This window comes from Oryza brachyantha, chromosome 1, assembly GCF_000231095.2.
Source record: "Oryza brachyantha chromosome 1, ObraRS2, whole genome shotgun sequence".
NCBI classification, from domain to species: domain Eukaryota; kingdom Viridiplantae; phylum Streptophyta; class Magnoliopsida; order Poales; family Poaceae; genus Oryza; species Oryza brachyantha.
In genome coordinates, this window is record NC_023163.2 from 17579014 (window position 1) to 17719434 (window position 140421).

The window sequence follows — 140421 nt, forward strand, 5'->3', positions numbered from 1 at the left end:
AGAGAGAGGGAGTAAAAAGGAAAAGGAAAAAGAAGAAGAAATGAGAAAAATTAGACTTCGGCCAAATTTGGGAAGGAAGGGAAAAGAAAAGAAAAAGGAGGGAAAAAGAAAAGCCCCACTTTTGCCGAGTTTAAAAATTAATTTGTTTGGCCAAATTTTATACTATGTAATTTGAGTTTAAATCATGTTAATCGATTTGGAACCTCGATTTAATTAAATTATTTTCTTTAGAGAGATTTTTCCTGAGTTAATTAAGCCAATTATTATTTACGAATTTCTTTTACAAATTAGGCTTAGGATAAAACTCCCGGTGTGACGACTTCTCTGCCCATGTCTAGACACGGCGCTAGCCGTCCTCCTCCTTCGCTAACAGGGGCTGGTCGTCGAACGAATGACCTCGCTACATGAACGGGACCGAAGCGGCGGTGTGGGCACCGTCGGCCAGCGAGGGCCCCCGCCGTGGCCGTAGCTATGGTAGGCGGACGAGCGTGAGAGGCGCTCGCCATCTCCCAATCACCTCTCCTCAATTGCGCCCGGCGATCGCGAGCTCCTGTTCCCGCGCCTTGTTTCGAAGGGATATTTTAGAGGCGAGGCCGGGAAGAAGTGAATGCAATGGCACGGCGAAAGGAGAGAAAAAAAAAAGAGGAGACGAGAAAAAAAAGGTCGGGAATTTTCTATCCTATATTTAACAAATATAAATGACTCATTACTCACCTATCATATAATATTATATAATGCACAAACACAAATAACTCATGACTCATGGTATAAATCCAACGAACAGAATCATCTGCATCCAACCAACAATGAACGACTCAGATCCTCCTTCCGCCTGCAATCTCCTCAGCCCTACGGGGCATTTAACTTTTTGCCACTCTTAAAAATAAAAATAGATGATAACAGATTTGTCACTCGCTGTCTATGACATGTAGACTCTCACGTGTCCATGACATGTGGGTCCAATGACAAATCTGTTATGACCAAATGTAAGAGTGGTAAAAAGTTAATTATTCTTAGCCCTACATAATTTTTTTTATTTTTTAAACATTTTTAAGAAACAATTTTATTACTAATCCTCTAGGAAAAATATTTCCACCGTATGAACCTTTTGGCCATGCTACTAATATTGGCGTGGCCAAACGGCTTGCCACGTCATTGTCGGCGGCGTGGCAGCTGTCACGCCACCAACACTGGTAAAAGATTCAGTTTTGAAAAAATTTTGCCCGATGGTTTAGTAATAAAATTACTTGCTAAAAATATTTATTTAATAAAAAATTTCAGCCCTACATCCTCCCATCTATTCTCTGCACGCACCTCCTTCAGATCTGCCTCCATCACCGCGTACGCCGCCTACATTGCCACCTCCGCCGTGTTAGTTGTCACGCCTACTAGGGCGACACTAGACGAGCTCACCGCGTACGCCGCCTACGTTGCCACCTCCGCCGTGTTAGTTGTCACGCCTACTAGGGCGACAGTAGACGAACAAAGAATAGAGGAGTACATGGAAGAAGTAACAGGGGAACCGGAAACTAAAAGTGTGTGTTCTGGGCTGTGGGCGCGTTCCGCGTTCGAAACTGACTAAGCAACCCAGCTTAGTCAGCGCACGTAAAACGGGAAAGCCATTAGCACATGATTAATTAAGTATTAGCTTTTACAAACTTGAAAAATGGTTTAATCTAATTTTTTCAAACAACTTTCATATAAAACATTTTTGTAAAAAAAACACTATTTAGCAGTTTGGGAAGCGTGCGCACGGAAAAACAGAAAACATTTACCCTCCTTGGTCAGTTGCGAACGGGGCCTATGAAAATGCATTGTGAGATTAGAGCAAGTATAATAGCAGGCTATAAACTGGCTAAATGCTTATGTGGAGAAGAGAGGGGATGAGAGAAAGTATAAGCAGCATGTAAGCTTATAGCCAGCTCAGGCACAAGAACCAAGAAATTCTGCGAGAGTGACACGTGGGTCCTGTATTAATGATGAAAAGCTAACTAGTATATGGGTGGGCTAACCGCTAACTATAAGAAGTCTTATAGCCAGTCCACATTCCAATAAACTGGCTATAAGAAGTCTTATGACCGACCCGTGGACTGTGGTCGCTTCCTATATGCGTGTGTTAAAAGAGATGGAACCCAACTATTCCAGATAGACAAGAATGAAATAAGGTGATGTTTAGATTGAGAAAATTTTTAAGAGAAGTGTCACATAAAATGTTTGACCAGATGTCGGAAGGGGTTTTTGGACACGAATGAAAAAACGAATTTCACGGCTAGTCTAGAAACCGCGAGACGAATCTTTTGAGCCTAATTAAGCCGTCATTAGCACATGTTGGTTACTGTAGCACTTATGGCTAATCATGGACTAATTAGGCTCAAAAGATTCGTCTCAAGATTTCTCACATAACTGTACAATTAGTTTTTCGTTTTATCTAAATTTAATACTCCATTTAAATGTCTAAAAATTTGATGTGATGTTTTTTTTTTAACTAAACAAGCCTAAGAAATCCTTTCTCTGTTCGGTCTCTCCCTAATTCCCTATCTCTGTCTCTCTCCTTCCCAATCTGTCTTCCTCTCCGACGCCGGCGGCAGAGCTAGGTCGTCGGCATCGGCTTACAGTGGTATCAGATTGCTTTGTCGATCCGGGGCGCGCTTCCTCGTATTCTTGGTCTGGTGGTAAAATCCCCATAGCTCAGCGTGTGGTTCCCCATCCGGGTTGAACTGCAGTCAGTCTGTTCGAGGGTTCATCGGACCCGGAGAAGGAGGCACCACGGCGCCGACTAAGCAGGCGGTCGCCAGCCATCCCAGCCTCGGCCGTCGCCTCCGTCGGCCGCCTCCTCTCCCGGACGCCGCCTACGCCGCCGCCTCGGCCCCCTCCAGTCGTCCCCGCCTCCGTCGGCCGCCTCCTCTCCCGGACGCCGCCTACGCCACCCCGCCTCGGCCGCCGCCTCCTCTCCCGCACGCCGCTACGTCGCCGCCACGGCCGTCTCCTTCGCCCACGCCGAACCCGCCTAAGCCGCCGTCTCGGCCCCCGCCAGCCAGCCGTCCCCGCCAACCTTACTTGACATAGCCATTGGAAACTAGCAGGTTCATAAAGTCTGAAGAAAAAAAAAATCAAACCACTAGCATTGTTCTATGCAAAACTGCATTATGCTTTCTTCATGTTTTAGTTCAATTGTGTACAAGATACACGAGATTATGGGATACAGTATAGATGCAATAGGGGTCGAAAATATTATGCAAACCAATGCCCGTGTGTGTGCCTTTTACCTTAATGTATATGAGTTGAATGCTTCAAAGTTTGATTTGTTAACCACTGAAAAGTAATACACCTTTTATTTCCAGGCCGAGTCCCTTTAAATTTTTAGATGGCTCATGCTGCAAGACTGAATCTGCGAATGCAGAAAGAGATTAAGCTTTTGCTAAATGATCCACCTCATGGGGTCTCCCTTAATCTTCCTGGGGATGAAAGTGCCTTGTCGTCGTTGTTGAGCTTTGAGGCCAGTATGTTCTTTGTCTTTTCACTAATCACTAGTTCACTACTAACCCTATGCCCCTGTTGGTCTATAATTTTTTTTTTCTATTCGATAGCTAAATCTGACACTCTTAACTGTTTTTGTCCTTGCTTTGCATTTGTCATCCCTGCTTATTGAATAAAGGAATACAAGGCCCTGATGAAACTGTTTATTCAAAAGGAATTTTTGTTCTTAAGATCCAAATTCCTGAAAGGTATTATAATGGAAATCGATCAGTGTTTCACTTATGCTTTATCATGTTCTGAAGGTAATGCTTTTGCTGTTATGCAGATATCCTTTTCAACCTCCCAATCTAACATTTGTTACTCCTATCTATCATCCCAACATAGACAATGGAGGACGAATTTGCCTTGATATACTGAATTTACCACCAAAGGTAGTTGATACAAATTACTTTACAACTATATTGATTTCTATGCATGTACGGATTGCTGAGATCTTAAAATTCAATTCATATTTTGTCTTAAAATTTCAAGCAGTTTGTGTTATATTAAACGATACTAATGTGCAGGGTGCCTGGCAACCGTCCCTCAACATTGCTACTGTTTTAACAAGCATTGGTCTGCTGCTAAGTGACCCAAATCCTGATGATGGACTGATGGCTGAAATAGTAAGTACATTTTGATTGCAAGGAAGTAGTAAGCACAATTGCATGGGAACAGCAAGAGAAGAATGATGCCTAATATATTAACGCAAATACATATCATTCATCATAAAACAACATTGTTGTTTTCTGTGACAGAGTCGAGAGTACAAATACAACAGACAAGTTTTTGATACAAATGCTCGGTCCTGGACTGAAAAGTATGCTAATCCTTCAGCCATTGGCGCCAGTGGTTGGAGCTCTGTAGATATCTCTATCATGGTAAATTAGTATATGAAATTATGAATTCAATTTCGCTGAGTTCTCTCCAACAGTAATTATTTTTTTTCTTGATGTTTGCTTGAGCTTATTGCGTGTTATGATTTTTTTTTAGGCACCAAACATACAAGAGGAAAAACTAAGCATAGAGCTTTTTCCAAAAGTTTCAAATAAAAATTGTGAAGGGAGTCGAAAGAAGATGAGGCTACTGGGTCAAAAGTTGTCTCTGAAATCAGTACCTGAAGAGAATAGCACCAGTGGCCAGAAGGATCTGGTGGTAAATCACTTATCATCGACAACAATATCCAGCGTTCCTACAACATGCTTGACTGATGTTTCAGGCAAACTGAATGATGCCTCAGAAAGCATATCTGACATTGCTGATCGTACAGTAGTGACTTCAAAGGAAGAATACCAAAAGAACTTACAGTTACTTGAGCAGGGGCTTGTTACATCAGAATGTCCTAGCAAGAACAGTAGCGGCAGTGTAGAAGGTAAGTTACCTAACCATCTTCTAGTATCAGCATCATTGAGCACTCAACATCTTGTCATGAAATCTTCCAATAATGTTTTAGAGAAGAGCAGTGCAAAGAGCATTGGTGAATCATTAGATAGTTTGTATAAAGCATCAGAAGGGGATAGAGCAAATCTGAGGTCACTTGGTCAGAAGTTATCACTGAAATTGGCAAAGCCTGAAAACAAGAGCAATGATCAGAAGGAAAATATGGTTCCAAAGCATCTGCATTCACTGTCAGACTTCAATAATCTTCAGAAAATACCATCAGATGTTATTTCAAGAAAAAATTACATTGGGCATACTAATCCAGTCCAACAAAATTCTGATAATGAACATGTACTTCCAAATACCCAGTTGATACCAAGTAAAGAAAGCAATCAAGGCCGAAAGAAGCTGCATTTACTAAGTAAGAGGCTGTCATTGAAATCTGTGCTGCCTGCTGACAAGAGCAGTGAGAAAGAATATGTGCCAACAGATTGCTCCCAAAACGATAGGAAGCCGAATGAACTTCCGTTGTCAGCTCCTGTCCTCAAGAGTCGGATCTTTGGTATAGCTGGTCCACAGAAAGATGCCAGACAAAGCAACTCTTCGATCCAACAAGACAAAACTCCTATGGAAAGGATTGTTGTTTCAGATAGCGAAGATGAATGTGAAAGGCCTTCAAGATCAAGGTTATCATTGATGAGGAGACGGTTGGCTGGAAAACAGAGAAGCTAACTCGAGCCAATATATTCGACATTTTGTAAGTCTTCATGTTCATGTAAAGTCCTGGGAGATGAAAATACTCCAGCAAATTCGCTAACTGCTTATCATCGACCAATGTATGTTTTTATTTCTATGTTGTATGATATGGGTCCTTCGACTTTGGATTATGATGTGCTCATCTATTTTGATTATTTCTGAATAATAGTACTAGTACATACATTTTGCATGAACTCAATGCTTGTGCTAACGCTGTCCTCTTTGTTACTCCTTGCATTTTTTTTAATTTGATGACATACGATTTGACCATTTCTTTTATTTTAAAAATTATATAATTATTAATTATTTTGTTATGGTTTTATTTATTGTTAAAGATTTTAAGAATGACTTATAATTTTGTGTATTTGCATAAATTTTTTGAGTAAGATGAATGATCAAATATAAGTTATTGTGCACTCTCTGCTGTGCTGAGACGTTTTGCTTCCTGTGATGTTTGCTGCCCCAACTGCCCGTTTCCCTCACGGTCGATCCTGCTAGCTACGTCGCGGCAAAGCAGCCACTACGACGCGCGTCCCCGGCGAGCCATCCGCCGCCGCGCCGGTGTGCCACTGAACGCCCCTGGCCCCGCCGGTACCACTGGACTCGATAGCCCACGCCCCTGCCACGACGACCTGTCGGTGTGCGTGTATGCGTCTCCAAACACACTGGAGAGTTCTTGGGCGGTTGCTTGTTACCTCCACTACAATAACCTCCTCCCAAGTTCTTCTCAGTACTGGAGGCTTGCAGTTTCCAAACTCTTTTCTCTCTGAAGTGTAGCAGCCAGGACCATGGGTTCTCTGCGTCGCCTACGCGTGCTCGCGGTCGTGCTCGTTCTCATCGCCGCAGCGTGCTCGGAGTCCCCTGCAAATGGTAAGGTCTATTCTTTCTTCCCCAGGTTTCTTGTGATTTCTTTTTCTTGTTGGTTGCTTTCTTCTTTCTTGATCTTACTGTCTGAGATTCTTGCCATGGGAGGGAGGCGGTTGCAGTTGTGTCTGATGAGACGATCTGATGCTTCTTTTTTTTTTACTTCTTTGCAGCGCAGAGGCCTCCTCCAGGAGTTTGTGCTGCCCTCGGAAGCCCCCTCATTGGGCATGATGGCCATATCATGGCTTGCTCTGGGAAGAACCTTGTTGCCTTTGAGCGGAACGGGTCCACTGCTTGGATTGCTCCTCTCGGCCACACTTGTAAAGAAGACATCAGTCCGGTTGCTGAGGGAGAGGAGGTCATTAAGCTTTGTGAAATCATGAGAGAGTTGATTTTTTTTACAGTAATTACGCATGATCTGGCCATCTGGGTCAGATCTTGTAATGAAATGCATGGCTCTATGTTTTACTGCTCAAAATGCTAGATTATGGACCTAAGGATCATATGTACCATATGGTTCTCAAACTCTGGTTTCTCCAAAAAAAAAATGTACATCAGCATTGTTCAGATAACTTGTTCTAAGCTATTTTTTAGGTTTATAATGTAGTACTCTCTCTGGTTGCAAATATTTTGAACTAACCAACGTCAAACAAAAAGAAAAGTGCAGGGAGCATAATATTTAGTTCATCCCTTTATCTGCCCTATCATCCATAAAGAACAAATCCTTAGATGTATGGATTGCATTGTTGTTCTGTTTGTAAGCCTTATCAGAACGAGTTGCATCCGTTTTGTAGATATATTTGGTGGCAGAAGATAAAGGTCATAAAGATCACTCCGAAGAAACTACATACTGCTGACCCACCATCAGAAGTGTTTTTTAGTTACAACTCAACACCAGGGAGGTCCGAGGAGATCATCGGACTAGCGACCAGTGGTGTCTATTCATCTCTTTTGGTTACCATCAGAAACCGTGGCCTTTTCTCTTTCTCGTTGCGCACTGGGTTACAGTGGAGTGCAGGGCCCATGCTTGCTTACTTTGATTGCCGTCTAGGCTGCAAGACAAATATCTCTGGCTGCTATTTCATTTCAGCTCCAGTTGTTGATCAATGGGAGGAGACTGTTTATGTAAAATATTATTTCACTGCAAATAGTTGTTTCGATTTCCATGGTTTCGTCTTCTAACCTTTTTACCCCATATATTTTCTAGTTTCCTTTGATACCATTCATGTGCCTACACAGTTATCAAATACTGAGGGCAAACTGTATTCCTTGTACATCCGGAGCGGTTAGCACAAATGGATCTAAAAGACTTGAGCTCACTTGAAAAAGTGATGAAAATTGTGCCAGGAAATAATGGGCGTTTATACGTTGTCCTTCCAAGAAAATCAACTGTGATCGGGCTTGATGTTTTGACAGGAAATATTTCATGCAGCAAATAATTGGTCCACTGAGTGATGAGGAAATCTCACCACCTGTCGACTCCAATGGTAGGATTTTTTTCGTTCTTGAAGTTTCATTGTCACGTGTTTGGTTTTGAACATTTACTTGCTTATTCATAGTTTCACCAACACCTGTGAGTGTGCTACTTTGTAATGTATTGTCACTGTGTTGCTTCATTTGACCGCTGTAAGCCTGTAACAGGTTGGATATCAATTGGCTCACTAGATGGGACCTTGTATTCAATCTCTCCTAATGGTGTCATCAGAAGGTTTCTTGAAACAACACCTGGATCATTGATCCATGCAAATCCTGTCCTTGACTGCTCAGGGTTTTCAGTTTACATCAGCCAGATCATAATGGAGACAAAATTAAGGCGAACCGTTGGTGATTATACCTATGTATCTGCGATGAAGTCATCAAGTGTTTTGTTTACTTTGTTGACCCCGACAAATGGAACAATCCACTGGACTGGAAACTATTCTGGTTTATTTCTGTCTTTGCATGAATTATCCTTGTATTGTCAAATGTGATTATTTTTCACACCAAAAAGTGAGTTAAATGACTATCGTATGACACATCATTTGCTTGCAGGAGAATTATCAAATTTTCTGTCCAGTACTGACCTGAACAGTTTTGTGCTAGATGAGACCATTGTTCTGACCGTTCTTTCTGCAGCCAGTAAGTCTTGTTTAGCTCTAGAGTTCTTAAGAATTGCTATGCTTTTACCATAGTACATGATGTCAACTAATTTACAAGATAAAGCCTTTTCCTCAGAAATTTCTTGATGCAGGAACTGGCAGTATTATGCCGTGCTACACGACAAGTATGTTTCTTTTCTCAGGTATCTCATTGTTTTCTCAATTGAAGCTGTAGTTTTTGCACTGAGTGAGACTTGTTATGCAAGGGCAAAGGATTCCTTGGACTTACAGAAAAGTAAAAGCCAACTTTAGAAATGATTCAGGTGAAGTTTTCCCCCGTTTTTTGCCCCCTTCTGTTGTTTTGCTCGGAATGCATCATTACCGACTGAATTTACTTGCGTCCATCAGGCGAACCCAACATTTTTGTTGTCTTCTCCTTCATTTCCATTGTCATAGTGATACAAGTGATAGCTATCTGCTTTTGCTGCATATTTTGGAGGAAGAAAAAGCTTCAAAAAAATGACTTGCAAAAGTTCCTGGAGAAGAGGGTAAGTGCCTCAGATGCTGAATTTATTTGTCACTTTTACATTGTTCAGATTAGTTTTTACTAAACTCCAGGTCACCTCTGCCTTCTGGGATGTAGCGCTCTCTTCACAGTAAGAGGAAAAATCTTGCGCAATAGGATATCAGAGCTAGAGCAGAAGACTGTCCACGACGCCTCCTCGAACGAAGCTTTGGAGCAATTGGGTGAAATGGTAAAGGCTAAGCAATGCATTGAGAGGAAGCTATGCACATCATACAGCCTTGGCAGGGATCTGCTAGGCTTGAAGCCTGATCCTATCTTGCCTTTGTACAATAATAGAAAGTACAGGACCCATTCATTTCACAACTCACAGAATGAGAGCATTATTTTTTTTCGCTAGGCCAGCGAAGCCGGCCGAGAACTTTTATTAAGCAGGAGAAAGAAAAGGGTTACAAATTACAACTTACAGAATACCCATGACGGGTCTAGACCTGCACCAGCAATAGAGCACGCTGCACCCTTACAACCCAAATGGCACTGCTAATCTACTGGGGCAGCGACAACAGCCCTGGGCTTTAACGGGCTACCATGAAAAGACCAGCGATCCCAAGCCTTCCATTCTTCCTCAATTGTCGCGCACACGGACGTCGCCGGGGTGGCACTTCCTTCAAAGACGCGGGCATTGCGCTCCTTCCAGATCAGCTAGGAGACTATGATTACACCTGCATCAAAGGTTTTTCGGTCTCGCTAGGCAATGTTTGCCCGAGTCTAAATCCACCATTCCGAGAGGCTGGTGGAAGAGGGCTGACAGGGTAGCCCAATGCGGTTGACTGTGCTTGCCCAGACTTGTCTTGCAAAGGTGCAAGCCTGGAAGATGTGGGCGCAAGATTCCATCTCCTTGCCACACAGGAAACAACCATTTGCCAAGTGCCAACCGCGTCGTTGCAGGTTGTCAAGGGTTAGGCAAACCCCGTGCATCGCCAAAAACATGAAGAACTTGCATCTTGCTAGCGCCCTAGCTTTGTGAATGATCTTGCCAAGAGCCCAACTCGTGCGTCCTGCACAGAGAAACGAGTAAGTAGATTTGACTGAAAAATCACCACTTGTCGTAGCGGTCCACATGAACGAATCTAGGGTGTCAGCCTGGAGGGTCACTTCTGTGACCCAATCCCACACTCTGAAATACTCCATCAGGCCTTGCGGGGAAATACCGCTGTTGATATCGGCCACCCAGGCATTTCCTTGCAACGCCGATGCCACTATATGCCTCTTGTTGGCAACATAAGAAGACAAACAAGAGACCTTGTTGACGATGGAGCCCCCTTCTGGAAGCCAACAGTCCCTCCAAAAGGAGGCTACCTCCCTGTTCCCGAGGATCAGCCTTGAGGCAGCACCAAGTAGGTGCGCCACCTTTGTATCTGGTGCGGCAGCTAGGGCAGCCCATGGTCGGCCAGGTTGGGTCTGTCTTAGCCAACCCCACCTAGCTTGCATAGCGATTCCCATGAGTTTGAGATTTTTGATGCCCAAACCTCCGTATTCGACACCTCCTCTTCCCCTGAGAATAGAACCAGCGGCTACCCTGGTGACAGTGAGAGTTACAGTGACAGTAGCTCTGGAGATGATGAGAGTTGTGCACAAACTTTCGGTCATCATAAGAGGCTGGACCTTCTTACTCTGCAAATACAGCAGAGCAAATTCAAGATGAATACACACCTGATGTCAAATCTACAGGTCAGGTATTTACGAATCCAATATATGTTGAAATGCTGAGCAGTAGCAGTAAACCATCAAAAAAGGAAGAATATCTGATGGAGACTATGCATCGTGATAGTGCGCCCGGCAAGAGAACGCTGAAAAGGAGGCGGATTTTTCCTTCAAATAACTGAAGCACCTCCCAATGTTATGTGAGCAATTCCCTTCTCCGGGAAAGAGCAGCCAACGGCGCCAAGAACTTCGTAGTTTCAGTTTCGTCAGGATTAGTTCAATGATTAGCTTTCCTTGTTGATTTAGATAATGGATTAGTCTTCGTTTAAGATTTGCTTTTTATGGTTAAGGCTGGCTCTTCGTTAGGAAGTTGTTATGATGGAGAGCTCCATTGATGAATGAATTAAGCTCCGTTGATCATCTGCAGCACATCCGCTCTTAACAATGCATTGTGTTATTTTTATTTTATGGTCTAGCTTTTGGGTTTTTTAAAGAAAAAGCCAAATCATATATTTGCAAACGAAAATTAATTTACGAATAAAACTTTAATATATATGTTCTTAATTCTTAATAATCTAAAAGCCAAAGCTGGAAAATAAACTATAATAAAAAACTTTAAAATCAATTCAAAATTTAATGTTGATAATTCAAATCTATTATATGAAGTAATAAGAAAAGGAGCCACCACGGTTACTCTCACCGGCTAAAAAATCCTTTAAATTAATCGAAGGAAAATAAGAGAGAAAAAAGAAAAAGATAATGTTTTTTTTTGAATCGGACAAGTAAAGAAAAAAAATTAATTTTGGTGGAATCGGACACAAACCGTGTCAGGCAGAAAACAAGTAAAGAAAAAATCATCAATTTCTGTGGAATCGGATACAAACCCTGTGAGACAAAAACAATAGAAATCATGCATAATCCAATCACAATTGCACTCATGCATGACTGTAGCATCGATGTTGGGTTTGGTTCTATTTTACTTGACTAGCATAGTACCCGTGCTTCGCCACGAGGATAAAACTAACTATTTTATTAAATTACATGACATATATATGTTATAGTGATAGATAGCTGAGTTTTTTAAAAACATATACTCCATATTTATTTTAATAAATAATAATGTTAACTTTTTGATAAACGTTTAATCATTCGTCTTATTAAAAAAACTTACATAACTATCATTTATTTATTTTTTAAGTAGATTTATTACTAAATATATATTAATTATAACTAACATTTTTTTCATATTTGCACAAAAAATTTGGATGATTAAACTCACATCAAACAGTTAACGACCTATTAAAATACAATGAAGTATTAACCATCCCTAAAAAATATCAAAAAGCAAAAAATCAACTTTTTCTTAATCTTTTGCTGGATGGCAGCGGATAGGCCAACAAGCAAGCGATTCGCGCAAGTGATCCGTGGGGCCGCACGCACATGAGCCGTGCTAGGCCACACGCTCTGCACGTCCTGGGCCGTGGATAGGTTGGCGATCACGAGTGGGCCGCCAGGCCGCGAGTAGGCTGGGGAGTGCGCTGTGAGGGCGACGCACGAGTGGGCCGCGAGCCTGGCGCAAAAGCGGCCCATAGCGCTGACGGACGAAAATATGGCAGAATCACTATCGCTTTTTATAATAGTATAGATATGTAAATTGTATTTTTAGTTTTAAAAGTATCAATATATCTTTATTGTTTTTGACCGGGTGAAACAATTCGTGCTACTATTTAGAAAAACATTATTGATACTTTTAGACAATGATTAGGGAGAATTTCAATCCTTTCCTCCCTTTGTTTGTTCTTATTGACTAGAAAATCTCACATTAATAAAAAATAGAATCCTATTAGAAATACAATTTTGGAATTAAAAATAAATAAAAGTAAAACATAGTCGATGTGTAAATACAATTTAGAACACATTCAAAATTTGAACTAAAATATTAAAAAATAATTAATATTGAATGAAGAGTCCATCTATAAGCGCAATATAGAAACATCTAACATTCCAGTTAATAATAAGTAAAATTAGAAGAAAGAAGTGATGTATCAATATAAATCCAATTTATACGTATGTAAATTTGAATTAAAAATAAATATTAGGTAGAAAAGAGTTTATGTAGAGGTACTAGTTAGAATACAAATATAATTACAAATCAAAAATTTAAAAATAAAAAAACAAAACAAGGTTCCCCTAGAAATACAATTAGAAAACTCTGAAATTCAAATTAAAAAGTAAAAATAATCAAATATTAGGAGTAGAACACACGTATCATATAATTTATAATGATACTAGGTGTGCAATATGTGCGGGCCGCCATGCTCGTTTAGGCTTATAAGCATAAGCAATGCCAAAAGATGGAGGTTGCAAGTTCATAAGGCTGCAGACGATAGCACTTGTTTTGCTGAATTTGAAGGAACATTAGAATGGAAAATGTTAAGCTACAAAAATGACTTTTACAGTAAGCAAATTGGGGTCTTCAATTATTATTAACTTAAAAATCAGCTCAGACACACTCTCTTTCTCCCTCCTGATCAAATCAAATGTTCTACAAGTTGAATAATTCAAATTTAAATGGGTTAAGAATAGCTAAGAAAACACTATGGAGACTCAGTTTGCTCAGACAAACTGAACTCAAACTAGGATACATGTTCTTCAACTGACTCCAATTAACACAGTTGAATAAGGCCGAAAAAAAATTGTATGAACATCTCTATCTGCTGTAATCAAACTTCTCTCAAGCGTTGTCTCAATGGATCGCTCTTTGCCTTGCAAATCCAGGCTGCAAGAAAGTGAAATGCTAAGTGAGTCCTCAACAAGAGAGAAAGAAAACTGCAACATGAAAATGTGCCAAAATATGACGAATATAAAGGCTTGCAACATCCATCTCATTCACATATGGAGCTATTAGAGACGATATGAACACTGAAAGATCTATACCTGAAGTAGCATTGAAGTGCCCTTCGGTGTTTCAGTAGCTACATGGCTTCGAGTTTTTCGTCCATTTACTGCAAGTGTTGAAGGGCTGTTGCCTCCAATGTCCCAGAAGGTACGCTTCTTAGCAGTTGGCGCTGGTGATGTAAACCGGTGGCTAGGGCTCTTTAGCTCGCCTGCAGTTGCTGCATCTTTCTGTGCCTTTCGCACGCTTGCTCTTGTGGCCACTCTTCTCTCACATGTTGCTGCTTCGGTGCCATTTGAACCCTTCCTGTTGATCAAATCACGGATGAACTCGTCCTTCTGCTTGAGCTGCAGAAGGTGCTCTCGCTTCATCTTCTCGATCTCAGCCTCCATGGTCTTCACTTTCCTCTGCAGATCCCGGACCAGCCCATTGTCGGCTGCCGGTCTTTTGGAATCTGGTGTGTTGAGGCAATTCCCAGCTAGGATAGAACGCTTCACCTTTCTTTGAGTTGAGCATGGTGTTGATATTTGAGCTGATGGAGCAGGAGATTGCTGCGGCGAGGCATTGGAAGCAAGTGTCTGAGCCTGAACAGTCAGAAGTTTCTGCTGCTGCCGTGCCAACTGCTGCCTCAGCTCACTGTTCTCCTTCTGCAGCTCCAACACTAGCTTTGCCTGATCGGTATCAGAATCTGGTACCTTGAAAACCTCCTCGTTAGCTGTGGTTAATGCCTGAAAAGGAAACATTAAGGTTCTTCCAGTTTATCATGTGTTCCATATTTCAGCATATAATGAACAATGTCATTTAGTAAAAATCATAGTTTCAAAACCTTGGTTTTTATCTCCTTGGCACGATCAGCCCAATGAAGAGTGTTCTGGGTCTCCCCAAAGGAAAGGTTTGAGGGGCTTATGTTTGCAATCATGACAGTGTTGCAGGAGCCCCCAAGTGAATCCTTCAGGAGTTGTGTTAGCTTGGAATTGCGGTATGGTATGTGCTTCTTCCCCTCCACAAGCGCATTGATGCAGCTGCTGAGTGCAAGGAGCGAGCGGTTGATGTTCGCGCCTTCAATTGACCTCTGCGTGCGCTGGTCAGTTGCTAGGGCTCTTTCTGATCCAGCAAGATCAATGAGAGAGAGCTTTCCAACTCGCGTCACTATGCTGCCTCCATCCATGGATCTATACTCCACAACAACCTGCAGATTTTCAAAGGTTTATTACATCGATCCAATTCGCGGGGTCATGTTCTTGAGTGAAGGCAGCACACGTTAGAAAATTTGAGGAACGCTTCGGTACATATTACTTGTAGTATAATACTACCAGTAGAACTAATCTCGTCCATTGATTTAAAATGGTGTTTTTGTGCTTTAATTAATATTAGATTTGTATTTATTATTTTTTTTATCACATTATGCATGGATAAAAAAAGCCTAGCAAGCCCCACTTGTAAAAAAGACGATATTTAATCACAACCGTCCAACAAATTAGATCAGCGGTCTGGATTAAATTATACTAGAAGTAATATGCATCGGAGTCACCCTGTAGAAATTTACCTGCAGGATTGCATGGGAGCGTGATGAGGTCTCATTGACTCGAGTTGGTTCGGTGGTTCTATTCTGATTACCCTGCTGAAGTAATTTCATTACCTGAGACACATAACCATATATCAAGTAAGATCATTTCCATCATTCAGTGCCAACAACTCTGCAAATCTTACAGTGCCTAAGAAAAAAGAATTACTTCATCTGTGGAGTATGCTCTATAGTGAGTAAGACCAGCAGCAACAGTTCCCTGTAATGCCAAAAGACATTCTTCTGTTAGAATGCTAACTGCAACGAACCATCTACATCAAAAGATCCAGTCTCTCTGGGAACAACATCATCATTATACAATCTACTAGTGTACGAGCTAATTCTACTCACCAATAGCAAGTTTAATTCACTGGACAAACCTGCTTCATACTATTTCAACAGAATAAATCATCACTGACCTGCTTGTCTTCTCTGAGGAGGAGGGGTCTACCAGGAGACAGCAAGTCCCTCACTGTCTCATTGTACACCTCGAGGTAGGACAGCTGGATCGAGTGGCTGCCGTCGTGGCTCCTCTGCCTCACCTTCGTGAACAAGTCCTTGATGGCGAGCACCATCACGCCGGGGCTCTCCATCGTCCCAAGCATCGTGTAGGTCTTCCCGGCCCCTGTGGCTCCGTAGCAGAACACTGTCCCGTTCCTGCCTTGCAGGACACCCTCCACAAGATCTGATGTTCTGCACCACCACAAATGGATAATTAGCTTCATGCTAAGTACCGGATTCACCGATGAATCGCAATTGAGCAATGTTATTGCACTTCTCATGAAATGGGTGCTAGTATCTAACCCAGCTTTATCACAGTTGATGAATTCCATCATCAGATTTACCACATTAGAATGTCATATCGATATGCAAGAAACCAAAATTCTGGATCTTTTTGTGTTCTTAACTTAACAAGCTAAGCAAAATGCAGTGTAAGATTAATCAGCACAGGAGATTTCAGTGCTCTTACGTGGTGCTGTAGACCTCCGCCTGCGTCGTCGTGTCGGGGAAGGAGGAGTCGAAGCAGAAATGGCGGCCGCGCACCCGCTTCAGCCGGAGGTAGTCGGTCTCGGAGGCGAACTCCGTCAGGTACACGTCCTTCTTGTTCACAATCTTGACGCAGCTCCGCGACCCGGCCTCCTTCTCCTTCCTCGACATCGGCCGCAGCCTGACGAACACAAGGATTCGGCTGCCGGCGGCGTCGGAATTGCCGGCCGCAGCCTCACCCGCGGCCTTCAGCCTGGCGGCCACGCCGCCTCCTAGCGAGAGCTTCCTGGCGGCCGGCGCAGGAAGCGCCGCCGGCGCCGCCTTCTTGATGGGGCAGGACATGGCGATCCCGCCGCGGCTCACGTTTTCCTTCTCTACTAGGTCGGCCGGCCTGGAGAACACGACGACGTTGTTGCTCTTGGGAGGCGGAGGTCGCTCCTCCGGGGGCGCCACGTTCTCCCTCAGCACCGCCGCCTCGGAGGACGGAGCAACGACGGCGTTGTGGCGCTTGGCCGCCACGTCCTCCTCGGCATTCCTCCCGTTCTCGTCACCGCCCACCTCGCCGACGGCATACTGGATGCTGCGGCGGCTCCGCGCGCCGGCGCCCTGCGACGACGCGAGATGCTGCTTGTGCTGCTCGTAGAAGAGGGTGAGAGCGCGCATCTTCTCCTTGAGGCCGTGGTGGTGGTGGTTCGTCAGGGTCTCCCTCCGCGCCCCGCCGTCGTGCCCCGGAGCCGACCCCGGCGCCGCCGAGCTCCACGGCTGGCCACCGCCGGCCGAGCTGGCCTGCGCCCGCGTCGAGACCGGCATCCTCCTAGTCGAGATCTACTCACAAATTCAACCTCCACATCGAGCCCAACCCCAGTCCCCTCCCAGAAAGATCCAACCCAAGAAAACGAAACCGCCGAACCCTTCTTGCGCAGGCGCAGCACAAGAGCTTCTCAAAAATCCCAACAAAATGCCTGAACCCGAGCACAGAATCGAAGAAAATCACCGAACAAGGACGCGCCGCAGCGCTCGAATCGCAGCAGAGATCTCGGAATTCCGCCGATTTGGGGTTTCTGGATCGGGGAAGGAGGTGTTCGTCCCGTCCCCTCTTGTAAATTCGTAACAGCAGCAGGAGCTGCAGCTGGGGGGATGGGAGACGTGGAAGCAGCGCAGCCGTCAGATCGGGTACGGACGGCGGATGTGTGTCCGCGGATTTGAAATGTCAGCGAGGGATCGGGAGGGTGGGGGTAGCTGCAACGGTCGGGGGGGCCGTAGCTCTCTACGCTGCGAGGTGGCAACGGTCGAGAGGGCGCTCGCCTTTTTGTACGCTTCTCTCTATACGCGTACGCGGATGACGTGTGGGCCCGGTGGACATAGCGGGCTAGCAGCTCGTACCATTTCCAAATCTGACCATGCTAACAGGGGCGATTTATGAGGCTATAATTTCAGTTACTGCAGTCAAATCAATTTGGGCTTGATTAGCTCATGACTCATGGGTGGCCAAAAATTCCGGGGAGCACTCCCTCCGGTATTTTTATGGCATTTTTAATGATGAACTCTATCTCAAGCTACGTCAATAGAAAAAACTTCTCGTACAAAGAATAACCTCTCAAGCTGACTCTAGACTAAGTAATTTCTCGTTTGCATTCTATTTGGTCAACGTCTCTAATTAGAGTCAGCACATATACAAAGCAAATTTTATAATTGTCTTCTCGTTTTATGCGCCAAGAATCGATGTTGTGCTGACTCTATGTAAAACAATCAATTTTTTCTCTCCTATCGTCTCTATCCTCCACGTCAGCGAGTATGCAACGATAGAGACAGCAATTAGAGCCTTTTGTATGTGCCCTTATTGGACAACATTAGCTTTAAACGTATTAGTGGATTTCTATATCCAAAGTTTGACCATTTGTTTTATTCAAAAATTTATAATTTTGTTCTAAAAATAATTACTATTTATGCTTTCTTATTTAATAACAATAAAAGTACTAATCATATTTTTTAAATAAGACAGACAATATAATGTTAAATATAAATATAAAAAACACTCTTTATGGAACAAAGATTTATTTTATCCTAAATTTTTGTATGAGTGCATAGATTATAAGTTCTGCTCAAAATTTCTTTAATCATAAAATGCCATAAAGAAATAATAAATACTTGTGTAATTTTTGTAGTAAGATGAATAATTAAAGATAGATTTAAAAATCAATGATATCAAATAAAAAAATGGGTTTAGTATTATATTGTTTTGACCGATGTAGTGCTATTAAAGACTGGAACTTTTATGGTCTGCATAGAAGCTAAACTCTTTGTTGACAAAAACCTATTGTAAAAAATGTGTTTATATCGTTGAGTTATCATCCAAATTCCGAATATGAGAGACCAACTTCGCTGTGATTGATCTACTGTGTTCATCGTTTATTTGCCTGTCATTATTCTAACATACATGAGTCAATTTGTGTTACGCTCACCAAATCTTTCGTCTCTGCTATTCAGCAAAATCTCACTAGCTGGAAGCAAATGATGCCTGAAGTGTTTCTTCTTTGACAAAAGGAACGAAGGTAACAGAAACCAAATGTTAATCTGCCTCCGTTTAAGATAGATCATGGATTTTGTGGTACACTTTTCGAATTTCTAAATAGTATACTTCGTGTGAAACATTTCTATATAAAAGATTCTCATCTAATAGTTCTATTTAATTTTTGTTCTTTTTATTTATTAATTAATTTTAATTGTTTATATCTTTATATAGTTATTAAAAACTAAATAATCTAAAAATCTAAATCTTCATCGCTTTTAAACGGGACCAATTTATAATGGCAACGGCAATTTCTTTGGCAGCAGCAGAAATTTATCTTTTTCACTAATGATAACGAAGGAAAATAGATCAGGGATAACAACAGAGAGCGGAGGAAAGTGAGGAAGGACCAGAGATCACTAGTGTTTGAGTTTTCCCTCCCTTAGCTGTCCAAAACCTTGTTTATCACAATTTAAATTTTAAAACTTAAATTTAAAGTTTATTTTAACTTTTTTTACCATAGTTTATTTTATATCACTTGCTTTTAGATCACTATAAGAACATATATAAAAGTTTACTTGCAAATTATCTTTTAGTCATTAAAAATAGTTTTGATTTTGCTTATAAACAGCAAAACACTGTATGAACATTTGCTACCTCAACCATAGGAGTATCATATATGCAAACTACTTCAACTATTAATATCGATTTATTGTGTTTATTAACTTGGTTTGGAACCCTTGTTCTTATGCCTAAACTTTTGGTGGGCACAACACCCAATTTGCACGGCGAGTGCCTAGCCCTACCCGAAATTATCATTGTACACGGGATGAGAAATAACACTATGACATCTAGCGGACAAGCACCTAGTCGTGGCGGCCTCTCAGGGGATTCATATGCAATGACTAATATGATGATTGTAGAATTAAATAAATTTCTATGTAAGATAAAATATAACGTGACAAGTGAGTAAATAAAGAGATAGAAAGAAAATAAGTCTTGCATAAGACATGATTTCTATATAACATCCAAGACATAATGATATATGAGTATATGAGTAACATTGAATCCATAATATGGATTAGTAATATTTGCACTGTAAGAGTAGTTTTTTTGCGACGTGAAGTTATAGAAATCATAAGTAGTGTCTTGTATTATGTTTGCTCTCAATCTACCATGGCTCATCGAATGATGTTATCCTATGTAAGCTTGCATCCTCCACAAACTTTCAAAATTATCCACAACCCTACATAAGATACAGTCAAGCTTTAGAAATTTTTAACTACAAATATTTTTTTTAAATATATATTTTATAAATATGAAAATTATGTGTATAGATTAGTCTTGAAACGTACTTTAAATAAAATCATATGTTTGTTAAAAATATTGGTTAAAGTTGGTTCTCGGAGACCGTGTCCAAATATAAATGATGATTATTATAAAATCGGAGGGGAGTATGTCGGATCTTTCACTTTCCTAAAATTTTGTTTTACTTGTCCCAAACTAATTTACTGGACCACTTATCCACTTAAACTATTTTTGGTTTATTTTACCGCCTAAACTGTTAAAATAGTTCGCTTCACTGCTTCATAACATCTCACTGTTGTTATTATTAATACAAGTTAGATTTTAAGATTATTTTTTTAGAGCCATAGATAACAACACTATCAAAGTTTAAAATATTTATACTTTTTCATGACTATTTGCTTAAACTTTAAAACATTGATGTTTAAATTAATCTAAGGTACTTCCAAACAATTTGAAAAATTCTAAAAGATTGATAAGACGTAAGTTGTATCATCCTATCAATTTTTTTTATGATATGGAGAGAAACAAAGAATAGAAGTAGCAATAGAGATTAAAGCGAATTGTTCTAATGATCTAAAGAATAGTTTATGGGGCGAAGTGGTCCAATCATTTAGTTTTGGGCAAGTATAATAAACTTTTTTAAGTTGAAGAGACAAAATATACGTTTCCCTTGGAGTAATTCCAAAAGGATGTGACACACTTTGGAGGCCTGAAATTCTGGTCGGTCTGTGGAGGTCTTTCTTCAGCAAGCCGTTAAAACATTTTCCTATATTATTTTAAAACAAGGTAATAGTGTAGCTATGAACTCTGCAATGCACCGACTATATTATATACTGTCTTATAAACTAAATATTTTAAAATAGTCCTATATATTAGTTCTATTTTTCATCTCTCAGATACAAGTTTCGAATAACAGTAGCATACATATACTCCATATTTTTTCCGTAGCAAAGCACGTATATTCATCTAGTTTATAGAAAAACCGCTAAAAGGAAAAAATCCACCAAAGGTCCCTGAACTGGTGGATATGCATAGACAACTGAACATCATATCCAGTAAAATAAATAAATAAAAAAATAAATAAATAAAAAGGAAGAAGAGACCACAGTTCAGGGACCTTTGATAGACGTTTTCCCCCTAAAACATCTAGGAGGGCTTTCCTGCGGGGAGTGGCAAATAAGGCCCAACCCAACAACAGGCCACGCGATGGGAAGAGACACGATTTCGTAGAGAGGAACCCCTTTCTCCCGTCGTCAGCAGCGAAGCGAGGAAGGCTCGCCGCCCCCGCAGCGGCCTCCTCCCCCACCACCCACGACGCATCGCCGCCGATCCCGCACCTCGCGCCACCCTGATGGCCGCCGGCGGAGGAGGGGACATCGGCGCCGACTCCGAGCTGCGCCTCAAGAAGGCCATGGACAAGCTCTACCACTTCCCCAAGCCCAAGCCTAGCACGGGCCCCGGCTCCAAGCAGCCCTCCTCGGCTCTCAGCCTCAGGTAGTAATCGGGTTCGCTTGCCCTAGCCCCAGTCTGTGGCGTCCGCCCCCCCTCTCCTCTTTGTGTGGTTTTTGACGTGGGTCGGGTGGGTGTGCTGATCTGGCGCCGCAGCGGCATCGGGAGGGCGGGGAAGGCGGCTGGCGCAGTGGGGAGGAGGTTCGGGATGGTGCGGGGCTCGCGGCTCCCGCCGCAGGTCGCGGCCATGTCGACGATCTCGCCGCCGCCGCCGTGCCGCCCGTGGGACCGCGCCGACCTCATGCGGCGGCTGGCGACCTTCAAGGCCATGACCTGGTTCGCCAAGCCCAAGGTACACCCGTTTCTTCTGCCCATCATGTTACATTGTTAGTTACTTGCAATTGCAGTGTGTACCATTTCTTCCATTGGTTTGCATCGGGTGTCTGCTGGCCACTGATTTTGGAAAATTAAAAGTGTTACTCCTAGTTTTAAGATGATTTGGTTACTTTGTAATAGAATCATAGTTAACGACTGGAAGTTTCTCCATATCGAAATAGCTATTTCTAGCAGTTTCTCTCACAATTGACCGGTTAAAATTTGTACTGAATGTCTGGTTATGTGCTGGAAATTGTGCCTCTATAAATTGGTCGGGTGTGGGGTTATGTATGTTGATGCTGTCTCTGGTAAAATTTTGGAATCCGTGAGTTCATTAACGGCCCTTCTCTCCATTTTGTCTGAGAATCGGAAGAGAGATATCTCTGTAGTTAGTGAATCAGCATGTTTTCTGAATTATGTCTTAATTTCATGTCGCTTTCTGATGGCAAGTTGTCGTTCCCAGGTTATTAGTCCAGTTAACTGCGCAAGGAGAGGATGGATTAATATTGAGCCAGATGTTATAACGTGTGAGGCATGTGAAGCACGGCTCCTGTTCTCCACTCCTTCCTCATGGGCAGCGCAGCAAGGTTTGTGCACTGTTGCTCTTGAGATTCTACTATGATTATTCATCAATAGTAGATTAATTCCTTCATAGAAATAGGAGACATAATTTACATGATATAGTAAGTTTCGCTTGGGCTGCTTTAATAGCAGTCTTTACATTTCCTCTGACTGGTAGTATGGGGGAGGAGTGGACTCCAGGGTGATGCATATATCATAAAGAAGGAATACAGAGTGGGTAGTGGGAATCGAACCTGCAATGAGCCTCATGTGTTTCATCTCAACTACAACCAAGAAGCCTCAAATAATGGACTTCATATGAAGAAAGTTAGCATTATTATGTTTTAGAATGAGGATGTATTCAACAAGCATAGTTTACATTCCATTTCAAGTGAATTTCCAAGGACTTGGCATCAACGACTACCTCAAAACTAAAACATTCAGTTTATATTTATTATCTTTCATCTAAAGCTATTTCCCCTGCAGTTGAAAAGGCTGCTGCTGTTTTTAGCTTGAAGCTGGACAGTGGACATAAACTACTCTGTCCATGGATTGACAACATATGTGATGAATCACTTGCATTATTTCCACCAACACCACCTCCTGTTTTAGTTGAGAATTACCATGAGGGTTTCTCCTCACTGCTACGACTATCAGCACTTCCAAGAATCTCATGCTCTTCTCTGGAGAGCATGAAGAAGAGGAGCCCACAGCTAGAGCAGTTTCTACTGAAACCGTTCTCTTCATCTGTTGTCCTTAAAGGGGGGTTTATACTTACTGAGGATTCAACAGTTAAGGATTTAGATGAAACTTTTCAAGATGCTGACACATATTATCAGGTCAGTTTTTGATTATGCTCAATTGCTCTGTGAGATTTATCTTATAAAATGTTCCGTACTCTCTTTTCCCCCCTATATTACACTTTAGTATTTCTCTGTAATTTCGGTTTTTCAAGTTCCTCAACTTTTAAATGTTCTGCATGATGAATAATGCCTGGTTGCTACAGCAAGAATTATTTTGTTTTCATGACTCATCTGATGGACCATGCACAACATACATATGTAACTTCCTAGTTTTACCACATATGAACACCTATTAGAGTCTTTACTGGATATCATGTTCAGTTGTCTATGTATATCCACCAGTTTGTGCACAGCATTAGTAATTATCATGCTCTCTCTCTCTCTCCCCTGTCATAAACCTTATTTAGTTCATGTGCTATTAGGAAATTACAACATTTAGAACTAGAGTATTTTATTCTACTTCAGGCGGATGCAATCCTTTATGAGGTTCTTGATAAACAACTACACCAACATAATTTCTATGTATGTAACTCGAGGGAGGTACTTAATATCTATTTGCTACAACTGCTACAAGCTGACCTGCCAGTTCTATTGGCATTAAATCCTCCTACTCATCTAAGCATTCTATATTACTTTCTATTGATACCCTGGATTACATTAAGTTTCGGGTGCATTTACTTTTTGCATTTTTGTTGTGCACAATTCATGTTGACCAAATCTTGTCTCCTGCATGCTAACTAAATGCTGAACTGCCTAACAGGCACTGAAGATAATAAGTTTGTGTGGCTGGGAACCCCGTTTGCTACCCTATGCTGTTGACTGTGGAATTAAATCTCATTCAGATGCAAACTCTACCTCTACATTACCCCAACCACGGCTACTAAATAACTCAATGGAAGATCGGGTTGTAGTTTTCTCACCTAATGAACTTGATGGTTCTCCAGCAACTGCAGATCCTAATCAAGAAGATCAATATTATGATCCGTTATCAGTTGTTTTAGATTGTCAATTTTGTGGAGCTTGTGTTGCCCTGTGGCCTTTTTCACTTGTAGAACGACCTCTTCAACTCTTTAAGCTGATATCAGATTCTAGTAGGCAAGATGAGCAAACTGATGGGCACACTGGCAGAGTAAGTGGAGCAGGACCTTCAAAGACTGCAAATATTGGTTTTAATTTCACTATTGCTGGTGGTCCTCCACCAACTAGACAGAATTTTCGGCCAAGAGTTTCATTGCCTGTTGTCAGTCGACATTTGAAAGCTGACTTAAGCTCCCGTGGAAATTTTATTCCCTCTGGAAGTGATGGCCACATAGTTCCTGTTGCTTCGCATGCTTCAGGGTCAACCAAACGTAAAAGAAGCATGGATGAGTCTCATATGTTGGAAGGCAACAATACGATCTCGAATGATGCTGACACAAACACCAAAGGAGCAGATCATCAAAGAGATAATTCTGTAAATGGCATGCCAAACTTGGTAGCAAACACTGAAAACCACCAAGGGGGTTCACATTCAGATAAAAGTAAGGTTACCAGTACAGGAGAAGTTTCAAATGAAGAACCAGAAGCAGGTCATGCTGCAATCAGAAGTCTCACAAGGACAGACACGGAACTTGGTCAATCAGAACCCAGATCTCCACCAGCTGGAGATTCTTCTATTGCCCGTGGTTTGGAAGAGAGTTGCTCAAAAAATTCCAGGCCAGTTCAGGCTGCCAAATTCACAAAATCATCTGTCAGCAGGGGAACAGCTGCTTGTCAACCATCAGGTAAGGATTTCATTTCTATAGCTTTGCGTAACATAATGTTAAGTAGTAATTGCTTGTTTCCTATATATTCTGTGCAATTGCCACAATCTAAAGGAATTGAAAGAGAGATAAATAAGCAGAATATTGAAGGGACTGGAAAAGTGTGGAGAATACCATGAGTAACTTGTTAGTTAACTTCTATACAGTTGGAAGAGTTTGGGAAGTTTTGCTACAGTTAGCATTATCACATTTTCCATTCCTGTAATTCTTGATATTGTTTTCTGGACTGAGTGTGCACAAATAGAATAGTTCTTATTTATTCCTGTATTTAATGAATGGTTTTGAAATGTTTGTTGATTCTCACAGGAAAACAGGGCCTGTACGACAAATTAAATGAATTCGATCCTATGAAGCAGCACAGGACGTTCTGCCCTTGGATATGCCCTGATGATGGTGAAGCCTTGCCTGGATGGAGGCTGACACTGTCGGCATTACTTTCTCAGGACAAAAGATCTGATGGGGATTCACAAGTGGAGCCTCAGATCAGCTTTCTCAATGAGGTAATGCTCTTTTGTTGAATCCTGTTTGTTTTTTTATTCTAAGCTTGCAGTATTGAATCGTGTATTATTATTTATTCTAAACTGCTACTCCCTCCATTTCATGTTACAAGACTTTCATCCATTTATTAATGTATATGTTTTGTATATGTGTCTAGATTCATTACCACACAAATGAATTTAGGCAATGCCAAAAAGTCTTATGGTATGAAACGGAGGGAATACCTAGCAGTGTTGAAGGCCATGTTTTTTTTTCTAATCATGGCCTTATGGTTTTTATACTTTCAGGAGGATGACCCTGTTGCTTCTGTTAGAAAGCTTTTCATGACACCGCCTTCTAAGAAGTTGAGGATACATCAAGCAGAGAAGGGCTGATGAGTGATAACTGTATTGGCCAGAGTTGGGGTGTTCATGCCAGTCTCTTCCGATCTGTCTAAACACGTTTGGGACACTAGTCACGAACTCTCCCCCTGTGGCCATGAGTACTATGATAGAAGCAAAACAGTTTCGGTTTCTGCTGGTTCCCTGGAACCATATTTGTACACCCGTTGGCGGGACTACCCATATCATGGGACACAACCATCCAACCAGTTCTGCTGAAATCTGTTTGTATGCATTGTACAAATGTGGGGGGCAGGAACAAGGAAAGGAAAACGTAAGGATTTGTGGTTTGTTCCACCGGCACGCCTAATTAAGGCGAACACTGCCTGGGAATCTTACTGTAAAGACCACTAGTTATTCGTTCCATTCGTGGTGGTTTAAAAAAATGTAGAGGGCATTCATTTCCTCTTCCCCTGGAATTTTTGTAGCTTAGTAACGTTTGTGATTACAGCACTTGTAAGTTGAGCTTTGAAACTGTTTGGCGGCTTCTCTTCCTGCCTGTTGTTGGAGCCCATCTGAAATCCGTTGCTTCTGAAAGTCTGAAATGTTTTGTGCCGTGCTGCACCATGCGGGTTGCGTGCCCTTTCCTGGCGACTTTGTCAACAACGCCAGTGGCGTTGGGAGATGATACCGTTGCTGCCCTTGTTCATGCATGCTCATGCATGTGCCTTCCTGCACCTTCACATACTGATGCCAAAATAACGGCGTTTTCGTCGACTCTTTTTTATATACTTACGCTTATAAGCTAAAATTTGAATTTTCTACTTTATAAGTTTAGAGTTAATTTAAGATTTTTTTCATCGTAAATTGTTTTTCATTTGTAAATATTTTGTTTCGCTTATTTGTAAAGTCAAATCTACTCTTCATCTCCGGTTTCTCTTTTTCACAAGTCTTTTGCATTACACGGTTTTTCCTCGATGAAATGTTGGCATCGACAGATCGATCGATCCTTGCATTTCTCAACGTGGATCAGATCAGAATCATCATTACTGGCTGCTGAACAGGTCTTCCGTTCCCAAAGTCAAATCAGCGCCAAAAGTCAGGACTCAACTAACAGCCGATCGATCGAGCTAGATTTGCATGCACAGATTCAGATGGTCGAGCGGCGGGTAGAGAGTATAGTTGCTGCGTGCATGTAGGAACACAAGTCCTCGTAGAGCTAGTAACTCGTTGATCTTTTTATGTTCTGTTGAGAGCTGAAGTTGTAATAACTTATATGAATGATCATATAGATATTTTTATATGGCTCCATATATCGGTTGAATATAAAGACCGGGTAAAAAATATACTTCTCTAAAAAAATATAGATATATTTATATGGCTGTATATATCCGTTTGGATATAGAGACCGAGTAAAAAAATACCCTCTCTAAGAACATAGATATATTTATATACAGATTATGTGTCCATGCAAATCCAGAGAACTGCAGATCATCAAGCTACTTCAAAAAAAAAAAAAAACAAAACAAAAAAAGTCCAGTATCCTGCAAGTGAATTTACTCTTACTTTCTATTCTCCGAAGGATAAAAACAATAGCTTATAGATATACTCCCGAATTAGTTTACTCTTAGGGGTTGTTTGGATCATAGATTTTTTTTAATCCTTGTCAGATGTTTGGACGTTAATTAGGAGTATTAAATATAGACTGATAACAAAACTAATTGTATAAATAAAAGCTATTTCATTAGATAAATTTCTTAAGCCTAATTAATCTAAGATTAGCAAATGTTTACTGTAGCATCACATTAGCTAATCATGGACTAATTAGGCTAAATAGATTCGTCTCGTCAAATAGTCCAGAGTACTAATAAACATGAGTAGTCCATGATTAGCTAATGTGATGCTACAGTAAACATTTACTAATTGTGAATTAATTAGGCTTAAAAAATTGTCTAATGAAATAACATTTATTTATGCAATTAGTTTGGTTATCGATCTATATTTAATCCTCCTAATTAATATTCAACCATACGTTATGACAACGGACTAAAAAAAGTCTCTTGGATCCAAACAGTGACTTAGTCCTATGTGATGGCACGAAAGTTCCGCTGTGAACAAATTAAATTAGTCCTATCCACTAACGAGATAAAAAAAAAAAACGAGATCTCGGGGGAGTTCAGTGCGGGTACGTCGGGGGAGTTCGGTGCGGGTACGTGCCAAGCCTGTAGTACCCTGTACGCCGTAGTGCCGTACGTGCCTATATAAAACCGCGGCTTTCGTTGCGCTCGATCGCAACGTACTAATCCCACCAACAGCAGAGGAGGAGCATCGCATCTGCTCCCTCTCTCTCTCTCGCTTCCTCCCCGTCGACGAGTGATCGGTCCGTCCGGCCGGGCCGGCAAGATGATCTCCCCTGACGCGGCGCGCAACGTGGTCGGCATCATCGGCAATGTCATCTCCTTCGGCCTCTTCCTCTCCCCCGTGTAAGGCTCGATCTAAGCCGATCGATCGTTTCTGCTGGATGGATCGAGGGAGGATTTTAGGGAGGTTTTCTTTCTGTTTCATGGATGCATGCGTACGTCTGTGCTGCGTGCAGGCCCACGTTCTGGAGGATCTGCAAGAGGAAGGACGTGGAGGAGTTCAAGGCGGACCCGTACCTGGCGACGCTGCTCAACTGCATGCTCTGGGTGTTCTACGGCCTCCCCATCGTCCACCCCAACAGCATCCTCGTCGTCACCATCAACGGCGTCGGCCTCGTCGTCGAGGGCATCTACCTCATCATCTTCTTCCTCTACTCCCCCAACAAGAAGCGCGTACGCACGCATCCAATCTAGCCGATCGAGTGTTTATTGTTCGTTCGATCGATCGGTCGATCAGACTAACCCACCCACCCATGTCGATCGTGATGCGTATATATGCAGCTGAGGATGATGGCGGTGCTGGCCGTGGAGGCGGTGTTCATGGTGGCGGTGGTGCTGGGCGTGCTGATGGGCGCTCACACCCACGAGAAGCGCTCCATGATCGTCGGCATCCTCTGCGTCTTCTTCGGCTCCATCATGTACTTCTCCCCGCTCACCATCATGGTACGTCCTTCCTTCGTTCCATTGACCCTTTCATCTGATCTGTTCATGTTAATTCACTAACTACTTGCGCTTTTTTTTTCTGTCCTGTCCACAATCTTATTGCTTGGCTAAGTCTAGTAATGCAATCTTCACATTGATCCGTTAATTAGTAACACTGTTGATCTTCACATCGATCCGGTAAGTATAGTAATTAAACCATCTTGGTGTGAGTTGCTGTCTCCCAACCCCGTGTGCTGTGGGTATTGACAATGACGGGATGATCTGTGCTTTCTTTTCCATCAGAAACGTGTGATCAGCTGATCAGCTCATGTGTCTCTGAATCTTAATCTCCTAGCTTTATATCCTATCAGGTAATTAAGGGGTTCGGTTTCAGCGGGCGTACGTGCTAGCTACGTTACGATTCATCGTTCGTTAACATGCACATGTGTCTCCGTTGTAGCCTGTGCTTTTTTTTTCCCTTTTTGCGAGCGACCTTAATTACCTTCCCCTGTGAAAGTTTGTCATTGATGATCACGTTGTCACCAAAGAAGGTCCGGTTCCCCTTTTTGCATGGTACTGCTCTCCAGGTCTAGAGCTGGCCATATCTGCTGCCAATGATCATACATAGCATCTCTGTTAATTATTTTGATTCTAATTATGTAATGCGATTCCATCGTTATTGTCAGGATCATTTATATCCTTTGGATATATCTTAGTAATCGATAGCGTTATCCACAACTTAATTTCAAAGCTAATTTTAGATGTTTCTCTTCTTCATAATTTATTTTTTATATTGGTTTTTAAACCACAAATAACGTAACATACACTAAAATTTTTTTATCTCTCAGTACTAGACGGTAAAATTGCTTATAACAATTTTGTCAATCTAACAATTTTGATTTTGGTGTGGTTCGTGTAGGGTAAAGTGATAAAGACGAAGAGCGTGGAGTACATGCCCTTCTTCCTGTCGCTGGTGTGCTTCCTCAACGGCGTGTGCTGGACGGCCTACGCGCTCATCCGCTTCGACCTCTACGTGACCATCCCCAACAGCCTCGGCGCCCTCTTCGGCGCCGTCCAGCTCATCCTCTACGCCTGCTACTACAAGAGCACCCCCAAGAAGCAGGCCACCAAGGACGTGGAGCTGCCCACCGTCGTCTCCGGCCCCGGCGCGGCGGCGGGAGCCAACGCCGCCGCCGGCAACATCTCCGTAACCGTCGAGCGATAAGGAGAGAGAGATTAAACAGGCTTTAGTAGCCAATAGCTTAATTAATCCGTTTCTAGCTCTTCTTTTTCGTCCCTTTCGGGTGTGAAACTGAGTGGTGGTTTTCAGGTCGATCTGAGTGAGACTAATAACTAATAAGTACCCCTAATTTTTAGTTTTATGAGACCGTTTGCTTATCTTTTTTACCGGCTATCGTTCCATTTGGTATATCTTATGGGTAAAATAGAGGAAGACCCATTGAATGGGCGTGAGCCGTCCGTTTTACTAGATCTAGTGGATGATATGTATTTCTACTGCACTTGGTAAATAATGTAGTATGCGTAGTAAAAGGGTATTTTTGGAACACAATTAATGGTATTGCTGTAAATACGTAGTTGATGGTTCTATGAGAGATGCCTCGGCGCCGACGTCGCTCCTCCTCTACAGTTTGGCTCCGTCACCACCAAACGTCCCCACGAGTTTGCCTATTCCACACCTTCGGCGACACCTCAACCTCTCAGCCAAGAAAGCCTCCCTGTTCGTCATCGCAGCCTCACCAGAGATGACCCCATTGAGAGGAACGTCGTTCCTCGCAGGATCACAGCATCACCAAGCATCCGTACCACACACCTCGCCAGGCCCGCACGCCATGGAGTGGTAGCGTCGGTCCATTCTTGTCATTCCCGAGCTGAAAAAATTGCCCTGTGCATGATGCTGTCATGTAGTGTACACCTTATTTGTTCTTCCTCACCTTTTCTACATTGGGAACGAACTCCTACAGCTTCCATATCCGCTCACCCATGCGCACACCGATGGACGGCCACAAGGCAGAAGCATATGCGCCGGCAGTTTATGGCTTCCCTAATTTCTTTCTTTCTAGGATTTGCTGATCATCTGGTAATCGAACACGAAGGCATTGGATTTTGGAGGAGTGGCATGTGCGTCAGAAACAATGAAGATGGGAGTCCCAGAAGTTGGTGGTAGACTACTGTAGGTAAATTAATCTGTTTTTGACAATGAAGGTAATGAGAGAAACTCATAAGTGTATATATGATGGCTGTCTCACCTCTCTGTTTGTCATAAATTAATCTTGTGTGTGGTTGGCATCAACGTGGGTGGTGTAGGCATGCCGATGGATTTGGATCTAATCCAAATTCACTCTAATTCATCTCTTTACTAGCTAGTCTACCAAACCAACTCATCCCAATTATTTTTCATTAGGATCCAATCCAAACCAATCTAACTTCAATTTTAGTTCAACCCACACCAAACCATTTAATTGAAATGATCCAACCCACTTTAGTAGAATTGATGCCCATTTGGTATATATAAACTCGGACCTAAAATTTTAAAACTCGCGTTCATACTATAAAAATCTATCAAATTTGACTGAAATTTGGTGGGATGATTTATTATGTATAAGAGCAACTTTGTGCAAAATTTTGATCAATTTCTACATGTAGGTCCCACGTATGACTATTCTCTTATCCATTAGCTACCTAATTAAAGAATCTATTTGCCCTCCATGGGTTAAATCCATTTAAAACCTAAAATCACCTAACCAAACCCAGTCCATACCAATCCATCTGTCTATATAACCCAACCCAATCCATTTAAAATAATAATCCATTTGCATCCAACCAAAGACAATCCAAATTAAAATCTAACTCATTTATTTTATTTCCATCCAACCCATTAGTAGACCTAAGATGGTGCATACAGTGGAGAGGCAGCGGCACCATATACGACCCATGAGGAGGGTGAGTATGATGGGAGCACACACGACGGCTAGGCGCGCGAGAAAGGGCCAGCGGCGATCGTAACTCCTCCGTCTACAGATCAGTCTACGCCGTGACTCCGGATAGCACGAGTACTATTGTACTTCCATCTCACTTAAGAAAATGACTAAAATACCTACAAAATCAACGGTGAGATTTATTCATATTACACTAGTACCACGCCTAGTGGAAGTACCGTAAAATGACCCTTAAATATACTTTTAAAGTGTATATATTGTGTTAAAAATATGCTATATTTTGAGAAAAATTTAAAGTGTTTTAATTTACAACAAACACAAAGTAACTTATGTGAAACGAATGATGTATTAAGTAGCAACGAGATACATGAGACGACCAGGTGTTTTGCGTGACACATTATATTGTAAACAAAAAAACGAGCTTGATTTAATCTCTCAACAAGAAAAGCAAAAAAAATATTTGAGCTTATTTTGGTCCGAGATAAAGAGTCAGGATCACAATATATGGTTAGGTATGATGATCTGATCATCAACGGCTTAATAAGAAGCAGAGAGCACACATGAAAAATAAAGCACGGCTCATGGAGGGAATACAAGGTTTCTCTTGGGTTACATGGTTTATCTGGGGGAGATCTAGCTTTCAAGAAATTGCTAACGGTCTTATCAATACACAAATGTATAACTCCATTGCATAAATGTATAACTCCTTAGGAATGTTTTTAAATGGTTGAGTTAGATGCTAAATTGCTAATAACTATCTCAGGCACTGTTTGTTTAAGCTTGATTATGATTATTGTAATCTAGAGTGTAGAATAATTGTAATATGGATTATATAGATATTCTGAAACAAAATTAAAATTAAATTATTATGCTTGTTTGCTATAACTTAGTACCCAAATTACTATAATATGATAATCCTCCAAGAATATTTTTTTCTAGAATATTAAGTGACTGAAGACACTACTCTTAGGTATTTTAAATTAATTATCTATCTTATCATGCATTACCTAATAATCCGTGTTAATAATCTAGATTACAACAATCCTAAGTAGAAAGAGCGGTGCCTAAATATCAACACATACTAGCTTAAATATCCTCACTTTACTACAAGTAAATATGAATGATGCACGTCTCGGTATTGTTTGGAATAAATTACGATGTTTTGAGAACAATTTTACTCTGCAGATGTATAATATTATGTTTGCATAATAAACATGTATTTAGAGAAAGAAGATAGAAGCAATATGCATAACTATTTTGTAACATTTAAGTATATAAATAATTGTTAAAAAATACGGTGGTAGCATTCACTGCCATGTCGTTGTCTTTTTTTTTTTCAAAAAGAGTATAGATAATGTTTTCTTACGTCCTGAATTAATTGCTAAAATTTTATATTATTACTTATAAAGCGTTTTAGACAAAAACACGCTCAATAATACTGTAATACGCTTGTTTGATTATTAATTGTCACATACATATGTTTCTCACATAATGTACGGTGCATATGTTCTATCTTATCATCGCTATATTTCTAACTATATGTTTATTTAAAAATATTAATAAAATATAACTATTTACATGAAAACTCCTTCCGTATTTCAAATAACATTGATGTTAACTTTTTGAAACACTTTCAACCAATGTGTTTGTCCATGTGTTAAAAACCATGGTGGTGCGTGTTTTTTTCCTGATCTGCTGGCCTTTGTATAGAACAAACCTATGTTTCTTCTAGTAAACTGGTGGTCGGTGTTTTAGTTATGATTATAGGATGTTAAGTATTTGAGAATCGAGGTAGTAGTAAATTTTATAGTTTTCTAAAATTACTTTCTAAGGAAAATATCCCAAACCCACCCATATCATCTTTAAAACTTGAACCAAAATATCAGGGGTCAAGTTTAAACTTAGTACACAAAAACCTGTAACTTATTTATCTCTTTAGATCTCCCTCCGTTTTGAAATCTATGTTGTACTTTATCACGTTAGGATTAGAGTTTATCACGTCATGACATAAATTTTTATACACGGAATTAATATTAAATTCATAGTTAAATGTGATTTCTTATTAGTGTATTTTTATCAGATAAATAATATATATTAATAAAGTAATATTTAATTAATCACTGTTATAAAAAAATAGGTCGTATATTTTGAGAAATAGGTTAATTACCAAGCGCACGCGTTTCTCTGCGAGTATATCGATTCTTCGATCTTGGTAGTGCTAACAGACCTAACAACACGTCAATGCCTATGTGCCGATCGAAAGGAAAAGGGTAAAAATCCACGTGTACAACGGGTCATATACTATATGTTTAATCTAGATCTTTTTCGTATTTCAAAATAGTGAAAAAGTCAAATAAGAGGTGTTAAGCTTTTTATCATTCTGGCATCGAGCTATTTTGCCACATGACCTCCCCTAGTCACCGCAATATAGTTTAACCACCAAATTCGGGATGGATTGGTGTGGTTTCTCTACGCCTAGGACACCAGAATATCAAACCATGAACGAGGAAAGGCATGAGAGAAATATTGGTTAGTAATTGTGAAACCCCAATTCTTGACTGGAAGGGACACCAAAGGCCTCTGCCCTCCCTCTCTATCTATCCAAGAGATGGAAGGGCAGAGCCTTTTTTTTTGGTTTTTTCATGTTTTCATCAAATAGTTGAACAATGAAGATAGATGGCAAGTGCCTGATCGATTTGATCAGGTCGTGTAAGAACAAGGTTCAAATCGTTCGTTCGTTAGGATGCCTCAGCTGCATACATCACTGCACTTTCACTTGATACCTATTTAAACGGCTCGTCTTGCCGCTACCTTATCCTATTTCCATGCTTCTGTCGCTCCATCCCCGTATGGGTGGAGAACCCGTCGTTGTCTCGGCTGTGCTACCAGAGGCTTTAGGGAAGTTGGAGGAGAGAGCACTCATCTTGGGGTGGGTTTACTACTTATATGCTTTCAGCAGTTATCCTCTCCGCACTTGGCTACCCAGCGTTTACCGTAGGCACGATAACTGGTACACTAGAGGTGCGTCCTTCCCGATCCTCTCGTACTAGGGAAAGGTCCTCTCAATGCTCTAACGCCCACACCGGATATGGACCGAGTTGTCTCACGACCTTCTGAACCCAGCTCACGTACCGCATTAACGGACGAATAGCCCAACCCTTGGAACCACCTACAGCTCCAGGTGGCGAAGAGCCGACATCGAGGTGCCAAACCTTCCTGTCGATGTGGACTCTTGGGGAAGATCAACCTGTTATCCCTAGAGTAACTTTTATCCGTTGAGCGACGGCCCTTCCACTCGGCACCGTCGGATCACTAAGGCCGACTTTCGTCTCTGCTCGACGGGTGAGTCTTGCAGTCAAGCTCCCTTCTGCCTTTGCACTCGAGGACCAATATCCGTCTAGCCCGAGGAAACCTTTGCACGCCTCCGTTATCTTTTGGGAGGCCTACACCCCATAGAAACTGTCTACCTGAGACTGTCCCTTGGCCCGCGGGTCTGACACAAGGTTAGAATCCGAGCTCTTCTAGAATGGTATCTCACTAATGGTACCCCTTTGTTGAAGGTCGTTCGAGCTTTTCCTGGGAGTATGGCATGGGTTACATACTTCAGCGCCGTAGCGCCTGGTATGAGCCTCGTGGAGAAGCAATGGCTAGTCCACGGGGCTCATACTTCAGCGCTACAGTGCTTGGTACTCGGACCTCGGCTTGAGGTATTTTCTCTACCCCTTCTTACCCTGAAAAAGCAGGGTCACCTTGTGTCCTTAAACCTATAACCACCTTTCGGCTAACCTAGCCTCCTCCGTCCCTCCGTACCAACAAGGAGTAGTACAAAAATATTGACCTGTTGTCCATCGACTACGCCTTTCGGCCTGATCTTAGGCCCTGACTCACCCTCCGTGGGCGAACCTTGCGGAGGAAACCTTGGCTTTTCAGGGCATTGGATTCTCACGAATGTTTTCGTTACTCAAGCCGACATTCTCGCTTCCGCTTCGTCGACACCCGTTTTCGCGGTTGCTTCCCTCTAAGGCGGAACGCTCCCCTACCGATGCATTTTGATATCCCATAGCTTCGGCTAGGGGTGAAACCGGGTCGGGTACGGTCGGATAGCATCCTTCCCGTATCCTAACCCATATTTTCTTTTCGAGATCGGGTCGAATACGGATATTGTCAAATACGAATACGAAGACGGATAATATCAGGCACAAAGGCGGAACGGATACGTGCTAAGACGGATATGAATGACCACGGTTACGAATACTTATTCGGATATCAAATCAAAACAACTATATATATATCACATATATAATAGCTATTCAACTGTTCCATAAATCTTAAATACAACTATATCATGGAAGTAACAACTAGCATTAGCAAATCTTGTAAGGAAATATAATTGATTCATTAAATTATATCATTACTATGTTAGTATATATGAACAAGAAGTATAAATAAAGTTAATGTACATGTATATGTTTTCTTGTTACTAGGCTTTAATTGTATATGAATGCAACATGGGCTTTTGATGGGCTATAACTATTCGGGTCATATCTGGATATTTAACTGGGTAGTACCGTTTTTTTTGCCGGGTAACCCGTATCCGTCGGATACCACGTTCCCAAACCTGTATTTGTATCCGAGAAAAAAAATACCCGAACCCGACCCGAAATCCATATTATCTTCCAGATACCCGATTTGGTGACCCGAATTTGTCCCGAATTAATTCGGGCGGGCGGGCGAACGGGTAATATCCGTCTCGTTTTCACCCCTAGCTTCGGCAGATCGCTTAGCCCCATTCATCTTTAGCGCAAGGGCGCTCGATCAGTGAGCTATTACGCACTCTTTAAAGGGTGGCTCCTTCTAGGCAAACCTCCTGGCTGTCTTTGCACCCCCACCTCATTTATCACTGAGCGGTCATTTAGGGGCCTTAGTTGGTGATCCAGGTTGTTTCCCTCTCGACGATAAAGCTTATCCCCCATCGTCTCACTGGCCGACCTTGCCGCCAGGGTTTGCAAAACCACGAAAACCACGGCGGTTACCGTGGTAACCGTGCTCTCCACGGAGGCACGGTTTCGGTAAGCCGCGGTAATCGAGTTTAAATTTGAGGAGAATTTAAAAAATTTGAGAAAAATTAATGAAAAAATATGTGGTATATGTTGATATATAGTGTAGTTTTGTCAAAGAAATTAATGAAAAAATGTATTCCCAGCGTAATTAAAAATCATAAACGAGTATTTTTGGAAACAAAATTAAAAAATAGCATATTGCAAGTAATATTTCATAGGAAGATGGTTAAGAATATTTTGTGTTGAGTTATTATTAATTTACACTAGACACTAGGGTACATAATGTTGAAATACAAATATACAACGATGGATATATGAAAAATATATATAGAGAAAAATTATACATGTCTTAGTACGTAAATAATAGTTTTATTCTTAATAATGGGTAGTAGGTATAGTTGTGACGCAACAATCAAAATGAAGTTGTTATTACTTGTTATTGGAGTGAATTATTTGGTGAAGGGTGATATGCCGGTGTATGTTTGTATGTTGCAATATTAATTTAGAAAATGTCATGCGAAAATTTTCTTGTTTTCCCTATAACATGTCGTATTGTCATAAATATAGTCACAAAATATTTTCCTATTTTCATATATTTTTTTAGATTTTTTAAAGTTCTTTTTTGCATTTGACATCACACCCGCGGTCTTCTCGCGGTAACCGCGGTTTCGGCTAAAAAACTGTGCGGTAAGCCGCGGTAACCGCCGTTCTCATGTGTTGTTCCAGCAAGTAGGTACCGCGGTTTTCATGGCTTGCCGCGCGGTAAGCCGCGCGAGTTTAAATTCAAATTTTTTGGATTCAAATTCATCCTGATTTTTATGGGTTTTACGGTTACCATGTGAAATCCACGGGAGCGCGGTTACGTGGTTTTGGCGGCTTACGCGGTACGGTAAACCTGCCTGCCGCATGCACGCGGTCAAAAGCGCTGCCGCTGTAGCTTCTCTATCTTATCCGGTCTTCCACGAGCAAATCTCTGAACCTTATGAAAACAACGTAAAAATCATCGCTTTTGAAAAAACAGACTCTAAAAAATGTGTTTTCTTTACGAGCACGTGCACTCGTGCAGTTTATCATTAATTATATGAACTATTACAATAAACATTTATGTTACTATTAAATATTAAATACTACCTTGTTTCATGTTAAAATACTTTTTAGTCTTATCTAGATTAGTAAATTTATTCATTGCTTAATATATATAATTATATTTATACGAATCTACGTGAAACTTGAAAATCTTACTGCCTCTATTTCATATTGTAAGATTTTTTAGTCTTATCTAAATTCATTAATAAATGTATATAATTTATATATATATATATGTCTAGATTCATTAGTATTAATCAAGGCTATAAAATTTTACATTATGAAACGGATGGAATATTATAAAATGAGGTGAGTATTAGCGTTACATAGGGATTTGGCAATGGGTCAGGTTTGGGCGGGTTTTACAAAAAACCCACCCGTCACAGAACTCGTGACCGTAAGATAAACCCATACACATAAATCTTCATGGGTACAAACCTAAACCAGTACCTATACTCGCCGGATACCCGAAACCCAATGGGTACCCACGGGTGAAACCATGTCAAACAAAAAATATCTTAATCACGACATCTCCATGAGTATATTAATGTTTTTTTAATATTAATCGCGACATCTTCATGAGTATATTAAGGTTTTTTAATATTTAAATGCAGGGAACAAGAAAATAAACATAGTCATTGATTATATACCAACAAGAAAAATAAAAAAGATAAAATAGTAAGCAAGTAAAACTAAGCTCGACGAATTCTAACGTTCAGTCATCCAATCATATCGACACAAATGGCCAATCATGCATCAACAATATTCTCATGCTCCCGACTTATAAAACTGAACAATAAGCATGCTTCAAATCGAATATTTCAAGGTATCGCTAGATTTTGGGGGCCACAATCGGCACCCACAGGTTAAATCTAAAACTCGTACCCAACACATAGCTTTCACGGGTACCCATCCCTACAAACCCATGATATAAATCTTTACCCATACCCGCACCCATTAGACCCGTGGCTCCAATTGCCATCCCTAGTGTTACATCGATAAAAGAGTTTAACTTTTCCAGATATCATTTAGAGTTAAGTAGCTATTATTTATAAACTAACTAGTATAACACTCTATCCCATAATATAAGACATAGCTATTTTTTTATTATCTAACAATATAAAATGTGCATGTAAATATGCATTAACTAGCACGTTATCTATCATTGAAACCTCAAACCACGTTACATGCGTGTCCATGTAATAGAAACGAGCGGGTGGTTATAACTTTTTTTTTTCTGATCTTTGTGTTAATGACAGTTGTTTTGGGACGGAGGAGTAGCCGTAACCGCCGTCGGCCGTGGCGTGATCTGGCCGCCGCGCCGGACCACCACCAGCCTCCCCAATCCGGCCCAAGCAGATGAGCCCCGCGGGCCAGGCCAGGCCGCCAGGACCCATCGATCCTCGCAAGTTCGGCGCTGCGGTCCACGCGCCTACGCCCCTACTCCCCCGCGACCGCCTTAATCTCCTTCCCTGTATAAAAAACCACACGCCGCGCCACTCGATCTCCGCTCCGCTCAAGTCCAGTGAGTAGCAGTAACCGAAACCACCACTCGGCTCCCCCAGGCCGTCGTCGTCGGCAGGGATGATTTCACCGGACGCGGCGCGCAACGTCGTGGGCATCATCGGCAATGTCATCTCCTTCGGCCTCTTCCTCTCCCCCGTGTAAGGCTCGATCTAAGCCAGCCGATCGATCGTTTCTGCTGGATCGATCGAGAGAGGATTTTAGGGAGGTTTTTCTTTCTGTTTGATGCATGCATGCGTGTGTCTGTGCTGCGTGCAGGCCGACGTTCTGGAGGATCTGCAAGAGGAAGGACGTGGAGGAGTTCAGGGCCGACCCGTACCTGGCGACGCTGCTCAACTGCATGCTCTGGGTGTTCTACGGCCTCCCCGTCGTCCACCCCAACAGCCTCCTCGTCGTCACCATCAACGGCGTCGGCCTCGTCGTCGAGGGCACCTACCTCGTCATCTTCTTCCTCTACTCCCCCAACAAGAAGCGCGTACGCACGCACGCACGCACGCATCCTCGGTTCTTGTCTGTCCATTAATTTCTCCCGTGATCTAACGTACCCCACCCACCCATATCGATGCAGCTGAGGATGATGGCGGTGCTGGCCGTGGAGGCGGCGTTCATGGTGGCGGTGGTGCTGGGCGTGCTGCTGGGCGCGCACACCCACGAGAAGCGCTCCATGATCGTCGGCATCCTCTGCGTCTTCTTCGGCTCCATCATGTACTTCTCCCCGCTCACCATCATGGTACGTGCGTCCCTCCGTCCGTCCGTCCATCGATCCGGTCTACGCCGCCGCATGCCTGCCATGCCCGCCATGACCGCTTCGTGCTTCGATACGCATCTTTCTCGAAGTAATTGCGCATTTCTCACCGTCAATTCGGTGGCAATGCACGTGAGTAAATTATCTGGCTGGACGAGATTAGGATGCGTTGATTAGGTAATCTGTTTCTGTTAATCTGCATGGATTTCCAGGGCCCACATGTCAGTCAATGGTTACGGTAATTAATCAATCAATTAATTAAACTAGGGAGGTCAGATTTAGTGTTGGGCACAGGTGGCGGCAGCGGGCAACTATTATATTGCTGCTGTTTGCCTTATGTGGATGCTCATTTGATAGGGTTAAATTAATTAATTCGGTACTGTATATGGTCCTTTGCTAATTTGGTGGGACTCACTACAAGCAACAGCTGTTTTAGATTATGTCCAAGTTTAATTGCTCTGGAACACTGTATTTGAGGGAGGCAGATTAGCAACTTATTTGTTCAGGTTGTTGTTCTGTTGGCTGTTGCTTGCTTACCACCAATTGTCCAATTGAGTGATTAGCCAGGAGGGGTTGCCATCACTTTTTACACTTGTTTGCATGATCTAGACACAAAGCTAATAGCTAGGGATCAGCTGGAGATCTTGCATCCTGATCAGGGCAGGTGACTCATCAGGTTGTGGTTGAGGCATTAAGGCATTCACTATCTGTGTGAGCACGTCTGGTTTGGCATGAAGTTGGTTCTTTCTTCCTTCTGGGCCCTTGTAAAAGAAAAAGGCGAACCCAACTTTGGAACCAAAAGTTGAATCGTATGAACGGAGTTGTTTAATTGCCATTTGTCAGATACAGTGTTAATTCTCTCGAAAATTTTATGATACTTAAATTCCGGATACTAGATATGTATAAAGTTTTGGTACCTTCAGGTATTACGTATCCTGAGATACCAAATATACCAGTAACTATAGCACCTTGAGATATCTTTTTAGAATGTTAATGTTAACCCTAGTTGTCCATCTTATCATACACGATAACAAATTGACGTGCACTAGTTTCATATTGATATACTCTCTCCGTCCTTAAATGTTTGACGTCGTTGATTTTTTTATACACGTTTGACTATTCGTCTTATTCATACATAATTATTTTCATATTATTTTAGTTAAATATACTTTTATGCATATATATATCTTTACATACTTTAAAAACATAGAATAATACGAATAGTCAAATATGTATAAAAAAAATAAACGGTGTCAATGATTTAGAGACGGAAAAAGTATATATTAGCCGAAATCAACAGCTGCGTCGTTTGGCTCGTCATGAATCGATACTACCCCCAAACGTATTATCTGATTGTTGATCTGGCACCTGCATTTTTCGTAATTAAATGCTTCATACAGTTGTGACTCTGGTTTTTTTTTTTTTTTGCAGGGGAAAGTGATAAAGACGAAGAGCGTGGAGTACATGCCCTTCTTCCTGTCGCTGGTGTGCTTCCTCAACGGCGTGTGCTGGACGGCCTACGCGCTCATCCGCTTCGACATCTACGTGACCATCCCCAACGGCCTCGGCGCCCTCTTCGGCGCCGTCCAGCTCGTCCTCTACGCCTGCTACTACAGGACCACCCCCAAGAAGCAGCCCACCAAGGACGTCGAGATGCCCTCCGTCGTCTCCGGCTCCGGCCCCGGCGCCGCCGCCGGCAACGTCTCCGTCACCGTCGAGCGACATGATGCTAGCTGCCGTACGTAGTGGCGATTCGGCCGTACGCCATTTTATCCTCCGGAAGATCCGAGTAGTTGTGTTTTTTTCGATCAGGTCATAGTTTGTCGTGGACATCGTGGTACCGTACTACTACTGGTACAGCTGGTGGTGAGAGGGCTTAATTTCACATGTGGCTCAAGCATGCAGTGCAATTAGCCATAATTATGCCGAGATACTGAGACCATGCTGCAACGTTTGATACTCCCTATTCCTGGTTGTGTTTTTGTCAGGCGTGATAACCGGTAAAGTGGTAATGGCGTTTTGCAGAAGAGGAGGCTATTGTACGATATCTCGTTTTGAAACACGATAACTCCTATGAGATACCAAATATGATATTTCACTGATAACAATTGATAACAGAACAGTAATATCTGATACTTGTTTGGTAGCAACTGATACTATATGATATCAACTGATATACTATTGGTAACGATGGATAGCAAGACGATACCGACAATACTCGTCAAGACAAGAATGATGCTCTAAAATATAAATGATATCTTAAAATATATAAATTATAATAAAGAGATAATTGATAAAATGTAAAGGAATGAAGAAAAATCAACACAAGCAACGAATTGAGAGGTACACCGTATTCTAACGTTTTCAATTTAACTTATAAAAAAATAAAAGCTAAAACATGGTCAGATGTCACTAGCTACGTTATCATTTGTCATGCTAGGACGGCAAGGGACTTGCTGAACGGCAAAAGACTTGCTGAAGGACACAGTGGCAGTGGGTCGCTAGTGTTGGAGGAGAAGCCACACCATCAGCTCAAGCGATGGCAGGTGCACTTATCTCTTACTTTGTTTGTGGTAATACCATACATATGGACAAGGACAGCACACCATGTCATAGATTTTTTTAATTGTCAATTTGCTTCAAACATGTGTTTTAATCCTTCGAGAGGATGTAACATCGTTTTTACGTAATATGCGTTATATTTTTAAGAAAAGACTCGCAACATTGATTAATACATGATATAATATTCTACAAATAAATTGTAAAAAATAAACAAACTAAACTCTAATTAGTATACACATATCAACGATAATTTGTTTGTTGCAACTTGTATAAACCAAACTTGATACTAATTGTTTATATAATAATATATCATACATTAATATAACTATTAATTGTCATGTAAGAAACGAGAGAATAACCTCTTGGAGGTTTTAAAGAGTTCTCTCTTTGCTCGCCTGGTAGTATGCCACCTCGTTTTCTAGGTCAAAAGTTCACCGCTGCTTAGAGCAAGTTACATAGTATAAGCAACATATATAGTAAATCTAATAACCAATTTATATAATAGTTATCTATAGATATATATTATATAATTAATATCTAGTTTCACTTATCATACATACATATGTTTTGAAGATCGTGTTACAGTTGGCTACAAATTTATAGCATGCTGCTCTTCTCTCTCATCTCTTATCTTTTTAAAATATGTTTATAGTTATCTTATAGTTTGCTATTGTGCCTGCTCTTAATATGTCCATTGATCGTCAGAATATGGCTTCTGCACTTTTAGCCGTGATGACGTGGGCCCGTTTTTGCCGTAACGTAGCGAATCTTTTACTATCACTGCACAATCTATCTGATCAACCAAACCTAGACAAAGAATAAGAGAGTCAATCTTGATACATTTTGGCGAGTGAAGAGCTGTTGCAGTCGAAAGGGAGAGGCGTCCAGGTGCTAGGCGATCTGGAGCTGGGCCATTTTATTTTCCAACGAGGCTGATGTGGATTGGTCTTGGATAGAAAGGGACCCGTGCAGAGGAGGCAGTATGTGTAGTGGGCTCCTTCCCTTTGGTCTCTTTCTCTTGCGTGCCTTGAGCAAATTATCCAGCCGCATTCAGTTCATGTTTTAGTGTCATACTTACAAAAGACTAGCGAAGAAACAAGGGGAATATGGTCAAGAATGTGTATTTTTAAGTGCCGAAAGTACTTGTTCAGTCAGAGAGCCCATAGATAACGCTAGAAGCCTAAAACCAAACTCAGAGTTCTTCTCTCCTTTGCAAAGTTCACATGATTTAGCAGGTAGAACGTCAGTCTAATGACACAAACAGCAACAATTGCTCAACCTTGCACGACTCCGAGGGAAGCCATCAGTCTACAACTGTACACACTACTTGCCAAAAATATGTAGGTCACTTTTGAGATGAGGCCAATCACAGTGAGATGATATGGTGCGTGGTCTCGAACTCTCGACCTATCAGGTTGGAGATTCTCCTAAGACCGCTCGTCCCTTCACGAGGGCATGAGGTACCCGTAGGGATGGCAAAATCCCCGTCCCTGCCCCAACGGGGCTGGAGCTAGGGGCAAATTCGCCCCGCGGAGAGTTGGGGTCAGGGCCTTGGTTTTTTAGGAGACATGATCGTAAGATATTTTTAATCCAGGAGAATTCTCGTGGGGCCTCAAAATATTAAAAAAGAAATAGAAAAAAATCCAAGACTCAGCTATTGGGCCTAGCCCATACCGATCAGCCACTCCGCCCACTTGCCACTCAAAGATGTAAAAGCAAAACCCAGCAGCACCCACTCTGCAGCACTCCCCACTCACGTCCACGGAGGCACGGAGCGTGGCCGCCGCCCGCCGCCGGCTCTTCGCCCCCAGGCCTCCACTCCCTGGGGCAGCCGGGCGCCAGTGACCGCCCGCCGCCACCTCCGCGATCTCGCACCTCAGCTTGCTCTTCCTCCTCCTCCTCCGCACATTCTCCTCACTCCTAGCTCAGGCCACAACGAGAGGCGCCTCCAATCCATCAAGTCTCTGTCCTTTATTGTTTGTGTTCTTTCTATTTTTTTTCACATCTTATGACATCGTATCTGGGAAATTTGAGGTCCCGTTTGGAGGCAGGACCCGATGGGGCCGGGGCCAAGGACCGTCGCCCCCCTCACACCCCCCCCCCCCGAACTCCGTTTCAGGGCCAGGGACCCAGTTCGGGGCTGGGGCCAAGGGCATTCTAGAACTCCCTGCCCTGCCATGTTGCCAACCCTAGGTACCCACTACAGGGCGGGACCAGCTAGAGTCAAGGGTATTGAGGGTATTCAGATGAATACCTAAGAATTTTGGCAAAAAAAAAATATAGACTTAAAGAAAAAGACATCTGTATGATCAATAAAATAGATATAGGCCTAATTCAGCCCAAGAAAACCAACAAATGACGGTCTAGGTTAGGAATAAGTTCACCAGAGGCCTCTCAAGTTAACGTTAAGTTTATCTTAGGTGCCTTAACCCCAAAATCAGAAATGTGTACCTCTAAACTTATATAAACCGTTTGAAAAACATCCGTCGGCAGTATTGACTCATCTTTTTGACCGGTTTCACTGAGGTGGACTCTAGTGGACCCCACGTGTCAGGATTTTTTCCTCTTTTTTCCATTTTTTCTTCCCCTCTCTCTTCTCCTTCTCTGCGTCGTCGGCACGACCGGCGAATTTGCCTCGCCGCTCAGTATCTGCACTACCGCGCACATCCTTGGCTGGAGCATCAGCTCCGAGCTTGAGCATGACAACCCAACCAGCAGTGCACTCCTCTTCTCCCCTCATTGTAGTCACTGCTTAACCTCGTGTTCACATCGATGAGGAGCTCGCCGCGCCCCACCTACAGCCCACCTGCCGCCCAGGCACCCGTGCCCTATCCCGCTGGCCGTCGTCCGTAGATGTATCATCTGGAACACCTGAAACGCCAACGTTGGCTACACGCTACCTCGTGGAGTCTGGCAACGAGCTATGGCGTGCTCATCGTAATGGCAACCCTCCTAGCCAAATTCTGCGGGGGAGTCGGTGGCCGAGTCGCCTGCTTCGGCGCCGCCATCCCGCCGAGCCATACGGCGGTGGCGGCGTATCCCCCGGGAGCACCACGAGGAGGGCTCCCCTGCTGGCAACAACCAGCAAAGAAGAATAATGTAGCTCTAATCAACAGCAGCATGCACGGTGTTTGATTGCCGAAGTATGATCGCATGCACGCAAGATTTATTCCACTAATCCGACTCACAGCTAATCGATCAAATAATTGTGCCTTTTTTTTCATCTCTATGCTTGTCGAGAAATAAAATAGCTAAAGAAATTGGGCCCTTTCACCCAAAACGTCACTGTAGACGCCACTGATCTGTTCGTCTTTACCAGCGTATAGCATGATCAATCATCTCCTCTGTTCGAGGGCTATGTAGATATTCTTCCTTAATTCGAGCCTTAAAACTTTAGCTTTTGTACGATTAGTTTGTGTATTAATACTCCTTCATCAACAATGCGTTTGAGATCGAGATGGTTTATTCAATGTGTGCATGAACATTACAAGTTGTGCACCATGCATGAGACAAGAACCATGTATGTCAGTCTGCGACGTGTTCTAGTGCTCGCCATGCCATGGATGCATAGAGCTCATGTGTTATTAGGTGTTGCATTTTGAATAGGGCTACGATGTGCTGGCAGTGAGTGCGTCGAGAAATCTGCAAAGTGCGGTGTTGGGCCAATTATGGCGTCGTTCGGATGCCGTCGCATGGAGCGGCCAGCTCCAACCGCCACCGCCACTCGCCCACGCCTAAGCTGTCAAACGCCGTCGCCGCCACCGCAAGCCCGCGTAGGCCGCCGGCCGTGCTCCGCCTTCCAGTGTCCTAGCTGTCGCTCGGCCTGTCTGTGGTTCCGCCGCCCGCCCGCGCCGGCCGTGCTTTGCCCTCCGGCCGTGCCCTAGTTCGAGAGGAAGGAGAGGAAGGAGAGAGAGAGGAGAGGCTGATAGAAAAAAAGGAAAAAAAGAAAAAACTCTGACATGTGGGACCTACCATATACCACGTCAGTAAAACCGGGCAAAAGTTAAGTCAATACTGTGGAGAGATCTTTTGTGAACGGTTTATGCGAGTTTAGGGGTACAATTTCTGGTTTTGGGTTTGAGGGATTTCAAGCAGACTTGACATTAAGTTGAGGGACCTCTCTTGAACTTATTCCTCTAGGTTATCTTTCCTACCAACTTCTTTCGGCCCAAATCAAATCTGGCCCAATAGCCCAGTATTCCTAACCGTAGTTTCTTATGTGTGACAGTGCGCGTGTCTGAGAAAGTGAGAACTGGGAAGAGGGCAAGAGGCGGCATCGGTTTGGCGGCGGCGCGGGCGACATGGTCCGGCGGTCGGCGGTCGGCGGCAGGAGGGGAGTTTGAGCGGCTGCGCGCGACGAGCAGGGTCGGGAGCACGGAGCGGCGGCTGAGCGCCGGCGAGGGTGCGAGCAGGGACGGGCGCGCGGCCGGCGGGGGAAACACGCGGGCGACCGGGCGTGGGCGGCGCCGGGCAGGCGCGCCGCGTGCAAGCCGGCGCAGCAATCCAGCAAGCCGCACTCCGCGTCTCCGCAGGTTCGCAGTCTTCTGTACCCTGTAGTTCTGTCTCCGCGTCTCCGCCGATCCAAAGACATCAGCTATGATTTGAGCAGAGACGCTGCTAAAAAGTAAATGGTGCTCTTATTTCTGTCCACTAGTACATCAGAATACATCTTCTTGAAATACTCATAAAGACCAAACTTGCAGTTGCAGCCACCTTGAACACCATAGCCAAAAAAAAAATTCCCAGCCCAACCCCTCCAAAGCGATGAAGTCCCCTCTTCCTTTACAAGAATGTTCACTCCCAAAAATATGCTGGTGTACTTCATGAGATTCACCTGCCAAAAGAATAATTGAATAAAGGGAAGAACTATAAAAACCAAACATTACGTTGTATATCATTTATGAATTTGTAATGATATATGCAGAGGAAAAGGGAGAGAGGCTCGTGTCTGCAAACCATTTGAAATACATTTCATTATCTTCACACAATACAGATCTCAAAGCTTCCATTAGGAAGACCTCCCAGTTAAAATGAACAACTAAGTATTGGGAAATCGCTACCTATAATCATTTCTACTCTCACCAGCTACTCAGCTAGACAGTGGTAATTGCCACGCACACATGAGGACTCAATTTGACATTTTTGTGTTATATATGATATAAATCGTATGATCATTAAATGTTTGATGTTATACAAGCCAATTATTAGAGTTTTGGGTATAAATTTTTTTATACCCTAACATTTCGAATACCCATGCTTCAAATCATGCGCCCGCCCCTGGTCACTTTTGGTTTGTCCTAAATCAAAACTCTTCAAGTTTGACTAAATTATGTAGTAACAGTTTCAACCAAAAATATATATACAGTAAATATATTCAATGATGGATTTAATGAAACTAATCTAATGTTGTGAATGTGAGTACATTTTTCTATACGCTTGACTAAATTTGAAGAGGTTTGACTTATGACAAACCCTAAGAGACTTATAATATGAAATGGAGGGAGTACTTTTCAAGCCTTATGACAAACCCTAAGAGACTTATGACAAACCCTCAAGAGCGAGCCTCATTCCTTCCTTTTTGTTGTTGATTTTCATTGACTTGCAAGAAATGAAGAAGTGAACGATGCACAAGTATTTGTGAAATAATGCAAGTGTCAGCAGTACTTTTTTTCAGCATGCACTTGAAATTTGGTCAGCAAACAATAGTAGTTGTGCTATTGGGTCATTTTTTTATGCTATTGCACTATAAAGCTTGTTGTAGTTTCTGTTCGAGGTTCATTCGTGTATATGCAGTGGAGATGTTTGTAGAAATGACAGAAAGAGATGTTACTCATGTTAGTGGGGATTGTATATGGGGTATTGGGGTCTGGACCAAAGCAAGTGAACTCAATGCATAATTTTCTATCAGATGTCTTCAATGGTTCAATTTAACTAGGAAGGTAGTGGTATTTTAGGACAGAGGGAGTATTTGAAAACTCACTTCAGCGTTTACATTTTTTTAGGAATTTTACTTTTGGTGGTTAATGAGAGGTTAGTTTATGCCTGTTGAAAGGTACAGAGCATGACCAACTCAACTACTTTAGATACCTGTCCTTGGAAGTTGTATGACTTGTATACATAGTGATTTAGCTACGTAACGAGGCTATAAGTAGTTGGATATGCACACTTCTATAGACAGGGTTTGTGATGATATTTTTCAAGCATTATGTTGGCGAAAAAAATGTATGATCAATTACTCAAACTGGAACTGTTCTATTACAGCACAGGCATTGTGCAACTTCTAAAAAACCTAATAGTCTATATATGCTTTGACAGTTCTCTCTTACATGCCCGTTGTGTATCATTTGCATGTCGACATAGTATTGTGCATTTTGCTGAAGAAACCACTTCTATAATGTTGCTTATTAAAACATCATGCTCTATAGAGATGAAAATATTTTTTGCCTTTCCTATCTTGCTTCTATCATAAATCGGCTTTAAAAGTAACCTTGATATCTATATGATCTAGGGCTGAAATGTTTGTCATTGGCTTAAGATGATATATTGTGATTTTACTTACAGAGTTCTTTTACAATCACACAGCTACTGTGAACTGTGTGTATCAGCTGATTTAGTATTTCTTCCCTAATACCAGCATCATCTGTTGTGGAATGGATATTTTCTACCAATGTAAGGAGATCTTAAAGATCCAGAAGTTCCGGCGTATGGTGTCCTATGCTGGATTCTACTGCTTCACTACGGTCCTGACCTATGCTTACACAAGCAATACGTATAGCACTTCTGAACTATCCATTCCTTGTGTACTTGCAGAATTTTGCTTGCCTGCCAATAACCTCTCAACCTATTACAGGACAAGGGCTGGCATTTCTAGGGGCGACCAATTTTACGCCTCCTATCCTGCTGGTACTGAGCTATTAACTGACACTGCAAAGGTGTGAAAACTCATGTCTTGTGCCCAGCCTTTTTATCATCTTAACAGAATGTGCGTTCAAAGCAAGTGCCATTTTGTTTATTTCAAGTCACTTGCCCACTTACTTCAGAAGGTGATGTTCGATTTCATTTGATGGTTTGCAGCTTTACAAGGCTGCATTGGGTAATTGTTTCGAAATAGATGACTGGGGTCCAATAGAGTTCTCTATCATGGCAAAGCATTTTGATCGGCAAGGAAAACCGCCATATGCCTACCATGCAGTAAGTAGTTGCCCACTTATATTTCATTAACTGTACACTCGATTTGCTAAGCACTTGCAAATCTGCATTTTCTCTCGAAAGCACATATATACTTTTGTTTGTTAGGATATGACTATTCCCTGCATAATTTGCATGTTTTCACTGTGTTTTTCAGCAATACATGGCACACCTTCTCTCCCATGGACAGCTCGATGGAAGTGGGTAGCTGCACGATGTGCTTAAGTAGCCTTCTGGTTTGTCTCATGATGATCTCTGGTATCGGCAGTAGCTTAAGTTATGGTAGCGTATTGGTGGTATCACCGTACATTTCACTGAGATGCTGTGTACAAATGGACTGCCTTGGTACGCTGTGTGTTCAGATGGCATGCGACAATGAACTGCAATGCTCAAAGTATAGGTAGTTTCTGGATTTTTTTTAAGCCATCAACCACTACATTAGTACGAACTTATTACCACTGTTAATGATCCGATAGTTCCTTCCTGGAAGAAATCAGGACGTTTCCTTTCGATAATACAAAGAAATGATGATGTCTGAAGCACTAATGCTGTCCAATTTGTTGAACGGAACTGCTGCATTTGTGTACAAACAGCAAGTTGTCTTCTGAACTTCGACTGATGATCCCTCGCATTTCTAGCACATGTTTTGAAGATTATGAAACCTGACGTCTTGTTACCGTGCCCTGAAGATGCTATGTTACCTTAGGTGTAACGTTCGTAGTAATACTCTCTCCGTCTTCAAACATAACGGGATTTGTTTTGGAGAAATTAAGGATAGAGTATAAAGACTATAATCCCCTTTTTGCTTCAACTTATAAATATAAGTCAAAATATAAGTTTTCAATCTTAAGTAGATTTAGGGTTTTTTATCGGAGTTTATTTTTTAGACTTGCTTTTATATCGTTAAGAACACATATATAAAATTTGTATTTATAAATTATTTTATATTTGTAAATATATTATTTGATTTTTTTTAGAATAAGCCAAACAATCACACATATATAATCCCTCGGTAATATAGGGAGTGAAGAGTGGTTGGAAGTAAAATGGATAGAAATTTGAATGGAAAATGATCAATGTGATTAGTATGGTAGGATATCTTACATTATTGGACAAAAGTTAAATATTAGAATCCCTTATATTTGGGGGCGGATGGAGTACTTTACTATTCCCAGTTACTGACGATGATTTGACAATCTCATAATTTCAGAATTCGATGACAAACTACCTGGTACGTCTAATCCTATTTTGGCTGTTACCTGTGCATAAGATCATCCTTTGCTAGAGCAGAAAACCCAAACAATGAAACAGACCACTGTGCATAAGAAAGAAAAAAAAAGGAGCAGATTAAACTTTGTCGACGCTAGGAGAAGGTAACAAAAATGGCCAGAACCACGGCACGCAGCATCATCCATCCCAAGGCTGGAGCAAGAATCACGCCGCGCGTTGATCTAGCAGCAGCAGCCCGAGGAACACGCGGCGTCCGCGACGCAGCCACCGGAGCACACGCGATCGCGCACGCACCGCGCTAGTCCCGGAGCAGCGCCACCGCCACGTATCTGGGCTTGCCTTTGCTGGTCGCCGCGAGGGCCTCGTCGACGGCGTCCGACGAGCGGCAGAGCAAGGCGGAGGCGGCGGGCTTCGCCTTGCCGCGGCGCGGCTGCGGGAGCCGCCGGCCGAGGCTGTCGTAGTGGATGGCGCCGGGGAAGCTGAGCGGCTCGCACCGCTCCCCCATCAGTATCGCCCGGCGCCACAGCCCTTCGCCGCCGTCGGGCTTCCCGGTCTCGCCGCCGCCGCCTCCTCCGCCTCCGCCCCGGCGGAGCAGCCGCGCGCGGAGGAGGCGGCGGGTGGCGCGCGAGACGCGGCGCGCGCAGGCGGACACGGCGCTGGACGCCTTGCTGAGGAGGCCGGCCATCGACGATGGGGCAGCGCACTGCTGGCTTTTGGAATTTCTGCAGTTGAGTACAGGGCAATGCAGGGGTGCAAATAAATAAATAAATAAATACATTTCCTTGGGAATCTGTTATGGTTTAACTAGTAAATAATTTTTCCAAGGAAGAAAGGATCCAAAATTTTGAATCATGACAGATTGGCAGTATTTTAATGCAGTATGCTGGAGTTGGAAGTTGGCATAGATTTATCTGGGCCATAGAAAATATTTTGTTTGGATTTCTGCATGGAGAGTCATGATAGTTTTGGCACAGTTCAAATGCATGAAGTTACTTAACCATAGTGAGAAGTGACCATTGCTGGCTCCAAATAAAGCCCTTCTTTCTTTACATTGCAAAAGGTTCATATACACACTGTGTCTTGGAATCCGTGTGCAGCTGACTATAAATTAATAGCCGATCTCTCTTCTCTCTCCCCTCTTATCTCTTTAAAATATGTTTATAGCTGGCTTATAGCCTGCTATTGTACATGCTCTTAATTGACTTGGATGCATAGAATAATAGGACTCCATGAGGTTGTTTGGATCATTGCCAATTCAAACATTATCAAAATATTGGTAATGGCAAAATTTTGCAAGCCAAATTTGTAAAGTGTTGTTGTTTGGTTGACAAATTTTGGTATGCATATGAGCTCATTTTTGTTATCTTGCCAAAACTGTAGGCAATGCCAATTTATTTTCTAACCAAACCATATAGATGCCACATTTCATTGGACACCAAATATTCTAGCAGTGCAAGTTTGAGCAGTAAAGGAAACAAGCCCCATACTCATGGTGATTTGAGGTAAGAGTTGCTTGTTATGAAATCCACCATAATTTTGGGAGCACATAATATTCAATTCTCAGACCTGTAACTTGCAAACTGTAGAAATACTGATCAAAACAAGCTAAAGTAACCAAAGCATGAAGACATCTAGCTCAAGTACACTTTGCATCCATAAACCAATACAATTGACAACATTTTTGAAAAGGCTTTGCGCAAGAGTAATTCACATCTATTTTGCTCAAGTTCATAACAGCCTTTTGATCAAACTCCATCACATCGTGTTGCAGACAAGGATCAATTCTACTCTCCCTCCCATAACAGATTGTTCACTGATATGTAGAATTTCTAATCTACAGGTATGTATACCAACAGGTGCAGAGCAAAACAAAGCAAAATCCTCCTAAAAACAAGCAGAATTTCAGAGCATTACAGTGTTGTTACTATCTGATCTTCTTGTTCATGCTGCCGGCGAGCTGCCGCATCTGGAACCTCCAGAACATGAAGATGGCGAGCGCGACGCCGACGAAGATGAGCCCCACCAACATCTCCCCTTTCCCTTCCTTCTTCCACGCCACCTCCTCGATCCGCCACTTGTTGCCGGCGCCGTCCGCCACCAGCGCGTACACCCGCCTCCGCTCCCTCACCGCCACGGCGGCCACAGCGGCGGCGCCGTCCGGCTCCGCCTCGTCGCGCTCGGCGCACGACGCCCACCCGTCGTTGCTCCCGACGAGGCGCAGCGCGGCGCCCCCGGAAACCGCCACCGTCCCGTCGCTCCGCACCGCCACCGCGGACGGCGAGGGAGGCGCCAGGGCGCCCGACACGGTCCTCGTGGCGCCGTCCTCCATATCGACGCGGAGGAGGTGGCCCGTGCTGGGCTGGCCCACCAGCAGGAACCCGCGGCTGACGTGCGCGGCGAGGGAGCCCAGCGGATCGGACCCGTACACCGGCGAGGAAGGGAGCGCCGCGAGGTCGCCGTCAGGGGAAACCTTGTAGATTCGGGAGCCCAGGGTGAGGAAAGCGGCGCCCGAGTGCGGGTCTACCGCGACGCCGCCGGGCGGCGCCGGGTCGGGGAGCGGGGTGGAGAATAGCCAGGCGTGGGGGCGCGGGGTGCGGAGGTCAAAGGCGGAGACGGAGCCCGGGGACGCCACGAGGAGGCGCCGCCGGCGGTCGTCGACGGCTACGGCCGAGGCCCCGGAGGACACGATCGACTCGGTGACGCCGGCGTCGGAGACGGAGAGGACTGCGTCGCCGCCGCCGGCGACGACGAAGTGCTGCGCCGTGGGGTCCCAGGCGAGCGCGGCGGGGGAGACGCCGCGGGCGGGGGTGAAGGTGACGACGTGGCGCGCGGAGGAAGGGCCCGGCGCGACGGCGGCGAGGACGAGGAGGAGAAGCGGTAGGAGGGAGGTGGCCATCTCGGAATTGGATGGATGCGCTCTTGCTTCGGGAGATTCCTTCACCGTTCAAAGGTAAACGAATTGGGCCTCGCTCTTTTGACTTCAAGAACAAGATAATATCTCTTTTTTAGGCTAATAATTGCATAAACTGCAAAAATGTAGAGTAGATTTGTATTGAAACAAAACAAATTACTCTACTAGCTCCACTCCAAAACGATAACAATTATCAAACTAGAGGATTAATTATTAATTTATTATATAAATTGGTTTTGTGGTGTGGCCTTGAAGTGTACATACATATGCCACCAATCAACCATGCAGGGTGGTTTGAAATGGGTCCAAGTAAATTTCATGAAGCGACATATATTATAGCGGACATATATTATAGCTTAAGTTGTGTAAAAACATAGGGTTTGTCATGTTGCACATAAGATTCTATAGTCGATTAATAGTTTTACAAAACTACACCATTGACTAATTTAAGGATACTATGGCAAAATAAAACATGTTTAATCTTAGATGGCTAATAAATTTGAATAATTATATATGTAATTTTCTAACTCATAATTTATGACTGATCAAAGAATATTGGTTAATAATGTGATTTTTCTGAATCTATAGACACATGACTATGTGTAACATATAAAAAAACTACGTGGTTTAATAAAATTTCACCTATAATATATATGTTCTTATAAAATTTACTTTAAATTTGAAACCATAAAACCCACAATGCACATTCTATGAGCCTACCAAGCCAATACACCCTACCCAAAATACACACACCACCATCACCACTCTCTCTTTATATTGTTTTTCTTTCTTTGCCTCATTATGACCAACTCATTTAGAGCATCCCCAACAGCTCATTCATCCCATCCTCTATCCTAGAAATAAAGGATAAAGAGTAAAAGTTGAGCTCCAGCAGAACATCTATCTCATCATCTATTTTTGGATGTCATCCATATTAGGAGAGAGGAATTCTATATTTAGATGTTCTCTCTCTAATCCTCCAAATAGATATAGAGGATGCCACATATAGATGATTTGCTAGAGTACAAAGGGATACAAAGGATAAAAATGTTTTAGATGATCATCCCAATGAAGATATGGATGACCAAATTTAGATGAGTTGTTGGGAATGCTCTTACTCTTGGCTTCACTTTGACTTTCCCTTCCTATAACATTGAGCATGCTCCTCGTCCTCCTTGTGCATCCTCCTTGTCCATATTCATCCTAAATTTATTAGTGGGCCATAAGACATGGCTTCAAAGTGGGTTGGGTTGTTCAAACCCTATCCACATGAGAGATTGAGGGCTAGGAGCTATAAACTACAGTGATAGGACAAGGCTTTGAAGTGGGTTGTTCAAACCCAATCCACAGTCAAAAGGAATATCCTACAACGACATATCCCATACACATCTTGTTTCTTTATTTCAAATTAAAAAAACATATAGCATCACACATGTCCAATCCCATCATTTCCAAGGGCCAAGATATAATCCAAGACCCTATAAGCCAAACTACGCAAGGGCAAATTGGAGGCTTAATCATAGCATATATACACCTATGCGTGCGCCGGTGACATGGTGGTCGGAGGGATTGGGCAGCTACGTTTGCAGTCATCCAGTGTAAGAAAGGGCGGGTTGTCATAGGGCTTCACGATACACCTGTAGCACGAACTCCATGCCTCTGGCACACAAAAGTTGGAAGGACTACAGATGGTGATAGGATCGATCTCGGGTTGTATAGGTGCAGCCGCTGCCTTGTCTTCTCCACCTAAGCTCAACGCCTCCATAGCATGTGTCCTTCCACCTAGGGTTAACGTTATCCATAAATAAAGTGGTGCAAATTATTCATGTTGATGAATACACATATGAATTTGGTAGGAGAAACACAAAAGATGTAGAATTTTTTTACGAGATTTTTATAGGAATTAGTTCACTGCGTTTAAGATAAGTCCTTACCGTGTACCGCCACAACAGCAAGGCTTCCGAGGGTGAGAAGAAGCATGAAAGCAAGCATCCTGGTGTTGTTCTTCATGCTGCACTTCAGGAAGTATGTGTGTGTATGCTTGACTAGTACTTGTTCATCTGTTGGTAGACGGCAAAAGGTCCTATGTATTTATAGATGATGAGATGACTAGCTCAAATTAGAAGCTTATCTTTACAAGGAAGAGACCCGGCTATAGTTTAATGGGGTTTAATATTATGCTTGTTATAGGCACCAACAGATTAGTTAGGTGTTTATCTTTAGTTTTCTAAGAATAGCAATGTGCGATTACTAGGATCGTGAGCATTAAAACACCTCCAAAAGAGAATAGCTATGCATATGTACAGTTGCCAGGATTAATTTGATGCATATTAATATCCAAAATTGGTGTAGATGCTTTGGATAAGAATATGGTCAACTTTACAATGTAGACTTTGTGAAAAGTTATAAAAACAATCTAAATATTAAAAGTAGACCAGTAATATTTAAAGACTCAACGTATTAAACTTGAATCGTTTCCGGTACCTTCCATTTTCTTACATGACGTTGGTTAGTTTAGTTCAATTTTGAACTAACCAACGTCATATATTTAAACATGAATGGAGGATATGTATAAAAAGTTTTTGGGCCTAAGAGGCCAATATTTTGTGCGCAGGAAGTCCACTTTAGGTCTATTATCTTGTCATCGAGTCCAAAAAATATCCCTAAACCATAATGCATCCTAGATCTTAGAATACCAAGTTATCCTAAGGCAACATACCCCCGATTTTGCTAACATGACATGTTGAAACGGATCCACTTATGCTAACTATGAATTTGCATGGCAAAAACAAAAGTAGGACGCACATGCCATCCTCGTTCATCCCGTCCTCTCTCTCCACACTTATCTCTCCAAGTCTCCATCTCTCCTGCAGAGACAGAGAGGGAGACGGTGTCCTCGCTGACAAGGGAGATGGTGCAGCGGCACCATCGGGCGGAAGGTCTCAGAACAGTGGCGAATCTAGAATTTCAGTTAAGGGTATGCCCGGTCAAAAATTATTATATACAATTCAATAAATTCACTTTAGTAAATTGATAATATGATTCAGTATATATATATATATATGTGAATTAAGTAACATATTAAGGATTAAATTCATGTATTAAATTAAAACCATCACTAAATGCATACAAAATAATTCAAAAGGCATATTGATATTTGAAATATAGGCATAAGAGGGTACTAGATACAATTATACCGCGGTGGGGCCTGTCACTTGTCCACGATAAAGGACGCGTGGGCATGGCCCTATCCTGGCGGCAAGTGCGACTGCAGTCTGTAGCTCTCTGCATGGGAGATTGGGAGGATGCCTGGGAGTGGGCCGCATACGTGACTCCGCGTGGGATGGGCCTCTGTCGGCGTTTGGCGTGCACGCGGTCGTTTAGGTAAGTTTTTATTTCTTTATTTTTTAAATATTATATATGAGGGTATAAAATATCGGATTGCAGGATATGCTACCATGTAGATCCATCCCTGCCTCAAATGGAAAGACCAATGGGTGGGAGGTGGAGGTAGAGGTCAAACAAGGCAGGTCAAGGAGTTGCTATCAGTGTTGCCGAGGAGCTCGCTGTTAAATATGGAGGAGATCCTAGCCACTCCTAGCCCTGCTTCCTAGTGAGATCGTCGAGGTCAGGTGGGGCCTGTCTCTCCTATGACCTTGAGCCTAAGATCTACAGTCGTCGTGAAGCTTGAGTATCATGCCACTACGGCCTTGAGCTCCACCGCCATCAACCTCATTGACTCCAATGCCACTGTAGCCTCCCACATACCTCATCACCGTCCAACTCTCTATTTGTAGTTGATCATGCTGCTCGGAAGTGGACAGAGGGGACATGGTGGCTGCTTGAGCTCGATGACTCTGTCGTCATCTGCGTTACTTGGTAGTCGGTATGTGGCCAGCATGACCCAAGCTCCATCCGACTACAAACTTCTTTTGTTGCTACTTTGCCAGCAGGCCACCCCCGCCCAAGTAGGGGTGGCAATTTCCCCCGCGGGGCCGGGGACCTACCCCTTCAGGGACGGGGGTGGGGCAGATCTTCTAACCGCAGGGAATCGAGGTCAGGGCCCCAGTTTTGGGCGGGGGCGGGGACAGGAAAGGGAGTATACCCACGGGGCACTGAGGAGGACTATTAGACTTAATGCATAACAAATTATAGGCCCATCTATTAAAGCCCATTCACCCACCATATATAAATGAAGAGAAGCCCTAGTTAACCCTCTTCTTTCTCCAACTCTTCCTCTCCCTCTCCTCTTAGTTTGTGTGGCGGCTAGCAGGCGGGCGGCGGCCGGTGTGACGCAGCAGACAGGTGGCACTGGGTTGCGGGCGACCGGCAGGCGGGCGACGTGATAAAGCAGGCGGTGGGCGATGGTACGTTGCGGGCAGGCGATGGGCAGCGGTAGGCAGGCCACAGGCGGGTGCGCTACGAGCTGGCAATGGCGCGTCGGTGAACGGGTGGTAGGCCGGTGATGCCAGGCAGGGGCGCGGCGAGCAGGGCGGTGGGCCGGCGGTCGCAAGCTGGCAGGCTTGGCCGGTGCCCAGCAACTCGAAGCGGGGCCCCGGTCGAGGGCCATGTTCCTGGCAAGGTCAAGGCTAGGGCGCAATCCTACCCCGAAAGAGCTATCGGGGCTGAGGTAGGGTTTTGGAATCAAGGATTAGGGTCAAGGCCGTTCCAGGCAAACCCATCCCCGCCCCGCCCCGTTACCATCCCTATGCCCAAGGTCACCTTCTTCTTCTTCTTCACCACCCGCCGGCCAGGTCAGAAGCTCCTTGTTAGCCACCCACCACCACCTGTCATTGCCACCTTTCAGTGAACAAAGTAGAGAACTCAAGCTCACTGACCGGGCACTGCTAGACATGAAGGGCCGATTTTTTTTTTTTTTAAGGATTGGAGCGTGCTTAGACGTCACCGTGTCAACCAAAATCGAGAGCAATAACCTGTTATTGCAATATTATCTATGTTTTAATCTGATATGTTTGTTTAGGTGTGTCTGTTAACTAGTCAGGCTGTGTTTGTTGGCAATGGTACAGATCTTTTACATGTACAGTTTATGAACGGCTAAATGCTGTATTTTTAAAAATGTTAGTTTTTAACTTTGGGATAGTTAATTGTATTTTTATACCATAAAATATCTATTAAAAATAAAATAATATTTTTTTATGTTTATCTAACAAAAATAACGCAACCTAGCTATGTTCCAAACTACTAGGACGAGACATCGATAGATTCGTAGTACACTTATCACATTCAGTTTAAGGTATCTTTTGCCCATCTTTTTATGTTAGGGTTATAAACCAAAATTTTAATTTTTAATATTAAACTTAAAGTTAATTCTAATATTTTTTACCAAAGTTTATTTTGCAGCTTTGATTTTTAGATCAATATGAATACGTATATAAAAGTTTTATTTATAAATTATTTTTTATTTATAACTATGTTGGTGCATCTTCTATTTAAAGTTTAACTTTAAGATGAGAAGTTGAGAACTCCTTTTCGAAGAGGCAGACAGCTGTAGCCAGTATGAGCCTGTGTGCTTCCCCATACTCGAAAGCTAGGCTGTACTTCATACGGCTTGAGAAGGACCCAGATGGTTCCAACAAAAGAGACTGATAGGCTCCGCTCATCGCCGCCGTCTTCGTCGCCGGGAGAATATCAGAAAAAGCCCATCACCCTCGTGTTCGTCCAAGGCCGCTCCAGCGCTCCGGCTGAAACAGGTCCAAACTGACACGTGCTACTTTACTGCCTTTTTTAAGTCTGACAAGACTCCAAATGTACCATCTTTTATGTATACAAAACATATATGTTGTTATTAAAGTTTGAATCCTAAAATGTAAACTTTAAAATGTTCGTTGGCACTTTTATGTTGCTAAGACCTAATATAAAGACATTTATTATAAATACCTTTTTATCAATATACGGAGTGTTATCCGTAGAGATAACCCACCGATGCTGCTAACTAGTGCCGGATTCCGTAGTTATCAATACACGAACTAATTTGACTCATCTCAATTTGGTATAGCTTATAGCTTGTTAGATTAATGAGCAAGCGTGATTTGAGTCTTTAACTAAGAGTTTTACTTCCATCTTTTCTTTTATACCTCAAGATACAGGTATCTGGTTGTATCAAATCGTTTCTCATCGTTGGATGTAATAGTCCATATCCTACTTAGCTAGATCCAATAGTAAGAAACGATTTGGTACCTCGAGGTACCAGTATCTCGAGGTACAAAATGAAGGATGGAAGTAAAACTCTTCCTTATGACATACACAGCGTATGAAGCTTTATTAAATGGTTTTAGATAAAAAAGACATGCCACGTAGGACAAAGCCACACATAAGATCCTCCTTTCATAGTGCATAATCCTTCACGTGGGTCCCACCAAAACTTTACTCTCTTTTTTACTCCCTTCACTCCTCTCTGTCTCTCCCCTCTCGATCTCTCCTCTCCCTCCCGGCTTGTCGGCGGTAGCGCGTCTCCTTACCGGCGACGGGCGACCTCGCGGCAAATCTCGGCGCAGCGAGTCCCTCACTTTGCACCCCCATCTCCTTTATCACTGAGCACTCACGGTAGATCTAGGGGCCGCGGTCGACGAGCGACCTCGCGGTCAGAGGTGGCGGTGGGCTGGCCTCAACGATCAGCGGAGTTCGGCGGCAGCGGGCCTCGGCGAACGGCGATGATTTCCTCTTCTCTCTCTCTCCGACGCCTTCCTCACCTCTCTGGCTCGCCTCCCTTTCTCTGTTGCTTTTTCTCCTCTCTGACAGAGCCACCCATGACCTTTGCAAGACGTGTATGCCTCTGCGGAGGCACAGTTCATGGTGACGTGGTGGGCTAGAGCCACTCGTCACATTGTGCATGCCCTTGTAGGCTTACAGCCCTACCCCCAAGGGAAGCAATTTTTTAGCACACGGGTGTAGATACACTCGTTGCTTGCATGTCATCTAAATAGTCATAAGAAAATATGAAAAAATTTAACAAGATAGTTTAATATGAGTTATATCACTCCACCAACATGCAAGTTTAAATTCAACTTCTACAAGTTATAGAAAAATAAAAAAACAATTATGAATATGTGTATACTTAGTTTCAGATTTGTTTATTTTTTTGCTACAACTTTTATAATTTGAATTTAAACTCGCATGTTTGTATAGTGATATAAATCATATTAATCTATGTTATCAAATTTTTTTATATTTTTTAATAATTATTTAGATTACATGCAAGCACACGGTCTACCTACCCGTGTACTTAAAAAAAAAACTGTTTCCCTACTCCCAAGTTGCGAATCGGCAGCCCATGGCCGCCGCCACGCGGGCTGCCGCGCCCACGGGATCGAGGATCAGAGGCCGGCACGCGGGCCCCACTGCCACCGGCCCACATCCGCGCGAGCCAGAGCCAGCCACAGAACCGGACCGCGGAAAATATCTCTCGGCCTTTTTATTGTCTACCGAGATGCATCGGCCGTTCCCTCCCGAACGTTCCCGACGCCAGATATTTCCAGCGCCGGGTCGCGCCCGCAACTCTTCGGCCTTCGGCTATCCTCCTCCCGCCGCGGCTGCCACCACCCCCGCAGATATTTCCCGGCCTCCGCGCCCTTATATATGCGACCGCCGCCTCCGCACGTACACCGTTCTCCGGTAATTCTTCTAGCGCCACCGCGACGGCTCACTGATCGACCGAGCGGGAGGAGGAAGAGAGCGAGCGAGTGATAGAGTGAGACAAGAGATTCATCGCGATCGTGCCGCTGCATCGCAGCGTCGGCGGAGGAGAAGGGTGTCGCGAGTGGATGCAGCAGGGGGGGAGGAGGAGGAGGAGGAGCATGCGGCCGGCGGGTTCGTCGTACTACGCCGTGCTCGGCGTCCACCCAGGCGCGTCGGCCGCCGAGATACGCGCTGCGTACCACCGCCTCGCCATGGTGAGTGAGTGCATTCCGGCGACGCTTGCAGCATCCCGATCTCTGGTTTCCCTGTGGTTTGGTTTTTTTTTCTTTGGGGGGGGGGGGGTCTCGTTTCGCCGGAGAATTGAAGCGGATCATCTGAGCGGCATGGCGCTTACCTGGTTCCAATTTTCTGTTCGATGTTGATGCTGCATGCAGAAGTGGCACCCGGACAAGATCACCAGCTGCCGCGTGGATCCGGAGGAAGCCAAGAACAGGTTCCAGCAGGTGCACGAAGCATACCAAGGTATAGCAATTAGGCACCAACAATCTCTCTGCATCCGATCCTCTGCTTCTCGTGTCCTTCTTCAATCCGCATCATCCGAGGATTCGACTGCGAATTTCTGAAATGATTTTGTGTGTGTCTCGTGGGAGATGCAGTGTTGTCGGACGAGAAGAGGAGGGCGCTCTACGACGCCGGCGTGTACGATCCGCTCGACGACGACGACCAGGAGGACGTCGAGGTAATTAACTACGAATCGATTTCCTCGTGGCGTTTTTTTGCTTTTCTTTCTAACTGTGATGGCTCGTTAATCTAACTCAGCGATTTGATATCATCAGGGCTTCCACGAGTTCCTTCAGGAGATGGTATCCCTCATGGCCACGGTGGGAAGAGAGGTAATCAAACCATCACATGCTAATTCCACGTCTTAATAATCCTTGATTTGAGGGTTAATTTACTAATTTAGCCAGCTCGATCGATTCGATATGACATTAGCTAGAACTAAACGCAGTTAAAGAGAAAATTTTTTACTTTGCAGTACCAAATTCCGTTGTCTTAAGAGTCTAAACGTGTTCTATCCACTTCGCTTTGTGCAGGAGCCGGTGTACAGCCTGGACGAGCTCCGCTCCATGCTCGACGGGATGATGCAGGATTTCAGCTCGTCGGAATCGCCTTCGCCGGGCGGCTTCTTCGCCGGCGCGGCAGGCGGCTCCTCGCCGTTCGCCGAGCCCCGCGCGCAGCAGCCGCGCGGCTCCGCTTCGACGCACCCGCATCCGCAGGGGGTCGGCAGCTCCGCCTGCCTCAGCCGGATGGCCTTCCCAAGCTACTGAGATCCACCAACGGGCGCAAAGATCATCTGCATAGATTAGCCTCGTCGCCTCGAGGAGACATCTCATCGTCGTCATGATCCATTGGTCTCTGGACTCTGGAGGTTGATGGAGCTTGGTTCTTGGAGCATGCATGTGGAAAGGTGGCGGGGGTGGGAACTCGAAACATTTTTTTGTTCTGTTCTTTGCGTTGTTTGGGCTGCAACGAGAACTGTCTACACTGTACGAGCGTGTGACATCACGGACACTGTATCTGCCTTTGTACAGCTGGTGCATGACGGCACGTCCTCGAGGGATGATATAGTATTGTTGCTGTTGTTTCCTGCAGTTAGGGTGACGATGGTGTGAAACTTGGTACTCTTGTCTTGTCGCTTGAAAAAACCGTGCTTCGTGTGACCGTCTGGAAGGCAGACAAGACGACGGAGCCAGAGGGATGTTCTTATCTCTGATCGTAGAGTGCATTTTTTGTTGGCACGCGTCTTTAGCCGTTACTCCATTCGTCTTCGTTTACTTATTACTGATCATTATTGATCACTAATAACATGTACATCGCACATCACTATGTAATTCTAAGGAAAGAAGCGCAATTAAAGTTAATAAATAAACAGTTACTACTGACAATTATTTGAAACCTGTTACTATTTGAAACCAGAGGTTCTTATCAAGAAATTTTAACCTTTTTTTGATTCAGTTGTTTATAGCTATCACAAAACAAATAATTCAAGAAAAATATAAAAAACTTACAAGAAATAGGTTTTTTTTTCCTATTCTTGAGTAGTTACCAAGAGATACCACTGTTTTCTATGTAAAATTTGGTACCTTCTTGTATTTAAGGTATCGAGATATCAAATTTTACATAGAAAATAAAACAATGATATCTTATGGAATCATTTTACCTCTTTAAAAATAGGAAATATGATCTGTAAGTAAACAACATCACCTAGTGTTGCCGAACGCAAGTCAGAAAAGAAGGAAGCGTGAAGTTACATCTCGAACCGAAGAGATTATAGTAAGCACCAACAGGGAAAAAAAAGCTCCAACTAATCCGGTTAGGTGCATGCGAACTCGCGGAAGCAGAGCACGTAACCCGCCAGTTCCCAGATATGAGCGGTAGTTCCACAGGATCACCAGAAACAGAAAAAGAAAAAGGAAAGAAATAGCGTCGCGTACACCAGCACAGCTAACTCAGTTCATATATATAATATCGCATCTTAGTAGAATCACAGGTAATCCTAGCACTAATCCCTGGCAAAAAAAGAAGAAAAAAAATGAGGAATCCAAGCCAAATGCTCGTGCTGCTGCTGCCGCTAGAGGTGGTGGTCCTCGCCGCCATGCTCGCGACGCCGTCGCTGGGCAGGGTGATGGACGACAGCAAGTGCAAGTGCCTCATGTGCGTCTGCGACGTGGACCCACACCCGCTCCCGCCGGAGCTGCCGTCGCACCACCACCCGGCGCCGCCGGAGGAGCCGGAGCCGGAGCCGACGCCCGTGTACCACTACCCTCCGCCGCACGCGGAGCCTGCGCCCGTGTACTACCTGCCGCCGCCGGGGCAGCCCGCGTACGGTGGGCAGTACCCGTACCCGTCGCAGGGGCAGTCGCCGGTGCTCGGGATCGTGGGCACGCCGACGGTGATGTACCCGCAGTACATCCGGTCGGCCGCCGCTCGCCGGCGCCGGAGCCACCACGGGCTCTGTTCGCGTCTCGTTGCCTCCGCCTTGCTCGTGTCCGGCGTACTGCCACTGATCGTGTAGCCGTTCGGTCTACTCGTCTGCTCCGTTTATTAGTAGTAGCTGCGCAACCGCAGCATGTGTACGGCTGTCACGTTTACTCATTTTGCATGTAAAATAAAGGATGCAAGTACTGTATATCATGTAAAACTTCACCTCACGTTGAGAATGTAATATGAATTTTATCCTTTTTCTTAGATCGTGTTTGGAACTTGAGAAATTTGAATCCCACTAGAAACGTGTGAAGTTCATGGTTTTTTCAGAGGAATTTGAGTGCAAACGAAGAACTTCTGTGACGAACAAATTGGGTGCATCGACACGGGTACGCCATATCGTGACAGCTGGCAACAGACGTGATCCTGACCGTCCAGCCCCCTCACGTTTCGAGGCCACCGGCTCGGCGGCGGGTAGGGAGAGACGCAGAGCGCGCGCGCGGAGCGAGCCCATGGGCCGCGCCGCGCTCCTCCTCGTCGCCGCCTTCGTGGCCGCGGCCGCGGCCCCGGTCCCGGCCTCCGCGGCGCCGGCGGGCGTCTTCTCGGAGGTGCCGCCGGCGACGCCCTGCGCGGCGGCCATCGTGTCGATCGCGCCGTGCCTGGCGCACGTCGCGCTGGTGGCACCGCCCGCGCGGCCCGCGCCCGCGCCCACCGAGGCCTGCTGCGCGGCTTTCCTCCGCGGCGTCTCCCCGAGCGGCGGCGGGGAAGGATGCTTCTGCCACCTGCTCCGCGACCCGCTCCTCCTGGGCTTCCCCGTCAACACTGCGAGGCTCGGCGCGCTCCTCCCCACCTGCGCCGCCGCCAACGCCTCCGCGGACGCCATCGTCGAGGCCGCCACCCTCTTCGCCGACACGTGCCGAGGTCATATACGTGTGCCCCGTTCTTGCTTCGGATACGTTTCCTGCGTTCTCCAGTACCGGACGTCTTGGAAAACTAGCATATGCAGCAATTGGCAGTTGTGAATCCCATGTGCAGCCGCATTTGCACGACGGCTGGTGAGTGATAGATGCAAAAGCAAAACCATTGGCGGACCGCAAGCTCTAGATAGTACTGGGAGCACCACCGAGAGCGTTGCTGCTTGTCTGGATGTGAAATTTATCTGGGAACAGTTAGATTTTTTATTTTTTGGTTACAGGGAGTTATATTACTTTGTGAAACTAAATTTGAAAAAAAAATGTGTTATATTACTTTGTGAAAATAAATTTGAAAAAAAAAATGTGTTATATTACTTTGTGAAACTAAATTTGAAAAAATGCTTATCTATTTTTGTGCTTAGCCATAAACACGAAACTTAGTTTATTAAATTTCTGTTATCCAAATCACTACTACAAGGTTGCAGATATAACTACAAGACATAATACTACGGTCTGTAGTGATCAAGGAAATTTGCAATGCATGGCATGGCTATACAAATATCTAGTTGATGTAGTCTTGCTTGTTTGGCATCAATTTCACCAAATCTGGTGAGCTTTACAGTATTCCATTCTCTGTTATGTCATCATTCTTGTTAATTTCTCTTGTAGATTTCATAAAGCTATTCACTAAACTTGCGTTCTTGATTCTTTATTATTCTTTTTGTTTGTTTCACCCCTCTCAAGTAGACCTCAAGTCGCTGCCAGAGATGCGTTTCCTACCTGACACATCTCCTACGCCAACAAGTTCTCCAGGTAAGCATTATTCAGCTTGTTCAGTGATCCTGTGACTTTCTGGCCTCTAATTAACTTCATTCATTAAATAACCCTCAGAAGTATCATCCTGTACATCTCTTCTGCTCATATGTTATTATGTCTCAATTTTGTGTTACCTCAATTTTGTATTCAAAAATTTTATATTATAAGATAAGCCAAAGAAAAAGATAGTGCCACTCGTCTATTTCAGCGTTTAATCACAGGAACGCCTATGTGGACTATCTAATCTGTTGTGAATGCCTGTGCAGCTGCCGTCCCAGGATCAGTGCCCCTGACACCAGAGGCGCGCTCGACGTACGTGCCTGCGCCGCCACAGGACCGGTCTGCGTCAGAAACCTCCAGCCCCTGCCGGATTTTCCTTCTTGTACTGTTAGCACTCGCAGCAGCAGCCGCAGCAGATTTGATCCAGCGGTAGTTCTGATATGTCCTTGGCCAGTTAGAGTTACTCACGCTCCTGACGAACTTTGTTCCTGTTTTGAGTGTTTCCTCTTGTCGGTCGGCTTTGGATTCAATCAGTGGTGTCATGTGGTGTACAGATGCAGAGGATGATCTCGATTCGATCAGTTGGTTTTGTGTGGTGTACAGATGCAGGGGATGATCTCTGAAAGATTTTGTCCTGAATGGTGAAGTTTCTCTTTTGGTGTGCTCCATGGTCTGCCAGGATAAGTGTGCTGCTGCTGGCTATGTCATGCACCATTGACAATATTTCGTATGGTGTAAATAGAATATGGTTTATATTATCCCATGCTTGTGTCTGTAGATATTCATGTCACTAGAAGCCAAAGAAGAACATTTCTGCAATCATACGGTCATGAAGCACTGGCAGTCTAGCACTCACTCAATGTACTACTCCGTAATATAGAGTCCAGTCACGCACAAGTCAATTGGTTAAACAAACCCGTTGGTTTAACTTGTCAAAATGTTATCCATGTCTTGCGCCTTCTTCTCCAACATGGCCTGCTGGGCTACTCTGTTTTTTTTTTTCCAAAGTTCTTTCTTCTTTTTGCAACTACTACCTCCGTTTTTTCTCCGTTTTTTCTTTTGAACATATGTTTTAATCATCCGTCTTATTCACAAAATAATATAATTTTCTTTTTTTGGCTGTGGTTTGTTTTACCATTTAAGAAACTTTAAGCATTACTTATATTTTTATATATTAAAAAATAAATAAGATGGATGCCTAAACATAGATTTAAAAATTGACCTAGAGAGAGTGTTAACGAACGACCCGTGCAGCAAAAATCAACGTGGCTGGCTGGCTGGGTGCTGCACCATTTATGTTCCAAATGGCTATCCTATGACTCTATGTGCTAACTGCTAATACCTTCATCGCCATATGTCAATTGTCAACTCGACGTAAGCATCAGGGTTAGGCCTTTGTTTAGTCCCAAATTTTTTTTCCAAAACATCACATCGAATTTTTAAACACATAAATAAAGCATTAAATATAGATGAACCAAAAAACTAATTGCACTGTTACGGAAGAAATCTTGAGACGAATCTTTTGAGCCTAATTAGTCCATGATTAACCATAAGTACTACAGTAACTAACATGTGCTAATGATGAATTAATTAGGCTTAAAAAATTCGTCTCGTGGTTTTCAGGCTAGCCGTGAAATTCGTTTTTTTATTTATGTCTAAAAAGCCATTTCGATATCCGGTCAAATATTTGACGTAATATTTTTCCCAAAAATTTTCTCAATCTAAAAAAGTTCAAGTCTTACCTCCTGCAACGGCAATTCCGTCTAGTAAAGCACAGCAGCTTACACAGCTTGACCAACAAGACCCCCCAGATCATTCATACAACACGCCCTTACATATACCCAAAAATCCTCGACATCCTTCTCTGCCTCACCATTGCAAATTTGCAACATCATCAGGATCATAGGAGACAGAGTTCGCAGAGACATATTTTGAGTTAGTTAGCACATGGAAAGATCGTTTGGCTCCAAGGTGTGCCGGAGCGTCCGGTCCTGCTTGGCTCACCGGTGGCCGAGGAACTACCGACGGCTTGCACCGGCGCCGCCGACACCTAGGCGACCTGCGGCGGCGGTCGGGGTGATCAGGCTGGGGCGGAGGCCGCCGGCGTGGAGGTTTGGGAAGCTACGTGCGGAAGTCCGGTGGTCGTCGCCGCTGCAGCTGCTGTGCCGGGTCTTGGGCGCGTGCCTCAGTTCCGTGCCTCCACGGCAGCAGCTGGGACGGCCGGGAGAACAGCCCGCGAGTTCGGGCGACGCGGCAGCAGCGGCAGCGAGGCTTCGGCGTGGGGCGCCGAGGCGGGGCGGCGGGGTCGACGGGACAGGGGTGGTGCTGAATCTCTGCGTGGCGGAGGCTCTGCTGCTCCGGCGGAGCTCGTCGGTGACCAGGAGGTCGCCGCTGCGGGCGAGGAAGGCGGCACCACGTACTGATCTCAAACAATAGATGATGCGATCGATACGCCGATGCATCTATACCGTTCGTGGCTCAAGCTTTCATCTGCAACCGTACGATGCAAAACCTTGGGAGCTTTCTATTTTACATGGTTCTTGTAAAGTCTTTTAACATTATACGAGAAGATGTTTTTTGGGGAATTTTTATTATGTTTTGAACTTTTATATTTCTTAAAATTAAAATTAGACTCTCGCATAACTTATTTTCAAACGTAAACCATTGATCCCTCTGCCTGTTTGGTATGGTCAAATAATAATGTTATATTATCCAAACTAGTATACATGTGTTATTTAATCGAGCAATTTTATTATCATTGAGAAGGTAACATGAGATACAACTATTTTCTATGTACCAAAAGGTATTAAATTTTACATAGAAAACAGTGATACCTCATAGTATCTTCTTAAGGATAGAAAACATGCTATATTTAATCACATCAGATGGTTTGTTATGGTCCAAATGTTTAAAACTAAGAATAAGTTGGGGAAGGTTTAATTTAAAAATAAAATAAAAGGTTAATAAAATAAACTAAATCATATTTGGGACAATACAACCATCATGTAGGGCGAGAGGCCGGGTTAATTTTAGCCTGAGCTTCATCCAGCCAGACAGCAATTAATTATGCCAGTTAGGTATTAGAGCATATACAACGCCTATCTTTAGACCATCTGTATATTGTGAAATTTGTAAAAAGACCTCGCCCCATCTAACAGACGGCCACAACGTCTCTTCGCGAAGAGACAGCAGGGATGTGTGCTCTAATATCAAACCTACACCACTAGCACTGTTGTACGTCGCGTCTCGTCTATTTGCTAGTACTATTGATTACCTTGATTCATATGTCAAATGATAAATTAAATATTTTGCAGACAAACAAATAGACAGGCCATTATACAAATCGTCTATTTAGATGTCTGTATGTGTCAAGTAGATATACTTGCCATGCATGGGCCGGAGTAATTAAACTTCCAAGCAATTCGATCTTGCACGTAATTGCCACAAAGAAAATAGCAAAGCCCGCAATCACAGGCGATCTCCTCTCCTCAGCAGGCCGTGCACATGCCGACCGGGGAGATCGTTAGTTGCGATGCGATCCATGCGGTCGCAGAGATTCACGTCCCGCAGGTGGAGCCCACCTGCAGCCGCAGCGCGCGGCTTTCTTGGAATCCCATGAGGTGGGCCCACACAGGCTACAAACACAGCTCGGCCCCCTCCTTTTTAAGCTTGTCGCTGCCTGCCATGGCGTCGATTCCGAAGAGTTGGTGGCGATCGCTAGTTCGCTTGCAGATCGACAAGAAGGTACCTGGCCCCTTGCCCTAAGGAGGAGGGGATCGGAGATGGCGGAGGAAGGGCGGCGCGGCGGCTGCTACAGCCGGCTCGCCGGAGACGGGGAGGCGGCGGCGGCGAGCGGCGTTGGCTGCGGCAGCGGTGACGACGACGAGCTGAAGCTGAGGCTGCTCGGCTACGAGCCGCAGCTCAAGCGCAACCTCTCGTACGTGCCCGCTCTCCCCCTTTCCGCCATACCTCTCCCGCCCGAGCTCTCCGCGATTTGCGTGACCTTTTCTAAGTTCCCATGGCCGACCGGATCAGCCGATCATGGTGGTTGCGACGACGGCAGCTGAGCTGGTTGGATTTGGGGTTGTGGCCGTTTGCGTGCTTAATTTGTTGTTTCGTGTTGACGTGCGTTGGGCTGCTACTAGCATAGTATAGTACTTGTTGCGTGTGTTTTGTGCGCTTTCTCCGTGCCCCCAGCAATTTGAATCCAAAATAGAAGCAAGGGCTCGTTCGAAATTCATAACTTTTTATAAAAAAAATTCACACGAATCGGTTTTATTTTCATAAAAATAATTTGAAAATCCTATGTTGAGAACAAGACTCCAACGAATTTTGTCGCTAGGATGAACTTATGAACACTGACACTGCCTCGTTCACCTATGCTGGTCGCTGGATCACATGTCTATATCTAATGGAGTCTTACTATATATACAATACAAATATACAATTCTCTTAGTTTTATTAGTGTCTTATTATACACGGAGCAAACGTTCACTTGTAACCGGCCGGGCCTAACTAAAAACTTGGTTTCCTGGCCCAGTTTGTTTGGCCCATCAGAATAAAAAAATGTGCCTACACCGTACACACGGTACACGTGACACACTGACACCTTCGCGTGTGCATGCACCACCGTGCAGGCTGCTGTCCAACTTCGCGGTGTCGTTCTCGATCGTGTCGGTGCTGACGGGGATCACGACGCTGTTCGGGACGGGGCTGCAGTTCGGCGGGCCGGCGACGATGGTGTACGGCTGGCCGATCGCCGGGGCCTTCACGCTCGTCGTCGGCCTCGCCATGGCCGAGATCTGCTCCGCCTACCCGACCTCCGGCGGCCTCTACTTCTGGAGCGCCAGGCTCTGCAGCCACCGCCGCTGGGCTCCCTTCGCCTCCTGGCTCACCGGCTGGTACGTCCACTACCTCGCTCTATCTCGCTCGTTTATTCAAGGCAAGGGTTTATATTTTGTTCTGTGCTGAATAGTTAAAGGGTTGAACGACGGAATTATTTGTGATAACTATTTGAGATACAAATAAATGGTATAGTAACTATAAAGTTAAAAAAAGAGGATTTAGAACAATATAAGAAATCTTATACGTACAATGTTTTCACAACAACATTATCGTTTTAGAGTTGGAAAGACGTATTGGAATTCCATTCGGAGTTTAAGAATAATAAACCTTAGGTTTTACTCAATCAGTTTTGAAACATAACAAATTCTTTTTTCAATTACATGGTAAACACACACGCACACACTTCACTACATATACAGGGCCAGCTCTATCCTCTATCGGTGAACTCGGTGCCATAAACCTTTTAGGCTAAATATTTTTACATTGTAATATATATTGTATAATTATTTATCCTCTAAAGTAACACAAATAAACACTATTAATATGATAAAACAAGTATAAGCTCGTAAGAATTAACTTAAAATGTCTCAGTTCTAAATTGTAATAAATAACGATGGCACTAAATTGAAAACTAAAATAAAAAACTGAATGAAAATAATAACTTTTCATTAAAACCTTTTTATTTGTTTCTTGGCAATTTAGAAGACAATGTTGAAAGAAATAAACCACAATAACAACACTTTAAAATCAACTCTAACATTAAGTTTCAAAATTTAAATTTTGGCCACGACAAAAAAGCCATTAAGTAAATGAAGATCTACTAATCTTAACTAATATATAATCACCATCTAAATAATTTCATAAGTTAATTAATTATCTATCTTTAGAAAAATAAATATAAAATCAAACCACTTGGTTATATAAATATAAATTTTGTTAGGGCTCCTTCCGGCCGAGGCCCTAGGCAATCTTCCCTCCTGCCCTCAGTCGGCCCTGACTATATACATAACATCACACCTACACACTTGTGAATGTGTCATCCAACCCATACTCCAAGAGACGAAAACCAACAACGTATCTCTTATCTCACTAATTTTTTTTTTGTTGAAACCCCACTTAGGTGTAGGTAATATTCGTGAGCAACAGTATTTGAACCCTAGTGGGTTGAGCATGTATCCACGACTCTACCACGATAACACATTGTTATAAAATGTAAGCATTTCTAATAGGAACATGGACACTGATATCTAAATACTCCACATAGGTAGTAATGTTGACATTGCGAAAACACTACGGCCGCGTTCGGCTGGAGTAAATAGGTGTTAGTTATCCGTGCGAAAAGCGTATTAATAGATTAGTACTTGATTAATTATATATTAATTATAAAAATGTAAGATAGATTAATATGATTTTTAAAGCAATTTTCCTATAGAAAATTTTCGTAAAAACCGTACCGTTTAGTAGTTTAGAAAACACGCACGGAAAACGAGAGAATCTGGATAAAGAAGAGCTGCTGCCTAACGCGGCCTACATAATATACACAAATATCCTATAGTTTTATCACACATGGGGTACTTCACCTGCAATTATATTTGAACAAAACTAATTTAATCAACGCATTACCACTGACAACTTTCGTACCCCACTACCCCATTAGTATTTATCACACATGGGGTACTTCACCTGCAATTATATTTGAACAAAACTAATCTAATCAGCGCATTACCACTGACAACTTTCGTACCCCACTACCCCATTAGTATTTATCACACATGGGGTACTTCACCTGCAATTATATTTGAACAAAACTAATCTAATCAGCGCATTACCACTGACAACTTTCGTACCCCACTACCCCATTAGTATTTATCACACATGGGGTACTTCACCTGCAATTATATTTGAACAAAACTAATCTAATCAGCGCATTACCACTGACAACTTTCGTACCCCACTACCCATTAGTTTTAATATATAGCAATCTAGTATAGTATTAGTATTAGTATTAGATTGAGGCCGCGTACGTTTGGGAGGACGTAAGTTAACTTACCCTAGCGTGGAAAATAGCGCTAGGAAAATAGTAATAGATTAGTACATGATTAATTAACTATTAAAAAATATAAAGTAGATTAATATGATTTTTTAAAACAACTTTTCTATAGAATTTTTTTTTAAAAAATACACCGTTTAGCAGTTTGGGAAACGTGCACGCAGAAAACGAGGGGTGTAAGTTAACTTAGTGCGGGGAGCCGAACGCGGCCTGAATATATCTTAATACCATGAATCTATGTCTAATATAGTATTGTATTGATGCTTCTGTTTTAAAATATAAATATTTATAGGGCTCAAATTTGCACCATAATAAATTATTGATATAATGGTTTTCATGATTTTAATCATTCATATGATTAAAGAACTAATTAGATGCTTAGAAAGGAAATCAAATCGATTCACAACTTAAAATATGTCATTGAAATGGCTAAATAAGAATCATTTAACATTTTTTAGTTTATGCCAAATAAAGTATAAATAATTACTCCATCCATATTTTTTTTTATATGACGTCGTTGACTTTTAGGTCCACGTTTGACCATTCGTCTTATTAAAAAATTATATAATTATTAATTATTTTGTTATAATATGATTTATTATTATAGAAACTTTAATTATGCATTATAATTTTGCATATTTAAATATAAATTTTGAATAAGGCGAATGGTCAAACGTGATTCTAAAAGTCAACGGTGTCATACATAAAAATATGAAGGGAGTATATTTTAAAACAGAAGCGGTAGATAGCTATATTTTGAAACAGATCCAAGATTCTTGTATTTTAGAACTGACGTAGTATGCAACTTGAAAAACACATTCCATTGGTAATGTCCTTTAGCTAGACCTGCAGCACTCAGGCAATCGGTTTACGTGAGCAGTGAGTGGGTTTGTGCGTGCCATAAGTTGGTCGATCAGCGTGCGTACGTGGACTCCTTGGCCGTCCGTGATCCAAGAGTTAATTGCGAAAGTTTGGGAGCAAAAGCGAAACCACGAGCCTTTGACTCACGTTTCGGCGCAGCCGCGGGTCGCACTTTTTTGTGTTTTGGCGCATACATGGCTAGCACGTGCACGCGCCGCTGCCTGTCGATCGTGATCCCTGACGTATTTTGATTGTCCAAAGTGCAAAGAAGACCCATCACTTTTCCATGTCTTTTTGGCCTCTCTGTCACCCCACGGTTGATCAGATCGTTTCTCCCGGAGCATCATAAATAAATCACACAGCTTTCAGCTATCTCTCGATTACTATCTTTATCTTATAATATAAGACATAATTATCACTAATATAAAGACAAAAAATTATAAATATCTCCTCATATAGATTATTATACATGCATATAATGTGATTGAACATTTTAATGGTGAAGAATGTGCTAGTTAATGCATGCTTGTATGCACATCTTATATTATACCTTATATGTCTCGTATTATAGGATGGAGGGAGCATACTGATTCATATCAGGGGCGGAGCCAGGGTTTTTTATGGTGTCAAAATGACACCAATAAAATCTTATAAACATCCTTATAAATTGATGTATCATATTACTTTTATGTGTATTATTTCTAACCAGTAATAGAGATGACACCAATATTTTTTTAGTCTAGCTCCGCCCCTGATTCATATAATGATCAATATATAATGTTGGTATATATCTTCATTAACATCTTTCAATGCTAAAAAAGTTAAATTGTGAGACTGATGCATTAACACTTACATCAACATATTTTCACTTATGCTTATGTTTATAAGCTAAGATTTAAATTTTAAAACTTAAATTTAGAGTTTATTTTGAGGTATTTTAGTATAACTTATTTTCTGGTTTTTAATTTTAATTCATTAAGAACATGCATAAAATTTTATTTTTAATTATTAATAAGCCCTTTCTCCTATTCTTGTAATAAGAAAAAGATTACCACAATATTAACAACTAAAATATAATATATATATATATATAAATAAAAAACTATATACATGAAAACATGGACTCAAAACTGATATTAAAATTTTAGATACGATAAAAATATCAAATAAATTTTAAAAAATAAATATTCGTTGCGTCTGATAGGCCGGAGCATATTCGCAGTTGCACTTGCACGTACGCATGGATAGCGAATCCACACGTCTCTCTCTACGCCTCGTTGAATAAACAGGCGGGCCGACCGGGCAGAACATCCGAAGCAAGCAATTAGAGGAATAGCGTGTCAACTGTACGTGCTCGGTTGTTAAATTTCGTGTGGACTTTGGACATGTGCCGACATCACGTCGACATTGATCTCGCAATGTACACCTGTTTCTATGCCGGCCTCTCATCGATCTGCTATGGCCTATGCATGGCCTCTTTTCCATTTCCTGTTTCTTGAAAAAAAAATATGCAGTTGCGGTGTAAACCATCGCATGCTGGTACTAGCTCTGATAACGATTGAAAGCAACCCTGAACACTCTCCTGCTTTTAGTTATAATAATCGATTGAATTTCGTAAAAGAAACCCCCCAAAACAATATCCAGCGTACGTGCCGCGGCGCATGTGTACGGAATCGATGGTGGATGGGCACGTCGATTAGAAAAACACCATCGTTTTTTTCTAAAAAAACATCATTTTTTTCTCTTATACTTACGATTATATACTAAAATTTTAAATTTTAAAAATTTAAATTAGAGTTGATTTTAGATTTTTTAATCATAATTTCTTTTTAACCTTTGCTTTTGTATAGGTATTAATACATATATAAAAAAGTTTTACTCATAAATTATTTTTTAGTCATTAATATACGGTTTTGCTTATGCTTATTGGCATACTAATGAGTCTGTAAAACCATATATTAACCAGACACATAAGCTGTACAAAAAACTAAGTACAAATTAATCAACTGTGTCAGCGATAGCTGGGGAAATTATTTTTCTGAGGGTGACCATAAAGGTATTTCATGTATGTTAGTTTATTCCTAATTTCCTATGGTATTATGCTAATTGAGTCCCTAAATTAAACTTTGTTTTCTTGTCATTCTGCTCACCTGGATATTTTCCTCATAGAGAACAGAGAAAAAGGTCGTCTGACTATTTCTTGAATGTAATGGATAGGCAAGTACTATACGTACGATAATAGTACGCAAACAACGACATACGGTGTGAACATTTTTAGGATAGAGTGGATGCATGCAGCCGTTGTGTGATTTCACGGGCCATTTGATTGTACAACTATCATGAAAGATCATCGTATGTATAGTGGCTTTCGTATAGATATTTTTACACATATGAAGATGAGTTTTTTTCCTATTTTTTAGGAGGTGCTAAGGTACCAAATTTTATATAGAAAACAGTAATACCTTTTGGTACCTTCTCAAGGATGTAAAATTGCTAATGAAAGATACATACCCTAATTATTCACTCCATCCTATAAAAACCTAACCTAATGTCACATATTCTAGTAATTTGAATCTGGACATACCACCGACTCTTTTCTAAGTACATACTCCCTTTATCCTATATAAAATAAATCTAGTATTAGATGTGATGATACATTTTAGTACAATAAATCTAAATAGAGGTATGTGTTTGTTGCATAATTAAAGTCCATATCTTGCCAATACATATGACACGTACCTGGGCAACAAACGCACACTCTGAGCTTCTCTGAAACCCGAAATTGACGGTAACATTATTGTTGCATGTATGTACGCACGCACGCAGCATCCAACCTGATCAAGATGGTGAGTCAGGTCTTAGATATATAAAACGTAAAACATGTAAAAATACCCACATTTTTTTCTAGCTACACAACTTTTGACAGAAAACCATTAAAAAGTTCAAATATTACTACTATATAATTACGATGTAATTACGTTGGTGCTTATATTGTATTTCCTCTATTTTAGGTTATAATATTTTCTGACCTTATCTAAATTTATATGTGTGCTAATAAATCTAGACACACATATAAAACATATGTATTGAGATATTGATGAATCTAAATAAAATCAAAAAGTTAGCAATGCACATGGGAATAGTTAAAATATACAAACCTGTCAATATAAGTTAGCAATGCACGTGGGATAAATTGGCTGGCGTAGCAACTAAGCCCCTTCAACCCTGCCATCGCGTGTTTGATCCTGAACCGTGCGTGAGCAATAATTTTTTCTCCTTACCTGGCACAGATCTTACGCTGCACCCAATGAGAAAAGTCGAAATTTTCGTCAACAAAATCTTTCTCGATAATTTTTAGCCCTTTCTTTTTGTCAAAGTGCCAAATATAATACGCGTGTGATACTGGAATGACATTTTTTTTTACTTTTTATATTCGAACGGGGGACATGCCATGCGCGCGGCGCGCGTGCTGTGCCGCCTTGGCGTGGCTGTGTGCACATTTTCAACAAAACCCCCATCCTATCACCTGATACACGCGCACTTTCGTTTTATGTTTTGTTACTCTTTTATTGGGTTTCGCACTTTCGCTTTTATTGGGTTTCGCACTTTCGCTTGTGCATGTGTAGATTTGACACACCCGTGGCCCGTGCACGACCATCGAAAGATTCAGGCCTTTGTTTAGCAGGAACGACACTTTCACTCTTTTGAAACATAAAAGATAGTTTTGAGCAAGTTCAATACTATATAGCTAGCTGCTGCTGGTTATAAAATATCTATAGTCAATTTAATAGTTAATTCATACAATAGTTATATACTATATAATTAATATCCGACCTTATTTATCATATACACATATGTTTAGGAGTCTGTGCTGCAGCTTCTATAAATATGTAGCCATAGTTCTTCTCTTCTTTCTTATCACCTTAAAATATGCTTATAGCTGGCTTACTATTGTACTGCTCTTAGGCGTGCTGATGCCATCAACGTAAAAAATCTAGCACAAACACCGAGGTAAGGCTAGGTGTGTTTAAGATAGCTGAATGATGAATTAGGAAAGACCTTTTAATTTCTGGGAACTCTATAGTTAAAAACACACTTTAAATATGTAAAATGATGAATTTTTATGTGGATTTTTTTTAAAAAAAATACATCATTTGATAACTTGGAAAATGTGTTTAAAGGAACCGAGTAAGATGGTAAGATAAACATTAGTACGTTTATCCCCTAGGAGCAAGTATAATAGCAGGTTGTTAGACAACCAAATGATGAGGATGAGGAGACATAAAAGGAGAGAGGGAGCATAAACATATTGTAAGCTTAAAATCAGCTCGGTCACAAGAATCAAGAAGCTCTATGAGAGACAAGTGGATAATATATTAATGGTGAAGAGCTAACTACTATGTGAGTAAACTAAAAGAAGATTGTAATAAGTATTATAGCCAGCTTGCTAGCTATGTTATTAGCTTTCCTCTAAATACTATCTACAGTTTGAGAGATTCTTCGGATTATAGCCTAATTAAGAAAAAAGGGGCTCAACCAAAATAGCAAAACGGATCTTCACCCTCCTGGCAGACGGATTACGAGCTCATTTGTTTAGGCAGCGGGTAAGATTCTGACGGTCTCACCCCCCGGCGCTGTCGCCGATCCACCACCATCCTTTTCCTACCTGGCAGATTCCTTGTCAGCGCGTGCACTCCCACTCCTGCTTAACCAACCCCGCTTCTCCTCTCCTCTCGATCGCGTTTGACCGCCCGTGCCGCGCGCGCTTCTCTCGCCTACAAGTAGCAGCCGCCGCCCAGCGTTGCACTGCACACGGTCACCCACCTCTGCCACTCTTCCCCACCACCACCCCCCAACTCTTCTCCCGCGCGACTCGCGTCGGCCATGACGTGGAACAAATCCCCGGCGGCGGCCGACGGCGGCGACAGCGGGCAGGCGCGGCTCCGGGAGCTCGGCTACAAGCAGGAGCTCAAGCGCGACCTCTCGTACGTGCCCCTGCCCCATCCCCCCCACGTCCCTCCCGTCCGTGTTTCCCTTTGGCTGAGTTCATGACTCGTTTGTCCGCTGTCGCCGGCGCCGGCGTGTGGTGGCGGTGGCGTGCAGGGTGCTGTCCAACTTCGCCTTCTCCTTCTCCATCATCTCCGTGCTGACGGGGATCACGACGCTGTACAACACCGGGCTCGCCTTCGGCGGGCCGGCCACCATGACGTTCGGGTGGTTCGTCGCCGGCGCCTTCACCATGACCGTCGGCCTCTCCATGGCCGAGATCTGCTCCTCCTTCCCCACCTCCGGCGGCCTCTACTACTGGAGCGCCCGCCTCTCCGGCAAGCGATGGGCTCCCTTCGCCTCCTGGATCACCGGATGGTACGGACGCCGATTAGTCCACAGTGATTAACTAACCCCGGTCTAATTGCCGCCGTTTAATCCGGATATTAGTCAGCGTCCTAACCTGTCCAACTTCTTGGAATGGCCGCCTGATTGGGATCATGTGGAAGGGACACGAGAAGGATCATGATTCATGCATCTGTTTTCTGTTTCTCGTTGGGAATTCAAGTCTTTAAGGTATACGGAGTGCTATGGATAATGGGAAAATTGCCAAAAGCAAATGACATGATCTTTTCGTTTTCGTTTATACTTATAAGCCAAATTTAAATTTATATACTTAAATTTAAATTTAAAGTTGCTTTTGTGATTTTTCATGGTAGTTTAGACGAGTGCCTTAGTTATATTTGTTTCTCACTTTATCTTTTTTGTTTGGCATCAAATTGGCAGTTGCAAAAGCATTGCAATTTCCTCTCATCCTTTTTCCTGTTGAACAAAATAATCTTTTGTTTCAACCAATTAAATGGAGACACAAGGTTTGCTAGTATTTACTTTTGCGGTTTTTACTGTTGTGTTGTTGTTTTCAATGATGTGTGGTCCTAGTATCCAAGAAGGGAATCTTTGTTTGATGCGTTCTAGTCAATGTTCATGCTTTGACCTGACGCAGAGTGAGCATTGGGCAAACGTTGGAAATTTTGGTTCTGATGGCGACATGGTGTTTAATCAGGATTAATTATTGAAGTTCAGTAGCGGTACTCTAGTTTCATAATTCTTATCTGCTTAAATTTTAAAACTTTGACTATTAATCATTCTTAAAATATTTTATTTTAAAATACTAGGATAACGTGGATATATGAGTCAGAAAAAATACTTAAATACAAACAAACAGTTATTTATTTTTTGTGTATATTTTAATAAAAAATTATAGTTAAAAGATTTATTTTAGAAGGTCGTGTGACAATGAAAGAATTATTAAACCGGAGGGAGTAATGTATTAAGACTTTGATCAACTTCCTAACACATTTAGCAGCGCTAATGATTTTTAATTGTAAATTGTAAGTGTCAGTAGAAGATGAGAAATGGGTTTACATCGCATTCTTTGGAAATCTGTCGCTCTGTCAGCGTATCTCTTTCCAGACAAGGGGTCCGATTCCAGAAACAAACACTACCATGAGTACCGATGATGGTATTACTTAATTGTCGTGCAGACATAGTTGTCACTCTGATATGACTGAAACATCAACCAATTAAATCCCTGTCAATCTGCCAACATAATGAATTGAGTATGAATTTTATTCCATTACAGTTGTTTTCAACATTTAATCCTCTGCTCTTGTTTTCTTTTCTGTCACCTGCAGGTTTAACATTGTCGGACAGGTAAACCAAACCAAACCAAACCAAACCAAACCAAACCAAACCGAACCATCCCTTCTCTGAACTTTCAGTGCATATCTGAATAGTATCCGTCTCCTGATGTCACTGCAGCTAACTTGAGGAGGGTTTTCTTCTGCTTGATTTGCAGTGGGCGGTGACCACCAGCGTGGACTTCTCCCTGGCGCAGCTGATCCAGGTGATCATCCTGCTTGGCACCGGCGGTAACAATGGAGGAGGGTACATGGCATCCAAGTACGTCGTGATCGCCTTCCACGCCGCGATCTTGCTCAGCCACGCCGCCATCAACAGCCTCCCCATCTCCTGGCTCTCCTTCTTTGGGCAGTTCGCGGCTGCCTGGAACATGCTAGGTTAGGTGACACCTCCCTCTCTTAACCATTTTTTTTTCTACTACCAGTAGAGACCACCGTAAAAAGATGTTAAAAAATCTATTACTCCCCCTCGACGTAATTATATGTCGTTTAGGACAGGAAGGGAATAGGCCTAATCATTTGTCTGAAACGACAAATAAAATTGACTGGAGGTAGCATCTTTTATTAAAGGAGATGTGTGTGGTTTCTCCTCTGTGCAGGTGTCTTTGTTCTGATGATTGCTGTGCCAACTGTTGCCACTGAGAGGGCCAGTGCCAAGTTTGTCTTCACCCATTTCAACACTGAGAACACTGCTGGGATTCACAACAATTTTTACATCTTCGTTCTTGGACTCCTGATGAGCCAGTACACCCTGACAGGATACGATGCATCTGCGCATATGGTAGGGGAAAAAAAATACAACAGCTCAAGAACCAGCAGAAAATCTTGTTATGCCTAGAAACATGTCTTGCCAATCCTGACAGTTTGGTTCTTTGTGTTCCTGTTTCAGACCGAGGAAACCAAAAATGCTGATAGGAACGGCCCAATTGGCATCATCAGCGCGATAGGAATATCAATAATAGTAGGATGGGGCTACATTCTTGGCATCACATTTGCAGTGAAGGACATCCCTTACCTCCTGAGCGCTGACAATGATGCTGGAGGGTACGCCATTGCTGAGGTGTTCTACCTGGCATTCAAGAGCCGATATGGGAGCGGCGTCGGTGGGATCATCTGCCTTGGGATCGTCGCCGTTGCGATATACTTCTGTGGCATGAGCTCGGTGACGAGCAACTCAAGGTAAAATAAAAAAGGAAAAAGCAATCTGAGCACACTGTCTCTCAACAGTCTAGTTCTACCTGAACTTTTTGTCACGTTTTTGTCGGAAGAGCAACAGTACACTCATTCCATGTATGTGCCTCCATGAACTGTTCTTCTACAATCTGATCAGGATGGCGTACGCGTTCTCGAGAGACGGGGCGATGCCACTGTCGTCGGTTTGGCACAAGGTTAACAAGCACGAGGTGCCGATCAACGCCGTCTGGCTCTCGGCTCTCATCTCCCTCTGCATGGCATTGCCGGTAAGTAACTGACAATTTCAGAAAGGTTTCAGAAACCACAAGGCCTAAACAATCCTTTTCTTTTTCTTGCTAACCCTGGATGAAATGAAAACTGCAGTCGCTGGGGAGCCTGGTGGCGTTCCAGGCGATGGTGTCGATCGCGACGATCGGGCTGTACATCGCGTACGCGCTGCCGATCCTGTTCAGGGTGACGCTGGCGCGGAAGCACTTCGTGCGGGGCCCGTTCAACCTGGGGCGGTTCGGCGTCGCCGTCGGGTGGGCCGCCGTGCTGTGGGTGGCCACCATCACCGTGCTCTTCTCGCTGCCGGTGACGTACCCGGTCACCAAGGACACCCTCAACTACACCCCCGTCGCCGTCGGCGGCCTCTTCCTGCTCGTGCTCTCCTCGTGGCTCCTCAGCGCCAGGCACTGGTTCAAGGGCCCCATCACCAACCTCGATGGCTAGCTGAAGCTCAGCCAGCTGATCACTCACTATACCAGACCTACGTGGTTCTTGTGCGATGGATGCGATGCAACAATGGCGGAGATGTTGTGGGGGGCGGTTTCAGCGGATGGAAGATCCATCGCCGAAGGCGTTGTAGGGAGGAGAAGAAAGATATCTGATGATGATCTGGTAGGAAGTGATACGGGGTGGTGTTGTAATTAGTTGATTTGTTCAGCAAAATTGTTACATGGGAGGGGGTTATACTGCTGTAGATTGACAAGATGTACTGAGAAAATGATTGCTTCAACTGAAGGCTGAATCAGCTGAAAACTTCGTGAGATCATTGACTGTGCTGTTGCGTTTACAAGTAAATTTTCGTACACGTCGCATATGCGATTAGGTTAGCACATACCTCGAATGGAATGTAATTCCAAGTGTAATCACAGGCATCATGAAGCGACGAACAAAGGTACGCTAACGGTTTGTCTACCCTATATTTTCGCCTCTATTTTTGCTTATAAGCTAAAATTTGAATTTTTAACGTAGATTTTAAGAATTATTTTTATTACGGTTTATTTTTCAGTCTTAGCTTTTAGACCACTAAAACACACATATAAAAAATTTATTTATAAATTATTTTTTACTTATAAATATACATTTTGACTTTTTTCATGAATAAGCTTTTCCAAAAGATCACCCCTATATGTTTGGTCAGTATACTATGGGAGGAGAAATAAAATTGGGCTTACAACACAGGATGCTGGGGCAGGTTTCTCTTACCATGGGTTATCGCTCCATTTTTGTGGTAACTGTTTTTATCAATAGGTAAAATAATAAGTATGCAGTAATTTTAAAAAAACTAAACAAAAGTTTGAAATTTCAGTAAAAATTATCTATTTTTGACGGTTTACCACAATAACAATATTTACCACGAGGGTACGGCAATTCCTCACAGTCACACGCCCGATGAGCCTTTTTGCAGTGTGGAAGAATCAAAATAAATCTCATAGAAATTGAACCTATAAATATTGCGTAAGAACTCCTACATTTCCCTAAAGTAAGTAACACTAAAGACACACTTCCAGCCTCAGTCTTTTTACTTTTACCTTTTACTTATGTTTATAGACCATAATTTAAATTTGTCAACCTTAACTGAGTTTTTTCATAGTAGTTTATTTTTCAGTCTTGACTCTTAGATTACTAATAACATATATATATATATATATATATATAAAAGTTTTAAACATAAATTATTGTTTATTTATAAATATGTTATTTAACTTTTTCCTTGAACAGCCAAACAATCACCCCCTTCATCTATCAAATCATAAGACAATATTAGTCATGATGGCAATGACTACCGTACCTATCATTAGCACTGTAGGGTTCACGTTATCACTCCATGATTTGAAACCGCCTCCTGATGGAGCGCGGTTGTGCCCCAGTTGTACACTCCTCTATTCGGGGAACCCTTATTGATTCTGAATTTCGTTCGTAAAGTAAACGTCCTTTTAACGGGTCAATCCTTTTTCAATACACTGCTTGACCCTGTTTTGAAACGAGCATGACCGATTTTTTTGGTGAACCGATCGGTTCTTTAAAATCGAACCAGATTTTTAGTTAGTCATATGACAATATTGTATTATATTAGGTTACCATACTAAATTATATTTTTATGTTTTGTGACCATATAATAATAGATATATTAGTTTATTTGTATGTATTTTACTAATTTATGATGATTGTAAATTAAAAATAATATCAATAAATAAAAGTCGATGGTTCTACTGGTGAACTGACGACAGTGTAGGTCTATGTCCGATCCGATCTTTTTATTCATTGCTCGAGAATCTTCCTGCAGAAGGAAAAGCTCTCCCTTAATTGTCTCCCACCTAGCCGTAATAGTAATATATCCATTGGTTTATTTATATATTTTATAATTTGTAATAATTGTATATTAAAAATAATACAAATCAAATATAATGTTAATAAATAGAAAACCGACGATTCCACGTGTGAACCGAACACCTGAGCAAGTCTACCACCGGTTCGATTTTTTAGCCAATGCTCCAGAATCTTCCCGCGGAAGGAAAAGGCTCTCGCTCGCCTGTCTCCCACCCCAGCAATAATTAGCGAACACCAAATTCAAATCCGCTTCCAAAATCCGCAGCACCTCCCTCCCTCCATCCAAAATCCCCTCCAAAAACTCATCGCATCGCCGCCGGCGGCCCGGCCGGAGGGATCCCCCACTCAGGTCGCGCGCCTCGTGATTTCAATGGTACGTACGGTCTCTCCCTACCCCTCCTCCTCCTCCACCGGCGGTTCGATTACCGGCGGTGTTGAAGCGGTTGGATTTCGCGGTTGGTGCAGGCGGCGGCTGCGGCGGACGAGGAGGAGCTGGAGCCGCTCTTCGACTACTCCCGCGTGCAGCCCACCATCGCCTTCAGCTTCGACGGTACGCGCCCCCATTCGCGTCGCTTGCGGGGGCGGATCCCCGCCTCGGTTCTATCGGGTTAGGGTTTTGCCCGCCTGGGGGGAATTCGCTCAGGGCTTTGTCCTCTTCCGATGTGCAGACACCGACATAGAGAATTCCGACATCTTCGTCCACTGCAACAAGCGACGGAAGGCGGCCGGGGTCGACGGCGACGCCAACCCCAACGTGAGCACGCGCGAATTCGGTTCGATTCGAGTAAGGGTTTGGTTTCGGGATGGAAGTGTTTGATTTCGTTTGTGGTTATCTCTATGGTTCTTAGGGGGGGAGTGAGGCTGTTCAGAACGCTGACACTGCCCCGAGGGCAGCAGCAGTGGTGGACTTAGGAGAGGAGGATTGGTTACCGCCGCCGCCGCCCAAGACCAAGTGCACTGTCAGGCCCGAATTGGAGGAGAGTAGCGTATTGCGGGAGCTGAGGTATAGCTTTGTATGGTTTCCACCTTCACATTGTGCCTTCTGTAAGTTTAGCTGTTGGTGCTGATGTTGATTACTGCTTCTAGTGTTGTATCGGTATGCATACTTGGTATGAATTAGATGATGTGGTGAGCTTAAGAAAGTCATGTAGTACCAGGATGTGCAGCTGTGTTCTTTAGGTGGCTCATGTACTCGTATTGACTAGATGACAGCATCGTGTGCCAATCAGCTGCATCAGGTATGTGTGGGACTAGCCACAATTGGTGAGCCTGGTAAATGAGGAATTGCTGAATGCTAAGGAGTACAGTTTCTACTTTGCAGTTGCTTATTCCACAAATCTGTCCTCGTCATTAAAAAATATACTTACTGCATTTTATTCTAAGACTGTTGAAGACATACTAACAATTCATTCCCTTATACTGCTTGTCTTGTCTACATTAGAATACACGGAGAGTGAAAGGTGGACTGTGCTGTTTTCACCATCATCTTTTACTGGTCATGGAAAGAGCTTGGCAACATTATTTTTTTAACTTCAGATGATGCAGATTTACTGCATATAAGTTTATAAGATGAATGCACTGCTGTTCATTGAAACATGTGGTGCTGTTACTAGGTATTCCGCATGCCAACATCTCAGTTCATTATCATGTGAGGATGAGTGGTCCTGGGTTCAAATCTTCATAGGAGCATGAATTTCAAGTTGGGTTATTTAAGGGGCTAAGTCTCCTACTTGGGCTAATTTCCTAAATTAAAAAGAAAAAGAATGGCTGCATATATCCAACCGGATATAGAGGCCGGGTAAAAATACCCTTCTCTAAAAAAATGTGAGGATGAAGCTGCTTTTCATTCTGTTTCATGTTTAATATGGCCAGAATACCCTTTGCTTTTCTTACCTAATGGTAACCAATTAGAGCATCCTACTGTCTATGATTCCTTAATGATTGGTTGTAATTGAGTTTTTCTGAAAATTTTGCTGGAGAAACTAGTCTGCACCTAAAGTTTCTGGCTGTAGTCTGCCTACAGACATCCAGATATATCTGGGAGTTGAAATGGAACTCCTGTATATACTATTATTCTTGTGTGATGCTGGGAATTTTGATTTTTAATCAGTGTGCTTGTCTTCTTTCTTATTACTGATTCCTAGAAATGCGACTTATGATCATCTGACTTCTGGTTACATAAATGCAGATTACAAAAGCAAGCGATGGCGAAATTTGCTGAATCAGCTGATGATTTTCTGGAAAAGGTAGTCCAAACTGCTAAGCAAAAGGTTCAGGCCAGAATACCAACTGAACATATAGATCTAGACAACTCATCTGAACGACAGGTGGAGAATGCAAGACAAAAGGTGGTCATAACAATCCAGGACAAAGCTGGACAGCAGCAGTTCCGCATATACAAGGTTATGATTTTCTAATGGAGTACCACTGCTACTATTAGCAATGCATAATAACATAACCTATATGATGTTAGACATTTTTAGGCGGTTCAAGTTTTCTAACAGATGGTTGTGACAATTTGGCGCGCACTCTTCTATTAAACCAGTTTACATTTAGTTTCACAAAGTAATGTCTGATACAGTTTCTCTTCATTTGATTGTTGAAGCTTTACCTCATTGGATGATATCTACATTACGTGCAGTGCATAGATTTTGACTTTTAGCTGTCCATTTACCTTGCTGACGTGAATTTAAACTAACCTCGTGTGCTTTCTCATTACAGGATGAGAAGTTCGACAAGCTTTTTAAGGCATATGCTAAGAAGGTTAACCTCAGCCTGGCCGACCTGACATTTGTATTCGATGGTGACAAACTTGACCCAGCAAGCACACCAGAGGACCTTGACCTAGAGGATGAGGACATGATTGAGGTGCGGCATAAGTGATAAGCCACGCTGATGACCGAGCTTGTCATAATGGTTGTTAGTACTTTGCTCCTCGTGGGACATTGTTTTGATTGCTCCTCGTGGGACATTGTTTGGATGGTTATTACTACTTTGCTCTGCGCTCTCCTTTTGCTAGCCCCAGGCTTTTCTAGAAAGCCGTTGATGTTTATGTCCATAGATGATAATATTATAAACACACAATTGTATGTAGACGATAATCTGTCCAATTTTATGAATCGATGTTTTTCCTTTTGTCAGCTCCTGTCTTGTTTCTTTTCTTTAATCTGTCACAACAGTGAGCTGAACTTTTTTTAGAAATAATACAATTTTCATAGAAAGTTGCTTGGTTGATTGAACTTGCAAGTGTAGCAACCTGTCCATAACCAAAATTCAGCAGGGTATCGAATAGCCACGGTTAAAGAGCATCTCCAAGAGATGTCTAAATGAATCATAAAAACCAAAAATTGGAAAGTTGATCAAAAAACACATCTCCAACAGATACCTAAATACATTCCTAAAATTTGGTTATTCCTAATATCATCTCAAATGTATCCAATATTTGAGGTGATTCTATGCATTCCCAAACCAGTTTTCACGCCAAAAGTGAATCGATCGTGCTATTTTTTCTGTTTTCGTGCTCGGCCTCCACTTTGCCCCTCCCGCGATGGCATTTTTTCATAATGATCAAATTTTCGTCTCCAATATTTTTTCAGAATGATCAAATTTGATGGCACCAATCTAATTATCCTATCCTAAAAATAAAAAGAAATACTATGTTCGCTTGTGTGCAAAGCGATAGCTAGATGGAATGGAATTTTTTTTTGTTTTGGTTTGTTGAACTTCTCCACACTAGCTATCTGCAGAATTGTTATCTACACCTTAGAATAGGTATGAATGTGATACCGCGATTAGGGTAAAATGCTGGAGTCACAGATCTAAATGGTTTGTGAGATAGTTGAGATAAAGAGTAATTATCTATTTTTTTACTATCTAATTTGAGGGTATAAACAAATGATGTAAGTTAAAATTTTGCTCTAGAAAGATACTATGTACTTTTATACAAAATATTTTTAGGACATGTACCGTGTATACACGAGACCATGTAATCTATACAGGTGAAAACATCGCACTTGGCATTAGTTATATCAAACTTCACAATGCTTATAAATAGAGAAATACAAAGTAGATACCAAATGTTAAAAGCATATAGGAACATTTATTCTTATGGACAACTCATATGGCTAAGAATTATTTTAATAATTAATGTTATAGAAACCACACTCATTACTCATTATATAAAGACAACCTACGTAAGAGCATTTATTATATACTCCCTCACTGATTATGACAATTCACTTATAATTTTTAATCATTCATCTTATTCAAAACAATTCATCTTATTCAAAAATTTAGTGCAAATATAAAAACTTATAAGTAATACTTAAACTACTTTTAATAATAAACAAAATAATAAACAAAATAAATATTTTTTAATTTTTTTTAAATAAGACAAGTGGTCAAATATTAATATGGGACACAGGGAGTAATAACTATTTTTGTAGCACATTGTAAAAGACCTTACACAAATCACATTGTTCAAGAGCTTAGAAAGTGTGCCAAAAATAATCCAAAAATTTGCTGGGAAACGAAACGTAGACATTGTGTGGGCCACGTAAGGCAGGGGATGAAGAAAGAAGAACGAGACACTAAATGACAGGTAGGATTCCCTATCGTGAGGTTGACGACTAACAAAGATTTGAATCAGGATCATGGGGACAAAACTGACAAATGCATCACAAAAGAACAGAGGGAAATAAAACAAAAACTAACAGAGTAGGTAACTTATGATCAGTACATGTTCAGAGTTACAGCACGCCAGCAAGCATTTCTACAGAGTTGCAAACTTCAGAAGCTAATACTGCAGCATACACGATACAATCGAAGATAACCACAAAACAAAAACGATGTTAGTTCTTGCACCCAAGCGGTTCAAGAAATTTTGGTTAGCTACCATTTTGTCATGTGGCCACCTGAAGCAGAAAACCATCTCCTTTTTTTCCCTATATCACCTAACCACCAAACTGTAAAAAACCGATGTGAACGACAGCCATTTTACAAGTCATTTCCAGAGCTTGACAGACCTATCATGACTTACTGACGCAACCTTCCCTGTTGCGCTACATGCTGCTAGTGCTGCAACTAAACCATCATGAGCACCGTTGATCGTCATGGCATTTTTCTCCCTAATGTCCCAGAGTTCCAAAGACTGCATGATGAAAATAAACGAATATATACTATTATTAATCACAAGAGCACTCACAAAATAACTGAACTATGCCAAGAAGATAAGATAAACTTGCCTCATAGCATCCAATTACTAGCAAAAATGGGTAAGAGGGGTGAAAAACACATGAATGGAACTTGTTCCCGCTGCAATTCAACTCGTGCACAAATTCACCATCATGCCCATTAGCAAATGACCATATTCTGACACAATCTTCGCTGACAGAAGCCAAATTGTCGCCCGTAGAATCCCAACAAAGTGATTGAACATTCTTCGTGTGCCCCTACATGGTACAAATACCAGTAAAACTTCCATCGAAACTTGGACCTAAAGATACTTGGCAATCTAAAGGTACTGCCATAAAGGCCTAATCATATCAGTTGGGTAACGGTCTCTAACATGTATTTTCTCCGTTCCACGTTATAAAACTTTCTGGCTTGGCCTAGATTCATGTGTACTAATGAATCTAGACACATAAACAAAACATATACATTAACATATGGATAAACTTAAGCAAACCCCAAAAGTCTTTCTACTCCCTCCATTTATACTCCCTCCGTTTCACAACGTAAGACTTTCTATCCTTGCCTTGATTCATATGAATGCTAATGAATCTAGACATATATATAAATTATATATATTCATCAATCGATGAATTTAGGCAAGGCTAGAAAATCTTACAATATAAAATGGAGATAGTAGCAAATAAGGCATTATGGGAATTACTGTCATGGGTTTCTTCTACAGTACTTCTAAGAAGCCATAAAAAAAATCAACGGAAACTTGACGAAAAGTAAACTAAATTACATTATAAATCTAAACAAATTTCGTTGTCATAAGATATACTGCTTGACGTCTCTCAACACTGAATCAGTGTAGCGCATGAAGATTTTGCATTTTTGCAAGTTTCCCCAAAACTTAGAACTAAGAATCCAGTATGTGAATCAAAGATAGTGGGCAAAAAGCCAGAACTGCTGACAAATCAAGGATATAAGAATATTAATTGGGTTAATCACTTCTCTGAACATTCAAGTCCTAAAAAACCTATTTATGAATCACTGTACCAAGTGAATGATCAAGAATGGCAATGACGATTGGTGTGAGTATACTAGTGGTAGTGGCGAAGGCATGGTGCCACATAAATGTAGTTATAAATATAAGGCAAAGCAAATGCTTCATCATACACATTCTGGATGTGTAAATGCTAACAGACCTGCAGGGGTTTTCTACAAGAAAGTTGTGTCTCGCCATCAAGTATGTAGATTGCCTTCTCCAATGCAGCTGCAAGATATTTTCCTTTGTGAGGTTGAAATCTCATCTGAGTAGCACCTCCCTGTAGGGGGAAAAAGATTGGAGACAGAGACAAGAATCAGAAGCTGAATGCTAAAGCAGAAAATAGTCAAAATACCATATAGCATACCTTAAAGACCTGAACAAAGGTCAGGCAGCTACCATTATTTATGCTCCAGCTGCGGACTTCACCATCACCATCACAGGAGCAAATAATATCTTCTTTATTTGGATGAAAATCAAGTGACATAACAGATGCTGAATGACCGGTGAAAGTACGGAGTGAATAATCAGTCTGCACATTGTCAATCAATTAGTCGCTACATGTTTCTAGGATACAGAACATCTTACAATGCAATATCACAATAGGCTATTAGCACCCTAACAGGATAACAGATGACTACGCAACAAAATATTGGAAATGCCCATTTTACAAAATTGAACTCTTGTGGAAATCTTAAAAAAAAAAATCATATCAAACTACAAAACCAGACGTTTTACATGCTCAAACATTTAAAACAGTTATCTTTACAGTTGTCCCGTTAGTTTTATAGTTGATGGTTGATTACCAAACTTAAAAGTTCAATGTAGTAACTTTTTTTTCTTGAAATATATGATATGAAAGAATATACATTGTCAGCATCCCAAACCCGCACGGTTTTGTCAAAGGATGATGTAGCAAGCCGTGACATGCTTGGGCTAAATCGAACATCAGTAATCAAAGCCGAATGTTCTTCTAACGAAGATTTAGGCTTTAGACCAGGCTCTGTCCACCATAAAAGAACCTGCACAGAGTAAGAGGCATGCGCTGAAGATTTTGAAGCACTAAAGAAAACCAAAATATATTGTTTTAACAACTGCACCTTTTTATCATGTCCACCAGTAGCAACCAGTTTGCCATCAGAAGAGAAGTGACAACAGCTAACTTTGGTTGCACTTGCCCGTGCCTTCGCAACTTCGGAAAAACCATACCCTGTATAAAAAGTTGCAATCAAGCAGAAGCTTCATCATATAGCCAAGAGAAGCAACTAAAACCAGCACTACGATCTGTTATTGGAGACATTTCTTATTTAATATATGTAGTTAAATGCGAAGATAGATTTTTAAAAGCAAAGTAATGGCAAACATATCTTGCTCTCAAAGGTGGGTGGCACGAGATCAACAGTGCAGATTATAATGAGACTATGTCCGTTCCTTTACAACTCCTGTTGATTGGATACAACAGCCAGGTATCAGAAGGATATGGGAAAACACACACCTTTACTGGCATCCATGCAGCGTCCCAAGGGATCCCTAGGGTCCATTTCATCTTGAGATAGAAAAGATTCAACATTTTCATCCAATGAACCATCTTCTAGCAAACGATCCACATCACCCTGAAATTGAAGACTTTCTGTGGTCAGACAGTTAATGCAAATGAACAAGAGAAAAATTTGCCCTTTTTAAGGACATACTCCCTCCATATTTTTTTATATAATGACACCGTTGACTTTTATGTCCACGTTTGACCTTCCGTCATATTCAAAAAAATGTATAATTATTAATTATTTTGTTATAATATGATTTATTATTATAGGTACTTTAAGAATGCTTTATAATTTTGCATATTTAGATATAAATTTTGAATAAGACGAACGGTCAAACGTAGATTCAAAAGTCAACGGCTTCATATAAAAAATATGGAGGGAGTACAAGACTAACTGATGCCCTCAGTTATTATTGCCGAGAAAAATCTCCAACTCTGAAAACTATTCATATTTTACCCTCCAACTATCAAAACCATTCACTATTGGCCATGCTGGCAGCCAAATCACAGAATCCAGAAAAAAAATCTCCAACTCTGAAAACTATTCACATTTCACCCTCCAACTACCAAAACATTCACTATTGGCCATGCTGGCAGCCAAATCGCTAATTCTATCTTACGTGGAATCCTGCAGTCAAGCCTATATAGTTATACACTTATACTGAACGAGATACCACTCAAAATTTGGATACATATCTTGGATTGAATCTGTTTGGATGGACGGAAGCGATTAGAATTAGTGAACAGTACAAGGTTTTTCTTTAGAAAATGTGGTTTGCTAGCCTTTTTTTGTTCTCATTTCAATGATACATTGGGAGCCTATGCTAGTAGGTGCTAAGAGCGCTAAAGAAGATAAACAAGCATGTGTGCTATGGGACGTGGAGAAAGCTATCTAGGCTGAGTATTTTTTTTCTTAATGTGGAAATACTAGTAAACAACTCAACATGTAGTATAATTTTAATGGAAATCTGATACCCTAGCAAACTAGAATGAGTGATAAGGGATGGAGTGTGAAAAAAAACTAAGATTTTGAAGAGGGGTTCTGAGATATGTTGACGATAACACCTAGGTGTGTTAAGGGATGCACATGCTTTGACACAGGTGCCAGACCACCAAAACAAAAGGGGTTGAGGAGATTTCTGAATCTGAACTATAGTTGAGCAGTAAAAAATGGATTTGTTCAAATAAAATATGTTCATACCAGCGCATTTGCTGGAGATGTCAAGCTTCCAGCGCCATCAGAGCCAAACATTACCAACGGTTTTGCAGAACTACCATTCTGCTGCAGCTGCGGCATAGACATTGCATCTCCTGGTGTATGAGTGGAAGGCGTTGATGGTGCAGAGCTTGGAGAGGGGCCAGCAGTATTTGCAGTTCCTGAACTATTGGCTCTACCAGAGGATGAACCAGGTTTCTTTCTCTTCTTAGTAGTCTGGACAATAAACAACGCATTTTATGCAATTGAATCACTGTCATCAAGTTATATATTTTCTTCATATTATCTTAATCAGTGACAAGCAATTCTAAATTTTACTTAGACAAGTGAAAGAACATCAGTAGCAGTGAGAATGTAGGTGATTCTGTCAGCAGGAAAAGCTACAGCACAACAGAATTTCCATGCCAAAGTACAATCAATTGCAGTGAAGCATAGAACTGTTATATTAATACATGCATGAAACAAATGCACAAATCACTTAGCTCCAGAACCTTATATAGAAGATCCATTTCAGAGGTTCCCATAAAGCACAAAGCACTTAGCTCGGTCATTGAACAGGTTTGCAAGTTTAAAACCGAAAATAGCATATGATGCATTTCATGGCAATTCTTGTATATATAACAGGATAAGCAAAAAAGCAGTTAGATTCCACAAAACTAACAGTTATCCATTCAGACCACGATCCGATCATGAACAGTAGTATAATAGGTCTAAGTGCAAGCATGGATGTATACAGATAAGAATCATACTAGATCAGCTCCACCGAAAGAGTTTGGCATGCCCCCATCAACAGGCATACTTCCAATTCCAGGCTTTTCTTGTTGGAGAAGCTGATTTGAGTTTTGAGACTGCTGACTGGAGACAGCAGGCTGCTGAAGCTGTGGATGCTGCTGGCTGTTGCTTTGCTGCTGAAACAGTTGTTGCTGCTGAGCAATTTTCTTCTACTATGCAGAAAAATCCATATAAGAACATGGGAATGGACAAAGGAGAGAGAAAAACAACACATAGGATAGTGTATTATAAAATGAGAACAACATGAACATTACAGTAATCTAGATCATCTTATATGCACAATGTAAGCATAAAGAAAAAAACAGAAATATAACAATACTAAAAGAGAAATCGTCAATTCAATATCAGAAAACATAGAACATACTCCTTCCCTTTCATATTATAAGTCACTTTGGGTTTGTACTAAGTCAAACCTGAAGAGGTTTGACCAAATTTATATAAAAATGTGTTAACATCTACAATACCAAATTAGTTTCATTAAATATATTTATAGTATATTTATTTTCAGTTGAAAATGTTCCTATCTTTGTCTGTAAGCTTGGTCAAACTTGAAGTTTGACTTAGGACAAAGCCAAAGTGACTTACAATATGAAATAGAGAGTAGATATTAAGAAACTTGATGTACACAAGGTAACTTTGAGTTACTACTCAAAAATTGAATAGGCAGCATGGTTATCATATCAACAATCTTTGTAAAGGATTACAGGCCTAATGGTACGGGGAAATGGAAGACAGCTGCTTCTGTCGCATACAGCAAGATGTTAAGAATGTACAACATGCATTAACTGAAAAACTGAAAAGTAAATCTCAGCAATAAAAGCTTTTACACCAATTAAATGGTAAATAACAAATGTAAGGTAGAAAAATCAAAGATATACCTTTATCAGGATATCTACATCTCCACCACTTAGACTAGGAGAGCCAATATTTGGAATAATATCACCACCACTGTTTGTCTGCCTGTTGTTAAGCATCATCCTTAATCGTCTGCTGTCAACATCACTAGATGTAGGGGAAGCCATATTTTGCTGAGCCTGCAACATAAGCTGCTGTTGCTGTTGTGGAGTAAGAAAATGAATCTGCTGTTGCAGTTGCTGTTGATTCTGCACAAATGACTTCTGTTGTAGAAGTCCAGAGCGCAGTTGTTCAAGTCCCTGTGAAAACAAAAGGAAAAAAAAAGCATATGCAAATAAGCACCAATAGATAGATAAGCAGTCAATTAATAATAGATGCCAATCAGAGTCATTTATATTACCGTGGGGGCTTCCCCACGGTAACTGTTTCTTCTTTTATTTATAAAATAATTTTGGGTCCTACGGCCTAACGGCTTCTTCTTTTTTTTATAAAATTTTATACCGTGGGGGCTTCCCCCACCGTATCTGTTCAAAAAAAATAATAGATGCCAATCAGAGTCATTTACCACTATATAGGAAAAGAAAATTGCAAGTTGGTCCCGAAATTGATATTAATGATGACCTATATTACCAATACACAAACTGCCACAAATTAACTACGTACATGGCAGAGGCTTAGACCCAACAACAATCAAGGATGGATTTAAGTTTTAGACATAAGGTGAATGAGCGAGGCAAATGTGAAATTTGGTGAATGAATTACAATTGCACTAAACAAATGTACAGTGCAAACAAAACACAAACAACATGGCAAGACTTGTGTGCTTACATTGCTCAGTAGAGGTGCTACAAGACAGACTATAGGCCGCGTTCGTTTGGGGTGAGAGGGTGGGTTAGTTATCCGGCGCAGAAAACATAGTAATAAATTAGTACATGATTAATTGGTTATTAATTATTAAAAGAATATAAAATATATTAATATGATTTTTTAAAACAACTTTCCTATAGAATATTTTTGCAAAAAATACACCGTTTAGCAGTTTGAGAAGCGTGAGCGTGGAAAACGGGGGGCTACGGCCTATATCTTTAACAAACTAGAGCAAGCATGTACACCCAAGGGAAAACAGGACATTGCATTTCCTCGATATAGGGGAGTTAAACCTAGGATTAGTCCATAGCAGGACTGCAGGAGCATTAATCAGAAGGAGAAGAACATAAAATATGTTTTCTGCAGTGGGGACTGGTTTGATATGGAAGGAGAGTTGATGTTTTCAAGTTGCTAGCTGCTATTGGAAAAATCCCAAACAGTTTAGATCCTACAAATTTATATTGGTATTTTGAATCATATCGTAACCTAGAGAGATTGGCAGGTGATGCCAACATCTAATTGAAGCAAAATAATAAATTTAATATTTCTGGCAGACTATCTATATAGAAACTATTAATGTCCAAGATCAAAGTTATTACTTGATCATAAACTAAACCTTACCGTGAGTGGCCATCCTTTCAGAGTCAAATTGTTTCCAGCTTGATTAGATCCTGTTAAAAATACATCTGGTTCAGGTTCTATAAAATAAAAAAGATTGTGTTCCAAGGTCCTATAATATTACAGGAGTCTCATTTTACAGTTGTCTTACAAACTGAACTAAGAAAGGAATTACAAAGACTGCAATAATTCCAGGGGCTATACTGAAAACATGTTACCTTGGACACCCATAAACGACCCCTCAGGGCCTGCTGACCGTGGTGTCAAAATGGGGTTCATCTCTGTCTTGATACCCTGCTAATAATATGAATAATGTGAGAAATACATGTTGACATTTACTATTTCCTCCTCACCATGGAGGTAAGAGCAACTCCAAGAGTTCCCCAATTTCCGTTTCCCAAATCCTGTGTTTTGGCAAGTTTGTAAACAATTTGGCAAGGGAAAATTAGTGCTATCTCCAAGAGTTTGGGATAATCCACTTGCCAAAAACAGAAATAGGCATCAAAACTGTTGGTAGCCGGCACGCGAAAGAAATCCTGCGTCGTATTCTTCTAGATGCCAAGTGAAACGCCGACTCCCAAATATACGCGCAAACGAGAGGATATGGGAAATTGCTAAATTTTGGGAAGGCGGATGACACACTGTTGAAGACAGTTTTTTTTTTTTCATTTTGCCAAAAAAACAGAGATGACAAGTTGGGATAGGGAACTCTTGGAGTTGCTCTAAGCATGGTTAGAGATTAGAAATACAGGATACCCTTGACTAACCTGAGCTGGCCCAGGAATTTGTGGGCTCCTGGACTGAACCTGTTGCAGACTGCCTGAAAGACCACCAACAGTACCATGCAAAATTTGCCTACAAAGGGAAGAAAATGAACTGTCTCAGAACACCTTATTCACAGTTCCACACTTCAGTAAATTTTGTTTTGGACACATCAATTTTCAGAACAAAACTACATGATTTATATCTACATAAGCAATTAAGCTGGAACTGGCAGAAATAGAATGGGTACTCAGATCCAAAACAATGCATGTGTCTCAACTATATGAAAAAAGCAATGCCAAAATGCAGAAGCAGCAAATTCATTATAAATATGAAGAACAAATAGAAAGTGTGTATCTGATTTATCTCCAGAACTAACCAAATGATTAAAAGGAGGAGTTCAAATAAATTCATATTTTCTGACAACAGACAGACAATTCTGTGAGTATTGATACCAGACGTGCAAGTGTGGAACTGTGAATAAGGTTAAAATGGTGACTATAACAAGAATGATGAAAACTCAACTACATCCGCACACACTATAAGGCTTGTTAAAGTACTTTGTGCTCATTATATAAAGTTCACAAATTCAGAGTACTCATTATACATAGTTCACAATTTCAGTAGGTACCCTGAAGATTGTCCACTTGCAGATGCTTTCAACAATGCTTCATTTGAATCAAGTAGCTGTCCAGCATTCTCTCCATATCTTTGCTGAAACCGAAGTTCAATGTTATGATAATATTACCGACAAAAATGAACATATTGGCGAGGTGAAGAATCTATAAAGATAACATCAATCAATGATTATGGCTAACGGTGCGTGCTACCTTAATTGACGCCTCTTCCAAGCAATCTCTCTGGGAAGGCAATTTTAACCTCTCCTCATACATTTTTGTTGCCATAACATTTGCAGTACTCTGATTTTGCCGTATTAAAGGATTATTTCCAGGAAGTCCACTTGCAGTACCGTTGAGAAGATGAGTACCATCTCTGCGCTGCTGCTGCTGTTGTTGCTGCTGCTGCTGCTGCTGCTGTTGCTGCTGCTGCTGTTGTTGCTGCTGCTGTTGCTGTTGCTGTGCTGCTGCTCTTTGTAGCAACATTTGTTGCATTTGTATATGCTGTGGTTGCTGCTGTCGCTGTTGAGGAGGCTGTTGTTGCTGTTGCTGTTGCTCCCTTGCTTTCATGTGCTGAGTCTGAGAGAGCAGTGAGTCAAAACTGAGTTAGGACTGTCAATTCAGGAAAAGACCTCTTCAAGTTCATACTACCATGACTAAAGATGCAAATCAAACAAAATAGGAATATTTATCACGGTTGACTACAGCATTAGTAAAATTGCTGCTAGCAAGCAAAAAGGGATCAATGTAATACTGAAGCAAAACATAAGTTACAACGGAATTACCTGCTTACGGTGGATGGATCTGACACATATATAATACAAGCAGTTGAATGATAAAGCAACAAACGAACAAAAGGAATCATAAGAACTAACCAATCTAAAGCTGGTTATTGGCAAAGTAAAATAGGTAAGGCTTGACTAGATCAGATTACCAATTTACGATTCAAGCAGGACTTATTTGAAGACACTAGCATGCCAAACTAAAATGCCTGAAAGGCTGAAACATTAAATATGTCCACAAAAGGATAATTTGATGTGCAGAAACTTACTTCAATATACGAAGCGGCAACATCAGAATGCTTCTCATTTGTTCTTGCTATAAAAATATCCCAAAAGACTGACCACCACTCAAAAAGAAAACCACCAGGAGCATCAATCGCTGCAAGAAAGCAGATCTCAGAAAGTGTGAAACAGTCTTAACAAAAGGTCAAAAATCGTAGAAAAACTCATGACTTAAATAGATTAACAAAACTTGCTGGGAAATACATACCAACTGGATCTGAAGAGACCTTCCCTTCTGCTTGGAAGGCCTTTGCGGTTGCCTGCAGATTTCTCTTCATAAAGTAGTCATATATATACACATCCAGCCTGTTTCAGCAAGCAGTCAAACATTTAGGTCGGAGATTAAAAGAAATGCTCAAGCATGCAACTCTTTTGTCCAAGTACAAGACTATTACAAAGGATGTTCAAGCAGAATAGTGAATAAGAAACTAGCACACATAAACAGATTATAAGAAGAGCGATAGGAAAATAGTTGGAAAAGTTAACATATTCAATGGTGCATCTAGTTTCTCAATAGCAAATCAACTATGCCAACTTCCCCCACCCCCTCGGCTAGCACCGCCCCTCACTTTCTCTGCCTTCCGCTCACTCTGCCCCTGCTTTCCTGATGCATCTCTCAACCCCCAGCCCAACTCCGGCTAACATTACTACTCTGCTTTGCCATCAACTTCCACGGCCCCCAACCTCCCATGCATCCATGACCATATTTATTCAGCAGATTATAGAGTATTCATACTAGAAACACCAACATTCTGCCTTCTGGCTGCACCAGCGTCACTTCTTTATGTTTAAGAACCATGGTTCAGTTCCTTTGGCACCCGATAAGGTCTTCTCTAGGACATATTTGCTTATGCGTCGACTCCTATTAATGTACACAAATCCAGAATTGTCAAGATACCAGTGAGGTATGCCAGCTCATTCGAGCTGTGTCACCATGAGGGGTTTAGTGTTATGGCTATAGCCCAGGCCCATGGGGCAGGTTAGGCAGGACAAATATGGAATAGATCAAATATAGATAGGAGAGTAGGAGACTACCAGATTAGGAAATATATGAGGCTAAAGAGAGAGACCATATCATTAGTTTTAATTCTATCAAAGATTAGTTCCTTAGATGCCAAGTCAGTCTTCCTTATATAGTATATGGAGGCCGGATGGACATCACTGCCGAGCTACGGTATGCTCAAAATCCCACTGCCTGCTAGCACAGGGGCAACGCGGGCATCCGCAAAACTCTGGGTGGCTTCAAGTGGGGAGGCTTTATTATACCTGATATAGAAGGTCTCATATACCCATTGTAATTAAGCAATAAGGAATTGTAAAATTAGGTCTAGAATCCTGGTGATTATTGACACTAGCTGTGCACTCTTGCCTTTATTCCTGTCTTCAGACCATTACCCTATACATGAATCAACATTGACTACATTTTCATAGAACAATATCAATTCATACTTCTTGTTACTTGCTATGCAAACAAAATGTACTTAGTCAGTGGAAGTGTAGTCTAGTTACAAGAGAATGAGGTACTCATGCCTATACAGATCCTTTTGGCCACATCTAACTTTTAGTGGCATACAAGAAACTGCCCGATCAAATCATTCCATCTATGTCTACATGAAATCAAGTTATCCACTAGCACTCGCAAGCATACTGTCAGTAAAGTTAAACGATGTAGGAGGCTAATTCAGGATTAAAGGTCCTGAAAAGACTCAACACCACGAATAAAATGTCGCTCCTCTTTTCCCAAGCTTTCTATAGCTCAAATAATAGAGTTGAATATTGAAAACCGGCTGATAGATAAGGAATAAGAATCATGTTGGTATTTCAAATCGCATGGATAAGTTCTGCTATATCAATTCTTGTAAATCAGTTATTTCCACAAATAAATTATCTTGTGTTTCAAAACCCAACACACAAATCGGCAGAGTATCCAGAAAACTAGTCCCGCAAGCCAAAACAGTGAGTTCGTCCAATAAAAAAACGAAGTCCATAGGGAATCCAAAAAAAAAAAAGCACCAGCGAAACCCTAGCGACCAAACACGCCACAAGTCCTCCCACCAAAGAGCACGGACTGAACCTCCCACACCCTTCCCTGTGATTTTATCCTGAAAAATCGCCACCAAGGCGCAGCAGAAGAGAAACAAACCACCTCCCACCAAAGCACGCCGCGAATCCACGGGCAACAAGGGTTACAAAAAAAAAAACGGAAGGAACAAGTCCTCACATCTTATCCGCCTCCCAGTTGGTCTGCGACATGGCTGCCCCCACGGCGCGCTCCCACCCCCAAACCCTAGAAGCACCCCCGGGCGATGAGAGCCGCCCTTTGCTCCGGCTACGCCCGCCTCCCTCCTCGACAGACGCCCGGGGCCCCCGGTGGGTGCTGTCACGGAGCTAGCAACCCGACCACCCGAGGCCAGGCGCTCTCCGGCCCCCCCTAGCCCTAGGGCGCACACCTCGGCAGCGGCGGCGGCGGGCGGAGGTGGGGTGGGGGCGTGTGGGAGGAGAAGATTGGAACGGTTGCAAGAGGAGCGGAGCGGCGCGAGGGAGGCGTGCAGGAAGGGGAGAGGCGGAGCGGAGAGAGGACGAGGAATTTGTTTGTGAAATGGACACGCGACGGAGGAAGGGGTGGGGGCCAGGGTAATATAGTACTACTAGGGCAAACTGCACTGGCTTTGGTACCCAAGCAGCACACAGAAAAACACACGGGACAACGGTGAGACACTCGTGTCGTCGCGGTATCGCGGAAAAAAGGCATAATTGGGTTGGGTTCGTCGCAGATTTGTCGCGGAAAAGGCACTCCCTCGGCTCCTATATATCCCCTAGATTCATCTATGGATTATCGAGTATGGCTTATAGTTTACGAAGAATCAGAATATCTTAACGTAAAGCTTATGTAAAAGAACATATTATGCTTACAACAAGTCGTACCTTCTTACAATAGTTTTGTTTGCCTAAGCTCGGTGCAAAATATTGTGAAGAGAATTTCTATTTTTAAAACCTATATGTTCATGTTAGTTTTCTTTCTTTTAAAAAAATACACACTAGTTGTTAATAAACCCCTGTTTAGAAATGCCCAATAGTATGAGGTAATCTCTTGATTATCATGAGCACGAGCATGTTTCTTGAACGGTTCGTTTTTGTTGTATCTTCTATATAAAGATTTGTTTTCTAAAAAAGTTAATAAATTCGTTTTTCATGTTTCAGCGGCTTATGCTTACTTAATGTTGCACTAACGAATTTTCTTATTCGACTGTCATAGTTAAGTTTAACTGAACCACTCGTCCAAACGCAAGATAAGTTTACTGGGTCACTCATCCAAACACAGAATAAGTTCACTAGGTTGTGCAGAAAAGGATGGTCATATAGGAAGGATTCTAGTGGTTTTCACCAACAATGCGATTATGAGTGGTGGTAAAGGTTCGAAGAATAAGAGGAGAGAAGGGCTTGTTAGGGTTTTATAGTATGGCGTGAATTTTGGAGCAACCCCGCGCCAAAAGTAGCTACCATTTATAGAAATAAATTATGCGCTTGGCAAATAGAAAGACAACCCATAAAAATAGTTTATACGTTCGTAAATTACGTCATCTACAAGTATTTAATAACAACATCGTAATCCATAATAAGCCCATGTGACAAATAATTAAAGCGGTCATCATAATATTTGTTATTTCAATATGACAAATCCATCTGTTTTGTGTACCATGAAATTTTCTATTACATGACAAACCAATAGTCTACACTAATCTTAGCCTCTATGGTCCTAAGCAGTGTTTGATTAAGCGTTTCGGCTAAGCTAATGAGTCACACATAAAACAAGTAAATCAATCCTAACCACGGTAGACAAGTGCACTACACCAAGCTAAAATTAGAATTTTAAGACTTAGTTTTGTAGTTGATGTTGTGTTTTTTTTCCATTGTAGCTTACTCTACACTATCTACTATATAGTGCATGAACTACTTTTACTCATCCTACATACTTCATTATCATTCCTTAAATCCGAAGGGCAAAATTCGACCCTCGCAATCGCACTACCAGATTTCGGCCTTTCGCCCTCAATCAGATTTTCTCCCTCCACCCCCAAGCTATGGCGCCTCCCTCCCTCAGTCCCTCTCCTCCAACACCTCCAGCATCCGCCACCAACTCAGCCACCTTCAAGCTGTTGTCGCCCTCAAACATTGCCTCCTCTCCTCGCGACAGCTCCCAGCGGCGCCTACAACATCGCCACCATCGTGAGCAGCGCATCTACTCCGACCCTTGATTCTAACGGCCTTAGCCTCCAGCGCCATCAACTTCTCTCCCAGTGCCGCCACCTTCTCTCTTGACAACTGCCTTTGGTTCGGCACCCTCATCTAAAACCACCTCCTCCAACCCTCCACCTGATCCTCGACTCCAATGGCCTCAGCCTCTAGTGTTGTCGTGTTCTCTCTCGGCGACCGCCTTCAATCCGACGCCCTCTTTCAATACCGCCTCCTTTGACCCTCCACTTTGATCCCTGCCTCGATGTCGCCTCCGCTATGGCCCCGCCTCCAATGAGGTTGTTGTCGCTCCGATGCCCCTTATGTTCCGACCGCCACCCCAATGCCTGTCGCCTCCACTCCCAACGCCTCCTCCAACGTCGATTGTCTCAATAGTTGGAAAGGTGATAATCTTCATGTAATAAGTTCTAAATTTTCTTTGAGCTAACCTTGTCGTTTATATCATGAACAGACGGTGAGTTAAAATGGACAATTAGAATCAGTAATGATAAATCGGCATACGAGAACTTATGAAGCAATCTGAGTGGTGCGTTGATGAAGGTCTATTTATTTGAACATGTTGCATTTGTTCTTTTGATTTATAAATATGGATGGACAACCTAGAATTCATCGTTCCAAATTTGTTGATTACATTTGAAATATCACATACGCAGTCCAAGAGAAGTAAGTGTATACAAAATGGTAGGATAGAGTAAAACTAGTTTGTTGTTGAATCACCAATGACAAATATGTGAAAGTCTTTAGCCATATTTTTTTTGGCTTACTAATAAGCCATACAGATAAGTATAAACATAAGCAAAATGATATGCATGTCCTCTTTCCAGATCAGTATTATGAAACAAAAACTACCGTCAAGTGGCAAAAAAATGATGGAACTAAGAGGGCACACAATGGATCGACGCAAGATCGGTACCAAAGCCTTACCCTAGAGAATGCATGGTAATAGATTTCTCTTCTTCTTCCAAAGAGAAACAAGAGTAACTTTCCCAATAAGCAAGAAAAAGTGGAGATTATGACGATAGTGTGCAGCAGACCTACACCCAAGGCGCATCGAGGCCAAAAAAAATATATGCAGTGGACCAACCTGAAGCGCATCGAGACCAACTTTTTTGGCTCTTAGTGTAGCACACTAATAGTAGGAATTATGAGTCCACGACAACGACTACGAGTTTGCGCAAAGTTAGGACATGCGACACAGAGTTAGGACAAACTCTTTTGGAAAACTTATTTTGAAAATAAACTGAGTGGAAAGCTAGTTCCAACAATGGATCAGAACATTCAGGCCATAGTCAACGATGCTAAGCTACAACACTACCACACTAGGTTTGTGGGGCTGACATGGGTGCCCTTGTGGCACCGGTGGTCGAGGAGGCTCCCTGGTGTGGCCACCTCAGAGCCCAAATGGGTGGCATTGAGCATCCATTACTTGACACGTATGATTTGGTGTTGAGCTTGCAACATAAGGTTGGTGAATTGTTTGGATGAAAGATAATGGATTGAAATGTGAGTAACGATATATGGGCATTTTTTTTGGATGGGTTGGAAGTTATGAATTCATTTTTTATGTGGTAGTAACAATATGTAGGCATTTTTTGGATAGGGTGGAAGTTATGAATTCGATTTGATCTGGTAGTGGTGTGATTGTTCATATTGATGTTTAGGGACATTTTTGTAGGGTGATTTGTGTCACGCCCTGAGTTTTACCCAAGCCAAGAATTAATTGAATAATACATTAAAAATAATTTGTTAATTAAAGTTCAGGAGAAACCCAGTGTAATAAATTAATTAATCTAATTCCAAACTTTTCGGATATTCTAAAATGTCCCGAAAGCATTTTAAATTATTAACAAGATTTAAATTTGAATTGCAGTTAAGAAAATTTGCTCTAATAAACTTAATAAAAATCGGCAAAATTGGAGGCAATTTTTTTTCTCCTTCCTTTTTTTCCTTTTCCCTTCTCCCTTTTTCCCTTTTCTTTTTCTCTTTTCCTTTTTTCCTCTCTGGCCGAACTCCTCCCTGCCCTCTCTTCCCTGTACGATCTCCTCCTTCCCCCATATCGTACTCCACACCAACCCCCCCTCCACAGCTGTGCAGCCCCACCTCTCCCTCACGGTACAAACTAACTTCAACCTCTTTTTTACCCCTTTGAAACATTATCTATTCCTTGTTTATTCCTTGTTAATAGGAGATGGGTAACAAGATCTATCTCTAGCTCCCCCTATAAATACCCCCTACACCCTTGCCTCTTTTCCCCGCCTTTGTTTTCAGCCGCGCTGTGCCCACGCCGTCGCTCTGCTTCGCCGGCACCGCCTCCTGTCCAGCAGCTGTGCAGCAAGCCGGTAGCAGCCCTGCTGCTCCTTGTTCACAGCAGCCAAAGCCGATCTAATCCGTCGTCGATCTTCAGGTTCGCGTACGTTTTACTCATGCAAATCAATCTATTATTGATCTACCGTGTAATTGCTTAGATTTCCTAATCTAATTAGCTAACGTGAGATTGATCTACAGTGCGGAGTTTAATTTCGTACGTAGATTGGTTTAATGTTAAAGTCGTTTAGTTTCCAGTTTAGCGAGTCGTTAAATCTCGATTTAATGGGTCGTTAACTCCTGTCGTTGTCCGCTAACAGTTCACGGTTTTGCGTTTCGGATCCGATTCATTGTGCGAATCTCTGACTCGTGCACGTCTTAGTTCCGTTATGCGAATACGTTATCTGTTCGCGATTTCCCGAGCCACGACCCACGTGCGCTCGAAGTCTCCAACACCTCCTTCAGCCCACTCCCCTTCGTCCCATCTCACATTCTCCTCTCTCTCGGCCTGGCCTGCTCACCTCCTTTCTCCTTCCCTCTCTCCCGCTGGGCTGGCCCAGAGGCCACGGCCCGCTTCGCTCGCCTCTCTCTCTTTTCCCTCCCCACGCCCGAAGTCCACTTCGGCCCCCTCTCCCTCGCTCGGGACACTGACAGGTGGACCCCACCTGTTGGGCCCGTCCCCTTCCTCCAGCCGGCGCCTAGCCCGCACGCGCCGCGCCAGCTGCTCGTCCGTACCGGCTACACTCGCGCTGAGCCGCGCATCCCGCCGCCATGCCGCGTTGTGCCCGCGCGTCGCCGCTACGCCAACACGCGCTGGTGATCTGCCGCCAGATCTCCCGTGCGCCTACCACGCCCGTGAGCCCGAGCCGTCGCCCGCGCCTTCCGCAACCGTCGGCCGTGATCCGTGCGCTGCCGCCAACAACCTCCTCGTCCTACGCGCCCGTCGCCGCCTCTCCATCCCCCTTTAAATTCCTTCCCCGGTAGCGCCGTCACTCCCCTTCGCTCCTCTCTCACGTTCGCCTCGCGCCACCGCCGAATTCCCCCACAACTCGTCATGGCCGAGCGCCGCCCTCGGCATCACCACCTCGCTGCGCCGGCTGAGTCCGACTATGTCGTGCCGCCGCCACACCCAAGTTCTGTCGCGCCGCCGCCACCCGATCTCGCCCCTCGCCGCCGCTCCGAGCCGCCCAAGCCTGTTGCCACCGCGGCCACCTTGCTCGTGTCGCACCTGTGCCACCCCATCTCGGTTGCCACCTTCCTTCTCTCGGTCGTCCTCCGCGAGCATGTCGCTCGCGCCTGCGCTGTCGCCGTGCTACACTCTGCGATCGCTCCGCCGCGCCTCGCCCGTGTTCAGCGCCGCATCGACGTTGTGCGCGCGCTACATCTGAGCCGCGTCGCCCGTGTCGGCCACACCTCGCCGTGCGCTGCAGCTGAGCTGCGTCGCGTGTGCGCCACCGCCTCGCTCCCTCACGCTGGCGCAACCACCTCTCCGCTTTCCCAGGGGCCACCAACCGCCGCCGCGAATTCTGCGAGCCCGCCGCCAACCACCGAGCTGCTTTTCCCGGCCACGTCCCGCGCCACCGCCAACCACCTCCCGCTTTCGCCGCGCTGCGTCCACCCCGGTCGCGCTAACCTCCCCTCCGTCCTAAGCGTGCCGTCGCCGCGTCGCCTCCCTATAAAATGCTCCCCTCGGTCATCGCTCGCTCCCCTTCGGCTCGCGCTCGCGTCGCCGCGCTAGCGCCGCCGAGCAATCTCCGTCGCCGTCGCCGATCTCCCTCGCCGCCGGCCGTCACCACCTGTCCCTGGCCCTAGCCGAGTTGCCGTCGCTGTCCCCCTCACCGGTAAGCCGTCGCCATCCTCCCTCTCTCTCTTTTCATCTCCGCCCGTGGACGTCAAGCCGGTGCCACCGCGGTGCCCTCGCACGCTCTGGCCATCGTCGTCGCCCCTCCGCCGGCCGCCCCCCACCTCGCCGTCGCCAACGTGACCCCACTATCGTCGGAACGTCACCGTGCCCGTGCGTCGCCGTCGTCGTTCTCCCCGTGCCGGCCGCCGCCCTCCCCTTTTGTCGCTGTTCTCAACGCTGTCCGCCGGTCGCCGCCGATCGCTGCCACCTCACGTCCCTTCCTCTATCTCGGTTGATGCTGAGCATGCCGCATCCTCCTCCTCCTCCGTGCGTGCGCCACCCGGCTGTCGCCGCCATGTGCCGCGTTCGGTCGCCGCCGCCCACGGCCGTCGTTGTTCCCACCGTCGGCCTTCATCGTGCACCACTCCCCTTCGCCACCGCTCTTCCCCCTCCGCCCGCGCACCGTGTCACGCCCACCGCCTCTCCTCTCCGCCGTCGCCACTTAGCCGCTCCGCTTGCCTCTGCCACTACTAGTCACCGGCCATCGCCGGGCGTCCGCCGCCGCTGGTTGCCGGACCCCGCCGCCGCCGCTGGTCGCCGACCGCCACCGCACGGCTGCCCGCTCCCCGCCTCTGTTCGGCCAGAGCAGAGCTCCCCCTCCCCTCTCTGCCTTGTAGGCCCCACCTATCAGCACACCCTCTCTCTCATGTGCTGACGTCATGCCTTCGATTAATTACGTAATAAATCAATAAGGTTGTCTGTTTAGTTTAAAAACACAGTTAAACTTCTAAAATTCATAACTAATTCATCTAGTCTCCGTTTAGGTCCATTCAAGTTTCATTAAATCAAGAAAAATACCAAGAATCCATTAAAAATAGTTCATTTCTTTGTTTAGTAGTTTTATAGACTGTTTTTCTTATTTTGCCTTGTTTGTCGTAGGTTTTGACCCCGTCGCAGTGCCGTTCGTTCTCGAAGTCATCGTTGAAGTTCCTCGTGGGTCTAAGCAAGGCAAGTGACACCCTTCTTTGATCATATTAAACCTATGATTATAAAATGCCCCGCTTTTACATTCAAACATGCATTGTATTCAAATGTATTTACTTTATTTGTCTATTAGGCAATTACCAAATACCCGTTGATTCCCATTTATTATTATTGTTATCCCAGGGTTAATTGACTAGAATTAGGGTTAGTCAATGCTTAGCCATGCTTAGTTCAACTAGCTCACCAATTATTTAATTATTGATTAGACTTTGATAAACCTTTAATGGTTGTAATCATGATGAATTTCCCGATGTGGATTAAATACAATTAAAATATTGCTTATGGTGGGATGTGGGTGCATGGTTTTGAGATTCACACCCATGACAGTTAAGGACCGGTTCTCAGGAAACCTTGGAAGTCTTACACGTACTAACCACAAGCAAGAGTGGGCAACGGTGAGACTTGTAGTCTAGCTTGTCCCTATTCGACGTACCCAGGCAAGGGTGGGCGTGATGAAGTATGGATGAGAATCGTGGTGTAACGATGGTCCTATGCTGCTTCCGGATTCACCTTGGCACAAGAGGGGGCTGTCCGACTTGGTGTAAAGGAGGGGGCGAAACCTGAAGTGTGGTGCGATTGTCTAGGGAGGGTTAGGTAAAAGGTCTTATCATGGTTTCCGTACTGAGGTATCGTGGTGGTACGTTGGGGCATGGTAACATGCTTGAGAGCCATGTCTTGTGGATAAAGTTGTACACCTCTGCAGAGTAATGTAAGATCATATGCGTGATTAATATTTTCTGATGAACAATTGGCTTGCGATTTGGTTTATAAATTGAATTTGGTTTGAAAATAATTAAGGTGTTGGTGCGAGTGTATGTAACTAATGTGAGTCAGGTTGCGATATCTATGCTCGGAAACGGTTGGTTTGTCTCTAGTTGTGCAGGTGACTTGAGATCAATATCAGTCAACGGTGGCGGGATCGTGACTAAGCTTAGGGAGGAGCTGAGATCCGGACGATCGAGAATGCCGAGTGACGATATTGAATGCAAGTTGACACATGGTGGAGAAACACCGTGTGGGATGGAATCGTAACAGGCTTCACATGTTGTATGTCTAAGCGCCGAAAAAATCGGAAAGTAAATCGGATCAAAACAGGATGAGAAAAGGAAAGGAGCTTCACATGTTGTATGTGTAAGCGCCGGAAAAATCGAGAAGTAAATCGGATCAAAATTGGATGAGAAAAGGAAAGGAAGTTGCTACAGTACTCGGTTCGGATTACTGTAGCAGGCCGCGGGTTACTGTAGCGGAATCGGGTTACTGTAGCGCCGCGGGTGCTATAGCGGACGTTCACGGTTTGGGAAACTGGATTCTAATTGGAAATAGTTTTCGAGGATGAGTCGTATTAGTATAAGGAGTCCTACTCCTATTTGGTGAGATTTAGTTGTTGATTCTAGATCGATGATTTTGATAGGAGTGCTATTGGTGCACTTTGTAAATACCAGTTGATACAATAAAGTCAAGATCATTCAATCTATGTTTTCGGCTTTCATCTACTGGTGATTTTTTGGATTTCGACGATCTGATCGATGTCATAGTAGTGGCGCGATCCGATGATCTTATCGGTGGCACATGAGCGGCACGATCAAGGTAGCGGCGGCACAGAAGCGACGTGATCAAGGTAGCAAGTCTTCGTCAATTTCTTCGACAGAGGTAATCTTTTATTCCGCGAAAGATTTTTGGGTTTTGTTTTTCCCTACCATTCACCCTCCGTCTGGTAGGTTTGTTTGATCTTGTTCGATCCTACAAGTGGTATCAGAGCCTCGTTTTCTATTTGATCTTCGCCGATCTTTAGATTTGTTTGCCATGGCTAAAAAGTTTTCAAACAAACCTCACATATTTAATGGACCTGATTTTGACTATTGGAAGAAAAAGATGGAGTCTTATATTACATCTCAGGGTTATGATATTTGGCATAAAGTTGATCAACCTTATGAGATTCCTGAAAGCATTGATACTCCGGCTCTAAAATTAGAATTTGAAAATAATTGCAAAGCGCGCAATATTATTCTGAATGGCATTTCTCGCTCCGATTTTGATTGTGTTTCTCATCTTGCAACTGCTAATAAGATTTGGAAAGCTTTAAATGATTTTCATACTAGAACTTCAAATATCAAAGAGTTGCAAAAGGATGTTTTCAAAAAGGAGTACATAAAATTTGAGATGAAACTTGGAGAATCTTTGGATGACTATTTGGCTCGTTTTAATAAAATCTTGAGTGATCTTAGATCTGTTGATGCTTCTTATGATGTTAACTATTCTCAATCGGAGATTGCTCGTCACTTTATGAACGGCCTTGATATGAAAATTTGGGATGTTAAAGTTACTTCAATTCAAGAGTCTGTTGATATGAATGCTTTAACTTTGGATATTCTTTATACTAAATTGAAAACATATGAGATGAATATTCTTTCAAAAAGGACTAACTTGAAATCCACTGCTTCAATATCCTCATCTGAATCTTCTTCTGAGTCTATTTCTTTGACAGCCTTTGCTGCTTTTACCGTCTTGTCCGATGATCAACTGGAAGAGATCAGTGAGGAGGACTTGGTTTTGGCCGCTAACAGAATTTCTCGAGCTGTGAGTAATATCAGGATCAGGAGAAGAGGAGGACCAATTTGATGCTTTGGATGTGGTCAACCCAATCACATCCGTTCTCAGTGCCCCGAGCTTGGAAGATGTAAACAGGAAGAAGCTAAACCTCAAGATGCATCCAAAGATGCCAAGCAGAATAAGAAGCAGCTCAAGACTATGAAGATGAAGAAGTATTATCAAAAGGCGTTGGATGAAGCTTTTGCAGCTGTTCAAGAAAACAGTGACGTTGAGTTTGAAGATGATGAAGAAGAAGACAAGAGTATGAACATTGCTGGTGTTTGTCTCATGGCTAAAAGTTTTGAAGATTCTGACGATGACAACGAGGTAACTAGTCCTTCTAGTGTTGAATATTTTCAAGAAGTGATTGCTAGACTTGGTTACAAGATTTCTAAATTTGAGAAAAAAAATTAGTCAACAAGAAGTTACTATTGATTATCTTAATATTGAAAATAGTAAATTAAAATCTCTTGCTTCTAATGATGATGAATGCAAATCGTGTGATGTTTTATTTGCTGAAGTGAATGCTGTAAGAGAAGTTAATCAGAATAATTGCAAAAAACTTGATGTTGTAACTAAGAAATCTAGAAAACTTGAATCTTGTCTTGCTCTTAGGCTTTACAATGAATACTAGATTGGTTGATGAATTGTTCTTGGCTAAGAGAGCTTTAAACAAATGTTGAGTTGTTGTGTTTGCTAGTTCTATGTTTAACTTGATTAGCTCTAAAAGAATCGAGCAATCTAGTGCTAAACCTTGCTTGACATGCCCTGCTAATAAGATGAAACTTAAACATGCTTTGGAATGTGTTAAACAAATGGAGGAAGTTGTTAAAAGAGATGAAGTGATTTCTTGCAAAAATTGTGCTAGTTTAACTCAAGGTTTATTATATAAAAAGTTCTTTGCAAAGATTTTTTGATGGAAAAAGGAACCTCAACATGATTCTTGATCAATCTAAAGTTAGCACACACAATCGTGGTTTAGGTTTTGATCATCATATTCACTTTTCTAGACATCCTCCTACTGTTTTAAGTATTGCTCAGAATGGTGAAATTTTGACTGAACCTGAATCTAAGACCACTGTATTTAAATCTGCTGGCATCATGTCTTCCTTGAGTGCTTCTTCATCAAAAGTTGTGAGTGCTAAACATGTTGTGAATGCTAAACCTGCTTTTAATACTAAATCTATTGTAAATGCCAAACCTGTCTTTAGTACTACATCGGTTATTAATGCTAAACCTGCTATATCAACTTGTGCTTCAACTCATCGTGACAAGTATACATGTTCTTTTTGTGGCAAAGATGGCCATATTGTTGGTTTCTGTTTTAGACTTGCTAGAAAGCAGAAAAAGGAACAGGAAATTGCTTTTGCAAAACAAAGATGGAAAAAATTGGCTTTTACCTCGAGGCAGGCGGTTAGACTGCAGTAGTACCAGCAGTCAGACCGGTGCTCTAACCCCCGTCAGAACGGTAAAGCTTTGGTCAGACCGTAGGTTCCTAAGCAGTTAAACCAGCCTCGGGAGCATTTTCCTAAAAGGAAACATATTAAATTTTCTACTAGTTATGTTCTTGTTAGATTTGGTCGTGTGTCTCAGTACTGGATTTCTAAATGTTTATTATCTAACCCCAGTACTGAGACTTCGGCATCTGCTTATGCATAGGCATTTTTGGCGAGGAAGGAGAACGTGTGGACTGTGGACTCCGGTTGTTCGCGACATATGACCGGTGATAAAAGTTGGTTCTCCTCTCTCGTGAGGGCATCAAGGAATAATTCAATCATCTTCGGTGATGCTTCTACTAGTACGATCACTACAACTGGATCTGTCAAGGTAAGTGACAAATTTACATTGAATGATGTCGCTTTGGTTGAAAATCTAAAGTACAATTTGCTCTCCGTTTCTCAAATTGTGGATGAGAATTTTGATGTTCTGTTTAAGAAAAGTGGAAGTAAAATTTTTGATTTTTCTGGAGATGTTGTGCTTAATATTTCTCGATATGGAAGAGTTTTTAAAACTGATTTTGAAAGTAGTATTTCTTCTGAAGTTATATGTCTTGTTGCAAAGTTTTCTAAAGATGTGATGTTCTGGCATCGTAGACTTGGACATATTGGCTTTGATCATCTAACTAGGATTAGTGGTTCAGATCTTGTTCGTGGTTTGCCTAAACTTAAAAAAGATATTGATTTGGTTTGCTCGCCATGTCGTCATGCTAAAATTGTTGCATGCTCGCATACTCCTACATTTTCTGTGATGACGGATGCACCAGGATAGCTCTTACACATGGACACTGTCGGTCCGGCTAGAGTGCAATCTGTTGGAGGAAAGTGGTATGTGTTGGTTATAGTTGACGATTTTTCTCGTTATTCTTGGGTTTTCTTTATGGTTACCAAAGATGAGGCTTTTGAACACTTTAAAAGTTTGTATCTTCGGTTGGCCATTCAACTTCCTGGATCTTTAAGAACCATCCGAAGCGATAATGGTGGTGAGTTTAAATACGCTTCTTTTGAGAGGTTTTGCAATGAAAAAGGTCTTGAACATCAATTTTGGTCTCCCCGGGTTCCTCACCAAAATGGTGTGGTTGAAAGAAAAAATTGTTCTTTGGTTGAGATGGCTAGGACTATGCTTGATGAGTACAGTACACCTAGGAAATTTTGGGCTGAAGCTGTCAATACTGCATGCTATATTTTCAATCGTGTTTTCTTGAGATCAAAACTTAGAAAGACTTATTATGAGCTTTGTTTTGGACATACACCTAAGATTTCCCATTTACGTGTTTTTGGGTGTAAGTGCTTTGTTTTAAAGTCAGGGGAATTTAGATAAATTTGAATCACGCTCTCGTGATGGACTTATGTTAGGATATGCTGCCCATTCTCGAGATTACCGTGTACTTGTTTTAGAAACTAACAAAACTGTTGAGACTTGTGAAGTCATTTTTGATGAGGCTAGTCCAGATACTAGACCCGAAATTTTAGGTACAATATCACAGGTTCAGGGGGAGGATATATTTGTGGAGAAAAGTGATGACGACGACGACGACGAAGTGTCGACTGGTCAGACCGGTGGCACAATGTCGGTCAGACCACAGGCAGAAAGCGGTCAAACAGGCCTGGAGGATCCTCCTCATGTGCTTTAGGTGCGGATGGTGGTGGACCTCCAGAAACTTCTAGGTCGTCAGAACAAGGTACAGAACATGAAAATTCATCTGAAGCCACTGCTCCACTTCATATTCAACGACGACATCCTCCGGAACAAATAATAGGTAACTTGGGTGAACATACTACAAGGTCGAAGGTAATCACTCGTGATTTTCATGTGAATTCTGATTTTGTTGCTAATTTTGAGCCCAAAGATGTTACTCATGCCTTAACTGATGAATCGTGGATTAATGCCATGCATGAAGAACTTGAGAATTTTGAAAGAAATAAAGTTTGATACTTATTTGAACCTCCTGTTGATCATAATATTATTGGAACTAAATGGATTTTCAAAAATAAATAAAATTAGGATGGTTTAATTGTGAGAAACAAGGCTAGACTTGTGGCTCAGGGTTTTACTCAAATGGAAGGGTTGGATTATGATGAAACTTTTGCTCCTGTTGCTAGAATTGAAGCAATTAGACTTTTGTTGGCTTTTGCTGATTCAAAAGGTTTTAAATTATTTCAAATGGATGTTAAAAGTGCTTTTCTAAATGGCTATATACAGCAGAAAGTTTATGTGAAACAACCACCTGGTTTTGAAAATCCTGATTTCCCCAACCATGTTTTTCGTTTGTCTAAAGCCTGGTATGGCTTGAAACAAGCACCTAGAGCATGGTATGATAGGCTTAAAAACTTTTTAGTTGCTAAAAGTTTTACAATGGGAGAAATTAATAAAACTCTCTTTGTTCTTAAGCATGGTAATGATCAACTGTTCGTTCAGATTTATGTGGATGATACCATCTTTGGTTGTTCATCTCACCCTTTGGTTGTGGAGTTTGCTGAAACGATGCGCAGGGAATTTGAAATGAGTATGGCGAGTTGACTTATTTTTTGGGATTGCAAATTAAACAAACACCTCAAGGTGCCTTTGTGTATCAAACAAAATACACGAAGGATCTTTTACGACGTTTCAAGATGGACAATTGCAAGCCGATGACTACACCTATAGGATCTGCTACTGTGTTGGATCCTGATGAAGATGGTGAAGCGGTTGATCAGAAGGAATACAGAAGTATGATTGGATCATTGCTTTATCTCACTGCTTCAAGACCGGATATACAATTTGCTGTGTGTTTGTGCGCTCGATTTCAAGCTTCTCCGAGAGCTTCACATCGCCAAGCGGTTAAACGCATCATGAGATACTTACAGCATACTCTTGAATTTAGAATTTGGTATTCTACTTCATCTTCTATATGCTTGAGTGGTTATTCGGATGCGGATTTTGGAGGCTGTAGAATTCATAGAATGAGTACAAGTGGTACATGCCATTTTCTTGGTACTTCATTGATTGCATGGTCTTCTCGAAAACAATCTAATGTTGTTCAATCAACTGCTGAATCTGAATATGTTGCTGCTGCTAGTTGTTGCTCCCAAATTTTGTGGCTTATTTCAACCTTGAGAGATTATGGTCTTACTTTTGAGAAAATTTCTCTCTTTTGTGATAATACAAGTATTGTTAATATTGCTAAGAATCCTGTCCAACACTCATGCACTAAGCACATTGATATTCGTTTTCACTTTTTGAGGGATCATGTTGAAAAGGGAGATGTTAAATTAAAATTTGTTGATACTACATTGTAATTGGCTAATATTTTCACGAAACCTTTGGATTCTTCTCGATTTGCTTTTCTTCGGGGAGAATTGGGAGTTATTCATCCTTTTGGCATCAATTGAGGGGGAGTTTTTGGCTCCGTGTTGCATTCATATTTTCTTTTTCCTCTTTAGATTTTGTTTTTGCATACATGTTTTAATTAATGCATGGTGTGTTTTAAAACAAAAAAACAAAAAAAAAGAAGAGCTTTGTTTCGTGCCTTTAGTATATTGTAGTACTTGCTTGCAATACTTGTTAGAGAATATGATTAGTAATCTAGCTTGTGTGCATTTTTGATTTCTACATGAGCTTTTGATATTGTTTTTAAGGGAGATGATGCATGGCACTTAAATTCTATACTTGAATTAAGTAAATATGCAATATTGATGCTAGTATATGGGTTGTTTTTTAAATGCTTATATATATGCTTTATTGATTTGTTATTCCTCAATAGCTTTTTAAATTGCTCAAGAGAATAAAAAATATCTATGAGAAAAAAAATGATTACCGAATCCTTGGACAGTCTTGACGATAAGGACATATTCGATGTGAGCAAAAATAATGGGTGTCGAATCCTTGGAAACAGTCTTGACGACAAGGACGTACCCGGAATAATTGAGAGAAAAAAATTGAGCAAAAAGGTTCAAGTAAAAAGGTTAAAAATTCTCTTGGTAATTTTGTGCTAGAGCTAATTTGAGAAAGAGTCATGTATTTTTCAATCTATGTGCTTGTACCGATGTTGCATTATAACTCATTGAAATTATGAATTCTTAATGTTGACTTGATCTTAATTGCCATATCTCAAGTTTATGGTTTTACTTTAGTGCATGCTTGTTAGTTAGCTAGTCACTTTTTCTACCTTGTTATTGCAATACAAGTTCTTGAGTTACTATTGGTACATTGCAAAGCTCTCCGAGAAAAAAATGAAAAAAAACCTTCATTGATGAATTCATTGTCAAAAGGGGGAGATAAAGGTAACAAAAAAATTTTTTTGTGCATAATTGTCATACTCAAAGGATTTTCTTCTTTTCAAAAGTGAGAGATTTTTCCTTGAATTTTTTTTTGCATTGCATGCTTTTTGGAGTTACTTCACAAAAACAACAAAACAAATTTTGAAGTGTTTGCCAATATGTTCATCAAGGAGGAGATTGTAAGATCATATGCGTGATTAATATTTTCTGATGAACAATTGGCTTGCGATTTGGTTTATAAATTGAATTTGGTTTGGAAACAATTAAGGTGTTGGTGCGAGTGTGTGTAACTAATGTGAGTCAGGTTGCGATATCTGTACTCGGAAACGGTTGGTTTGTCTCTAGTTGTGCAGGTGACTTGAGGCCAATATCAGTCAACGGTGGCGGGATCATGACTAAGTTTAGGAAGGAGCTGAGGTCCGGATGATCGAGAATGCCGGGTGACGATATTGAATGCAAGTTGACACATGGTGGATGTTATATGTGTAAGCGCCGGAAAATTCGGGAAGTAAATCAGATCAAAACTAGATGAGAAAAGGAAAGGAATTTGCTACAGCACTCGGTTCGGATTACTGTAGCAGGCCGCGGGTTACTGTAGCGAAATCGGGTTACTGTAGCGCCGTGGGTGCTGTAGAGCACGTTCACGGTTTGGGAAACTGGATTCTAATTGGAAATAGTTTTCGAGGATGAGTCGTATTAGTATAAGTAGTCCTACTTCGATTTAGTGATAGACTTTTCGATATAAATAGAGACCGAGGGGTATGCCCCCGGTGTGTTTTTATGAGATTTAGTTGTTGATTCTAGATCGACGATTTTGATAGGAATGCTGTTGGTGCACTTTGTAAAATACCAGTTGATGCAATAAAGTCAAGATCATTCAATCTATGTTTTCGGCTTTCATCTACTGGTGATTTTTTGGATTTCGATGATCTGATCGACGTCATAGTAGTGGCGCGATCCGATGATCTGATTGGTGGCACATGAGCGGCGCGATCAAGGTAGCGGCGACACAGGAGCGACGCGATCAAGGTAGCAAGCCTTCGTCAATTTCTTTGACAGAGGTAATCTTTTATTCTGCAAAAGATTTTTGGGTTTTGTTTTTCCCTGCCATTCACCCTCTCTGGTAGGTTTGTTTGATCTTGTTCGATCCTACAAGTAAAACTATTCGAATAGTCGTGCCCGCGGTTAATGGGCGAACTGACAGATTCACTGGGATTAGTTGAACCTTTTATAATCTGATTAATCTTGGAACTGGTTTGACCCTGCGCAATGTGGTGTAACGTTGGCAGTGGTTTGGGTCTGTCGCTACGTGATGTAACGTTCGACAGCGGTCTGGGCCTGTTGCAACGTGCTGTAACGTTGAACAGTGAATGGTTATTTTTTGAGTACTTTACTTTACTTTTATTTCAGTCTATTTTATCTACTGTTTTGCTGAATTGCTGTAGCTTTTGTGCACTTTAACCTTAGCCTATCTTTGATACTCTATTGCATTCATTATTCTTCCTCTCTTGGGTGTTACTTGTTGAGTACGGTGGTTTGTACTCAGCCTTGCTTAATTTTTTCCCACCAGAGCAAGTGCCAGAACCTGAGTCAGAAGGTTGTTCCAAAGGTTGAAGTGAGGTTCAGTCCGCCGTCGAGAATGCCTGTGGTGTGGAGCTGTCATCGCCAGCTGAAGCTGAAGATTAGATGGTTTAGTCTTGTTTTCCTTTTCCGTTGCATTTCAATAGATAATTGTTTTTATTTGTTTTTAAGTCGTGGAACTGTGTATTAATTTGTCATAGTGTGTACTCGGGCTGATTCCTGGACCGAGATTTAATACATGGTATTGTTCAGAAATTGGTGTAAATTTCTGGGCGTGACAATTTGCAAGCAGGAGGTATAGGTTAAGGGTGTTTAGACCTCATTATGAATGTTGTAATGTATCTTCTATATACGTGTGACCTCGCCGTAGGGACGTGAATATGGAATGTACTCCATCCATATCATATTGTAAGACCTCTTAACTATGTCTAGATTCATTTATTGATCAATGTATATTATTTATATATATGTTTAGATTTATTAACATCCCTATGAATTTACGTAATACTAAAACTATTACATGATGAAACAAAGTTGGTATTTATTATATATATTAGGAGGTATTTTGATATATGGATCCATTATATGTGGTATTGATTGCATCAAGTATAAAGGAACATGGGCAGAGTCATAATAATGTTGAAGTTTAAATGTTGCAAGCAGACACATCCACATTTTACAGTAACGAATAAATTATAACATGCAGATGTAACACTTACATAGCATTACATAGGCAATGATGAGTTGTGAAAAGAAGACCCCACACGGCTTGTGCTTCAGTCTTACATATAGCTTAGGTCTACATATAAGACATTACATAGTCAACCACGAGCTGGGAACAAAAGCCTCGAAAATCTTTGACACATAATGTTTGTCTAATTACAAGTGATGCTTGAGACATACATATATACGAGTCATATGTCTTAGTAACTAACTAGAGTAATAACCATAGACGACCTAGATTCGCATTTGAAGTAGCACGTACTCATGTGTTAGGATTAGGAGGAAACAAAACAATCATGAATGACTTCTCCAAGTCCTTAGTTTTCTGAACAAGCTCATCTGCCCGGTATGTTTATCGGATAACAGCTTGTGGCAATTGTCAGACAAAAGTTGAGCATGAGAACAAAATGTGAAGTTAAGTAGAACTATTATCATAAGATATTTTGTTTTGCATATATTTATATTGATGATAATAAATCGGACACATATATAAAATACATGCATTGATCCACGAAAGAATCTAGGTATGACCAAATCATATTATAATATGAAACAGAGAAAGTACAAACGATAATTGACAACTCCTATTGGAATAAGAAAGATATAAAAGAATTTGTCATATATCTTCAGTGTGCCATAATGTGATACGAAAAAACTTATGAAAAAGTATAGAAGACAAAATAATTTGAAATAATTATAGGTATACTAACACAAACTACTTTTGGTCAAGCAACCATACAATGCGTATGAACGAGTATGTCAATGCATATGTCTCTATTTTACAAGAAAATGGGAAAGTGTAGAGATGTTTGATAATTAGAGAGAATTAGAAATACATACTCATTATCACATTATCCGAACCATAGTGCCACATTATAACAAAGATATGGCCCCTTACAGCTTACCGAGGACGAGGGATCGACATGAACTAGTACATAACTGCTAATACTTGCCAACTCATATGTGTTCTTCTATTCAAAACCGATATTCTTTGATTGTTTTTCACATCTTAGCATCTTTTTTTGAAATGTTAGATGCTAGTTCCATAAATAAATTAGCACCAATAATATTAGATGTCAGAGATGGCTTGGGGATGATAAGGTCAGCCACAGCAAGAAGGGGGTGTCAACTCACATGTCGAATGAGGAATTAGAGCCAAGTTCATGCTGAAACCCACCAAATCAAGTTGTTCCTATAAATCTTGAAGTTATCTGCAAATGGCTCCTCCTCTGCTTCAACACTAGCCCATGTAGTTATTCTCCTACACTGGTTATAATTCACCTATGTGCTATACTCTTACGTGCACGGACCTCCTATTTGTATGACTTCTCAATGTAAGATACCATGTATCATGCTGAAACATTTGAGTGTTTTATATGGAATGGTATATGTACGCGGATTGAGTATTGTTGCAGCCATATCCGCACGATGACAGTCACAAACATTCTAGTAGCATTATTAAAAAAAAAGCAAGTTAGCTATTCGTCGTCTCCTTTTTGTTTCATTTTCTTACTACATAGGTCTATCGAATTATTGATTTATCATTATGTTAGTATGCGTGTGTTATATACATTTAATAGAACTTGCTCAAGTCATTACCACGATAGAAAACAATGCATATACAATTAACAGGCTATTGAGATATGTAGCATACAAAATCTATGTAATTAATAATATAGCATTGCTCATGGGCTCTTGTAGATATGTCTGTCATAGTTCATAAATCAAACTATCATTCCTACTATGAGTTCTCGCGAGTACAAGAGCACAGAGAGTATTCATATATGTTCTATTGATATAATGGCCTACATGACAGTAATAACGGTTTTTTTTGTCTTTACAGTACTCCCTCTATTTCACAATGTATTAGCTAATGATTTCACAACCAAAGAGATGTACTGGTACGAGGACTGACTTTGGTCAAATCCTCACGATGGACACCTTGACTTATGTAAATTAGCCAAAATACCCTTGCTACCGAAGGTATCAATTACAGCAAGGTTGGTATTAAGTCGGTGTACTCCACACCTCTACTGACTTTTAGCTTCCTTATTTGTTAAGAAAACATTATTTCTCAAGCAACTATTATATTAAAGTTTAGTAAAGTGAATAATAAATATATTAAAATTTGAAAATGTAGGAGGAAATACATTGAGGTTTGAAATTCAAAGTACAAGGTATTACAATCTTCGTGGATTTGTATTGATTTGTAGGCTAAAAATAATTCCTTTTTTTTGGAACAGAGGAGTATCAAAGTATACATGAAACCTCCCACTTCAAGAATTTCTCGAAAACAAAGTACGATCGTCCTAAATTTTCATTATGAACTAGTAGTGCCGATCTTTTAGGCTTTTTCATTGGTAATACAACCAACTAAAAATTGGGTATATTCGTGTCGATATGGGTATATGTAAGTGTGATATACGCACATGAGTATATGTGTGCGTTTGGGTTTGGGTTTGGCTTAGTGCTTGAAAAAGAAATTAGAAGTACTCTATGCAAGAAAGGCAAAAGGAATTCTAGTGTCTTCTCCAAAAAATGGAAAATATATATATTCTATGTTTTCTCGGTTTGCATATATATATATATATATGTATTGGAGGAATATATATATATATATATATATATATATATATATATATAAATATAAATTAGATGTATGTGTGTGTGTTTTGTGGGATAGGTTCATGGCACTGACTAGTATGATATAACCAATCATTCGGTAGCGTAGTATTGGGAACAAGGACGCAACACCACACGATATTGCAAATACATCCGGCAACAGATGTATATCTTTTGAATTTCTATCTTACGTGTATATACATGCAAAACAAGATAAAATAATGTACATTTTTCACTTTTTCTGTGTCTTCTCACACCATATACTGGACCCGGTTTAATCCCACGCCTCTTATGAATCTTATATGCAAATTCACTAAAGTCTATAAATGCATCAATAAAAAACCAAGCGGTGGAAATTAACCCAACAAAAATTACTCTGTAAGATTTCTGGATGCACCGCTACCAAGTAAACAGATACACTCTATCAAACTCCCTTTGTTCACGTCTTCGTTCCCAAATATAAATATTTTTAGGTTATATAGGAAAGAATAAAAAATATCAAAATACTTTTTTAATTATTTCATTGGATAATTTTTGCATTTTATTTTAATTAGATTCCTTTCTCAAGCACCTGATTAGCTCTGGTCACTGTAACCATTGGAATCATGGGACTTAGTATATATATGTTTATACTGTGAGATAAAGTTGAACGGAGAGAGTAGATACTTTCTTTTACATCTACATACAAGAATTGTTGTGGATGTGCAAGGAAGATAAAATTACGCAAAAGAAGACGAGGACAAAAGGTACTTCTTCCTTTTCCATTATTCATTATTCATGTCCTTTTAATGTTGGATAAGAGTGTGCTCAACCTTTAAAACTTCTCCTATTAACATTTTTAAAATATTAAGTTTGAAAACATTAATATAACATGTATTGTTGAGTCTTAAAAATTATTTTAATGAAAGTAAAATAATATTTATCTTTTTATGTATTTTAGTATAAAATCACAGTCAAATTTTAAAAATCGTGACATTTGTCCGAAACAACAAAAATGATCAAGTTAATGGCTTTAAAAAGATAATATTTTGTTATAAAATAAATTTACCTTTTTAGTCAAATTTGAACAAGTAAATTGGAGTTTTTTTTGAACTTTTAGGATTGGGAAGTACACAAAGATCATCCAGCATTATCTGGTAGAGTAGTAGTAATACTAAAGATCATCAAAGCATGTTTTAGGTACATCGGATTAGCCCGAGACAAAAACGATGTTGTCTCTGTATTTGGTACCCGGTCAAGTCACATGTCATAATGGTTTTTGAAAGTACTGTAAAGAGCTCATTATTTGCATGGATAGGAAGAAGAAAATATCTCCCCTACTCATTGCACTGCTTTGTCCTGATGTGAATGAAAAAGGAGGGAAAATGATAGAAATAGATTCTAATTCATCCAGAGAATTTATTTACAAATCATCCAAATAGTTAGAAACAAATTAATTTTAATGAGATAAATTAATATGTGATATATTATTTCACAAATATATATGTCCAAATTAGACATCTGTAAGTTGTAGAAAAAATTAAACTCTATTTACTTTACGTATATTCAAAATCATTTTGTGTTTTTAACTTATAAAAATCAAATCTGATCTTGTACATTTGTGTTATGATATATCATATATTAATCTAGCTTAATATTATTTCTAATTTTATTTATAATCATATAAGTAACATGCCAAAAGGACTAAATATTCCCTCAAGGTTCAAAAGAGTCAGCGGAAAAAGACAGCGACGTATAAGAAAAGCAAAAATTACATAAAAGCCCCAAGTTACATGAAAGCCCTCGCAAGCAACCGAGGAGAATGGGGTTTGGTAGGGATATTATAATCATTATACCTCACGTGTTGTCGTGAAAGAACTTTGGGATAATACAGTATATATGAGTTCTAAAATCTTTTTCTTACCTACTATACGATTTTTTCATATGTTTATATATTTTTGTGACTTTACCAAATTATCCATAGGTTATAAATAGTCGGGTTGTATGGTGTGCTTTTTGAAGGAAGAGATGTAATTTACACTCTCGATGAATCATCTAAAGGCTAAAAATAATTAATGTGATGTAAAAAAGATGTAAATTACACCCTTGATGTATTATACTAAGGCTAAAAATAATTAAGATGGTGCGGTTTAATTTATACCCTTGATGTATCGTCCTAATGCTAAAACTAATTGAGATGATGAAGGAGAAGAGAGAAAGACATTAAGGATGCGTTTGGTTCGTGGATGAGGTGGGTTGGGTTGGCTCCATCCCTGGATTGTAGGATGGGATGGTTCTATTTTTCTGTTTGGTTGGATGGATGAGTTAGACTCTGTTTTTTGTTTGGTGGAAGGGATGGAATGGGATAGGTTGGACCTGTTTTTTGTTTGGTTGAAGGGATGAGTTGGGATAAAAGTTATCTCTTATATCCAAAATAAAATATTAAAACTAGGTTTAATATATGAATAACCTAAAGTAATTGAATGTATATTTATACGAGTAATATATTTTAAATAAATTTAATAAATAAAATAAACGCCCCTCTATGGGTTATGGTCATCCCGAGGACGGATCCGTTCCACCGTTTTGGTGGAATGAGTTGACCTATATCTAGGAGGAATATTCCTCTCCTGGGTCTAACCCATTTCACCCATCCACCAACTAAACAGGGTCAGAGATAGATTGGCTCTGTCCCAACCTATTCCATCCCTGGAATCAAACATATTCTAACATTATTTGTTAGAAAGTAGGGATTTCGTGCGGAGCGGGGTCAGGCTACAAAATCTAAACACGCTTAATGGGCCTAGAGAAACGGAGGCCTAATAGGCCCGAGTAAGTAAAGGCCCTGTTAGGCCCATGAGTCGGTGGAAGTGGAACGACCACCTCACGGCCCTTACCCGCCTTATCCTCCACACCCGAAGGATTTTTTCCAACCCTTGGCCATGGCGCCGCTCCCTCTCCCGCTCCCGCTTCCCGCCACTCGCCACCCTCCCAAACCGCACGAGTCCCCGAGGGGACCCGCCCCCGCCTCGCTCCACGCCGCGCTCGCCGCGCTCTCCCAGCAGTGCGGCGCAGGAGGAGGAGGAGGCGCCCTCCGCGACGCCTTCGCGCTCGTCTCCCGCGCCGAGCACGACACGTGCGCCGCCGCCGCTGCGGTCGGGCCGGAGGTGTACGCGTCCCTCCTGCAGTGCTGCGTCGCCGCGGGGTGCCTCCGCGCGGGGCGCCAGGTGCACGCCGCCGCCGTCAAGCGCGGGCCGTACTACTGCCGCCACGCGTACATCGGGACCAAGCTCGCGGTGTTCTACGCCCGGTGCGGCGCCCTCGACGACGCCGAGCGCGTGTTCGACGCGCTGCCGGTCAAGAACGCCTTCGCGTGGGCCGCCGTCATCGGGCTATGGAGCCGCGCCGGGCTGCACGGCAAGGCCCTCGCCGGGTACACCGCCATGCTCGAGGCGGGCGTTTCGGTGGACAACTTCGTGGTGCCCAACGTGCTCAAGGCGTGCGCGGGGCTCGGGCTGCTTGGAGCCGGGAGGGCGGTGCATGGGTACGCGTGGAAGGCAGGGGTCGGGGATTGCGTGTACGTGATGAGCAGCCTGGTGGACTTCTACGGGAAGTGCGGCGAGGTGGAGTACGCGAGGGAGGTGTTCGACGCAATGCCGGAGAGGACAGTGGTGAGCTGGAACTCAATGTTGATGGGGTATATACACAATGGGAGGATTGATGAGGCTGCTGATTTGTTCTATGATATGAGGGTTGAGGGCGTGCTGCCAACGAGGGTGAGTGTTCTGAGCTTTCTATCTGCGTCCGCGGATCTTGAGGCTCTTGATGGGGGAAGGCAGGGACATGCTGTGGCAGTGTCAAGCGGCCTGGAGATCGATTTGATTCTGGGCAGTTCGATGATCAACTTTTACTGTAAGGTTGGGTTGGTGGAGGCTGCAGAAGTGATATTTGATCAGATGGTTGAAAGAGACGTTGTCACCTGGAATCTGATGATTTCAGGGTATTTGCAGGATGGGCAGATTGACAAAGCCTTTAGCACATGCCATAAAATGCTGGAGAGTGGCCTGAAGTTTGATTGCGTGACATTAGCATCCATTATCATGGCTTGCGTGAAATCTTACAGAATAGAGCTGGGCGGAGCTGCTCATGCTTATGCAGTCAGAAACAATCTTGAATCAGATAAAACAGTTTCTTGTGGGCTGATTGAATTGTATGCAAGTAGTGGGCGAATTGAGCATGCACGCGGAGTATTTGATTCCATTAGATGGAGAGATATAGTCGCCTGGAAAGCGATGATTTGTGCTTATGCAGACCATGGAATGGGCTCTGAGGCTCTGAAGCTTTTATATCAAATGCAGCTTGAAGGCACATCTCCAACTGCAGCATGCTGGGATTCTGTAATTTCTGCTTTTATTCAAAATGGGCAGTTTGATGATGCCCTAAAAACCTTCAATGAGATGCTTCTAACAAGCACACGCCCCAATCTACGCACCTGGAGTCTGTTAATAAGTGGCTTGTCTCGAAATGGTATGCATACTGAGGTAATGAATCTATGTTGCAAGATGCAAGAAGTAGAGCAAGCACCTAGTCCAACAATTTTTTCTGCAGCACTTCTTGCTGTTAAAGCTGCAGCTTCAGTACATTATGGAAAGGCAATGCACGCATGCATAATTAAAAAGGGCCTATTATTGTCAAAATCCGTGATGCAGTCGCTGCTAAACATGTATGGTGGTTTCAATGATAGAGGTACGGTAGACAGTTTGCTGAGATTTCTTGCTGCTGCACAGTAAATAATTCAGGGTGTCAACACTATGGTGTCAGTAAATTGGGACATACAGGTTTACAGGTTACAGTTGTACATAAATACATGTAGTTTGCACATATGAATTCGTATTGATAATCCAATGCTTATTTTTGGAAATCAGAGTGATCAAGAAAGAACGATCAATTGGACCGGTTCTACACGAAATAGCATCTCTCCCATGCTTCTGTTGACCTTGCAGACTCGTTATGGTGCTTATGTTGTGGAGTGTGCATCTATCAATATTACTGGGAGGCATTATTCATAAAACCAGAAGGCTTTTATAAAAGTCGGTCACCCTTAAGGGTTGAAACCAACGAGTAAATATTTCTGCTGTGGCCACATGGCTCTCTTTCAAATCTACAGCTAGTCAGCTACAGGTGGTCGAATTATTTTCAGAAAAAGCATAACTGTTTAGCCCCTGCAACGATGGATATGATAACATGCTGAAAGATGTGCTGCACTTTGCTGTCTTCCAATTGTTCGGTTTTGAATCAGGATGGCTACTTTGTGCTGGCCCTTTTTCGGATACTGTCAGAAAACAATGTCCAGATGTTATGGGCAAATTGTTATTGTTACTACTATAGGTCCTTAGTTCTTGTTACACTGAAAACAAAAGCGTAACTGTATATTCATCTTGTAAACTGTCATCAACACATTGTACATATCTTCTGGACATACAGCAAACAGCATGCCACTCCAGAAAGTGCAGAATTATTACTCCTACTCGCCTGGAGTTACCACATCTTCCACACGCCCCGTGCTAACATCTGGTGTTTCTCTTTTTCGCAGCCTGCATCTGATCTTGAGGAGGAGCAGAAGGTTCCAATCAGAAAAACCGGCGTCTTTAAGACAGAGAGAGAGCCTGGCTGGACCATCCAGCAGCTAGCTAGATATTGCAGCAGCTGTTGGCACATGACTCCTCTTGATGAAGCTTGCATCTACAGACGATCGAAATTATTATTCGCCACTGGGTAGCTCCTGTAACCACGGATAACGTGTCGAGAGATGTGCCGCATTCATGGCGCGTGTGTGCCCCCGGTTTGCTCCGTTCTGGATCAGAATGTGTGCCCCTGCACTGGCCCATTTCGGGAAGGCATGCTCGTTTTTGCGATGCTGTTGTTTGTGCAGCCCTCGTTACAGCATCAGCTAACAGCAGCACAGTAACAAGTGTTTCTACTCACTGTGAACTGGAATTGCTTCTCCAGACTTCCAGAGCTTCCGCATAGTGCCATAGTAGAGTATATATGTTGGTTATTTTGATTTGCTGTGGTAAGTAACAACCAAGTCATAAACTTCACAGCTGATTTTTAAGTTCCTTGGTTGTTTGGAGAACTTGAAAAACTGATGTGTTCTGTTCTTGGACGGGACATGAGCAAGATTGACGTGTTTTTGGAAGGAAGGGGCATGGGATTTTCGACCGGGGAGAACTCTCTCGCTCGCTCGCTCTATGCATGGGTGCACCGGGCACAGTCATCTGCAACCGACCTGACCTGACCGGACGGCGTGATTAATTAAACCATCGTTTTCCCCGATTCGGTAGCTGGATCGCCCTCGCTGTCGACGGCCGGCCGCCACGGCGAAGAGAGGCGATGGCGGGGGCGACACGGTCCAGCTTTAGGAAGGCAGGCACGTGAGAAGTGGGCACGCGCCGAGGCGAAATCATGGAGACCCCCCAGCCGAGTGCGAGTGCTAGTGCCCCCATGTGTCCTCGTCACTCACTGCTCGGCAAGGCCTACAGCCTACTACACAGGAAAGCCAATGCCACCGTGCCAAATGCCAATGTATTGATGCGATTTAAAAAAACTTTTTGTTTGAATTTTTTCTTTTTTACACGTACGTTTTTTTAACTGTTAAACTATTTATGTTTTTTAATAAAATGTTTCTTGGTAGATTTTCATCACCTCACACTTCTAAAATATATTTTTTAACTTTGAATTAGTTAAGTGTATCGTTTATATCATTGAATAGCTATAATAAAAATCAAAAAATATTTTATCTTAGGTTTTCCGGCAAAAAAGAACACAACTTGTATGAGTAGGGCCGCGTTCGCCCATCCCTCTAGGATAACTTATTATCCTCGTTTTCCACGCACATGCTTTCCGAACTGCTAAACTGTGTATTTTTTATAAAAATTTTTATAAGAAAGTTATTTTAAAAAATCATATTAATCTATTATATATATTTTAATAATTAATAATTACTTAATTATGTATTAATCTAGTACTATGTTTTCCACGTCAGGATAAGTTAAGTTATCTCTACCCAAACGAACGCGGCCAGGTATGAGTGCTTTTTAAAGAGAGAAGGTCTACGCGGCTTTGAAAATGCGACGGAAACCACTTAAAAACCGAGGTACAAAATGATGAAATTTAAACGAGTTTTTGCAAATTTTGATTGGTTTTTGACGATTCAACGGGGCTTGCATTCAGATTTTGTCCGTCCATATCTGTACCGATAAGAACCGTACGCGAGTTTTTACAGGCTCATAGGCCCGACGTTTTGCCGGGGCGATATGTCGCGCGCGTGGCAGATCAGATCTCGCATCGCATCCACCGTCGCTGATGCTGATGCGTGTAGTAGTGACCGATCGACCGGCGCATGCACGGCCGTACACGGGGGCCAGCGAGACGAGCTAGCTCCTGGTGCGTGTCCGGTACGTCGGAGGCGCCATGATCGTGCCGTCCATGCAAGGCTAGCTACAGCGCGCGTGAAGGCCACATCTGCGCGACCCACCCTGCCCTGCCCTGAATGATGCCCATGATCGTTGAGGGCAACGTAGCTGTCTGTCTTTTTTTCTCTTGACGAAGATACGGTGGAAGACTGTATGTGCACACGCATTTCTGTACTTGATGAATGTTACGTGTAACCTTCTGGTTATTGCACGAATTCTGCCGATTCGCGCTCCGTAAGTGAGGTGATAGCCGCTAAAACCGAACACTTTTTTGTGGGTTTTTTTTTACCATAACTTGAGGTATAAAAAATTTTAGTGTAATATTCTAATATATTTTTATATTAAAAAATATGGTATATCGAAATATTTTTTAAGGATGGTAAAAAAAAAGCTCATCTTTTCTCATATTTAAGATCTGTGGAAAGTGTATACCTTTGAGATGAGCTCGACGACTTTATAATGGTAAAAGCGCGATGAGATCATAGTTTGTTTTATCGTGTTGTTATCTCACGGTTATCGCAGTAACCCCTCCAAACTATTTCAGTTTTTGAAACTCTCAATTTTTCAGGGTTACCTCATGACTTTATGGGTAGAGCTTTTTACCCCTTCTTAAAAGAATACCTCAAGATACTATACTATAAAAAGTATGGTAGCTTAAGATATTTTTCAAGTATGATAAAAAAATCCTTATGGGTAACCAACTAACCATATAGTTAGGGATGAAAATGACTCAGAAACGAACGGAAACCACCTTTATCATTTTGGTTTTCATATATTTTTCTGAATCAAAATCGAAATGGAAACCTCAGATACGAAAATGGAATCAAATATTATCGAATATGAAAATGAGACAAATACGAATTGGAGCGAATACGACAATGAAAATTTATTGCACTATAAAACCCCTCAAACCGAGCTTCTATTTTTTTCTAAAACCAAAGATCAAAAATTCCAAACACTAACAACTAACAATACCACTATTTATCATTACCACCAAGTTCATAGATCAATTTGTTAATGATTATTTTAATACCAAATAAATGCCATAGTTTATAAATTATTATGAATTAAAGTACATATCTCATAGATTATTTATATATCATATTACAAAGTAAAGTACATATCATATAAGTTACTGTGAAGTAAAGTGTTTATGTATATGTTTTGACTAATTAAGGACTTTAGGTTAATTTGCTGAAGTGGACTGGGCTATTTGGGCTGATATTATGGATTTATGTTATATAGGATTGCAGATATTTCTAGAAAAAAATCTAAAAAGTTTCAGAGAAAAAATCCAGAAAGTTTTTAACCTATTTCGATTTCCGATGATAATGCCTTATCGTCCGTTTCCGTTTTCGAGAAAAAAAATCTAAATTCGTTTCCATTTTCAAATTTCGATCGATGATATCTGTTTTTAAGAACTGATGCGGAATCCGAAAATATTTTCAACCATTTTTTTTTATCCTTACACATAGTTAACGTGGTACAGGATACCATTTGATGGCGGTAATCACCCGTAAAACGGTAAAAAAAAACCTGATGATTCGCTGCAGGTACTTCCTCCGCTTGTTCTCCACCAATGAAAGTCAGGATAATTTTGATTGAACAGTCACACACTGACTTCACATTTCACACCGAGTGTCCTGCCGTTTCTCTGCTACTGTTCCTCCACTATCACACCGTACCTTATTAGAACGAGTACAACAACTGACCGTAAGCAGCTCTAAAAATTATCAATGTAAAGGAGAGAGAAAAGAAAGAGAAAAAGTGAATAACTAGTTATAGCATAAACTTCAAAACATTATATGTATAAAAATGACTATATATTAATAATATAATAATGCAGTATATATTTAATATACCTATAATATAAATTGAACAATTTTTTAATACATGAAAAGATTTTAGAACTACCATATGCTCCCCCGTCCCATAAAATAGAGGATTCTGACTATTCAATTATAATTTTTGAGCATTCTTCTTATGTAAAAATTTAGTGTAAATATAAAAATTTATAAGTAATTTTTAAAGTACTTTCAATAATAAAGAAAATAATAAATAAAATAAACAATACTTTTAATTTTTTTTAATAAGACGAGCAGTCAAAAAATATAAATAGAAAGTCAAAATCCTTATAAGTAGTATTATATTGACTTGCTCCCCCTGTCTGCATAGGCTAAAACGAGAAAAGAAAAGGATGAAGCTCAGATGAAAAGAACGGGGCAGGCAGGGGGTGCAGTAAACAACGAATAGACGCGTAGACCGGTCAAGATAGCGCACAGATTAATTAGACTCATAAAAGATTCGTTTCGCAGTTTTCAAACGAAATCTAAAATTTATTTTATAATTAGACTAAGTTTAATCTTTCAAATATGTGTTTAAAGTTTTAATGTAATATTTTTATAAATTTTTTTTAAACTAAATAACCCCTAAAGACGCGCCCGGCCAGCCTTGCACGAGCGGGCCACGCAGTCCGTGCTTTGTAACCTTGTCTACGTGTAACTCTCCCTTGGTTCCTCACTTCCTCCCGGTCCATTGGTCTCCATCGACCATCGGCACTCGCCAACGTCCTCGCCTTTTGACGGATACAGAGGTCTCAAAGACATTTCCAGTACCTCTTTCTGTTGATTATATTTTATAAGCTAAACTTTAAATTTTTAACTTTGATTTTAGAATAGATTTTAATTTTTTTCATCATACTTATTTCTTAGCTTAACGTCTAGATCGATAAGAAACATGCATATAAAATTTTTATTTATAAAATATTTTTTATTTATAAATATGTCATTGGTCTTTTTTTTTCTCTAATAAGCAAACAATTACCCCTTACCTTTGCCTATTGGCGGCAATGTAGGCTTCATAAGAAAAACAAAAACACATGATGCTGTAATGCTATTGTTATTTGGCAAAGCACCGTAGGCCTTGCGTATTAGTCTGGATTTGTGATGTATGATCACGTATCTATGATTCTAAGTATGGACAATCCAACTTATATATATTTCAAATAAAGTTCATGCATTATGCTAAATGTACTGAAAAAGGAGTTCCCATTTTTTCTTTTTAGCATTTTTTTAAACATTTATGCGATTAAGATTTTCTGGTGACCATGGGTCCACCCGGACCACCCTTGGATATACTGGTGGTGCATACCTGTACTAAATCTCAGTGTCTATAATATTACACACATAAGATGCAATGCATAAATTTAGTGAGGTAATTTGCTACTGGTATTTATCTTTGTTAGATGTCAATTGCTTGAAAAAAATAAATCCACAAAACAATTTTATTAGACGCTGGAATGAAATCAAACAAAGTAGCATATGGACACCAAGCACAAATATTAAAGCAAATCTAATCGGCAGAAAAATCGATTGATAGATTAAAAATTTTCAAGCTATTGATATCAATAGTGAACCTGCATCTTTTGTTACATGAATCAAAGGGCGTACTTGTGATTGTGCGCTAGTTGTGTACACCCATGGTGGAGTGATTGTTTGGTTTTTTCATGTAAAATACTAAACAACATATTTATAAACGAAAAATAATTTATGAATAAAAATTTTATTTAAGTATTTTTATTTATCTAAAAACCAAAGCTTAAAAATAAAATTTGGTAAAAAACCTCAAAATTAATTTTAAATTTAAGGTTGAAAGTTTAAAATTTGGCCTATAAACATAAACGAAAAGATGGGGTAAAAAAAACTCTCGACAGTGGTTTGATGTTTGATAACATTAACTTTTAAACCTATATTTGATCACTCGTTATATTCTTAAAAAATTACATAATTAATCATTCCAGTTTTTAATACATGTTATCATTGAATTTTGGATCATATTTGACTATTTATCTTATATTTTTATACACGTAACATAAATGTAAGTTGTAAAATACATTGAACAATAAATCAAATCAGATAATTACATAAAATTTTTGAATAAGAGGACTGATAAATAAGTTAGGAATAATTAAACTAGTACTAAAGACAACAGAGATAGCACTCCCTCTTTCCTAAAATAGAATCTTCTTTACTCATTTGTTTGTCCCAAAATAAATTAACTTTAAGCAACCATTATATTAGAGAAATAGAGAAAACATTATATTGGAAGTAGATAAAGTGAGAGACAAGTATATGTGAAATGATGAAAAATAAAATTATTTTGGGATAGAATGAGTGTTATTTATTTTGTTATGATTTTTTCATTAAGTAAACGTTAAAGACAACTTATATTATTATATATTTACGAAATAAATTTAAATAAGACAAATGATCAAACATATAACAAAAGTCAATTGCGTAAAACATTAAACAAAATCCTTGATCCAAGCCAGTATACAATAGTGGCATAGAGAACCGAAGGGCCATAGAAATGATTAGGTTTTGGAATTCCTTTGCTCCCAGCTCAAACATGTGATTACTCAATTCTAAAACATAAACGAAAGAAGACGAGGGGAACAACGATCACAAAGGGGACAGGCGTTGAATGACGGTAAAAAAAAAAAAGAGAAGAGAAAAATACATTTACTTGGAAGAATGGAGCCTGAGAAAATACAATTTGATCCAACAAAACAATACCCAGGGTAAGAAACTGAAGAAGAGAGGAAAAAAATGGCAAAGAACAGAGCATTTGGCATACAGGTAGCCAAGAACCTGTGCAATTTTTAACCTTTACCCTGACCAAGAAGGTGTCGTCCGCCGGCGTCACGGCGTCGGGGCGGCCGGAGGCGTGCCCCTCGACCGCTCCTCCTCCGACGTCCCACGCACGCCCTCCTCGCTCTCCTCGGTGGTCGTCCGCCCGTGGCCGCCGCCGATCTCCTCGATCATCCTGACCACGTCCGGTGCGTCGGGACGCGCGTCCGGCACGGTGGCCACGCACGCCATGGCCACCTGGAGCAGCGCCACCATCTCCTCCTCCGCGCTCGCGCCGAGCCGCACCAGCTCCACGTCGAACACCTCCGCCGTCCACTCCTCCCGCACCACGGACTGCACCCACCGCGGCAGGTCCAGCGTGCCGTCCCCCTCCAGGGACGCGTGCGTCGGGGACTTGCCGGTGAGGAGCTCCAGGAGGAGCACGCCGAGGGAGTAGACGTCGGCCTTGTACGTCGGCCGCCGCGTGTCCACCACCTCCGGCGCCCGGTAGCCGCCGGCCCCGGGGCGCGTCGACGACGGCGCGAAGATCGGGTGGAGGCAGAAGTCCGAGAGCGCCGCCGCGTCGGGGTCCGGCCGGAGCAGGACGTTGGATGACTTGACGTTCCCGTGCACGAGGTTGTGCACCGTGTGCAAGTGCGCCAGCCCGCGAGCGGCGGACAGCGCCGACCGCATGCGCGCGTCCCAGTCCAGCGGCGTCTTGCCGGAGCCCCGGCTTCCTGAATAGAATGAAAAATGCCAGCTCCGGTGAGAAATTTACAATCTCCATGCAAAAACTACCGTACTTGCAATGCAATGCAGATATGTAAAAATGAAAAAAAAACTGAAGTTATTGGAAACATGCATTGACATTCTACCATGATCTTTGGTGAACATCTAAAGGGAACAGTAAAAATAACTTATTTTCTTTTCAGAGGGGAATAAAAAGGGGCTTTGACGTCAACATTTGGTTGAAATTGCAAAATACCCCTGCTGTATTGGATTCTTGGTAAGGATAGATAAAAAAAAGGTTGGTATATTTTATAGATAGGGTGAATAAAATATTTATCTTCAACTGGTCCATAGTTGGGTCAGTGTTAAAGAATCGGTGATGACAAACAAGCATGTCTTAGACAAAAACGGAGTGCTAACTTGTATGCATAGAATGGGGTGACTGTTGCAAGATAAATTGCAAAAAAGACAAGAGATCTTCATTTGTCTAAGTACAGTTGGACAGCACAAACAAGCCCACCACTAATCAATCAGCGCAATAGTAGGTTGAGTAGGTCTACTAAAGAGAGGAATAAATACTACTACTAAATAGATTAGTGCATTACTAGAAAGTCATTAGCAAGTACTACTAGAAATAGATTATCAGCTGTTCATCTGGTAGGTAGCCAAGTACATTACAGACCAGCAAACACACCGAATTGTTAGTTTCTTGTCTAAAACACAAGGCAAAAACCAATGGTGGTAATATGATACATTGATACTACAGCAATAGAGCACGCCGCATCATTTTAAAATGTACAAAACTGGATTTTTCTGCCAAGTTGTTATCTAAACACTGGAGGTGGTAGTACATCAACAAATTAGACAAATAAATAGAACCGATGAGCAAGTGAGCTTGCTAACCACTATAGACAAGATCCAAAAGCAAGGCTGTGGTCTCTACTCTCTTGGCGACTAGTGGAGAACATTGGCGAGAAGGCAGCAGAGGAGGGGCAATGGTTTCCCCTGCTAAGCTGCTATGCATGCAGTGTCAGTTACACATATGTGAGTGGCAGCATTGACTGGTGCCATGGACCTACATGTTATACTATACTGCAATTGGAGGCCAGGCGAGCAAAGCAACCAAGAACATGCATGTGCAAAGCGCAACTGCTCTTGTGACCCTTCTCTGAATTACTAGCAGGCGATAGTGCATAGTAGTTGCCCCTGGCAGCCCGATCCCCAACCAAGTCAAAAACCACATTCTCCCAACTTTTGACATCTGTGACACTCTCAAAGGCTCTACAGCGCTCCAGCTCAAGTGCTACAGGCTCCAGCTCAAGTACTCTTCTCTGGGAGATCGAAGAAACGGAGCCAGGATGATGACACCGAGACAACGATGGACACTAACAGGCAACCACCTGACTGTTACTAGAGTTCATCCATTCAGCTAGCAACCATCGTTTTCCAGGGAGTTGGGACGGTTTAAACGGAGGCGATTCAAGGAGAGGTAAAAACACACCCGCGGACACGGCCACGCTGAAGCCATGAAGGCCAAACGCCACGGGCACGTAGGTAGCCGAGACCCGAGCAAGGCGCGCGGCCGTGGCCGTGGCCCGCCATGACAACTCACGCACGCACTACAATACACTTGTCCACCATTATTCTACTCGACCCCAATCTTGCATGCCAGATGGGAAGAGTACCCGGTGGCGAAATATATGCTAGGCGTACAAAGGGGAAGCTCTCCTTCCTCGGTGCCCTACAATTGAAGAATGTATTGACTTCGAGGGGAGCCAACCACTACGCACGAATGGCCCGGCCGGCGGTACACACACCTACAATTCGTGGCAAACATTTTACATTTGCACGCCTTTAAACTCCAAAGAGCGTACAATGTATACAGTACGCTGTACGCTGTACAGCAGCACAGGATTAAGTGGAGATAACGCAAGAGACATTCTCGACTGGCAGGCACAACTACGGGTAAAGCTGGGCCCCACATGGCAGGGAGTACACCACCTTCTTTTTTTTTCCTCCCCCACTGTATCAAGTGTCCATGATATGGCTGCCAAGTCCCAAGACTACAAAACTACCCGGGCAGGAAATGTGGGGGTGTGGTTTATGAGCCAGCCCCGGGGTCCCCGTAGCAAATTGCGCCTGCGTTTCTGGCCTTGTCCCAGGCTTGCTCGCAACCATCCAAATCTGCTACGGGTACCAGTCAGATCGATGAAGTGGAGCACAGCAGTAGAGCGGCAATGCGTTGGAGTACCCAGCTATGGCGTGCAGTGCACCGGTCCAGCGTGAGCATGGACCAGACCATCGGCGACGCTTTACAGCCCAAACCTCGCCGTCATCACTCCGCGCACGCACCACCACCCTCACACACTTCCGCATCAAAGAAAAGTGGCGCGAAAAAAATATAGAAATGATAAAGGGGAAAGGGCAAAAAAAAAGGCGCGCGCGGGAGCCACCACTCCCCCACCGTCCACATGCCGCCATGGCGAGGGAAAGAGGAGGGAATTTTCGTCCTCCTCTTCCCATGGCCTTTGGAGCTACCTACCCTGCTCGCGAACAGCCATCAATGCCGCCGGTTTGCGCGAGGATTTCTGCGCCCATGCGCGCCGCGCTGCATGCGCCCGCCGTCATCGAGCGATTCTTGGACGGTTGGACCTAGCTAGTGAATTTCTCGCGCAATGCCGGTGAATTCTGTGCCGGTTTCCCGTCGATCTCGGTGCAATGGCGCGTGCCGCCGACGCAGACGGGAAGAACCACCGAGAGGGCAAGCGAACATGCCAATGCGGCAAAGCGGCGAGCGCGACGACGACGGTGGCGGATGGAGTGAGATGAGATTAGGGGATGAGGAGAGGACTGACCGTGGAGCATGGCGGAGAGGCTGCCGTTGGGGAGGTAGTCGTAGACGAGGAGCTTCTCGTCCTTGGAGAAGTAGTAGGCGCGGACGGGGAGCACGTTGCGGTGCTCCACCTTGCCGAGCGCGTCCATGTGCGCGTCGAACTCGCGCCGCGCCACCGCCACGTCCTTGAGCCGCTTCACCACCACCGTCGTCCCTTCCTCCAGCACCGCCTTGTACGACGTCCCCACGCTCCCCTTCCCCAGCACCTCCGCCGACGCGCGCAGCAGGTCCTCCAGGTCGAAGCTGTACCCGGCGCCCTTCCCGACGAACACCAGCCGGCTCGGCTCGGTCGCGCCGGCTCCGGCCGCTGCCACCGCGGCGGCGGCGGCGGCCGACCCGGACGCACCGCCCATGTCCTCCTTGGACGAGGACGTCATGCCGGTTCCCTCGCCGGAGCCCGGAGGGGCCACCCCTCTGGCGGCGGCGCCGGCCGCCGCCGTCGTGCTCTTTGGTCCGTCGCCGGTGGCTCTGCGCCGCCGGGATACCGCGCAGAGCACGACGGCGATGAGGAGGAGCAGCGCCAGCACGACGGCGCCCACGACGATGCCCGCGATTGCCGCGCCGGAGAGCTTCCGCTTCTTGGAGGAGTCCACCCCCGGGACGTCGGCGGGGCTCATCCCGGGCGCCGGCGCCGGCGACGGGAAGAACGATCTGCAGGGAGGCAGCGGCGTGCCGCAGAGCTGGAGGTTGCCGGCGAAGTATTCGGCTGGGAAGTGCGCGAGCGACGCTGGGATGGAGCCATTGAGGTTGTTGTTGGAGACATTGAAGACGGTTAGATTCTTGATGCTGATGCTGGGGATGCTGCCGGAGAGCTTGTTGCCGTCGAGCCGGACGGCGCGCAGCGAGGTGAGGTTGTTGAGCGTGAAGGGGATGGGCCCCGAGAGGTTGTTGTTGGAGAGGACGAGCCTCTCGAGGGCGCCGAGCCCGCTGACCGCCGGCGGGATGTCGCCGGACAGCAGGTTGTTCTGGAGGAAGAGCAGCCGGAGCTGGGAGAGCTGCAGCACGTCGCTGGGGATGCCGCCGAGGATGCGGTTGGAGCGGAGGGAGAGCACCTGCAGGTTGGGGAGCCGGCCGAGCGTGTCCGGCGGGATGGCGCCGATGAGCCCCACCCCGGGGAGCCGCACCTGCACCACCGTGGTGTTCCCCGCGTCGCACGTCACCCCGACCCACCCGCACGCCGACGTGGACGAGTTCCACCCGAGCCGCCGCTCGTGCGGCGTCGCGGTCAGGAACGCCAGCAGCGCCGACCGCTCGCTCGGCGGCGGCTCCGCTGCAACAAGAGCGGCAGCGACGGCCAGCAGCACCACCACCACCACCGCCGCCGCCATCGCGTCGTCGCTCTGCTGGAACGCGGCTACGGGCGAGGAGGCATCGGAGTGCAGCGCGCGGAGCAAGCTACAGTAACAAGCAACCACGGGCTCGCTAACTGCAGCAGCCTACGACACTGCAGCTTAGCGTGAGAGTAGTGGTGTGGCGAGCTCGCTTCTCTCGGTGGCGGAAAAACCCGGGAGAATGTGCGTGCCCGGGAGCGTTTTATGCGAGCGCGCGGAATACGGTGGATGGCGTCTTGTGGTATAGTAGTAGTAGTACACCCGAGCCGGCATCGCGTTCGGATCGGCCGGCAGCCGGGAGGGGCGCGCCCGTGACGCCGTCTCGCGAGCGTGTGCCGCGCGGCGGTGTGACTGTGGGTCGCACTGGCGCGAAGCGCCGCTGCCGCTGCCGCGGCTCTGCAGTGTGGCTGTCCGTGTCTGGGCTCTGCGCCCTTGTTGGTTTGTGGGGTTTTTGTGCGTGCTGGCTGGGATGGTTGGGCGGGCGGGTGGCTCACGCATTGTTTGCGGTTCTTGGCTCGTGAGCTGTGGGTGCGCCCGGCAGGTGCCGGTTCTGTGTCATGGTTTGCATGCGGAGCACGGGGGGTGTCGCTGTGTGCGTGCCCCGCAGGGAGGTTTAGGAGGAAAAGAAATTTGGAAAAACTAATGAAGTTATCAACTGTGTATCAGTCGATATTAATCGAGTAACAACCAGTACTATCTTAACATCGGTTTATATCAGTGTGATATCAGATCAAATACTGATGATGAGATCAATACATTGTAAGAATTATTCCATTTCAAAATAGGATACAGTAGAACTGTAGAAAAGTAGGCCCCAAAGAAATTTCGAGCTCGTTTTCGAACCTGTTCGGTTAAAGATCAGCGTTCATCTCGTTTTCATCGCACCAAACGCTGAGCGATTTAGATCTCTCTGGTGGAAATATCGTGTATTTGCGCTTGTATTGGCGTGTTTAATTTAATCATGTTTGGTAAGACCCATATTTTTTGATATTGTGGATTTTAATTAGTCCTTTTAACTTTCGAGTGTTGCGAGTACTAAGCATATTCACCGCATCCCACATAAATAAATGAACAACTGCAAATGTGACAGCAACGGCATCATTTGCGAAACAAAATTGTATAACCAGTTTTCTAAGCTCCTGTTTACTTTCCAAAATCATTTTCCAAAAAAATCACATTAAATCTTTGGACACCTAAATAAAATATTAAATATATATGAACATTAAAACTAATTATACATTTATGGGGAAAATCATAAGACGAATCTTTTGAGCCTAATTAGTGCATGATTAACCA

At 42.4% G+C, this 140421-nt stretch overlaps 16 protein-coding genes and 1 pseudogene across 19 annotated transcripts; 12 read left to right on the top strand and 5 right to left on the bottom strand.

The window, feature by feature from the left end:
• The first annotated feature begins 2965 nt into the window (after positions 1–2965).
• LOC102703814 lies at positions 2966–5846 on the top strand. Of its 2 annotated transcripts, none has more exons than XM_006644283.3 (7): positions 2966–3083; positions 3342–3500; positions 3656–3725; positions 3803–3908; positions 4044–4142; positions 4275–4397; positions 4510–5846. In XM_006644283.3, exons 2-7 carry the CDS (start codon positions 3365–3367, stop codon positions 5626–5628), a joined length of 1653 nt encoding a protein of 550 aa, XP_006644346.1. In that variant the 5' UTR covers positions 2966–3083; positions 3342–3364; the 3' UTR covers positions 5629–5846. The 2 variants fall into 2 exon arrangements, with proteins under 2 accessions (XP_006644346.1, XP_015693138.1); XM_015837652.2 differs by having other exon boundaries at positions 2967–3500; positions 4510–4888; positions 4970–5846.
• A 557-nt stretch (positions 5847–6403) lies between these two features.
• LOC102702995 lies at positions 6404–9562 on the top strand (annotated as a pseudogene).
• A 3665-nt stretch (positions 9563–13227) lies between these two features.
• LOC102703268 (kinesin-like protein KIN-8A) lies at positions 13228–17265 on the bottom strand. Its single transcript, XM_040527741.1, has 7 exons — positions 16252–17265; positions 15701–15974; positions 15451–15501; positions 15264–15356; positions 14544–14906; positions 13759–14445; positions 13228–13600 (listed from the first exon to the last, which is right to left on the bottom strand). Exons 1-7 carry the CDS (start codon positions 17076–17078, stop codon positions 13568–13570), a joined length of 2328 nt encoding a protein of 775 aa, XP_040383675.1. The 5' UTR covers positions 17079–17265; the 3' UTR covers positions 13228–13567.
• A 4058-nt stretch (positions 17266–21323) lies between these two features.
• LOC102703543 lies at positions 21324–26440 on the top strand. The gene is made up of 7 exons (XM_015833735.2): positions 21324–21579; positions 21691–21886; positions 22373–22496; positions 22957–23309; positions 24034–25036; positions 25382–25575; positions 25861–26440. The coding sequence occupies exons 1-7, from the start codon at positions 21437–21439 to the stop codon at positions 25945–25947; spliced, it is 2100 nt and encodes a 699-aa protein (XP_015689221.2). The 5' UTR covers positions 21324–21436; the 3' UTR covers positions 25948–26440.
• Positions 26441–28159: 1719 nt separating this feature from the next.
• LOC102704095 (bidirectional sugar transporter SWEET6b) lies at positions 28160–30357 on the top strand. Its single transcript, XM_006644284.3, has 4 exons — positions 28160–28376; positions 28490–28706; positions 28815–28976; positions 29875–30357. Exons 1-4 carry the CDS (start codon positions 28297–28299, stop codon positions 30178–30180), a joined length of 765 nt encoding a protein of 254 aa, XP_006644347.1. The 5' UTR covers positions 28160–28296; the 3' UTR covers positions 30181–30357.
• Positions 30358–39578: 9221 nt separating this feature from the next.
• Positions 39579–42354, top strand: LOC102703829 (bidirectional sugar transporter SWEET6b-like). The gene is made up of 4 exons (XM_040524697.1): positions 39579–39722; positions 39841–40057; positions 40151–40312; positions 41759–42354. Exons 1-4 carry the CDS (start codon positions 39643–39645, stop codon positions 42071–42073), a joined length of 774 nt encoding a protein of 257 aa, XP_040380631.1. The 5' UTR covers positions 39579–39642; the 3' UTR covers positions 42074–42354.
• Positions 42355–47136: 4782 nt separating this feature from the next.
• On the top strand, positions 47137–50616 carry LOC102704370. The gene is made up of 5 exons (XM_006644285.3): positions 47137–47421; positions 49524–49658; positions 49740–49821; positions 49964–50080; positions 50235–50616. Exons 2-5 carry the CDS (start codon positions 49540–49542, stop codon positions 50283–50285), a joined length of 369 nt encoding a protein of 122 aa, XP_006644348.1. The 5' UTR covers positions 47137–47421; positions 49524–49539; the 3' UTR covers positions 50286–50616.
• Positions 50617–51135: 519 nt separating this feature from the next.
• On the bottom strand, positions 51136–52085 carry LOC121054774. Its single transcript, XM_040525441.1, has one exon. The coding sequence runs from the start codon at positions 52083–52085 to the stop codon at positions 51606–51608; it is 480 nt and encodes a 159-aa protein (XP_040381375.1). The 3' UTR covers positions 51136–51605.
• A 760-nt stretch (positions 52086–52845) lies between these two features.
• LOC107303667 lies at positions 52846–54265 on the bottom strand. The gene has a single exon (XM_040527821.1). It carries the CDS (start codon positions 54201–54203, stop codon positions 53232–53234), a length of 972 nt encoding a protein of 323 aa, XP_040383755.1. The 5' UTR covers positions 54204–54265; the 3' UTR covers positions 52846–53231.
• Positions 54266–61826: 7561 nt separating this feature from the next.
• Positions 61827–63812, top strand: LOC102704652 (chaperone protein dnaJ 6-like). Its single transcript, XM_006644286.3, has 5 exons — positions 61827–62128; positions 62309–62396; positions 62531–62613; positions 62711–62767; positions 62969–63812. The coding sequence occupies exons 1-5, from the start codon at positions 62000–62002 to the stop codon at positions 63200–63202; spliced, it is 591 nt and encodes a 196-aa protein (XP_006644349.1). The 5' UTR covers positions 61827–61999; the 3' UTR covers positions 63203–63812.
• A 551-nt stretch (positions 63813–64363) lies between these two features.
• On the top strand, positions 64364–65201 carry LOC102704110 (extensin-like). The gene has a single exon (XM_015841261.2). The coding sequence runs from the start codon at positions 64468–64470 to the stop codon at positions 64948–64950; it is 483 nt and encodes a 160-aa protein (XP_015696747.2). The 5' UTR covers positions 64364–64467; the 3' UTR covers positions 64951–65201.
• A 170-nt stretch (positions 65202–65371) lies between these two features.
• Positions 65372–67539, top strand: LOC107303671 (non-specific lipid transfer protein GPI-anchored 25). The gene is made up of 3 exons (XM_015833744.2): positions 65372–65780; positions 66521–66586; positions 66856–67539. The coding sequence occupies exons 1-3, from the start codon at positions 65372–65374 to the stop codon at positions 67020–67022; spliced, it is 642 nt and encodes a 213-aa protein (XP_015689230.2). The 3' UTR covers positions 67023–67539.
• A 2714-nt stretch (positions 67540–70253) lies between these two features.
• On the top strand, positions 70254–83401 carry LOC102704924 (amino-acid permease BAT1 homolog). 2 transcript variants are annotated; one of them, XM_006644287.3, is made up of 8 exons: positions 70254–70526; positions 71227–71490; positions 81026–81044; positions 81190–81409; positions 81631–81812; positions 81921–82210; positions 82362–82491; positions 82589–83401. In XM_006644287.3, exons 1-8 carry the CDS (start codon positions 70372–70374, stop codon positions 82934–82936), a joined length of 1608 nt encoding a protein of 535 aa, XP_006644350.1. In that variant the 5' UTR covers positions 70254–70371; the 3' UTR covers positions 82937–83401. The 2 variants fall into 2 exon arrangements, with proteins under 2 accessions (XP_006644350.1, XP_015688195.1); XM_015832709.2 differs by lacking the exons at positions 70254–70526; positions 71227–71490 and adding exons at positions 78541–79330; positions 79449–79709.
• A 1609-nt stretch (positions 83402–85010) lies between these two features.
• LOC102704385 lies at positions 85011–87960 on the top strand. The gene is made up of 6 exons (XM_015837897.2): positions 85011–85193; positions 85286–85370; positions 85489–85574; positions 85669–85823; positions 87009–87222; positions 87542–87960. The coding sequence occupies exons 1-6, from the start codon at positions 85191–85193 to the stop codon at positions 87701–87703; spliced, it is 705 nt and encodes a 234-aa protein (XP_015693383.1). The 5' UTR covers positions 85011–85190; the 3' UTR covers positions 87704–87960.
• Positions 87961–89517: 1557 nt separating this feature from the next.
• Positions 89518–101980, bottom strand: LOC102705201 (transcriptional corepressor LEUNIG-like). 2 transcript variants are annotated; one of them, XM_015843669.2, is made up of 18 exons: positions 101596–101979; positions 99583–99680; positions 99362–99471; positions 98524–98889; positions 98325–98407; positions 97699–97786; positions 97150–97228; positions 96935–96984; positions 95470–95745; positions 94549–94740; positions 93785–94015; positions 92536–92653; positions 92141–92250; positions 91910–92062; positions 91408–91572; positions 91201–91320; positions 90064–90270; positions 89518–89969 (listed from the first exon to the last, which is right to left on the bottom strand). In XM_015843669.2, exons 1-18 carry the CDS (start codon positions 101625–101627, stop codon positions 89823–89825), a joined length of 2625 nt encoding a protein of 874 aa, XP_015699155.1. In that variant the 5' UTR covers positions 101628–101979; the 3' UTR covers positions 89518–89822. The 2 variants fall into 2 exon arrangements, with proteins under 2 accessions (XP_015699155.1, XP_006644351.1); XM_006644288.3 differs by having other exon boundaries at positions 89823–89969; positions 97150–97225; positions 101596–101980.
• Positions 101981–125011: 23031 nt separating this feature from the next.
• LOC102704665 (pentatricopeptide repeat-containing protein At5g55740, chloroplastic) lies at positions 125012–126970 on the top strand. The gene has a single exon (XM_040520168.1). The coding sequence runs from the start codon at positions 125012–125014 to the stop codon at positions 126857–126859; it is 1848 nt and encodes a 615-aa protein (XP_040376102.1). The 3' UTR covers positions 126860–126970.
• A 6932-nt stretch (positions 126971–133902) lies between these two features.
• Positions 133903–139330, bottom strand: LOC102705214 (probable inactive receptor kinase At2g26730). Its single transcript, XM_040523450.1, has 2 exons — positions 137757–139330; positions 133903–134909 (listed from the first exon to the last, which is right to left on the bottom strand). The coding sequence occupies exons 1-2, from the start codon at positions 139120–139122 to the stop codon at positions 134245–134247; spliced, it is 2031 nt and encodes a 676-aa protein (XP_040379384.1). The 5' UTR covers positions 139123–139330; the 3' UTR covers positions 133903–134244.
• Positions 139331–140421: the final 1091 nt, after the last annotated feature.

Bases quoted from the DNA above. Each gene is read 5' to 3' on its own strand.
- LOC102704095 (XM_006644284.3), top strand. From the start codon at position 28,297: ATGATCTCCCCTGACGCGGCGCGCAACGTGGTCGGCATCATCGGCAAT. The intron at 28,377-28,489 runs GTAAGGCTCGAT...TGCTGCGTGCAG, and splicing joins GGCCTCTTCCTCTCCCCCGT to GCCCACGTTCTGGAGGATCT. The intron at 28,977-29,874 runs GTACGTCCTTCC...TGGTTCGTGTAG, and splicing joins TCTCCCCGCTCACCATCATG to GGTAAAGTGATAAAGACGAA.
- LOC102703543 (XM_015833735.2), top strand. From the start codon at position 21,437: ATGGCCGCCGGCGGAGGAGGGGACATCGGCGCCGACTCCGAGCTGCGC. The intron at 21,580-21,690 runs GTAGTAATCGGG...CTGGCGCCGCAG, and splicing joins TCCTCGGCTCTCAGCCTCAG to CGGCATCGGGAGGGCGGGGA. The intron at 23,310-24,033 runs GTCAGTTTTTGA...ACTGCCTAACAG, and splicing joins ATGCTGACACATATTATCAG to GCACTGAAGATAATAAGTTT.
- LOC102704110 (XM_015841261.2), top strand. From the start codon at position 64,468: ATGAGGAATCCAAGCCAAATGCTCGTGCTGCTGCTGCCGCTAGAGGTG.
- LOC102704924 (XM_006644287.3), top strand. From the start codon at position 70,372: ATGGCGGAGGAAGGGCGGCGCGGCGGCTGCTACAGCCGGCTCGCCGGA. The intron at 70,527-71,226 runs GTACGTGCCCGC...ACCACCGTGCAG, and splicing joins CAGCTCAAGCGCAACCTCTC to GCTGCTGTCCAACTTCGCGG. The intron at 81,813-81,920 runs GTAGGGGAAAAA...TTCCTGTTTCAG, and splicing joins ACGATGCATCTGCGCATATG to ACCGAGGAAACCAAAAATGC.
- LOC102704652 (XM_006644286.3), top strand. From the start codon at position 62,000: ATGCAGCAGGGGGGGAGGAGGAGGAGGAGGAGCATGCGGCCGGCGGGT. The intron at 62,129-62,308 runs GTGAGTGAGTGC...TGCTGCATGCAG, and splicing joins CGTACCACCGCCTCGCCATG to AAGTGGCACCCGGACAAGAT. The intron at 62,768-62,968 runs GTAATCAAACCA...CGCTTTGTGCAG, and splicing joins TGGCCACGGTGGGAAGAGAG to GAGCCGGTGTACAGCCTGGA.
- LOC102703829 (XM_040524697.1), top strand. From the start codon at position 39,643: ATGATTTCACCGGACGCGGCGCGCAACGTCGTGGGCATCATCGGCAAT. The intron at 39,723-39,840 runs GTAAGGCTCGAT...TGCTGCGTGCAG, and splicing joins GGCCTCTTCCTCTCCCCCGT to GCCGACGTTCTGGAGGATCT. The intron at 40,058-40,150 runs GTACGCACGCAC...ATATCGATGCAG, and splicing joins ACTCCCCCAACAAGAAGCGC to CTGAGGATGATGGCGGTGCT.
- LOC107303667 (XM_040527821.1), bottom strand. From the start codon at position 54,203: ATGGCCACCTCCCTCCTACCGCTTCTCCTCCTCGTCCTCGCCGCCGTC.
- LOC121054774 (XM_040525441.1), bottom strand. From the start codon at position 52,085: ATGTATTTATTTATTTATTTATTTGCACCCCTGCATTGCCCTGTACTC.
- LOC102704665 (XM_040520168.1), top strand. From the start codon at position 125,012: ATGGCGCCGCTCCCTCTCCCGCTCCCGCTTCCCGCCACTCGCCACCCT.
- LOC102705214 (XM_040523450.1), bottom strand. From the start codon at position 139,122: ATGGCGGCGGCGGTGGTGGTGGTGGTGCTGCTGGCCGTCGCTGCCGCT. The intron at 134,910-137,756 runs GTCAGTCCTCTC...CATTCTATTCAG, and splicing joins CCTCTCCGCCATGCTCCACG to GAAGCCGGGGCTCCGGCAAG.
- LOC102704370 (XM_006644285.3), top strand. From the start codon at position 49,540: ATGGATATTTTCTACCAATGTAAGGAGATCTTAAAGATCCAGAAGTTC. The intron at 49,659-49,739 runs GTATAGCACTTC...AACCTATTACAG, and splicing joins TATGCTTACACAAGCAATAC to GACAAGGGCTGGCATTTCTA. The intron at 50,081-50,234 runs GTAAGTAGTTGC...TGTGTTTTTCAG, and splicing joins CGCCATATGCCTACCATGCA to CAATACATGGCACACCTTCT.
- LOC102703268 (XM_040527741.1), bottom strand. From the start codon at position 17,078: ATGCCGGTCTCGACGCGGGCGCAGGCCAGCTCGGCCGGCGGTGGCCAG. The intron at 15,975-16,251 runs GTAAGAGCACTG...GTGGTGGTGCAG, and splicing joins GCGGAGGTCTACAGCACCAC to AACATCAGATCTTGTGGAGG. The intron at 14,907-15,263 runs GTAAATTTCTAC...GAAAATCTGCAG, and splicing joins GCTCCCATGCAATCCTGCAG to GTTGTTGTGGAGTATAGATC.
- LOC102704385 (XM_015837897.2), top strand. The intron at 85,371-85,488 runs GTACGCGCCCCC...TCCGATGTGCAG, and splicing joins CATCGCCTTCAGCTTCGACG to ACACCGACATAGAGAATTCC. The intron at 87,223-87,541 runs GTTATGATTTTC...TTCTCATTACAG, and splicing joins AGCAGTTCCGCATATACAAG to GATGAGAAGTTCGACAAGCT.
- LOC107303671 (XM_015833744.2), top strand. From the start codon at position 65,372: ATGGGCCGCGCCGCGCTCCTCCTCGTCGCCGCCTTCGTGGCCGCGGCC. The intron at 65,781-66,520 runs GTCATATACGTG...CCTCTCAAGTAG, and splicing joins CTTCGCCGACACGTGCCGAG to ACCTCAAGTCGCTGCCAGAG. The intron at 66,587-66,855 runs GTAAGCATTATT...ATGCCTGTGCAG, and splicing joins TACGCCAACAAGTTCTCCAG to CTGCCGTCCCAGGATCAGTG.
- LOC102705201 (XM_015843669.2), bottom strand. From the start codon at position 101,627: ATGTCGCAGACCAACTGGGAGGCGGATAAGAT. The intron at 99,681-101,595 runs GTGAGGACTTGT...TTGCTGAAACAG, and splicing joins AACTGGGAGGCGGATAAGAT to GCTGGATGTGTATATATATG. The intron at 94,741-95,469 runs GTATATCTTTGA...TCTGCATAGTAG, and splicing joins ATGTAGATATCCTGATAAAG to AAGAAAATTGCTCAGCAGCA.
- LOC102703814 (XM_006644283.3), top strand. From the start codon at position 3,365: ATGGCTCATGCTGCAAGACTGAATCTGCGAATGCAGAAAGAGATTAAG. The intron at 3,501-3,655 runs GTATGTTCTTTG...TATTGAATAAAG, and splicing joins GTTGTTGAGCTTTGAGGCCA to GAATACAAGGCCCTGATGAA. The intron at 3,726-3,802 runs GTATTATAATGG...GCTGTTATGCAG, and splicing joins AAGATCCAAATTCCTGAAAG to ATATCCTTTTCAACCTCCCA.